The sequence below is a fragment of the Pezoporus wallicus genome, unplaced genomic scaffold, assembly GCF_028554395.1.
Source record: "Pezoporus wallicus isolate ANWC-B61680 ecotype Strahan unplaced genomic scaffold, APGP_CSIRO_Pwel_v1 contig_4901, whole genome shotgun sequence".
Lineage (NCBI taxonomy): Eukaryota > Metazoa > Chordata > Aves > Psittaciformes > Psittacidae > Pezoporus > Pezoporus wallicus.
The window spans coordinates 23,930-145,825 of NW_026640354.1; the positions used below are offsets into that span (position 1 = coordinate 23,930).

General features: G+C 37.7%; 1 protein-coding gene and 1 long non-coding RNA gene across 2 annotated transcripts; both read left to right on the forward strand.

Annotated features, from left to right (window-relative positions):
- Positions 1-58,158: 58,158 nt before the first annotated feature.
- IMPG1 (interphotoreceptor matrix proteoglycan 1) lies at positions 58,159-121,664 on the forward strand. The gene is made up of 19 exons (XM_057418824.1): positions 58,159-58,758; positions 69,787-70,020; positions 79,108-79,274; positions 79,488-79,516; positions 82,398-82,465; positions 84,037-84,128; positions 85,637-85,783; positions 88,822-88,880; positions 90,875-90,895; positions 92,278-92,531; positions 93,978-94,054; positions 94,911-95,421; positions 110,514-111,055; positions 111,837-112,056; positions 114,760-114,970; positions 116,861-117,037; positions 117,140-117,321; positions 117,643-117,726; positions 121,198-121,664. The coding sequence occupies exons 1-18, from the start codon at positions 58,692-58,694 to the stop codon at positions 117,672-117,674; spliced, it is 3,090 nt and encodes a 1,029-aa protein (XP_057274807.1). The 5' UTR covers positions 58,159-58,691; the 3' UTR covers positions 117,675-117,726; positions 121,198-121,664.
- Positions 99,196-102,836, forward strand: LOC130604368 (uncharacterized). The gene is made up of 3 exons (XR_008973437.1): positions 99,196-99,265; positions 99,364-99,465; positions 102,560-102,836. It is a non-coding gene; the product is annotated as an uncharacterized LOC130604368 (long non-coding RNA).
- Positions 121,665-121,896: the final 232 nt, after the last annotated feature.

Here is a 121,896-nt window from a genome sequence, read left to right on the forward strand (position 1 = left end):
TACAGTAAGCAGTACTCAAAATCTAATTGATAAGAAAGATCCACATCTGGTTTTAAACCCAAAGAACACAGTTCTTTCTTTATACAATAACATGGATAATGGAAACTGTAACAATTTAAAAGTGGATAAAAACATTCAATAAACTTGTAAAACTTTGTGCAAGAAAATAGGTAGCAAAAATGGTAATTTTGTTTGGCAAAACCTGAGTATACATTTTTGGCCAGGTGCTAAAGTTTCAGACATAAGTTTAAAATAACTTAAAACAGCTATTTAACTTGGACTAAGTCAGAAATATATTCATTTCATTTTCTTCAGTACAAGAGATCATTGTTTTAAAATGACTGCAATTGCTTTTCATTACGCAGGTAATAATCTTCAGTAAGTGGAAAAGCTTTTGTGGACCACTGGTAAAAATCATGTAAGAAAATGTTGCATACAAAACCTTTATAATTGGTATATAAAAGTAATAAAATAAGAGGGTAAAACTGTAAGAAGGTAAAATTGTTCTGCTCTCATCTGAGGAATATAAATGTGTATGGGAGAAACACATGCAGTACCTTTGGGGATATTCTACTGTATCAGTCTAGGAGTCAATTCTGGCAAGACCTTGTTATTCACAGTTTAGTATTTTTGTTAACATGAACATTTTTATTGCTGTTCCTCCTAGAAAATCATTGTGGACCTTAACTGCTTAAAGGACACTTCATGACGTGCTGGAAACAGAGGATCATATTCTCCCTGTTGTAATGAGGAAGTCAGCTTAATATCTGGCTTCAGTATGAGCAAAGATCTTTACACTTTTCTTAATTATTATTTTTCTTTATTTACTATTATTTGTTTTGTATGCAAACATATTCCTTTTGGAGGTGGAAGTAATTTCTTCTACAACACAAACTGGTATATTTGCAAAAAAAATAAGAGTATTTCGGGCTCACAAGCCCTCCTTAAAGTGTTCATCGCAATAAAATTGAGGGTTGCACATGCAGTTATGTTGACATAAAAAACAAAATATAAAAGTAGTAAAATAAAAGTATAATAAAAAATAACTATAGTAATAAAAAGTAAATTATAAAAGTTGAAAAAGCAAAACTATCAATATATTGCTTTTTAAAATGCTTCTTACTCCAAAGGATTATCCACTAATATTTAAATAAAAATAAAAAAAGAAAAACAACTAAATTCAAACTTCACGGCCCTTCTATAGCATAAACTGACTGGACCTTTCCACAGCTCTAAGAACACAAAAGAACTCCAAAAGGAAAGCTGAAGTAGTTGGTTCTCTTTGCAGTGACAAATGTGTTTAAGAAGGGTCTCACATGGACTTGTAAACCATTTTTAAAAAAAAAAAAAGTATTTAATTTTATTTTTAAAACATCCTATAAACTATTATCATCTTAAAGAGAAATTGTTTTATTTAAGGATTTTCTTCAGAGAAAAAAAATGTTTTCACACAAGCAACAAGCAAGAAATGTACACTTAGTATTTTAACAATGATAAAATACTTTCACAATGAAACAAGTTACAAATTCTTGTCTGCACCCATTCATTTAAATCAGTGTCAGCTAGCAATAAGTCCAATAGGTACTATGGCTCATACAAAGGCAATAACAGTGCCAGATGAGACCTATAGCTTTCACATGAACAAAACAGATAATATTTGAAGACAAACAGCTGTTGTTTTGCCTAAAGCTACTTACAAATTCTTTTAGAACTCTTTTTAATATTAAAAACCCTTTCTCCAGATACACTGGCATCACAGTCCATGCACAACTACTGCAGAGAGAGCAAAAGGTCACTGAAGGTCTTGCCTGTGTCAGGGCAGAAGCCAAGACTACTTGACAGAGACTAGAATAACAGATATCACGAAAACCTACCAAGGATCTTCTTGCTTTAGAACTGCATTGAATGCTGCAATCTGCATGACTGTATCTTGAGATGTTACCTAAATCAAGCTTCCCTTTTAGGCATGAACATTAATCAGTACTGTAGTTCTGAGCAGCAGCTCTGCAAAACACGCCACATTTCATCATGGATCTAAAAAAAGACCCCACTTAAGTACATGCTTGGGTGTCATGATTTTAGGAAGATATTCTAGCAAATATTTAAGTACATGCACAAAATGTAAACAGACAGCTAAAGGTTTCAGTATTTTCAGTAGAACAGAGAAAACGTGGACCTCTAGTCAACAAGGTCTAATCTGAAGAATTTAAAGGTTCTTCTAGGGACTACTGGGTAAATGACATGAGAATAATCTGACTTGAACAGTGAAGACAATTCGTCTTTGTTCATTAGATAGAGGAGTAATGAGCCTGTTATGTGTCATTTCGTTAGGACTGAAAGGTGTTTTGACTAGTAGTATAAAGTAAATTAATTTGATACTTTAAAATTATATTTATGAGACAAGATGTTTTGACTTTGAAAGAATTCAGTTGTAAGAATAAAGTTAACATTTTTTTCCATAAATACAAAACTGTCTATGATAAATCAACAGAATATCATGCCCTGCTTTATCACTGAGTCATAATAGCCATGTGCCATAATTTAACAAGTATATAGGCATGCTGGTATGAAAACAAAAAGGGTCTAAGAATCAACATTTGGAGGTGTTCCCCAAAGTGACAACATGATGAACTTCGTTCAACCTTTCTTTCTGAGATTTTTAACGAGCTCAATCTTATAACTGACTTTGGTTTAGCAACTGAAGGAATATGTTTTATTTAGTGTGGTTTAGATTGGATTTTTTTGTTGTTGTTTTTGCTGTGCAAACACACAGGTCCCTAAAAGGGATCTCAGGTAAGGTGTAGATCTACAATTATTCCGAGCTGGAGAATTGCCGAGTTACTTTGGCTTGCTTGCTGCTAGCCTAGGAAGGATAGACAACAGTCTCTAAGATGCAGAACCAGGGGAGTTTCTCTTCAAAGCCAAAAGGCAGGATTGCTTGGAACAGAAGACCTGCAGAGAATGCCTGTATCAAGATATCAATATCTGATGCAGCTGTCATGAGAGGGCTCTCAGGGCTGTGGCTGACATGGGGTGAGGCACTCTGCTACACACTCAAGAACATATAGTGCAAGTTTTCTTTGGTCTACATGAAGGAACTTGAAAGGCAAGTGTTGGAAAATGGTGTCTCCAGTGCTTATCTTGTTAGCCCTTTTTTTTGACACTATCAAAATCCAGCTGCCAGATTTTCACTCTCCCACTGACCAGAAAGGAAAACTTCCTTCTATGAAACAATTAACAAGCACTAACTTTGCTTGAAATTTCCCACTTCGGCTACCATTAACCTCTCTGTAACAGAAATATTCTTCTGGGATAGTGCTGAAGTTTCTTTGATATGAATCAAATTATGAGAAAAAAGACTCATACAAAGATTTAAACAAGGACACCAATAGTTATATTTTTTTGCACCATCCACTACTTTTGAAAGGACTCATTATTCTTCCACTAACTTATTCTGATTCAATGACATACTGCAATTAATTTACAGTGAGGCTTTGTTATGCTTATTATTCTCAGAGAAATATTTAAATTATATTCTTTTCTTTATAGGTTCCAAGAGCAGGCTAATAAGGTGCATACCTCTATTGGGAAATCTGAGAGTCATTAAAGATCCACTGATTAAAAGAATATTAAAATAAAAAATCTTCTTACTGTTGAATCAATAACTTAGATTCTTTTTAAAGGTAGCTTTCTGGTTTTGGTATAGTGAGAGGATTCAGAATTCTGATACACAATTTTCCAAATACAGGCTGATTTTATCAGTTTGGCATGCTGCTAGGGAAGTAACACCTACTGTGCTGCACATTAACAGAAGGAAAGAATGCAACAGAATGCAAGAGGAGCTTCTTTAGATAGATAAAAATACAACTTAAGAACCTATAGAAAATCACGTTTGAGTAATCAGAAAACATTTTGCCAAAATGCAAACTCCACTGAAGAACATTTTACCTTTAGAAAGAGTGTCCCCCTTCCCCGACTGTAGCAGTGAACTGCTTTTCCTAAAAAAAAAACAACAAAAAACAAACAAAACCAACAAAAAATAAACAGCAACAACAACAACAAAAAAGAATTTTACTAAATTTTCCTTTCAGCATTATATAAAATTGAAACAGCTGTTCAACCAGGAGAAAAAAAATGCTTATTTTCTCTGCTGGCCAACCCAAATGCATAAGATCAAAATCCAAGGAAAAAATACAAAAACTGTAAGGAGTTCCTGATTTTGGAACTGAATTTGAATCTCAAAGGACAAAACAACTCTTTTATGCCATAGACAGCAAAGGAGGGTTGTGATATAGGATAGCATCTTCTATAAAGTCTTAAAATTGGACATCTCTTAACCTTTTTTAAAAGGGTCAAGACTAATGTGAAAATGGGATATTATGTATTTCTGTGATGAAAAAGAGAATATACACTCCACATTTTCAACCACACCTCCAATAAACAGTGGTGAGAAATTCTTGTGACCATCTGACTCAGAGGTAAAAATGATGGGGGTAAACTATCCTATCCATCACCTGTCTTTCCTCAGTGACAATAGGAGCTTTAATGCCAAGATGGTATTCAAAAATCTTAGCTTTCAGAGAGCTAAGCTAGGTGAAACTAATTTTTCCTAAACAATGTGAAGCATGTGCTTCCTATTTCTAGGTTTATCTGTTAAACTGTGAGAAATCACAGCAACCAATCAAAAATCAGAGATAATTCATTATAAGCTGTAATTATGTAGCACTGGGGGAGTAAGTGTACAAAAGGTTTTAAATCTCTAATTAAAAAGGAAATAGGAAATAAAAAATGAAAAGTGACTGAATGTGCATAGTAATAAATGCAAGCTAAATTATGCTGCAGTGACAGCTCAGACAAAAGACTCCTTTTTCAGTGAAAAAAAAAAAAGATTTCATATTTAAAATGAATTCTTGAATACTAAGAATAACTGAAACTTGAATACTAAGTTTGTAGAGGAAAACTAATATAAGATATCTAAGATAATAGTGAAATGCCCACAGCTGTTACATTATTTTCTCCAGTCCAACACCTTCAAAATATTGTGACTCCTCCATCTGACAGAAGTTTACTCACCTTGCAAATTCATGAGGGGAAAGATCCTTAGAAGAATTTCAAGGATTTTCAGTTGCAAAAGCTCAACTTATTTCTATTTTTAATGTAGCATTCCTGCTTCATGTACATAATGAACAGCATTCAGGGGAAGGAGCAAGATAATCTACTGTGTTGTCATAGAATAACAGAATCATAGAAGAGTTTGGTTTGGAAGGGACCTCCAAAGGTCAACTAGTCCAACCCCCCTGCATTGAGCAAAAACATCTTCAATTAGATCTGGTTGCCCAGAACCAAATCCAGCCTGGGCTTGAATGTCTTCAGAGATGGCGCATCTACCACCTCTCTGGGAAACCTGTTGCAGGATTTCAGAAATGTTTATGACTTATGATTTTCAGCTGCACCTGAAATTGATGTTAAGAAATTTAACCTAAACCAACAAATTTCAAGTCCTAGGAGCTACAACAGGGAGACTAATTTAATAGAATGTACTCTTTTGGATGAAGTCACTTGTAAAACAGATATGTTCCGTTTAAGGAGTGCTGCCAATATGATTTTTTTTGAAGCACTCAAATTTTATGTGATGAACCATAAAGCTACAGTATTTTTTATTTTATGGGAGTTTGATTAGTGTGCAAGTAAATAATATATATGCATACATTATCAAAAAAGCAAAGTCAAGCATATGAAAATGTGTTTCCAGTCTTAATTTCAGCTGTTTTATATATATATAGCTATATATATATATATATATCTGTGTGTCTATGTATATGTATATATAAATAATATCTTTTAAAGATACTTGAATATAACAGAGCCTTGGACAGAGCCTTCACTAACATGGTTTAGTGTGAGGTATCCCTGCCCATGGCAGGAGGTTTAGAATTAGATGACCTTAAGGTCCTTTCCAACCCTAACTATTCTATGATTCTATGAATATATTGCAATACACACATACATGTACTAAAGGAAAAAAAAAAATGTTTTTGTTGATCAAATGTCTCATCACCATAATTTTTTGAGAGAAGCATTACCTACTTGGGAATTATGCAGACAGTCACAGAAAGAATTAAAAATACATTTAATACAGTATTTTACATATTTCGGGGTGGGGGGGGACCTATTCTGAGATGTTGGAGCATTTTGGAGAGAAAATGGTGTATGAAAATCATGAAGCTTTTCAAAATGAAAAAAGGTTTGAGGAAGAGAAAGAGAAGATACATTTAGGATGGTCCTTTAAAATAAAAAACAACAAACCAAAACACAACTCAAACAACTGATGTTTTCCTATCACAAACAACCCTGCTTTAGTATTCTATATTAGTCTATTTCAGACTTTTACAGAACCAGAAGCTGAGCTGCATGGCTCTACTAGACATCCAGGAATTTCTACTCTCAGGAGATATGAACTCCACATGTATTTTTTTTTTTGCTTTGAAGGTCTAATAAATATAAGATTCTCAGTCATCATTTGTGCATAATTGAACAACACCCTCCTGTACTCAGACCAGCTTGTTTTGGAAGTAAAACCCCTCAGCTGAGAGACAACATGATTTTTAAAAGATAGAATGTCTATTTAAAGCTGCTTAAAGACTTGAAGCATTAAAATTTTCCTAGCCAAGGTAGGTTCATAGAAAGAAGAATGATGAAGTAGAGAAAATATTAGTGGCATAACAATTGCAGTTAATGATCTGACCCTGCAATTTATGATACATTTATTACTCTTGCCAACAGTCACTGTCTCTGTAATAGAAATAAGTAAGTGACCAGGCCAAAATCATAACAAGCCATTAATCTGCATTCAGGGATTAATTAAATGAACAGACAGTTTTAAGATAAGGACCAAAAAAAAAAAAAAAAAGTGGATGAACTGCAATGTAAAAAAGAGAGTTCTGACAAGACTGAAAAGAGAACAGATCAACTGAACCTGCTAGCACAGGAAAAGCCAGTCTGAACAGCTGATCTTTCTTTCATACTTAAAAGAAATACCTGGATCTCAAGGACACACTGTGGTGGGTTGATGCTGACTGAACACCAAATGCCCACCAAAGCTACTCTATCATTCCTGCTCCTCACCTGGACAGGGGAGAGAAAATATAAAGGAAGACTCCTAGGTGGAAAGAAGGGCAGGGAGAGATCATTCATTCACAATTAATGTCATAGGCAAAACAGACTTCACTTAGGGAAAAGTATTCTAATTTATTATAGATCAAAATTAGAGTAGGATAATAAAAAATAAAACCAAACCTTCCTTAAACCACCTTCCCTCATCCCTCCTTTCTTCCTGGGCTTAATTTCACTCCCTATTTCTCTACTTCTGCCTTCAAATACTCCTCCAACTTCTTTTATATTATTTGTTTAGAATACAGTAAGTTTAATCCTATCTTTCTGGAGTACTCCAGAATTTTCCCATACATCTATGCCCATTTTTTTCTCATAGGAGGCCAGTAAACATGAAAACAATAGGAGCTTTGGAATAAGAGGCAGCTTGGGAAGAGACGTCACATACAACACTGCTACAAAGCTGCTAGGACTCTTAAGAAATGAGGTAATAGAGTAGACAGGAGTCAGCTGGGGGAAAGAAAGGCTGGATATAACCCGTAAGAGCAGAAAATATATGTTCAGCATAGCTGCCATCATGGAAAGTAAGCACTTTCTTGGCAAGAAATGAGCCTGAATTTCAGCTTCTCTCTTAAAACTCCATTTGCTTTTCCTGCTCCCTGTTGTAGGACCTCAGGAACTCTAAAAAATGCAGTATCTTTTGAGTAATACGACAAAATTCAACGTTAAGTTTGTTCAAGTTATTTTAATTCTCTTGCTGTGATTTCTGTTCATATGCACAATTCCTGCTGCTGCAGAATATAAGGTGATATTTACCATTCATATCTGTAAGCAGATTTATATTTAACATTTTGTATTTAGCAGAAAGAAATACAGACGCTAACACAGTTCACTTGAAATATGTTCCTGCTACAGAAATGACATTATTCATTGACCAACAACTTTTGCTCCTAATTTGTTTCCTCACAAGGCAACCATCACGGTCTCATGCCATGCAAGAGTGCTTCAGCCTGAAACATTAGCTGCTAGCATCCTGACACACAACGTTGTCATGCCATTTTAAAAAACATTTATCTGGTTAAGCAACAATCTCCAGAGAGGCCTTCTTAAAGCTAAGTATTCTATAAGGAAACACAACTTTTAAGAAAAAAATAAAACCAGGAGAATATGCAGTCTATATGCAGTATTTAGTTCCTTAAGGTTTACCAGTTCCTGCAACATCATGCTCAACTGCATCAAGCTGCTGTAAAGGTGTATGAAAAACTCCCCATTTCCTTCCTCTGCAGAGTTTTCAACTATTTAGATTTCCTAACCTTCAAACTCACTTCAGATTACAGCTTGGAAGTAAGCCACTGTTTATTATATGCTCTTTCACATATTGTTGTTTTTCTTCTTCTCTTTCCAATATACTGTTATTAAGACAGACTAACACATTTCATAAAAGAAAATGCAATAACTATGTTCAATAACTTTACTTCAGAGCCTATGCCATAAACCCATTAAAAAGCAGCTTTACATCGTATAGCAGATCATACATTCACTTTCTGTTTCGCTCCTTTTACAAAGAATAATTTTTACATTTTACAAAGAATAATTTTACAAGGAGGATGGTGGATCAAAGCCTTATACCCCTTCAGTATGAAAACTTGTATTTGTCACCATTGTCCCTTTTTAAGCTTTCCAAACTGCTGTGCTTCTAAACAAAAGGTGCCACAAGATGAGCATATTCTCCAGAGGGCAAACTTTAGGCTCAGCTATTTCCACTACTCAGCCACTGAAAGGCTTATATGTGTATGCAATCACCAGCATGAGAATATCTGACAAATGGAATTGTAGATAGGAGAATAAAATGGGAACTAATAAATGAGAAAGCACAAGATAAATTTATTCTTGAAAACTCAAGTGTGCTAGTACAGGAAGAGTATTGTGTTCAGTTTAGTCCAAGATAGACCATTTACAGATTGAATGAGTTTCAAAACTGCATTCCCAAAGGAAGTTTTTTTAGTGTTGGGAAGACTGTGCATATGTCAGGATTCTATCTGATCCTTTTAATACTCAGGGGAAGAAATGCATCAGTGGATAAGGCAAGTAGATTATATAGCAGATAACAATTTGGTGAAGACAGATTTTTCATGACAGTTAATGTAACACATCTGCAAGAGATATTACCCATGACAGTCCATACACTGATAGAATGTCTCATAAAGGGGGGGGGGGGAAGAGAGGGGGAAGATATTTCTCTAGCTTTTTTTTAGCATGTTATTTTATTTATCATCTTATTATTACATTTAGTTTTCATAAATAACTCATCTGCCTCACTTTTATTACTGAAGGCCAAATGGAATTGAAAAGAAAGCCTTATTAAATACAAAACCTAAAAGGAACGTGTTAGCCTGATCACCAAACATCCCCAGACAAGATGGTGATAATTTCTTTACCAGTGCAAAGAAAAATATTTTCAGTGTAAACTTAGATCTTACAAAACCAGCCATAAACAACCTGCCTTCCCAGTGCTACATCAGACAGATATTGCATTAGGAAGAAACTTTAAAATGGCTTGAAAATTAAATAATATCCAATAACTTATAATGATGTTAGGCATTAGGATGTTGTTTTAATGATATCTTTATTATGTCATGAAATCATAATGTAAGTGGTTATATGAATAATGAAATCTGAATCCATTGAAGATGTCCAGTTTTATATGGCACATTTATTCTAAATGTATATGTTTATATGTATATTTGCAACCAATTACACCACTAGCTTCAGCTAGTCCTACCATTTGTCACCAGGGTTCTAATTTGGCCTTTATCTAGCTGCACATTTCCAAAATATTAGCTGTGAGATGAAAATCTCAATTTTCTTATTGTAAAGTTCACTATTTAATATTGCAAATGCTGGTACACAGAAGATGGAAAAGAAGTACCTACAGATCACGTGGACTGTGAGAAACATTTGTATGCAGACACATGCAAACACGTAGCTTTTCTGTCCATCCTTCTGAAGTCATGATTTTCTTATGCACCTTCGTGTTATATCCTAGCAATTAAACAGACTTTAATGAACAAAATCTAGAGGCCCACTCCATTAGCACTTGAATGAGAAACACATCGAAACAGCAAAATCCTATCTTTGCACCTGGTAGATAATGCATTCTTTTTCAGGCACACACAGTCTTTGCCTCAAATGAAACAGTCTTTTTGTATGCACAGAGCATTCAAAGCCAGGTGCATTGACAAGAACACATTATTTTCAATCACAGAGCCCAAGCACAATCCCACGCCCTTAGCTCATATTCTATCACAGTACAGCAGCTATCTCTTCACAAGAACAGTTCTCATCCTGCATCACAACTTAACAGCAATTCCAGAACAAAAGCATATGAAGTGTTATTACAGACCTGAAAGCTTTCTGGATAGAAGGAGCATGTACAGCAAAGGATGCTCCTTACATTGTTATTCCTAAAATACGGCAGCTACATATTTTGCAGTTTTGACTTGTGAACGCTGGTGGATTTAACTTGGTGGCTAAAGATGTTCCTGCCACAAGATATCCACCCATATATGTTCCTTGATTGCTGTTGCTATTCAGGAAGTTGGAATAGCCCCAAACCCACTGCAGCATAGTCATGTAAACTAACATTTTCAGTTACCTTAGTACGCTTGACTGCAAATGATTCAGCCCAGGAATCGGTCCATGTATGCTTCAGCTAGTCCTGCCATTTGTAGCAGCAAGATTTGTTACAGAGCAAATAGAAAGCACCAGCTGCCTCAGACACACAACTTTAATCCGTTTTCTCTGCATTTCATTAATATCTCAATAATGGATATAAATTCTCCCTTGCTGCTGTAAACAACAGCGAAGATGTGTAACAGATGAACAAATGCTGAGTTCTGTACATATGCAGTCTGAAAATAACACGAAAAGCGTCAGAGTGCCAACTAACAGTGTATACAGCTGCTATGCACAGTAATCTGTTCCACAAGTTGTATTTTTTTGAAAACCATACAATTTGTAGAGACAAGAGCAAGATCGAAGAACAAAATGGGAGACCATGTGCTGAAACTCATTTACACTGAGAAAGATTCTGAATTCATAGCAAATGAGCTAATTCAGCATCAACATTCAGCACAGATAAGAAAATAAGTGTGATTCCTGGATGTTTAGGACAGCAAATACTAAGCTTACTGAAGAGCTGCTATTTGTCTCTGTAAAGAGTATTGGTGAGACCATTACTGGAATATTATGTCGTGCTGTGCAGTGCATACTTTAAAATTACTTGGTAAGAAGTTAAAAGGGATTCAAAAGGTCTTTGAAATAACTTGTAATATGGAAAGTCCATCTGTGAAAGCATTAATAAGCTCTAATTAGTTTATCAATAAGATGTTACTTGAACAGCATCTACAAATACATGTATCTGAAAGATACCTGGTTTATAGGTCCTTAAAATAACAATTTTATAAACATCCAGTAACCAGAAAACAATGTAAGATAAATTCAGGCTAAGATTTCTTTTGCAACTCTGAGCCTAAAGGGTATTAGGAGGGAGGTGGGTTCTCAGACATTTTGTCTTTTTTAAATCTTTTCTTTCTTTGTTTCTTTTTTCAACTTACGCAGTATTCATGCCATATCTGCTGTATCTTATGCAGAAATTATATGCAGCCTGGGGACTGTCACTAAATTAACATAATGGTCCCTTTTGCTCTTAAAATTCAGGAAGTTCTGGGTATTCCTCAAATTGTATGGTTGAAATAATATATTTTTTTTGAGCAAGAGAGTCCCCAGGAAAAATATGTTTACTTTCCTATATGTTTCTCAAGTGGATGTCATCTAGAACAGTACCTAACTGTATTTCAAACTCTATTCATAACCTATTTGTCATATTCAGTACTCAAAGATTAGTTCCTAAAGACTTTCAAGAGACACGTAAACTGAGCATCAGGAATACCGAAGACAATCACAGACAACAGCAAGACCTGAAGCACATGGTGTAGACTGACTTCCAGCAGACTCTTTCTAATTAATCTCTTGCTTATAATACTCTAAACAATGCCTCTGCTTTGACCATCCTAGAATAAAATCTTCCACTACTCTGTATAGCTTGATTTTCAAAGTTTTGCACTTGCTCTTGTGAAGTCTCCCCTGTATACGGTAACAACTGTCAACAGCTGGACAGCTATCCCTTCATGTCTGGGATGCTTACAAAAGTTTGAGAACATTTAGGCTCCCAACTCTAAAGTAAAAAAAAATTCCTTTCTAGGTGAGCAGTTTTAACCTAATGTAATATATTCCCCATTTTTGATACCTCCATTTTACCCTATGGTTAAATCATATACAAGGACTGCAATTTTACCTTTACTTTGCACAGGCTTGGGCCAATAGAGTCCTAGGACATACATAGGTCCAGCTACCAATAAATAAAAAAAATAAATACATTTAACTGACAAAAGCCTTGAAGTTTACAATATTTTTGTATCTTTGAAAACGCTGAACTGTGGATAGAAAGTGTAATTCTCTAGCTTATGTTTATTGTTGCTGCTGTCCCCATCTGGAAGGTGACCTTATGGTGCAGACACAAGTCTTTTAGGACTGAAGTCTCACTTCAGTTCTTGAAAGTGAGTTCAGCTAAGTGCATCCTGTCATGGTTTAAACCCAGCCAGTAATTCAGCACCATGCAGCCACTTGCTCATGTCCTCCTTCCCCCCACACCAGGCAGAATGGAGGGGAGAATTGAAAGTAAAACCCACAGGTTGAGGTAAGAACAATTTGATAACTAAAATGAAGTACAATATGTTATTACTACTAATAATAGAATGGAAATAACAAGAGAGATAGCAAACTAAAGGGGAAAAAAAAATAAAAAAAAAGCAAACAACAAAACACAAGCGATGCAAAATACAATTACCTGGCACCTGCTGACTGACCAGCCCAACCCAAGCAGCAATCAATCCCTTCCTAGTAGCTCCCCCCAGTTTATATACTGGGCATGACATGCTGTGGTATGGAATACCCCTTTGGCTAGTTTGGGTCAGGTGTCCTGCGTCTGCTTCCTCCCAGCTTCCCCTCCTCCCTGGCAAAGCATGAGGCTTAGAAAGTCCTTAGCCAGAGTAAACATTACTGAGCAACAACTAAAAACGTTGGTGTTATCACCACTGTTTTCAGACTAAAGCCAAAATACAGCACTGAATCAACTGCTAGGAAGAAAATTAACTCTATCCAGCCAACACCAGGACAGATATACAAAATCAGACTGCTTCAGAAATTAATATGAAGTTACTGCACAGTGTTTTTAAGCAAGTTCATTGAGTGCAAGCATCGATTTGTTTACTTCACAGTCACTTCTTTCACAAATACTTTTCTTATCCTGGCAGCATCATCTGCATCTGCTTCATATTAATTTGTTTGATTTTTCAACACTGTATAGCTATATTGCTGCTCATACAGTCTTAAGTCACCTGCTACCCTTCTTTACAAGTCTCATGCTCCCCTCTGCCAGTGGCCATTCACATTCCTTCTGTTGACCTCTCTCAAAATCTCTCTTCCATTGTTTGTCACCTGATTCCTGTATGCAGAAACACCTTTTTAAATATGTATATACATAAAACTTCCGCTACCCTCTATAATCTCTCCTCTTTACCTGGTATTTTTCCTACAGTCTCCCCAGAAATGGTTTTCTGATTTACTACAAACTGAGGAGTGCTGCCTTGCTCTTCCCTGATTCATCGCTCATAGCTGAACAAATCTTGTAGTAATCGCTTTTTAACATCTGTAAGATCATGTCTAATTCACTGATGTTTCTAAAGTTAATCTGTCAAGACGTGTACCATATGTAAATAACCATATGATATTGTTTCCATTACTTTCTTTTATTCTTACCTTGCATTTCATATGATTTGTTATTCTTGTTGCAGGGTGTCACAATTACACAGTAAGTCTCTGTAGATATCTCTGCTTACTCCACAGTACATCGTGCCCACTTTTGACTGCTACAGAGATGATTTAAGCAATGAAAGTTTTGTATGAATAACATGAAAAGAATTTTGTTAATTATAAGGAGCACTTTAAGAAAGCAGAAATCCCAGAGGGAAAAAAGAAACTAGAATAGTTCACTGCAGTGGGAGAGCACTATGAAGCAGTAACAAAAAGATAGGTGGTTAATATCAAAAAAATATTAGCTATCGATGATATAAAATATTATTTGGTAATGTTCTCATATACAAGTGCATCTTCATTTTAAACAAGTGAGCTATTACAAATTATACACAGCTGTGCTGTCAAGAAAAGGTAGCTCAACAACCAGGACAAAGTTGAAGTGGAATCTGACACAGAATGTGCAAAAATGAACAAACCAAAGCTCTTAAATATATATATATTGCAATTAGCCCTGCCTGTTGAAGTACAAGAGATACTGCATTGAGTCTTCTAGTTTCAGAAAGCATTAAGAAAACTAATGTGTGACAGAACATGTTAAACTATTTCCTATGTAAGGGGACATACTTTGACACCCAAAATTTACCACTGACCTTTTCAAAAAGTGCTTATGCACATAAAATTACATTTTCATTTACATGAAAAGCTAATGTGGAAAGTTTACATCTAGTGGTCCTTGTTGATTAGACACCTTCTTTTTACCCCTTGCATTAAATTTGTTAATAATGACATGTATTACCAATGCCATTCCCTTTTCATGGTTACAAGCCTTCAGAACTCTTCTTCAGGTTACACAGTGCTGTAGCTTTGATAGATAATTGAGGTGAGTATGTCCCTCTTCTTCTGTCTTTTGACCATGCTCCCACTCTCATAGAAACTTAGTTACAAATGCTAAAACAAACATCAACACACTTGTGCTTTGTTCTAACATTTTGTTTAACCAGACTTGATCTTGATAAGCACACTTTTAAGACTGCAGGCTGCATAAGAGAGGTGCATTAATCAAGCCTGATAACAAAAGAGATTTAATATCAGTCTTGCTTTGCAAAAACAGGAGGCTCTTTAGACTTCCTGTTTACATGCCATGTGGAGCATTCAGCAAAATGGGGCTGATTCAATGAAGGAAGGTTCTTTTAAGATGAACTGAAAGGAATAAGATGCTTTAGAGGGAAAACAACAGTCTTCATTCTGTTGCAGATGTCTGTGCAAATCTGGCTTTACTAACCTGCTAGTGCTACAAAAGTGCATGCATAAGAAAAAAGAAATTTACATGTGGCTGTCTTGGGGAGGAGGCAAAAGCAATCTTTCTGAGTTCAGTTAAAATAAACAAAGGCAAAATTATTATATATTAGTGATATATATATATACTGAATTTATAAATAACATTATATCTCATGAGGTCTTCATCTTATTAATTAATTTCTGGTAAAAGATTTAGAGCCAAATTTTGACAACCAACACCCTCCAGATCTTAAGTTTATGTTCAGAAGGATAATTCCTGACCTTAAATGTGTCTGGAATCATATGTGTCTTTTTCTATCTTATCCTAGTATATTGAAAGTCAAAATCCTGTTGTTTGTGCACACATCAATTATGTTAATCTGTGGATGGTGGCACAAAGTCAAAACCTGATTTTAAAACTTGTTCTGGAAATACTTTACCTAAGCTTTTCTGTAAAAAGAGAAAAAAAACAAAAAACAAAAAACAAACCAAAGGGTAAACAAACAAAAAGCAAAATACATTCCTGCTACTTAGCACAGCCTAGATGAAATTACATTCATATATAATTCATTTAAACTCCAATATTAAACAGGTTAAAACATTTTCATTTAGTGGGTTTCAGTCCTATGAATCCTTCAGTATAATAGTTAAAAATTGAATAATCTTGCATTATTTGTAACTATGGTGGAGATATGTGTTTTGGTTAGTGCAATTATAATGGAACTTCCCTGACCTGCAAATGTACTTTATGAAATTACCAAGTATTGTTATAGATGGATGTGCTAGGAAATGCTTGTTTTGCCCAGGACAGCGCAAATTAGAATAAATGAAGCAGCACTGTTCTTCTCAAGCTGCATCTCCATATTTCTCTTCCTGCTAATTCTGAAATCGAGAGTATTCTAGACTACCTGCTGTACTATCTACTCGTTCTATAAATAAATTCATTTCCCATACATATTTTAAATCTATGATTTTCTCTCTTCAAATGATTTTCCATTTTAATGACAATTAAAAAAAAATGTGGAAAAATATGTATTTGGATTCAAAATGTAAACCTTTGTTTTCTTCAACAGAGCAAAAAGCAGGATTTTTTGTTTGTTTGTTTTTATTTCAAGATGAATTAAGATTCTCTTTTCCCCCATTTTTTAATAACTAACAGTTAATGGGATACACTGAGAAGATATTCACAGAAATGATGGGGAAGATCTGGTTGGTTTTTTTTTCAAGCAAGCCAAAACAGGGCCTTTCAGTCAGATGTGAGACTCATGTTCAAGCACATACCTGACCTTTCTGACAGAACTTGGACCTTTATATACCAGGAGAGTATCTTTATCAACAGATTCCAGTATATTTCTCTGTAAATTGTTCTCAATCCCTCTTCTTGACACCAACACTTCTTATAGAAAACTGCCATATATAATGCATTAGAAAGGGAATAAGAAGTGTTCTACAGATGAAAAATATCTTACTTGCAAAACCCAGTTTTCAGTCAATGCCTCAACTAAGATGCATTTTCTGCAAGTGGAATAGCAGGAGAGACCACTAGAGAAAGCATGCTTGCAATTTGCTGTGGAAAATTTAGACTAAAAGAGGCTACAAAACAATCTTTGGTTAAAAAGTGCTGCCTCCTTCTTATAGTTCTGAAATATTAATTCTTAGAAACAAACAGAAAAATCCAGTTCAAAAATCACAAACAGTTTTCCACTAAAGTAATTTTTAGTATCTTAAGTAAATAAAATCACCTTAAATTATCTATATCATTGAGCCAAAGGCCACCTAGATATTTCTGAGAAAACATTGTTATTTTGACACTTGAAGCAAAACACTTGCAAATATGGATTTTAAGACACATCTATTTCACTGTTTCAGATAGCAAGTTGGCTCATACCTAAAAATATTACAGTTGTTAGTTGAAGTTTGCACTTGAAAAACTTGTAAGGGTTTGCAGATGCCTGTCTTATGTTCAGCTATAATTTTTCCTCTTCTTGATTGTTTTTCGTAGCAGACTCGTATTAAACCAAATGAAAACAAACAAGAAACACTCCCACAGCTTGGTAATTCACCACACTCAAAATATTACAGTGTGTCTCCATATCAACTGGATAACCAACAGAGACTATAGAATAAGATAAATAATAATAATAATAAAAATAATAATAAAGATAATCACTTCTATTTTCCTGTTGAAGTATGGAAGGAGCTGATATATTGACCAGAATGAAAATATATATATATATAGCAGAAAATATTTTAAGTATCAAACTGAACCCCTAGTTAGATCACACAATAAACTTCAGATGATAAAATATTTGCAACTGACAAAAGGGGCTGTGAATACAGAATAACCCAAAGCAGTGCATTCCATGAAAGACCCCAAGCCTCTCTGTATGGCAAAACAACACAGGCAGACACAGTGAAATGATTTTAGCTACTGGTCCCAAAAGAGAACAGGGGTATCCCAGTAACACTTGGTTAAACAAATGAACTGTGCTTCATAAGCAAATAATGATGCTTAGCATAAGTACTCCACTGCTGAGAGATGGCTGCATTCCATCCAACTCTAGTTTGTTGGGAAGGAGTCTAGTGAGTACTAATTCAGGGTTGTCTCTATTGGGCTCTACTGCATGACATGAGCATGCTCCGAAGAGCTGAGGGACACAGCTCCCAGTGACTTTCAGTGGAACTGCCATAGCCCACCCTTGTTTTGTAAGTGGCTGTGACTTAAAAGTGAATATTTTTGCATTGGTGCTGTTAGGTGGAGCACCTGAGATATACACACTCATTTTAATAAAGAATGCTTCCCAAAGAGCTGGAGCAAGTATCAAGAAAGGAAAACATAAGCAGTACCTGTTGAAATTATCTTAGGAATCATTCCAGAGTGCCCAAAAAGCAAGGCAACTCATCGAGATGTTAGCAAGACAGGCAGCTGGCAAGCCCACAGCATTTCCACAGCAACAGCCAGAGCAGATCAGCTGCCAACTGATCAAATGTTGTAGCTGATGAGACACATATTTCCTTGTATTTAGCTCCACTACTAAAACATACTTTTTTGCTCACAAAAATAGAGTATGCAATGAAAAACTGATGTGAAAAAGAAATTTAGAGGCAAAATTATATATTCAATGTTAAAATGGCAAAGCTACATGGCATGTTCTAAGAATGCACAGAGACCTGAACTGTAGCTCATGACCTCTGCCTTAAAAGGGACATAGTATATGAATAAACTCAAACCTTCAAAAATCCCTTTATTCTACAGAAAGGCTTTACATATTATCCACACATTGCTCTGCAGAAGTATTTTCAGGCAGAGGCCATGGGAGCCCACCTGTGCAGATCAGATTATAAATCCAAAAGGAAACGCTGACAGGATCATCTCTTGGGCTTCAAACCACCTTATAAGACATCTCTTCATCCATAAGAGAGTGTATGCTTTAAGGTATAAAGTCCGAACTCCTGTGATAAAAGCAGCTTGTACCCTACCTACCAAGCCAAAGTCCAAACTACTGGTTCCTCTGGCAAAGCCACCACCACTGCTTGAAGGCAAGGGCTTAACTGAAAGGTGACAACTCATGGTCTAAGTATGTTGTTCTAAAACCAGGTCCCTGAACTCTACACTGGCTCCTGGCCACTGAGTTGCATAAACCTTTCACAAGGCATAAAAATGGAATATTTGCACACTGTTAATTATAAATACCAGCTGTTGGTGTTTGCAATAATTTAAACACTTCAGTGGCTCACTAGGCATTTATTTCTAAGCCTCTAGGACGTGTAGTAAGGGAAAGAAAACAGCAATACTATAAAACACTAAACTGGTCTCTCAAAGCGATGAAATTCAAATGGCCGCTCAAGTATTTTAATGCTGATTCGGTTTTGTGGGCTATGATCAGGTACTAAGTAAGGAAGTTAGCTAGAACCATGATGTCTTCATAAAAGCATTATATGACAGTTTGACTAGAACATTAGTTGAGAATATCTCTTTCCCAAACCTTTTATTAAAAATCTCAGTGTTCAGAGGCCACAAATTGAAAGTCTTATTCAAAGTTTGTTTAAAGACAATTCAGGAGAGAGGGACTTAACCTCACAAGCACTTGAACGTGCAGCATAAGGCAAGATACAAGACTCTTCAGCATAGTGTCTGAAGAGGTGAAGAATATGAAATAAAAACTCTGTTTGATTGAAATAAAAGATAATTAGAATTTCCTTGAATAGCAAGCTTCCCTGACAATACTGGCTTAATTAGGCTGTAAGCTAGCTCTGTCACTGACCACTACTAAGACACTTCCCTCCCATTCCCTGTAACACTGGTCCTTCCCTCCCCAGTGCAACCTGCAGGCTGTATATCACACCAGCTACTGTGTTAGCGGTTTCATGATGTAAACAAACAGGGAATAGATGTTCAAGCTCTTCTTTTTGTAGACAGGAGACAGCCTCCTGCTTAAATTGCATTAAGGTTATGTTAGTGATCTTAATTCAAACCCCATCTAAATCACAGAGATCCCTAATCCGAAAGCCTGGTTTGGTTTCTTTTTTCTATTGTACCTAAGAGAATTTCTTCTCTTGCTCCGTCTACAATTTTCACATCAGAACTTCTTCTCTGAAGTTCTCAAAGTTCATCTCTTTGGAAAATACAGCCTTCTGGAATGGTCCAATCTGTCACCTTATTGCTTAATCATATTTTTAATGGTATTTTCAGCTCTTCAAGATTTCGATGTCTACAGAATCTAAAAAGGCAGTTCTCAATTCAAGAGGCTTTTCTTTTTTTCAAGGTCAAGTACAACCTGATCCCCTTATTTCTTTCCTTTCAACACTCAAGAGATGACATCTTAAGGAAAAGAGCAAGTTACATGAGGAAGGACAAAGGAGCCTGAGGTATTCCTACCTGTGTTGCTTGTAAGCCTCTAATATACTTCTGAGAAGATAAATAGCCATTGTTTAAATCAGAATAACTACTTTGGCTATCTGGGTTGTCAAAGCCTGATCTGGAAGACAGCGGGTGTGTGTGAAAGGAATAGCTTCTGCAAGGCTGATTCTCAAATCACAAATATCTGGAAGGATAGTGATATGTTGGAACAAATTCAAAAAGAGAAACAAAGAGTTGGGGCAAATATTATCCTCGTCACAGAACAAAGATGACAAAGTCACCTGTTTAATCACAAGCAGGTTCCTATCTTCTTGATGCAAACTAAACAAATGTTGTCTTGAGTTACAAAAACTACAAAAATAGCAAAATTACAAAATAATGGCACACAAAATAATCTGTTAAGAGAACATTATTAAAGTTGCCATGATGGAATTCAGACTTAGGAAGTGACAGAACTGTCTACAGACATCATCATTCACCTCTCATCTTCCCCAGGAATATATTATCTGCTGCAACATTTTGTTGCATAATCATATTCTAATCAACATTTAGACTCGGAAAATGGGCTCACATCTCTTTCTTTCTCACTACAAGCTCTATACCTTCCAGCACAACACTGGACTTTCCTCTTGTCCTGTAACTTTGCATTAGGCTTCCCCAGGTGCATGGATCTGAGGCAGTCTGTATGCAGCCCATGGATGAAGCACAGGGAGAGGACTTGTGCCTGGTGAGTAATGTGCCACCCAGTGCTTTACCACTGTGGTCCACTTTGTGTCATGGTGTCCAGATGTATTGGATTGAGTACACTGAGAGGGGGAAAAAAGTGAGATGTACATCATCTCTTCAGGTGCAGAACCTGTCTGACTTGATTTACAGAATGGACTGTGCTCAGCTAATGGCTTGCCTATTTCCTGCACACTCTTCAAACCTGTTTATATAATATAGGCAGTATGATTAACTTATTGTCCTGGGTTCAGCAGTAGCAGTCATGTTTTTTTTCCTTTGTGTTAACTGGTGCAGTGCTGTGTTTTGACTTCTAGCTTGAGAACAGTGTTGGTGAAGCCGATGTTTTCGGTTGTTGCTAAGTGATGTTTACCCTGACCAAGGACTCTGTGAGGCTCATGCTCTGCCAGGGAGGAGGGGAAGCTGTGAGGAAGCAGAGACGGGGCGCCTGACCCGGGCTAGCCGGGGAGGTATTCCATACCACAGCACGTCATGCCCGGGGTGGGGGGTAACTGGGAGTTACCCGGAAGGACAGGGGCTTCCGGGTGGAACTCGCTTTCTTGGCCGGTGGTATCGTATTCTCTTCCCTTGTTATTTTCCCTTATCATTGTTTTAGCTGATAGTAGCGGTGGTGATTTGTTGCTGGACTGTTCTTGTCTCAACCCATAGGAGTTGCACTCTCTCGATCCTCCTCCCCGTTCCTCCGGGAGCGGGGAAGGGGAGAGCCCTGGTGCAGGGGGAGGGAAGACGGACACGGACTTCGATTGTTGTCAGCTCGGCACCACTCACTGGAAGTGAGCGAACGAGTTGCCTGACTGGGTTTAAACCATGACACTTATTCACTACTCTTCCTACAGAGGTCCTCAGTAGAATTTTGGAGAACTCTGTGGGCATTCAACCATCTTCCCAAAGCACATCTGTGAAAGAGACTAGTGGCATTAACATTGTATGGCTGAACTTGAAGCGGATGATAAAGTCGTAGTTTTTCTCATACCGTTTCCAGGCCTGCCTCACTCAGAAGATCCTGAAGTAATTACCCTGTTGTATGAATTGGTTTCTGATGTACTTGGCAAGCCTGGTTCATCCTCTGACTCTTCCACTCTAATTCCTGTTCTCATCATTATGCTTTTGAACAGCTGACTCCCAGTTTCCCATTGATTTCCCCTTCTCCTATCATAACAGCAGGATCTCCATCATTCTTCATCCAGCTACCACAGCAAATTCCAGTATTCTGTTTTCTTCTTTTCTTCTTCCAACTCCTTTTTTCTTTGCTTTCCTTTCTTCTTCCAACTGCTTTTTTTGTTTGTTTTCTTTTCTTCTACCAACTGCTTTCTCCAGTTCTGGGCAGGTGAATAAGAGATGATTCTTAACATTTTAAAGAATTGCCAGGAACTGCTTCCTTAGCTGGATAAGCTAGGTAACTTGTGAATTTGTGACTACCATCTTAGCTGAACTCTTCAGATATACTGCAGCAAGAGAAAACCTACTTTACTTTTTGTTGGGGTTATGCAGGGCTAGATGCAGAGAATCTGGGAGGACTCTGTGAAATGAAGGATTTACAAACTATTGTAGGGTAGCCAGAAGCTACCAATTTCTAGATTCCCAGAAGTCCCTATTATAACCGAATTCTAAAAATTTAAGAGGAAGCTTTGATGTAAACATATGTATTGTGCTAGTTATAATGCTTGCAGTACAAGTAACTCTTACCCAAATAAGGCATTTAAATTAATTCTTCTGATGAGCAAGGGAGATCCTCTGCTTATTTGTCTAGTGTGGGTGAAGTGACCTGTGTGTGTGTGTGTGTGTGTGTGTGTGTGTGTGTGTGTGTGTGTGGAAGGGTTGGGGAGCTGTTTGTTTGGTTTAATGAGTATAATTTCTGTATTGAATTTTCAAGCATACCTGAAGTTTCAAGCAGACCATTATTTCTGTACTGAGCCTCATGGAAATATGCCCTTATAGATCTTAAAGAGAAGCTCATTATGTAGTTTGAGATATTTCTCCCTTCTACTTTTCCATAGAATGAAATAATAGTAATAATAATAATAATAATAAAAAATCCCACAGCAAAACTTGTAACTTTAAAAAATAGTATTCATCGAATATGTAAAAATAGTATGATGAAGACTCAAGTCCCTGATCAGCTTTCCAACCTTCCCAATTCGCCCAGCTACGGCCAGTCCAGTAAAAAGAAATAAATCCTTGATCCATATCTTAGGCCAGGTATTATTTCTTTGACATATTTCTGTCTCTGCCACAAAGGCTTGAAAGATTTTTAAATCTTTTTGTTTTACCAGGGCCAGAAGATTCAAATGCAAAAAAAAGAAATTTTACTCCAATAGTTAATTAATGATAAAAAGCACCGTATTCGTATTGTGTATTCGAATAATAATAATTAGAAAAACTTCTGTTCTTTGTCTGTTAGGTTTGAAAGTTCCCTACTGCCCAATATCTGCTCCCTTTTTTCCTGTAGACTGTAGTCAAATAAATTCTTAACTTTTCCTTCTGACAGAAATAATTTCCTTAAATGTATGAGTGTAATCCCTTTTTCCAGATACAAAATAATTTCTCTGTTTCTTTCCTAAATATATACCAATTTTTCAACTCATTTTTAAGTGTGAATTCCAGTGCTAGACTTTAAAGCCAGAACTTTGCCAAATATGGGCAAAATGTTATGTGAAGGCCAATCTTCTATATTGCCAAACTAGAAAAGAAAATCTGCCACCACTGAAGTGTTTATGAAAGTCAGCCAAAGCCCAAGTGAAACAGAATGGTACAAACTGCATGGTTTAAAACCTTTCTGAGAAAGGGGTCTTAAAAGTGCTTGATATGATTCTAGATGAGCATGATTCTGGACTGAATGATTCTGCCAGCAAAAGGAGACTACAAGCAAAACTGAGGTCACTTATAGATACCTTTTGTGTACATTGATATTGGGTTGAGCCTGCTTCTCCCTCTTGAAAATGGTTATAAGCCAATCCGTGGAAACACAGGAGGTGACTGGGATTTACTGTCAGCTTTGTCATCATAGTAACCATACCCAAACCCTGAAATCCTTTAGCCCAGTTCATGATTTCATAGACCTTGCCTTTCAGAGGCATTGACTGTAGATCAGGTCAGACTGGACTAAGTTATGAATGGTGTGCAGACTTGTAGCTGTGCTATTAATATCACCTGCCTATGTTTTTTCTTTTCACTTTTCTAACCCTTTTTTTTCTTTGGCATATTTCTGTCTTAATTCAAGAATCTATTGTCTTAGCAGACCAGGAATATCTCTTTTGAAATATCTTTTGAGTTCATGGTTAGTGAAGGACTAGAAGTAATACTCAGCAAAACGTGACCAGCACAAATTTGTTCAGCTTTGGAGTGTGCTATTGTAGCAGTCTTCCAGCAATGAAGTTAAGAGTCATTATCATCCTCAAAACTACCAAAACCAAGTCAGCCAGGCGGGTTTGTCTTCTAGAAGTACTCACTAGACGAAGGAATAAAGAGGTTTATATAAATAAAGCTTGTATTTCACAGCTGTTGCTGAAGTTGACATACATTTCAAGTGCTATAACATCCATCCTAGATGTATTAACATTGAATACTGGTCATCTACCATAAACCCTAAAAAAAGTTTTTAAAAGAGAAACCTCCTACCCCTTATGTGCATTTACCACTTTACTGGCAGACTAGCCACTTTTTGACTCTCCAGCTTGAAATAAGAAAGGGGAAACTGGCTTCATATCCCAGTGAACAGAGAAGTGTGCAGACTTGTCCTCATTCCCCCACAAGGGGGTCATCAAGAAGGGATGTGATGTAAATTCACCTATATACACATCAGAAGACCCCAATACAACTCTACTGGATCTCACACAAGGCCTATGCTTTCTAGGATTACAGTAAAAAAGTTAGAGTTTGTTTACCATTTATAATTCAAATTGTTTATAATTCAAATGTGTTACTAATAACATATTTCACATAAAAATGGCAGGAAACTACAGTCAGAAAAGACTATGTTGAGGCTTTTTGATAATTACCCATGAAACTTTCCAATTTCTCTTTCCCTTTTAACAGGAGGTACTTGATAAGTGCCTAAAAGCCAAAACTGTAACAATCAGCAGAAATAGTCTTTCTCTTCACAGTCTTGTCATTTTACTCAAATGTGTTTTCTTTTGTCTTTGGAACAACCTTTCAGTCAAAAGCTGCACAAAATCAATGGGATTATTTTCTTTTAAAGCGCCATTTCTTGTTTCACGTTGAAACCTTAATAACTTCAAAGCAACTCATCCTTCCCAGGGGAGGAGAACTTGTCAGCATCTGAAATCTACTACATGAGCTCTATGTTGTACGAACTAGATCAGACAACCACTATACAACATAATGCAGTATAAATCTGTATTACATTAACTCGGTTTAAGTGAAATTCTGTCAGGTTACCCTGAGATAATCAGAAAGTCAGGGAAACCTCGCCCAATACAGGAAAAATAAGATGAACGAATGGATAGCAGTATTGTCCAGCTGGAGGGTTCTACCTGAGAACTAACGCAATAAGCACAAAAGTGTTAATAAGTCTTGTTAAATTAGTCGGCCGGATCTCAGCCCTATCCTAAGAACAGATCCCATGACTCCACTTTTCACTCCATTTTGCTGTAACCTCCATATCCCCCACCTCATTCCAAAACCAGTATTCTCCTAACCTTCTTGGCTGACCGAGAGCCAACCTCCACTCCCTCTCTGTTCCATACCCCTAATTGTTCAGGCTCAGCTCATATGCTTTCAAATAGGTGCCTATGATGACTGCACAATCATTAGAGCCCTTACATAACTGCTTCTGCTTCATCTGCAGGAGAAGTCACTCACATCCTTCAAGTCCTCAGCAGGACCCTGAACCACTGAATCAGCTGTTTCCAGTCAGCAGAGAGTATGCTGGAGTACTTCTAGAAGTATCAGTGATTGGTAACAGCCTGCACTATACAGGATGCAAGGGAGGAAAAAACATCTTTTTTGGAAGACTTCTTTAGCTCAGACCATTACCATATAGCTGCACTGGCAAAGCAATTGGTGCTGAGAGTTATGGCACAAGAACTGGTTTGAAGGACAAAAAGCAAGACCAAAGCTTCATCAGCTGGTTTTGCTGCCATAGACAAATGGAAACACCAACCTAGTGTGCTCAGATGTCCTGGAGAGCAAGGCAGGCTCGTCAAGGACGAAGCAAGGGCAGGAGAGGTTCACAGCCTGGGCAATTCTATGTCCCCCCACACCCAGGCTTGTCCTCTCATTTTTGGAAGGGGGCATTCACAGCAAAGACATTTGGCTCTCAGTGTGCTATGTCTTTTCCATTCCAAGGAAAGTGCCTTGCAGAGACAGAAGCACTTTGAAATGGAAAAGCCTGTCCTGAGGCCGGCCAGTTTCTAAAACTATGCAGCCATGCCTTTTTATATACCCAAAAAGAAAATCCTGACAGAAAGATTTGTTCTAGCAGAAGTTGTTTTGTGAGGAAGAACAGGGAAGCTCCATTTCACGCACTCTTCCTTCTTTTGTTTTTTTCCCAGGTACACTGACAAGAAATTAATCTCATCTCAAAGTTTAAAGGACTTAATTCCATATTCTTTTGTCACTGTTAAAAGAAGCAGGAGGCAAATTTTAATACAATATGAATTTCAATTATTTCAATTACCACCCCCTGCCTAAATGAAGTCTGTTCTTTCAAAGTCATGTGCAATTTTACACTCATTTGCTCTTAAAATAACATTAATTATAATAGTTTCACTGGATTATAAAAAAAATACATGAACAAATTAAGCAATTACTTAAAGATGCTAAAATGCTGCATACATGTTTAATTTATAAATTAATTATTTACCTTACATAATTAGTCATGCAACCAAGTCTAAACAAGTACCTCACGAATGTAACATGAGATTTTGATCCCTGTTTTACACATATTGCAAGAGTTATATTAATAAGGGATCCCATTCTGGAGGCCATTTCACAGAACAGAATAGGTGAATCTTAGGTTGTTGATACTTACAAAAAGCAGAGTAAAGTGGTATAACTTACAAGGGAAACTATCATGCTATCATTTTGGTGCTTTTCTTGGGTGGGGGATGATAGGTGTTGATGGGACTTCTTCTCTGTGTGCTAGAGTGTGGATCAATGAAACGAAAGAATAAAGAGGGAAAAAAAGAAATACAAACAAAGCAAAGGAGAAAGTAAAAGAATGAAATACTGTTGCACAGTCAGAAAAGGAGTGAAGTGACCATGAAGCTGGCAATGGTGCTTAACACAGAGACTCAGGCCATCTACTGCAAAAACCCTGCAACGAAAGAAATAGATAAAGGCCCACAAAGGAAGGAAGGCAGGTCTTTGTGACATTTGCTGTAGGAAAAAAAAGTATTTGTCAGTCTGTCAGGATTTTCTTTCAGTTGTTTGAAATAGTAGCGAATAACAGCCTTACAATGGATAAAATACATTGGTGTTGTAAGTATTCAGAAGTGAAGTGAGTTTTAGTTACAGACCTGTTCTGTGGTGGTTGCTACCAAATTTAGTCAGAACAGAAAATGAACTGACACATTTCTGAAAGATCCAATTTAAATCATAATCATATTTTGTGTCTAACCCTAGAAAAATGTTTCTGCATCCAGAAAAGGAGGCAGGTGTTGTATTTTTTGGTTAAATAAGCAGGAAGTAATTTAATTTCTCCTTAGACTGCCAGATTCCATTCAACCTTACCTGTGGAAATCACCCTTGATGTATCCAGAGAGAAATGGAACAAAACATGTAAAATCCCAGAATGAAAAATCTGCATATCAAAACTTTTTTTCCCCAGACTTCAGCCAGAGAAACTACTGTGGGCACTGACAACAAAACAATGCAAGTAACTTTAAATTTCTCTGCCCTTTCTACTGTGCTCCACAGCACAAACTGACACCACTGCGTTCCTGGGTTCAGTGTCAAAGACACCCCCACTTACTTTCAGAGTTCTTCTGTGAAACATACATATTGGCTTCCCAAGACATATACGTACTTAAGGTGCATACTGATTCTGCATTATTAGCCTGTAAGACTGAGTCAGAAAAACAGAAAAGACTATGATTCATTTATTTTCTTTTGTTTTACAAAACCATATTATTTGTCCTATTTAGATCTAAAGATGGAGTTTGTAATGAGTCTGCAGGGGGTGCTGTATATTAAAAATATAATTTTTTTGTTCATTGTTCATTTCCCTCTGCTTAATCAGATATTAGCAGAAATAGACATGATTCACAGAAACAAGGAAAGGTCACTTTGTGAAAAATCTGTCATGTTTTTCCATGATTTTTCTTTTTTACACAGATAAGATTCATTCTTCATAGTGATACAGTTTCTCTTAAAGTCATAGAATATAGTTTAAGTAGCTTTAATGTTTAAAAGGATTTTTCACAATTATAGAATTAAAAAATTATAGAAATTGATAAGAGTTTTATTCACTTTTTTAATTATTCTAGTCCATGATAAGTCACAGCTCTGAAATTGTAGACTGTGGACCCAATTCTGTTGACGCTTTTCAAGATTTATCAGTTCTGCTGTCATTGGAGACACTCGTGGAATTTGCTGGTGAGTGAAGGATGGACAGGAGTCTTCCTTCTGCTACATTGTCACCATCTAAGTAACAGTGAATACAACAATTAACAGGATAAAGGAGGCTCAGATCTGAAATAGTTCCCCTGGAAAATGGTCTTGTTGCCTCTTTCAGAGGACAGAACACATAGAATCTCGGGCCAGAGAAAGGAAAGAGCTAGATAAGCTATCTGAAGAGCCCAACATTCATAGAGGTATCTCCTTTGTCCTTTTTAACCCATCATCCAGTGGCGAATTCCCTGATGTACTAATTTCAAAATCATCTCCTTGGCTACCTACATGAACAGCAGCACAAAAGCTACATAGGTAACTCTAATTCTCACTTGAATGCATGTACTTCCAAGGATACCCACTATTTGTCCCTCCCCAGAATTACATGACAGGAATGGTGACAAAATAAAGCTGACTGTTATCATCATATTTCAATAGGATATTTCTCCAGGGGAACATAGGTTGGCCTAACCTCTAACGCTCACTAGCAGACATGGAGCAGAAGGAGACATTTCCCAACAAGTATTCTTGGAGAATACCACTAACAAAAGGAATGGCAGACAAACTGTCCAGTCCTCCCTGAGAAGAAAACGGCACGGTCTGAGGCTAAAACCGGAGCCCAACCTAAGAGAAACTGAATGCCCATTTAGTGTGTATACAGAATGTGATAGACTTTAAAAGAGAGAATGGAGCATTGGTCAGGGAGCTCCTGACCTGCTGGATGGGACATCTGAGGTACATATCTAGCAGATGCCTACAGATCATATAAGAAGACACTTGACCCAAGATTAGGGCATAACTGAAGGCAGAGAGAGTGCAAGCAATGTTTTGTGCTTCTTCTCCACTATGTCAACCACAATACCTCATAATATCCTCAATAGTAAAAAGGCTGGACAGTCTTGACACAGGTCCCATGATCACCTGTGGAGGGCCTGTGTTGCTGACATAATCACTGCTGTCTGAATAATTGTACAATTTGGAGATAAAGTAACTAATAACTGGTCTAATGTGTAGAGCACATTATGAACATTCAGAACAGAAGTCAATACGGATGTCATTCAGCACAACCCAGATCAGCAGCAGATAATTTAAAACAAAATTGAAACTGATCACTGTTGAAGATGGACCAACTATGTTCTGCATACTAAATCTATTGTTTGAAGTTTTCATGCAGAAAATTGAGTACAAAGTCTCATTTCCAGGTCTCTGGAGAAGTCTAACCAATAGGCAGTTCTGTAAAATGGTAGGCACCACGTTTGTGTTGTTAGAGAGCACTGACATAGAGCATAGTGATAATATTCATTCAAGAAGCACTGTGGTAGCATTGGCTGCCACTGCTGCCACTCACTTCTTAAGTTCTGAAGAAGATGAGCCATGAGGTTCAGAGAGAAGGAAATCAGAGCCATATATTTAAGTTGTATCTGCATACATCTAGCTCAATGTGTGGCTTTCTGAGATTGCCCTAAAAGAACCCCAATTTCTTTACTGCTTAAATAGGGAACCTAGCCACCTGTTGATGCTGCTGGGCTAAAACCCTAGCACTGAAATATTTAGAACTTCAGCAGGCATAAGGGTTTTCATGCAGAGCAGTATTTTCCTCAATACTTATCAAAATATAAGCACTTCTTTTCATTCAAGAGGTGATCATCAGCTGAGAATAACCAAATACTAGGAAAATGAGACAAAGAAAAGAAATACATACTATTTTTATGACTCTTCCTGTAACCTAGCAGATGCTTTGAGAATGGCCCATTATGGCATGTTGCAGGAAATAGCACTACTTTAAGGATGAGATATTTTAGTTGCCTTGCTACTTAGAATTTTTTAGTAGACAACAAAAGCTTTCTTAAGAAGGAAAAAAAACCCAGCATAAATAATATACATACATGTGTATTATGTATGTGTATTATTATGTAAATGAAAATAATGCACATATATTAGCTGTCTTTTGAAAAACCTTCATACTTCTTAACCTAGCCCAGAACAGGATCTAAGAAAGAAAAGTTATACAGTCAGAAACATCTTACAGAAGCATTACAGAAAAGAAGACTCTACATATGTCTGTCTATTGCAATACAAAGCAGTTAAGAGTGCAAGCTTAGCAACAACTTCCAGGCAATTGTACTCACTGGTACAATCAACTTTCTTTGGGTAGGAAAAAAGAAACAAACTGTAATGTTTGTCACTGACTCCTTTTACATAAGCATCTAGTTTCACATGTTTCTTCCAATTTCTTTCTGTCTTTGCTATTGCAGTTTTCAGCATCCCCTCCAAGGCAAAGGAAAATCAGACTAAACTATAATTAAAGGACAATACTGAACTACTGTTGGTTGGCAGATTGGAAAAAATAAGAAGAAACCAAGAATATGTTAAAAATATTCTGCAGATGTTTTCTGTTTCCACAGCTAAATGATTCTCAGCTAAATGAAATTGTAAATACAGTTCTGCAGAGTACATGAAACCAATGTAAATATTCTTCACTATAACTATTTATAGATATTATGTTTTTCTACCAATATTTTACTTCAGCCATCCTTTGTGTTTACAGCAGTGAAGTCTTTGAAAGAAGCAGCTGTATGGATAGATGTATGCTAAAGAGATCTTGCCATCAAAGCCTCATGGGTTGTGAATTAGGCAAAAATCACGTTTGAGCACAGAATTAAGTAAAATGCTGCTTAACCAAACACACTCTCTCTGCCCATAAGCAAGTGATGATGCTTAGAGAAAAAATACAAGAAAGAAGGTGACTAAAGATTGATCATTTCCCTAGTGGCCTAGTGGATTCCCCAGCTTCCTAAAAAAAAAAAAAAAAAAAGCATTTTGAAGGATTTCTTCAATCAGAAGTTGTAGACAGACTCATCATGTTTAACAGCTGCTTCATAAATTCATCCATTATTAAAACCTGAATAGTCTTTTGGACTCTACAGTATCCCAAATGCAATAAATAACAAAGCTTAATTAAGTTTAATCAGCAGCTCTTCTTTTTATTTGTTTTAAACATGATGCCTGATCATTTCACTGAATATTCCTTCCTGGTATTTGAAATAAAGAACTACTCCTAGGTATTATTTTTACAAGCCGTGAGACCTCCAACCATTTTGTTATCCTGTATTACTCCTTTTCTTCTATTTCTAGGATGAGCAGAGCTTCATTCAGCACATGCAGATGGAGTATACCCTGTTACAACAAGCCCAAGTTGGCAAAAATTTAGTTTCAGCCGTGCTACTAAGCAGCAATTTTCAATTCTAGCCTTCACTACAACTGAGCTGAAGTATGAATTTCACATATAAATTGCTTAAATAACAGATTTTAAGACAATGAACTGTACAATGAAATAATAGACTGTCATGGTTTAAACCCAGCCACACACCTCGTTCACTCACTCCCCCCCCCCCCCCTCCCCCTACTCCTGGAGGGACGGAGAGGAGAATCAAAAAAAAATGCAACTTCCACAGGCTGAGATAAGAACAGTTTAGTAACTAAGGCATAACACAAATCACTACTGCTACCACCAATGATAATAATGATAAAGGAAATAACAAGGGAAGAGAATACAACAACTGGCCACCAGCCGACCAATAACTCACCCCCCCCACCCCCCCCCAGCCTGACCAAGCACCAACCGATACCTCCTCCAACCCGCAGTCCCAGCCCTTCTGGATAACTCCCAGTTACATCCTAGGCATGACGTGCTGTGGTATGGAATACCTCTTTGGTCAGTTTGGGTCAGGTGTCCTGTCTCTGCTTCCTCCCGGCTTCCCCTCCTCCCTGGCAGAGCATGAGGCTCACGAAGTCCTTGGTCAGTCTAAACATTTGAGCAGTAACTAAAAACATCGGTGTTATCAGCACTGTCCCCAGGCCGAAAGTCAAAAACACAGCACTGCCCCAGCTACTAAGAAGGAGAAGCTACTGCTGAAAGAGAAGCTACTGCTGAACCCAGGACATAGACACTGAATTTCAGTTCTCCTCCTATCTTCAAGTTATAGAATCCTACTTTTGATTTTTAGGGTTCTTATATTATCTATTAATTTCAGAATAAGGTTTTTATGTTTGCTTATTTTCCAGTAATTATCTTTTTCTGGTTAATCCTGCAATGCCCTTAATCAATCCAAGTTGAGAAATTACAGTCTAAATTACAGTCTCTCATAGTAATAGATTGAAATATTATAAAAAAAGAATTTGCCTTTCAAGCAGTATCAAAAGAAGTTCTGTTAAGTTATATCTAGGAAGAAAGATTTCTAATTCAAATACACATTTTTTGAATAAAAACAAGTGGAACACAGCAAAAAAAATTGTTTTTTCTGTCAATTTTTATTTCTTGCAATGAAATTATTTTTCTACTGCATAAAATTAATCAGAATTTTTTTTAAATTCTAAATAGTATGTTAAACACTTGACCTTTAATACAAATGTGTAAATTAGCTGTTTATGTCTGTACCATACTAAATAATAGCTTCACTGATTAAGAAATTTAATAAAACTTCAATAGCAAGCCACTGATCTAAACAAACTAGAAGCTGATCTTTTATGAAATGAGATTGGTATGTGCCTCTGTATTTTCTGAACAAAGTTAAACATATTCAAAGAGTGCTTTCAAACGGTGTTGTATTAAATACCATGTTGAACTCCTATTATTTTCTGGCAGGTCCATTTAAGTTCAGAATGCATTTGTATCTATCAGATAATAATATCACTGTTTGTACTGTGAACCCTGACAAAAAGCAGTTTGCACACATGAAAAGCAGAAAGCCCTCCAGATTGATCCTTTTTATCTGGAGTTACAATTTGCAAGCTATTCTGAGTGCAAGGACTTGAAAAAATAAATACAAGAAAGTGCCAGCTTAAGAAAGCACTGAGAACCTCCTCCCTTCTTAACATCTTTTTTATATCTCTGGATATAAATAACAGCTGTAGAGAAATAAAACTATGCTTTTACAGTCTTGAGATGATAAAATGTGATTCTGTCAATTCCTATGGTGTAATTAGGTGACTGAGATCAATACATTTATTTTTCTTTTTCAAGTAGCTTACATGATTATACAAATGCCTGATGTATGGCTTCAGTCACTTTACCACACAAAATTTCAATATGAATGCCTTCTAGAATGTCCATGATTATCACAAAGTCAAATATACTTTGTAGTTGTGTCATTTATTAAACATTTGAAAATAATTCCTTCACATCTAATACAGATTAAGTATTATCAAGTTAAAAAATCATGTCCTAATGAAAAAAAGAAATTCTATAAAATTTTCCTTTAACTAACAGATTATCCTTTAACTAACAGCCTATCCTTTTTATTTCAGAAGTAGCTATATCCCAGAAAGAGTACCTCAGGGAAGAGGTGGCTTCACAAAGATGGCCACAGAAAGGCTCAATCAAAAGTCATACAATGACAAATTCAATATTACTGAGAGAAATAGGAAGTAGTCTGAACTGGAAGATGGCAGCCAACAGTGCTAAGTAAATATGAAACAAAACCTAAAGCTTATTCTACAAAGAGAAAGCTGTAAAACTATTTTTCCTATAAAAATACAACCATTAATAGTCGAAACAGTTACTCTGAATTTCAAATACAAAATTAAGCTGGGTTTGCAGAGTTTTCACTAATTTATTTGTCTCCCTTAGGCAGTGGTAAGCCCAAGGCCATAGCAGAGCAGAGAACACATTGTCACTATTACTGTGTGATACTGACTTCAGAAAAAGACCTTAACTAGATAGTGACTTGGGTTCTTTTTGTGCTAGCAAAGGGAAAAATTATTATTACAGTTAAGACTATTTTCCCAAATATCTAGGGATTGATGTAGTTATCTACCTTGGTTGAATGCCTAGGCTTTCAGCTTCGTGTGATGAAAAGTGTGACATGCAGGATCTGTTCCCCTCTAGGCTTATGTACTCACCTTTATAGGCAAAGGTAAGCCTCATCTGCTACTAAACGAACCAGTTCCGTTTGTGTTCAGTACTTGTGTAACCACATGCAGCGTACCCTGACCAGTTTGGTGCTCTCAGGGTACAAGAAAAACATTAACACACTGGAGTGAGTCCAGTGAGAGCCACTCCGGGGCCAGAGCACAAGATGTACGAAAAACTGGCTGAAAGAAATGGGCTTGAACAGCCTTAGGAACAGAAGACACGGGAGATTTCATAGCTGTCATCAGCTATGTAATAGGCAGGTATACAGAGGACAGATAGCTAAATTCCTCTCAGAGGTTAACAGTTTTTACTGAGCCACTCTGATAACAAAGGCAGAGTTTAGTGAAGGCTGATAAAAAGTTAGGAGGGTGAATTTACCCAGTGTGCTATGTTCTTTCATTGTGGTGACATCTATATATTGTGGCTACATGTCTAAATGTGGCTTACACCTCTCTCTGCACTGGCAAGATAGCATGGGCCTGCATAGAGTCACATGGTGATGACTCTTGAAATTAAATGACACTAATACAAAATAAATTGGCATTATAAGTGGTGAGGGAAATAAACACAACTTGGAGTCGTTGTACAGATTTTTCCTACGTACTATTAGTAAAAACACAGAGGGCTTACTTTCAACTTTACTGTTCTACTTCCCAGACGAAATACTTTCAGGTGCAAAACTGTTCAGTCCTTTAGTTGCCTGTCAAATCTTTATTCATTCAGCAGGAATGATCAGACTCCTATTCCAGTATTATGATTCCAGCATGCTAGCACAGTTTTCTGAGCGCTGGTCATGTATTTGACCTGCAATATAAAGTCTTTCTCATATCAGTCAAAGGAATTTGCTTATAAAATATCGAAATTTTTCCTTCTTTCATAAAGAAAGCTTTAATTGATTTGTAGTAGCCATATCAATTTAAAATGTCAGCTAACAGGCCTACAAAACTGTTGTAGCTTGCTTCTGTTATTTTGGTTTAGCTAAGTGGACGGAGCAAGCAGTTATTAACGCTTCAAGAAACTTCAGTCTCTCCCTGGTACTTGAATTTGTGGCAGATGCCAATGAAGGTGAAATTCTGCCAGTCTTGAAGTATCTTTTAGTTTGCCTGATGGAGCTCTTCCACTGATGATTTGATGCAGTCAGCTCTTCCTCTAGTTTAGTTGGACACTCTGGTTTACATTTGCTATTTGATAGGAAGTGTAAGGGAAGTTAAGTAACGCCAAAAAGGTTTGTGCTTTGCCTTCAAACACACTTATCAGTAGCAATACAACATTCAGTAATTCTCCAGCAGCTCCTTCAATATTAATAGACCTATGCTTGGCTCAGAAAAGCAAGGAAGTGTAACTCTCCTGATTGACAGCTCCATTTATACCCAAAATTTGCCACTAATCACAGTGCTGCAGATATCAATTTATCAGATTTTAAGAACACATTGGTTGTTTCCTCACAGCATCTAAGAAGTATATTTAAAATCATACTTTGAAAATTTTCCTAGAGGTACTTTAGTAAATATGGAAGACATTTGACTCTTCTCATTCTGTATTAGTTCATGTTCATACTGGAGTATGCAATAGATCAGGCAAGTTCTCTAAACATTCAAGAACTCTGAAGATCTAATGGGTATATAAATGTGAACAGGTCACTGTGTGCATTTAAAATCATATTCTTAGACTTGATACGTTCATATCCAAACTAAGGTAAAAGGGCTATATGCATGATTAAATTTGACATCTTTAAAATAAAGTACGAAATGGTATCATCTGCTAAAGACAAGTTATTATATCCCCCTTCTGAAAATACTGCAATGTGCACTGTGCATTCTTCAAACTAGTTTGCACTGTTTATGTGGGAGAACACAATTAAATCTGTATATCACATTCAGAAATCTTAAAAACTTTTTACTTTGAAAAGCATAAGAATGACTTCAGCATTTATTTAAATTCTGTTCAAGCTCCATAGACATAACAAAGAACTTTTCCTCTTCTGTCATTTGAGAATATGATCTAGTTCCACAGTTCAGCTGCTGAAGCTTTTAATACGTATTAATCATGAAAAAAAAAGTATACATTTCTTCACCAACCTGTAAGGGAAATAATGATCCTGATTTGTCTCTCACTTGCGTAAGTACTAATAGCTACCAAGTGACTGAAGTTTAATAATTCATTTATCCAACATATCTAAGAACAAAGGTCTGATGAAAGGAAGCACACATTATGTATATTGATCTGCAGCAATATAAAAAAAAAAATTGTCTAATACAAATTCTTAGAAAAGCAGAATTACTACATAGGTTCTGCAGGCATTCTTCAGAGCACATCCTAGCATTGTAACAGAATGGCTCCGGGTGAATGAGTGAGTGCCATAAGAACTGTCTACTAAGTCAGTCTCAAACTAAAAATCATTTTAGTTAAAAATATTCAAATTAGAAATCCAATGAGTATCATTTTTCTCTTGAGGGAAAAGGCCTCATGATTTGGCTTTTTGGCAGTATGTTATGACTTTTGTACTGCCTGTGAGTCACAATTGCATTCCTATGCAAGATTAAGTACATTGTCAAAACTCCATAATTAACATTTATAGTAGAAAAAACTTATCAAAACAGTAACTCAAATAATCAATAAAGTCACCGAAAAAGAATGATGGGAAAGACACTATTTTGCATATCTTTTAACATTGACTCCATACAGCTGCCTTCCATCTCCGACGCTTCCAAAGCACTGGAGGGGCCCAGTGGGCTAGATACTTGCCCATACTGTCCCACACACCCTGCCACTCATGACTGTTCCAGCCTTGGAGAAAACCTCTTGGTCCTCCCATATCGTCTTCTAACCCCAGAGAAGACCCAAACCCTACTCTGCTTAAATTTCGGGATCAGACAAAATGGTTGTGGGTAGAACACAGCCTGTGTGTGTGCCAACATGCTGATCCCCATCACAGTCAGCAGGCAGGTCCCAAGGATACCCAAAGGCCATTCAAAACTTTCAGAACTCTCACACGATGCTGCTGTACTTGTCACTGGGGCTGGTGTAGCTGCTGTGCTTGCCGGCTCTCCCACCGCCAGCTTCTCTTTTCCTGAGTCCAGCTCTTCCTCCTCTGCCTTGCTGGGAAATGCTGCGTGGTCTCCTGCATCCTCCTGGGGCTCGGCGGGCGGCTTCCAGGGGATGCTCTCGGCCGTCGCAGGGCTGGGCTGCTCCTCGGGGCTCGGCTCCTCCACGGGGCTCGGCTGCTCCGCCGCCTTCTCCCGCTGCTCGGCAGCCGCCTCCTTCCTCTCCTCGACCGCCCCGACCTCCTCCACCGGCAGCCGTCCCCTCGCGGCCTCCGGCCCCGCTCCCGCCGCCGCTTGGTCCCCGGGGCCGCTCTCCTGAGCCGCTTCGGCTGCCGCCGGCTCCCGGGGCCGCTCCCCCTCGGCTCCCCGCGGCCTCACGAAGACGGAGGCGAGGGCGAGGGCCAGGACGGTGAAAAGCAGCCGGACGGCCAGGTACAAGTCCACGGCCACGTCCGTCCCGCCCTGCTGCTAGAGCCCGCCCGTATTACAAGTCATTGCCATAAAGCACAGTGAGACAAGAACCTTAGCCCAAGCCCCACACTTGATAAACACTTCCCTTGAGGAAGTGCTTGGTTAAGACTATAAAGTTCTCCAGCTCAATCAGGCTCCAGGAGATTCGTTTTAAAATAGCAACAACAACATGAATAAAATCTAGCAAACATATTTTACTTCAGCAAAGTTTCACACAATTACTTGTACCTATCAATTCAACAGAAAAAAGAAAAAAAGGCTGAAGGGGTATTGTATTGCTGTTTACAGCTACCCACTGCAAGGGTATAGAAGGGACAAAAGCAGACCCTTCTCAGAAGTTAACAGTAAGGAATGAAAGACAACAGGCAAAAGCTCCAGTGAGGGACACTCCAATAAGATACTCGGAAAAAAAAAAAACACCATGAAGGTGATCAAGTACAAGAAAAGGTTGCTTAGAGATTGAGGAGCCTCCATCCTTGGAGATATCCAAACTCAACTGGTCCAAGTCTAGTGCAACCGCCTCAGATTGGATCTGTTTTGATGGGAGAGCTGGATCAAATTACCTTCGGAGACCTCTTAACACCCACATCATTCCATGACTCTGTTCATATATGTGTCAGAGTTACAGTACTAAAGATTTTCAAATACCACAATAGAGAATCTAATATTAAAAGTGATACACTTCCATACAGCAGTAATCACTGCACATACGTAAAGGTTTGTAAAAGCAGAACAGATAGTGCTTATTCATTAAAACTTTCATTGCAGTGAGAAAAAAAAACCACAATTTACTTAACCATTGTGCTAAGTAATTCATATTTATAGCTACAGATACAGCTATGTCCTGAAAGAAATGTATTTATTATATTTATACTAATTGGTATATTTTAAGAACACACTCTATCCCTAAAGTGCTACAAACATTCAAAACAGATTTATATTTTTCATGATAAGTGACTTACAAAGAAAAGAGTTAAACAGGGCTCATGCGGTATCTTACAGCTCTTTCACCGCAGTCATGTGTATAATTTATGAGGTTTAGAAAGTTCTGTGGAGACTTACTACTACTTACTCTATTTTTATATTTTGATGCTAAATATTTGCCACTGTAAAATGGTGAGAGATAGACAAATCAAAAAAAAAATATCTGGCTTGATCCATTTTGCCTATTTATAACTTTACTGCGGTTTTATGAAGATGTTAGAATCATAGAATCATAGAATGGTTTGGGTTGGAAAGGACTTTACAATCATCCAGTTCCAACCCCCTTGTCATGGGCAAAGGCATCTGTTAAAAAAAAAATATATATATTTATATATATACTGTGTTTGTGCTTTTTTATTTTGAACACAATAGTTTTATAATGTAATCAAATTTCTTCTTTTAATACAAATCTTGGATGTAAGTTTTCAGAGGGGAGATTCAGGCTAGATATATGGAAGAATTTTTTTACAGTGAGGGTGGTAAAATGCTGGAACAGTTTGCCCAGAAGGTAGTAGATGCCCCATCCCTGGAAACATTCAAGTCAGTTTAGACAGGGCTCTGAGCAACCTGATCTAGTTGAAGATGTCTCAGCTCCCTGCAGGGTGGTTGGGCTAGATGACCTTTGAAGGTCCCTTCCAAAGACAAAACAGACTCCTCCACCTAAGCAGTGCAGTGTCCCTTATATGACACACAGTAATAAACATTATTTATGAGTGGTACTAGAACAATTAGCTGTATTTAAAAAAAAAAAAGAAAGAAAAAAGAGAGAGAGATCTGAAACAAAGTAATTCTCAGTAAGATTGTTCAGGAGAGATAATAATTTCAGAATTCTTCCAAATTTTTTCATAGTCATGGTGTTTAATGCTCTACTAGCTCATAGAAATGGTAGAGGTTAATCAGTCACATAAACAGTCTTAAAGTTTAATTTGTATACACAGAGAAAAGTACTTTCTTGAATTTTATTTTCAGCAGGTGCCTTGTTACAGATACTAAGATTTTATGAAGGATTTATATCATTTGGGAGCTACAATAGGTGCAGGATGAGCAGAAAACTTGTTTCGCAGGAATTTCAGACAGTGGATTAACATTTTGAATTCATCAATATTCATGGTGTCTCTGTAAGCATTAAAAAATTTTGCTGCCTTAAATGCTAATGTGATGTAATAATAATGCTTTGCACCTATTATATCAGCTCCCAACTACAGGTCTCCAGATAGTTATCAGGCATCCATAAATTAAACCTCAAAAAAATTATTGTTACATCAGATTGTTTTGCTGCAGAGGAAACGGGAAAAGAATGGTTCCATGTCTTGCTAAAGGTTATTCAAGAAATATTGTGGCAGAAGGATGATAGAACCAAACAGTATTTTCAGCAAGTTATATGAAAACTTTACATAAATTCAGGGTAATTTCTCTTCTGTTGGTGGTATTCTCCAATCCTGTCTTCGTTTTAACTGAGGTGTCAACAGGAATAGTTAGGTCTATGTATCTGGGAGGCTCTGTATTCAGACTCCAGTGAGGAGTTCCTGTTATTTCTTCTAATACTGACTACATTGTATACATCAGCCATGAATTATGTTTACCATCTTACTGCTCCTAATTTCCTCGGGGGTTACCCTAAAGGTTATCTATAGAGTCACAGACAAACATGACAGATCTGAATAGTGATATTTTCTTGTGGCCAATATATCTGCATGTATTTTTATATAAATACATTGGGACAAACTGTATTCTAATGTAAGATGGCATGTCTCCTTTGATGTCAAAGAAACAACACATTTACTACTGTGTAGAATTAAACCTTTTAAAATTTTAGTCAGGGAAAGAGTACATTGCTGCCATCAATTCAACCCTTCTCAGCAGAAAAGTATTATTAATATATTGGATAGTTTCCTTTTTTTTAATAACATTCATTTTTGTCTTTTAATTATCAACCACATAGACAAACTGATAATTCTGAACCACAGCATAAATATACTTCCGTAATATTTCTGCTCTCTCTGTCTATAGCTCAGTGTTTGCAAGGCTTCTAGTAATTGTAAGGGACAAGCTTGAAAAAAGTGCGCAAATTGGATCAGTGCAGGTAAAATCAAACAATCTCTCTGAATCTATATGTAAGGTTCCTATCCTAGTCTTACATAAACAAAACAGCCCTTACCTTTTCTACAAATAAGCTATCATTCATGCTCCAAGAACACTGAAAAGATTATACAGATTATTCCTGAAAATCCATTTTGTAAGAGAAAGACACATACAGAGAGAACGTACAAAGGCAGGAATTTGCTTTCCTTCTTGAGGAGAGAATTTTTTTAATGAAAAAAGTGTATGGAGAAACAACATCGATGATTTAAAAGCAACAGGAGGCCTGTAAAGTATGAGAAGACACCTCAGAGTCCCCTGAAATTTCCAACCCAGAGAAAATCTGTCAGAGATTTTTTTTTTTTCTTGGTGGCCAATGGGAGTTATATAAATCTTAGAAAGATATTAAAGTTAAGTAGGCAATGACAGGCAAACTTAATAATATCAGAGTTACATGAAATCTTTCATAACAGTTCCCACTAACTGAAGAGTCATCTCTTGATGAAAACAGACCTGACCAGATAGAAATTTCTTTGCTAGAGCTTTTATTTAGATCATTAACCTTGACTTGAAGTTGTCTTGTCTGGTATTTAAAGTCCTCAAGAAAATTTCTTTTCCTGCACAAGAGAGGAAATCTATACGATTATGAGTCAGCTAAGTGTCTGCATTTACCTTTTGAAGTTATAGGTAAGGTTAGCAACTATGCTCAAGTTAGTCCCCCAGTTTTGAAATATCTGTGAATAAGTACTTCTCTTACTATCATAAAAGCTCACTTTTTAAACATGTTTACCCTCCCAATACTGCCTTGAGACAGAAAAGTTTTGTGTAAATGAGTTAGACAGATCAACAAAGCTCCAGATCACCAAAGGCTATTAAGCCTCTAACTCCCCTTGAGTACAGCCTTGGGGATCTGACTCAAGGACTTTGCTGAAGGTCACAAAGATGCCTGTAGATGAGCACAGAATTCAATCCAACTTTCTAAATTCCAAGAATAATGTTCAAATAACACTTCCTTGAATCCTTATGCCTTAAGTAGATTACTGAAATAATTTTCCTATGAGAAATTTATGGTTTTTTACATACAGATACATCCTGTCATTTTAAAGCTACACACTGTTTGGTGGCAATAACATGGAGGATGGAGGCTGTTGGTTTCAAATTGCTTCAGTTAGCTTTATTGAATACTGCGTCGGTCACGATTATCTCAGTTACAGCCTCATTCAGGGTTTTCATTCAGAAAAAATTCAGGGATTTTTGGATTATATAATGCAAGATTTGCATATATGTGTTGTAATTTTCTGAACACTAGCTTTATCTGCACCCACCCCAGCCTTTCCTGTAATAAACTTATTTCTTGTGTGCTCAGGTAACTTTAGTACGTGCAGTTGCAGTCTCTGATTCAGTCAGTAGATGGCCCTGTGCACTGTGAAGGATTCTGTGTCAGGTGTAGTCCCTGGTAAACTGTAGAACTGAACTGGATCAGTTCTGGGAAGTCAGCTTGTAGTATTTATGCTTGTTACTATACTGTCAACAGACCTTCTCTCTAAGAAGGCTTGCTGTTTACCATTTTGAAGATGTAATCCAAGTGATTACATATCCAGAAACATCAATTGGCTAATCCTAGTTAAGTAGCAGAGTTCCTTTTATTCAGTAGGACCAGATGCTGTCAACTGCCCTTTAAGTCAGCCCCTTCAGTTTGTCCAGTTTAGATGAATAGCTTTGCCAATGAGAACTAAAGACCTGTTTAACTTGCTCGTGTACCATGAGCGTCTTTGCATCTTTCTTTCTTTCTTCACTTAAGCTTGTGCTTTTGTACAGCTTTCTGGCTTTTGCTCTCTACCCATCCTCCTTGTGCAATGTACAGTCTCCTGAATAAGTCAGTGGGTCCTGATGAGATCCATCCTCTGGTCCTGAAGGAGCTGGCAAATGAAGTTGCAAAGCCACTGGCCATCATATTTGAGAAATCATGGCAGTCAGGTGAAGTTCCCAATGACTGGAGAAAGGGAAATATAACCCCATTTTCAAGAAGGGGAAAATGGATGACCTGGGGAATTACAGACCAGTCAGTCTCACCTCTGTGCCTGGCAAAATCTAGGAGCAGATTCTCCTGGAAGGCATGCTAAGGCACATGAAAATCAACAAGGTGCTTGGTGACAGCCAGCATGGCTTCACTAAGGGGAAATCCTGCATGACCAATTTGGTGGCCTTCTATGATGGAGCTACAGAACTGATGGACAGGGGTAGAGCAGTTGACGTCATCTACCTGGACTTATGTAAAGCATTCGACACTGTCCCACACGACATCCTTGTCTCTAAATTGAAGAGACATCAATTTGATGGATGGACCACTCGGTGGATAAAGAACTGGCTGGATGGCCGCACACAAAGAGTTGTGGTCAATGGCTCAATGTCCGGCTGGAGACCAGTAACGAGTGGTGTCCATCAGGGATCAGTGTTGTTCAACATCTTTGTTGCTGACATGGACAGTGGGATTGAGTGCGCCCTCAGCAAGTTTGCCGATGACACCAAGCTGTGTGGTTCGGTTGACACGCTGGAGGGAAGGAATGCCATCCAGAGGGACCTCAACAAGCTTGTGAGGTGGGCACATGCCAACCTCATGAAGTTTAACCATAACAAGTACAAGGTCCTACACCTGGGTCGGAGCAATCCCAGGCACAGCTACAGGTTGGGCAGAGATGCAGAGCAGCCCTGTGGAGAAGGACTTGGGGGTGTTGGTCGATGAGAAAATGAACATGAGCTGGCTTCAGTGCGTGCTTGCAGCCCAGAAAGCCAACCGTATCCTGGGCTGCATCAAAAGGAGCGTGACCAGCAGGTCGAAGGAGGTGATCCTGCCCCTCTACTCTGCTCTTGTGAGACCTCACCTGGAGTAGTGTGTGCAGTTCTGGTGTCCTCAACATAAAAAGGACATGGAACTGTTGGAACAAGTCCAGAGAAGGGCCACGAGGATGATCAGGGGACTGGAGCACCTCCTGTATGAAGACAGGCTGAGAAAGTTGGGGCTGTTCAGCCTGGAGAAGAGAAGGCTGCATGGAGACCTCATAGCAGCCTTCCAGTATCTGAAGGGGGTCTATAGGGATGCTGGAGAGGGACTCTTCATTAGGGACTGTAGTGATAGGACAAGGGGTAATGGGTTGAAACTTAAACAAGGGAAGTTTAGATTGGATATGAGGAGGAAGTTCTTTATTGTGAGGGTGGTGAGGCACTGGAATGGGCTGCCCAAGGAGGTTGTGAATGCTCCATCCCTGGCAGTGTTCAAGACCAAGTTGGACGAGGCCTTGGGCGATATGATTTAGCGTAAGGTGTCCCTGCCCACGGCAGGGGGGTTGGAAAGAGATGATCTTAATGTCCTTTCCAACCCTAACTATTCTATGATTCCATGATTCTATGATTCTATGATTCTAATGGAGTAGATTCTGTGGGGACAAACCCTGCTGATTTTCTCATAAGTTTGCAGTTCCTTATTAGATTGGAATCCTGGACTCAGCAATTTAATAAGCAGTTCCCCTCATATTCACTACAAATTAGTTAAGAAGCCTTAAAAAAATAAACAATAAATTGTAAAATACAAACATGGTTATGAAATACTACACACTGATTCCCTTGAGACCGTAACAATTTCAACAGGAACACTGACTGCACAATTAAAGCAGAACAGGCCAGTTTGTATCATATCAAAAGAATGAATATTATCTGCCATATCAACAGGAGGAATGCATTTTTGCAGCGCACTCAAACAACAGTGGAATTTCCAGCACTTAATGTCAGTATCAAAGTATCAATTCTGCATTTATGGACATGAAATAAGCCTTGCAAGAAAAAGGGAGAAAAGATGCTTTTCTACCCTATCACTTAGCAAACTGAACGGGTGTTACACAATATTTTCATATTCCCTAATGCTTCAGTAGCTGTCATGTAAATTTCACAAAGCCCTTTTATATTACAAAGTGGAAAATATATACAGAAGCATCAGAATTTCCCGATATTAAATATTTCTGTAATGAAGTCTCTGTAAATGTAACAAAAGCAACAACTGTAGCAATTATTCTAATTATTTTTCTATAGCACTGAAATAAATGATTGCATTTTGATGGAAATTTTATCTCTGCAATTTATCAAAGATGTGTATTCTTCCTATTTCCATTATATTGCTTTCTGTATTATGAACGTGTAGGACTGTGCAGGTTTCTCTACCCTCAACAAGAGTCTCAGCAAAAAGATTTTTAGTGAACTTTTTACTTGCTGATCTTTTCACTATTTTTATATTCAGTATAAAATGACATAAATGAAGTATATATTTTTAAAGATGTTCTGACAAAGTGTGTGTCATGATACATTCCCATCCTAAATTTGTACCAACCTTTTTAAAAGCCAGATGCATTTAAATTCTTATGTAAAAAAAAAAAATTAAGCTGTCTATGAAACTACAACGTACTTTTAGAATACAGTCACAACCCAAAACAAATCCAAATCCAAAATTCAAAACAAATAGCCAGTTTGGCTTGGTATATTATTTATAGTATGTCTTTGCCACTCATTTAGGATTTTAACATTTCTGCCCCTATAAATTGTAGCTGACAATTTAAGGAGATTAATACATTTATTACGTTGAAATAGGAATCTATCAACATAAGAAAAGTATATATTGAGGGCTTCAGTCATACAAACACATGCATGGGTGCTACACTGCTTACAGTGAAATTGTGTACTTTAAGTCAGTTATATAATATTTTGTAGAGCTGAAGCCAAAAAGATGATGGAATAAGCCCTTTATTAAGAATACACTTCGGACATTTAGTTACAGGGCCCTTCAGGATATAGCTCTCCATCTGTTGTTTGTTAATGGGAATTAGAATAAAGCTAATTTAAGAGCTTAAAGGCTATGGACTTTCACTAAAAGAGCACAAATCCAGTCTACTAAGATGGTTACGAGAAGAATCAGTAATGAAAATGTAAGATACTTATCTGATGTTGCTGGCTCTGTGCAGTTTTCTGGAAGCAGAAGCTCTCTTCCTGTTCAGCAGAAACCCTACCTTTAGTCTCTGCAAGTTTTCAGTAGAACTCTGCATTCATATTTGAATTCTATAGAAGAAAATTATTAAATCCCATATGGGACTTTACAGTTACTCTTGCAAAACACTTAAGCTGATAACTATTCTACAGCACTCAATTCCTTGTGGAAAGTAATGTAATTTAACCAATGCGATACATTTAAGCATCTAGCTTAATATAAAACAATTTAAATGTCTGTGACATTAACCACTTTTCTGCAATAAAGCAAAATATAATTTGAAAACGTTTCTCATCCATTGTAAATAAAGACCCAATTTTGAAGTAATGATGATCTATTACAGAGACCTTTCTGTACATTTTGCTAGGCTTGATAACATTGAATGAAGGGCTATGCATCTCTGTTTTATGCTTCTCAGCCAGCCTAGCAGTGGTAGCCAAAAGGCTGTGTTACAAACAAGTGTTAGTTCTGCCAGATAAATCACTTACACCCCTAGATCTAGGTATATGAAATTAACATTTTCCTCACAGTGAATTCCATTTTTATCCAGTCTGTTCCTGTGAAATGTGCAGCACACACGGCTTCAATACAGCTTGAACAAATTAGATAGTGAGATGTTTTATTCACCGATTTTGCTCATTTATTTACTTCACTGTGAAATTTGCTGGGTAAGCAGTGATTCCAAGATACAACACGAAATCAATGTCAAAAATCTTGCTGAGGGAATTCTGATGTATTTGAAATTCTTTTGCCATGTTAGTTAGTCTATGTTACCTTTCTTATCAAGAATAATTTGTCACTTGTGATAAGGCTTTTGTTACGACATTAGAAAAAATAATACTGATAAGAGGCTATTGCAGATGATGAAAATTTGTTCAGAGTGCCGTATTATAGTAGAACAGTAGCCCATTTCTTAAGTCAAAAAAATACATTATAAAAGAACATGGAGTACACTAGCTCCCTTACACAGCTGATGCAATGATAGTGGTCCTATTCATAGATTTCTAAGATATTTGAAAGGTTGGATCTCAGTCCATGTCTCCCATCTTGCCTGGTTTAGAAAAGTTATAGAATATTTAGAAAAAATTCTCTCTCTTTCCTGGGTGTTTATCTGTAGCACTATATTCCATTCTTTTAAACATTGCTATTTCTCACATTATTATTGTTTGCTACTAATGTTTCTCCTCTACTTTTCCCTTATGATCCATTTTGTTTCATTGTGATATCTACATTCCATCCTTTCTTTACTGTTTTGGTTTGTTGGGGATTTTACATTCACTTTCACATTATGCTTCTGGATGAAATCCTGGTCACCATGAGGGATTTTTCCTAATCATAGTGGGATTTTTTCTAATCACTTCCATAACACCGAGAACTCAGTCTTTTAATCTATGCAAATTAAATTCTCTTTTCTGACCTTCATGTGTCTTCTTGCCTAACTTGTTTGGAGATTTTACTAACTTAGGCAAGATACATTTTATAGTACAGAGTTTAAAAGATATAATGTTTCTCAGAAGTGGCCATTAATCTCTCCATATCCTAATATGGTGATAGACTTTCTGGGAAAGGGAGTAATTCACACAAATCCATTTAATGGTATAAACTGTGTCTCACCTCTGTGTTGCAGGAGTAAATTGGGCAGATGTCCGACCCCAAATCCAAACAGCATCAATCTCAGTACTACAGTCCTGAAGATATCAGTATGGGAAACTGCCCTACTTGACACTAGAAAGCCTGAGTGTCAACAGTTTTTACTGCATGCTACCCTTATATCTCTGACCTGAAACCCTAACCTGATACTCAGATCAACCACAGACATCCCAATGAGATCATTCAAAAGACAAACAAGCAAAAACATTGCTTCTTACTGTCTATTGTTCCATTTTAAAATCAGCTGTCTAGATTATGTTACTACTCCTAAGACACAATGCTAATTCAGAAATTTCAGCTTGGCGAAGAATTCTCTTGCATTGTTCTTGAAAAATTGTGAGGCTTCCCAATAGTTAAATCTTTCCAGCTAAGAACAGAGAGCCAATTTCAACATTAAGATATGTAGACATGTTTGCTTTGGATGAAAATGAGAATCAGGTAAAAATATATGAAAAGAAAAATTGGGATAAATAGGAATTCAACATTATATTACATGAAAGCAGAACAGAATGTTGTGTTCACTTTGTTACTGTAGTCTAGATAATCATACACTTATCACTTTCCCAGGGTAAATCAAATGCACTATAGAAAGGATTCCTGCAAAGTAGGGCTATTTGACTGATGAATTCCTCAAAGGTATTTGAGCAAATGACCCATATGGACAGCCCACAAATTATCTTCAGAGAATACTTAAGTCCCAAGAATGCAAGAGATTCTTCATGTATGATAAGCGCACTTACCCACGTGGAAAATGAAGGACAAGACATCTGCTAAAACCCTACATGGGCTCCCCATAAGAGATGCTGACATCTGAACATTCCACATGTTCAATGTTTCAAATAGGGACGAGCATGCTTGTTTTAAACTAGACAATTCAGTCACTGCCAAATAAAAAGTAATATGGAGCTTTGCACTGCCTGACAGCTTAATTTTTTCTTGCCCTGGTTTTACAGGCAATAGTGAGTGTGTTCTGTTGTGCCTGTTGTGCCTCCACTGCTAGCTACACATAAGCACAGATGAACTTCAGGTATTGCTACACAAGTTTAAAAAAGTTCTTAAAACTGCTCATTCAGTCTGAAACCAGAGGCTTCTGTGGTAAATGGAAGAAATACAGGGCAGTGGCCTCCCTCCAAATACACTACCTTTCATCCCAAGCTATTCAAGACACTTGAGAGAGTAAGTTGGAGCTGCCAACCAGTGCAGCATGCCCCCGTGTCCTCACGTGTGACAACAGGTCAATGAGACCTGTCTGTTTTAAAGTGCTGGTTTACAAAATGTTCCTGGAACCTTTTCATGGGAGCTGTCACCCAGGAAAACATCTGAGCCTTAAAAAAGCTTCCAGCCTGATGGAAGGTGGTCTGTTTCACAAGCAGGACCTGTTTGCAGAAGCAGGATCCCAAACGCACAGCAATAAAGTGGCTGTTACTAGCACCCTGAAGGTAGGGCAACAGCAGCCCCTGATGACCTTCAAATTTAGTGTGATAGTAGCACTTATTATGTATTACCACAGTGCTTATGAAAGCAAGGCTTGTACCATACACACACAGCATCCCTACTCCACAACAGCTTCTTATCTAAATAGACAAGAAGATAAAAGCTAGAGAGAAGGATTAAATATACAAACAGAGCAAGAGGAGTAGTAGCCTGCAAATTTCATGTCAGTTCAGCTACTTTTATTTATTTGTCCTTTGGGCAAACTTTAATTAGTAAGGGATTAGTTGACAGAAAGACAAAGGACAGGGGATGTTAAAGATAAGCATGAAAGAGATAACGCAATGGCCAGAGGGAATGAGGAGAGGCACACAGAACGTTGGAGTGAGACTGAGTCCGTTACAAAGGAAACTCAGTGTTGCAGAAGGTGGCTGCACAGCGCAGAGGAGAGGTATTTATAGTCAGGACTGTAAAAACAGTCTGACATCCCTGGTGTTAAATGTATAGGATAGAGGTACTCTCCTGTCTTGCCTCTAACAAATTCATAGTAAAGAGGTAGCTCTGAATGGGTAATAAGTATACTCAGCCAGACTACAGGGTGTCTTGCATAGATGTTATACAGAAAGTTTTGGGGGGTTAACTTCTTCTGTGCCAAAATCAGCTTTGAGCTGGCTCTTCCAAAACCATTTGTTTGATAATCTCTGTGGCACAAAAAGCTGATGCATCTCAGACAGCTGAGGAGTTGCAGGGACCTCCAGTCCACTGCCCAGTTGTCTCAGGGCTGATGGGAGGAATCCACATAACACATCCTCTTCCATCAGCATTAAGCAGAGCACAAAGCCCAGTTGACAACAGGGACAGGTTTCTGGAGCCTACTTTGGCTCCAGGAAAGGTTTCATTTTACTGTGGCATGGAGAATCTGGGGGCCACTGTAAGAAACTGAACGTAGCAGTGAAGAAAGAGGAGTTAGAATGAGAAAGATGGATGAAAAGAAGCTAAATAAACCCTTATGTTAACCTTCAGGTTAACACAATCCAATGTAGGGGATGGAAAGAAGGCACAGCGCTGTTGTTTGTTTTTTCCTAGGAAAAAGGTAAGCTATTTAACCTTTTAAAATGATAATTCTATTGTGACTTTTGAGGGCAGGAGCTACCTATACACTGAGATACCCATCACTGAAATGCAGAGGGAAGGAAGGAGGAACTGCCAGTGGAGGGTGGTATTGTATAAGATAAAATAAGCAGCTTTTACCTTCTTTGGAGTTACCAACCAGGGGTAGCTAATAAACACCACAACAATCCTCCACTCCACACTTAACTTTCAAAATAACACACAGTAATGGGCTGGAAAGTAACTTCAGTTCAAGGACCTTGGAGAAGATGAGAAAACTGTGGAAAGAAGCAGAATGAAATGAGGAGATGGGATGCAATTGGGAGATTGGAAAGAAGACAAAGCAGAAATGGAGAGGATGGAAAATCTGGTGGAAAGAGATGAGACAAGAACCCACATGGTCACCATAGCAGAAGATCAAAAAACGGTGCTTGGGTAAATAACAACATGGTTGAGAATGTGATTTCTAAAAATGGAGCAGAAGATGAGAGGAAGATTAAGTATTTAGGGTTCACTCTGTACTGAAGGGGAAGGAACAACAGGATTTGCACCTGATACAGCTTCTCCCTTCCTGTCATCCATATACATCATCAGTGCTGTGCAGAGGATAACTGTACCCTAACTGAAGGATGCAGATTATAAAGGATGCAGGTTATAAATCAGAAGAAACTTAACCACAATTGATCCTATTTATACTGTGAAAATATTTCTGAAATCCTACCCTTATATTTTAATCAATCCTGTGTATTCTTTTTCTGGAAATAGAACATCTTTAACTGAGCATTTGCACAGTGTGACTTGAATTGTTGGAGCCTAGTTTAGGAATCACAGTAAGAATGATAATTAGAAAATAAAACCCTGAACAAGATATTAAGGTCATTTCTAACAATACACACAAAGAAACTTTTTCCACATTATAGAATTCTGTTCCAGAAATTCTAGAACAAATTCTAGAGGGGTTTTTTCCCTCACTCAGTCTTAAGATTTCTGTCTTTAAAATCTTATTTCAGCTTTCTAGACTTGATAAACTCCTAACTGTACATGGAATAATTCTACTTGTTCTGTGTGGGTTATGCTCTACAATCTTTGTGTGTAAATATATTTGTTACATCAAAGAATCCCACTGAAAACTCTGTTTGGAGTTGAATGTGGCTTATACAGGCCCTACAAAAGGTGGAAATGGTGTTCAAATAAATCCGAAAAATAGTTACTTGCCCTTTTATGGGGATTTGTTTCTGTTCAGTCACTATGAGAGTATTGTAGAAACACAGAATGGCTGAAGCAGGAAGGGTCTCTGGACATCACCTAGTGCAATCTTAGAGCAAGTCCAGGACCAGCTAGATCTGGTCTTACTGTGGTCTGAGCTGGTCTTGAGATTGCTCAGGGCTGTGTCCAGTTGAGTTTTGAGTATTTCCAAGAACCATATCACTTTTCTGGAGAGCACTGTCCCAGTGTTGAATCACCCTTATCTATAAAATATAAAAAATAAAAAATCTGTTCACATGGAATTTCTTGTAATCCAGTTTGTGCCCATTACCCCCCTAATCCTTTCACTGGGCAACACCAAGAAGTCTGATTCTGCCTCTTTACTCCCTCACATCAAATATTTAAAAATGTTAAGATTCGTCCCTGACTCTTCTCTTTTGAAAGCTAAATGATCTCACCCCTATTCAGCATGCAGAGTAACGCATGTATAATACATTTGGTCTTGTAGAATAGTACAGTGAAACTGCAAACAATTCCAGAAATACAAATCTGCAAAAAGGCAAAATAAATGGGAGAGGCAATTGGAATCTTTATAGAAAGTCAAGGTCTCAACCTTACTAAATAATACATGACAACATCTCAGGCTGCTTAATGAAAGCGAAAAAGCAATTTTTAAACATAGGAACTTTACAATTGCCACTTTTGGAAACAACAACATGTCTGTCTTCACAGGAAATAGTCAAAACATATTCAAATATTTTCTGGCTAAGAACTCATCTAAATTTTATTTCCCTTAAAGTTTATCAACACCAAAATATAAAGATCAGAAAGAGCAACTGAGCAATAGAAACAAGAACTATAAGATACTTTGAAAGAACTGGAGCAAATATTTCTAAACCCTTAGAATGCATCAGGTGTATTTCCAAAACTATAGCTATAAGATGTGGAAGATGCCCCAACTGGCATAGAGGCCTTTGGAAAGAATGTAAAATAATAATAATAAAACTTTATTTAACAGTCTAAAACAATGTGGCTAGCAATACAAGGAACAAAACGTGATCTGAATAGTGGCAATGTTACACTGCTAATGTTATACTGAATAAACCATGAACAAGTTTGATGGTGGTAACTACAGCAGTTAACTTTCTGAGATTCCACGGAGGGATCCAGAAGCAACAGTACTGGGAAAACAAGCTTCTGCACATACACAGAATCCATTATGTAAAAATGACAAGTATGATATTGTCAGCTGGATAGAATAGAGATGGGAATTTATCAAAAGCACAAATCAAGCTTGTTAGATGAGAGGCCAAGTTGACATATAACCTGCTTCTTAAAGCATCTTTGAAAGAAGACGTTTTTCAAAGCATTTCTCAGAGTTCAAACACAGTAGGCTCATTACTGAAAGTAACTGAAGCAAAGAGACCAATAATAAGGATAACAGCAGTCTTCACATCACTTAAAAAATTCTCTGAGCCTTCACAGGTCTAGTTAAATGCAACCTCCGCACTAATTCTTCCAATTTTCCTACATTTTGTTAAGAAAATATTGGAATTTAGATTTTACTCTTGCTGAAACTACATTATCACAGCCATTAACTTTGTTAATGACAGTTATTGTCACACACACAGATCAGGAAGTTCCAGGGTAGGGTCAGGTCCATAAGAGTCCTGCTGACGCTCACCTGTCCCACACCAAAAACAAAAGCAACACACACTCCTCCTGAAAACATGAGTCAGAAGCAGTAAAGTATAAAAAAATTACGTAGTTTCCACCATAATTTCCATACACTTACACATATTTTTATCTTTCCAGGTAGATTTTTAATTTCTCTCTTTTCAACAGCTTCAGCACCACATAACACTGGAGCACAAATTAGGGCTTTTTGCAAGACTTTTCCTTGAGCCAAAAACTCTTGCCTACCAGGTCAGACGTCTGCACAGGAAATATGGTCATTTCATACTTCATTTTCCTGTGGTAAACCTAGAAAGTAAAACACTGATAAAGAAATGCAGTCACTGTGCATGACAAGGAATAACTGAAAGAAAAACTGAAAGAAAAAACTGAACAGCATTAGGCTAAGCAATAAAGAGTAACTATTTGCTCGTGCCAACTCCCTCAAAGAAGGAAAATCTAAACTTCTGTAGAGATACAAGCACACCGAATACTTTATATATCTCCCTTCTTGCCTTCTCACTCACTACTAAACATGTTCTCCCATTACTATAAGAAGAAACTGACCTACCAGCTTCTTCTATGTTCATGCTTCTGACTGGAAAACACGTATTGTAAAAGACCACACTCTGCAGGCTTGCTTCCATTAGATAACTCTATCAGTTAAATCTAGAAAGATCCTTTCTGAGCATCAAGAGAAAAACAATTTGTCGAGCATAGGAAGGAACATGTCTCAGCTTATTACATGGCTCCCCATGATGTAAGCTTAAGCACCTAAAATAATAGAAAGTTGTGTTTTGGGACATAAGCAAGTGCATGAGGTCAGGTGGGGCATTTTCCTCTTAATTATGTTGAATTACTCTGTTAATACCACTCTTTTTTCCACACCCTTATCTCTCTTATCACACTAAACAGCATCTAAATACATTAATTAACAGTGTACAGTATCAAAAGTTTTAGAAGAAAGCACAGATGATTGGGTCAAGCAGTCATTAGAGATGTATCTGTGACTCATCATGTAAATGTATGCACCTAATATTTTTTCCCATTCTAAATTATAAGGGTTTTAGGACTTCATAACTGCAAAATAACAGCAAAAGAGCAAAGCTTTTTAAAGACCCTAGAGAATCTTGAAAATACCTTTCAACTGAAGAAGAGGTCTAGGTTTATGTTCATGAAAAGGGACAACTGCATTATCACCTGCTTCAATTCTGTGTTCAGACCAGAATTCCACAATGTTTGCTGCAACTATAGAACAGAGCATCAGGCTCCTTGTTTTGGAGAAAACAGATAACTATGCGACACCATTCAGTCTGAGCAGGAGTTGTTAAAACTACTGGGTAGACTTGACTTTAATGGCAGGTTAGTCTGTACCACAGCTCAGTGCTTAACAGTAGTCACGTGGGGTCAGATTAAAGACCCAGTTAATCTAGTAATTTATCTATATTTATGGCAAATAAATAGGTAGGGAAATAATACAAGGAATAGGCAAGGAAAAGTGATCCAGTTCTTAGCTTGCCTTCACAGTGTTTGACTATTGGTGATTAACAGACTTTGTGCAACAGGATCAGCATGTATATCCCATTCCTCGATGATCTAGTGCTCCTGACTTTGTCAGATTCCTTCTGATTCTTATATAAAGGAAATAAATTTTCATAAAATGCAGAATTAAATTGTGAAATTTATTGTCCCAGCAAGCTGCAGATAAAAATATAAAAGACACCCAAATAGAAATGTAGTGCATTATCCCAGTGCTGTCACTATGGCCACCAGCAAAATGAGTTATATGGCAGCCTTCCAGGATATACTGGCTAAGTTTTGTTTTGAAGGTAAAATGTAAGAATTTCCAGAAGACATGTGTTAGACAAAATTTGGTTTGAAACACAAGAGAACATTTGCAAGCACAACATGTGGACACTGATCAGTTCCTTCAGGGAGAAAATTTTTTGCTTAGTTTCAAACTGGCTTTCCCTGATGTGATCATGTTTGTTCCCTGCTACTAAAAAGAGACACCAGAAAGAGGAATTGTCTACAAAATATAAATAAAAACAGAAGAAAAAAAGGGTTTATTTTACTGTCTTGAGAGCTATGTGTTTGGGGTTTTTTTATTTAATTGACTGAGTAAATATAAATCTTGCATTAGTTCAGTGGTGGCTGCACAGCAGTAGAGGGCAAAATACAAATACTGCCCAACTGGAAAAGGGCAAAGAGCAAAAAGACATGCTCTTCATGACAAGCTATTTAAATCCACTACAGGATGCCTATATTTGCTATGTACACCAGAACATCAAAAATAATATACTGTTCTTAAAATTTAAAATAATAATTTGTGAAATATTTTGTTTATATTTTAACGCATGAGAAAGGCAAGGAAAAAAACCCATTCTTCCTTACATGTGTTACCTTGTTTGCTCCTACAGAAATTTTTCTCTCTCTCCCAGGGTCATCCCCTCCATTTGCAGATATGGAGGCTGAGATACAGGGCTTGGTTTGTCCAGACTCAGCAGCAAAAAAGGGAGCAGAAAAACCCGGGTTTCCTCACTTTTAATCAGAAGTCTAAAGCTATGCCTGCTGCATGCTGCCTGCCAGGTGCTAATCTGGCTCCTATGGAAATAAAGAGTGCCGGAGAAAGACTTGTATTGTACCTTGTAATTATATATCTTCCCTTCTTCAGGGCTGGACAGGCCTCTTAGGTGAACACAGCATGGAAAGTATAAGGAAAACAGCTGGCTAGACCAGTAGGAGAAATTACTTGAGACAGCTAAAACCAGAAGTCAAACTTAGGTGTTACAGACTGACTCTGATGGTATAGAATCTGACTCACTTGTATGGGTAAAATGAGTTGGCTGGTTTTTATACACATATAGGGTACCTAAAATTGAGCACTATGCATAGCAACTTTTAGATCATAGTTATGAGATGAAAGCCCCAGCAGTACCAGCAGTTTACATCAAAATTCTTCTAAGCAGAGTCCTTGACAGCCTAAACTGTGATTTTTCTTCAAGCAAAGGAAACAGCTTTAGTTGTATTTAAATGGCACATTGGTTTATTGTTCTAGGTATGTGCAGCAATTCACTGAGGTGACCATTAACAGCTCTGATTTAATCCATTTACAAGCACTTATCCTGGATGAATGTATATTTTAGCATACAGTTTCATCCTTTCCATGTCTTGGTAGTGTATTTATAATGCACTATTGAATTTCAGTAGAATTCTTTTAATCATCTCTTTAGGAATATATATTATTGATGACAGCACATGAACTAGAAGAAATACTTTTAGATTAATTAACAGTGACCTGTAATTAAGCACTACAGTACTTGGAGATGGAGTGGTCCCTAGAGAATATTGCTTTAGCTTTAATGAGTGTTTATCATTCTTGTTTGCTTCCCTTGTGGCAGTTATCAAGGTTATTTACAAAGTTTCTTAAATGCATATACCTAGAAGGCATTGCCTTAACAGAAAAGAGCTTAAAATAGTCATGACTTAAGCATCATCTCAAAGTGTGCAGACTCCTGCCCTACAAATTTTTAGTCACAGTTTACCTATGGAGCTCAGTATTTTCCTTAAGCCATACCTGACACTAAACACTGTGGTGTGTTTGGGATTGTTCATGTTCCTTTGTCTTTGAAAGGTACGAGTATGTTTTATTAAATGTTTGTCTCTTCCAGTACATGAAAGACTCAAAAACATGTTTTTAAATGAAAGGTTGGTGAAGGATTTTTGATTCCTGGCTCTTGCGTCACTGACAAGTCTCTGCAGAGTAATTAAGTAAATCTTTATTGCACATTTTCAAAATGCAGTCTGATGCTTTTTTTTTTAATTTATAATAGAATTAAAGGATCACATTCCTATCGAATTTCATGGGAAATTTGGAACCTAAGGTGATCTGAGAAAATAATCTGATTTATGCCAATCCTGCACTTTCAGATGTCACCTGAAACAGCAGATCCCACCTGAGAAAAATTCCCCACATTTCCAGTTGTTGCAGGTTGAGAGCTGAAACAACTAAAATTAGATAACAGGGGAAACTTCACCTTTAGACAGTAACATGCTTACGAAAGCTTACACGGTTTGTAGAGGTACTTATATGATTACAGTATATAGCATATGATTATGATACATAAAATATAAAAAACAAATATTGCTACTGCTAAAGAATAATCCTTAGGTATTATTTGAATTATCTCCAGTGGAAATCCTGATTATCTCCACCATTACTTTGCATTGTGTTGCTGGCAAGGTATTGTTAATTAGTTTTATTTGAACAATAAAACAAGATGCATGAAGCAATAAACATAAAGCATTAATATAAGCACTGATCATAAGAAGATTGTGAAAATAAAAATTGAAAAAAAAAAAGCAGATCTTATTTGGTCCCAGACCTATCTCTGAACTATCTGGTCTTAGCAGTTAAAATTAGGCAATCTTGGGAAGGGAGGAAGGTTACAATTGTTTAAATCCTAAGTAAAAATAGAATACTGACTGAGTTCAAATGAAGGTTGTTCTGAAAGTAACTTGCACTTACAGATTCTTGCTGCCAGTCTAGATACTTCCTATGTTAAAGCACAGTTCACAAAAATCTCTAAGGGGTACAGACCATTACAAGTGCCCACATGGTAACTTTTCTAGATGTAATACAGCAAAAAATGTCCTGGAAAATAAAAAGTAAGTCTAGAATTCTTACACGTGCCAAATATTTAACCAGAATAGTTATTTGGGAGACTGGAACAAAGCTGTTTGAAAAGTGTATTCACTCGCTGCCAGTTCTTGTCCTGATTATAGCTATGCGGTTGAAACAGCATTTCCTACCACCGTTTCTTATTCTTCCTCCCTGAAACATCTTCCCTCCCCCATTTCCAGTGTGGCATCAGATTGTGCCAGCCTTGAATATTGCTGCAATTTACTGCTGAATCATCATTGCCCTGCTGTCATAGATCATCATCATCACTGCCCCAACAGGAACATTGCAACGGCAACCTTTTGGTATGAGAAAGGAGAGCAGCTTCCAAGACACATGCAGTAGAAAAAGCTGAGTATAGTATGTTCTTTCAGAAAAGGCTGTCTTCCTCTTCAAAGAAAGTTCCCTGGGGTCTATGATCACTCTTTTGGAAACAGTACAATTATTTCCTGCCATGATTTCGCCTCTGCTCACACGCAGTACCTCCAGAATGCCCAAAGGATCAATGTTCAAAGGCAATGAGCAGTAGAAGAGACTTCCGTTGTTTATCATGGTGCCACTGAAGTCTTCTGGGGTTGACAGATGCTGCTCCAGAAGGTTAATAAGATGAAGAAAGCTCTTCTAGCTGGACCGTAAGAGGGATTATGTCTGAGGAGCAGATAAACAGATTATTCCAGAAACAGACACTGCTTTTTTTTAAGACTTCGTCACTCTTGTCTTACCCCTCCAGCTCCCCAGGCTAAGTGTGTGTGTTGCAGGGGTTTGCCCAGCTCCAGCATTCTGGCACCTGTTGCACTCTTTGCTTAGTTGCAAGTCAATGCAGTACAAGGCTGGGATACCTGAAAAAAAAAAAAAGAGGGAAGATTTGTGGGAACTTTATTTAGTTGTTTAAGGAAAAGAAAATTATTTTAATTGACTTAAATATTTTGATTTCCTGCATTATTGATCTTGAAAACTGTGAATGATCAGTAGACAGCATGCATTTGAAAACTGGATTAATATTTTTGATCATTTGCCTTGCTCTTCAAGTTCAGGGAAGCAGAGGTAAGTTCATATATTAAATGCTTATATGAATTTACATTGTTTCTGTTGAAAAAAAAGCAAGTTGAAATATCAGGTTATTTTCATATTACAAAATTGTTTGTTTGGAATTTGGTATTTCGACAATTCAGCTAGAGAAAACACAGTTACTGACACTGCTATAAAGTTGGAAAAGAAACACTAGCAAGAGTTCTTATGTGTGTTTCCCAGGCTTTACAATCTCTGTATGAGATGCCATTTAGTTTTCATTTATCTGCACATGTTCTGTTATGAAAAAATATAATTTCAGAAACAATTGTAGGGAAGAGGTATAATAGCTAAAAAATGTCTCAGTGCTGAAATTGTTAAAGATGGTCTGTTATCCTTGAAACAAAGTATATCTTTGTATTTACTAGCCATTGTCAGAAACATCTGAAACTTTTATATATATACAAATTCTGGAGGAATCAAACATACTGGCAAATATAGAAAAAATGCAATACCGTTAAGGATTACTTTAGCTATAATTGTAAAATTATTTGTAAGAAAACAAATATAGACAGCTCCTGTACTTAGCACAACAGCTAACTGCTGCTCCTTTTAAAAACAGTAAAAAGTTCACAGTAATTTTAAGTCTTCTTTAACAACAAAAAAAGTATGATGGTGTGAGTTTTCCCTGTTCAGTTCCATATTCAATACATTTAGAGCCTTGGGGAACATATTTAATTTTGGGAGAGGTTTCTTACTAACTTTTCCATCTATGCTTTGATATTTACATAATTGAATTAAAAGTCAACATTACAGCTGCTTTATGCTTGCCCAAGTCAATGACCTCCTATTTATGTCAATCTCACTCATTAATTAAATGCAAAGAATGTGAAGTGATAAAAGGGAAGTCTCCTCAATGGCATTTAAATATTTGTTAAAGAGATGGTGTGAAACAAAACAGGATCTGCTGTCAATAATACATAGAAATTTTTATTTACACTTTTTTTTTTTTTTGGTCCTGTTTTTCTTTGCACCGATTTTCTTTAAAGAAAAAATAAAGAACGCAGTTCTTTTATCTCCCTGAAATGATGTAAATCTTCCCTAGTGGTCAATTACAGTGCTGAAAAACTCCTTGGGAAAAAGTCATGTGTTAATTAACGCTAGGTTTATATTCTGTTGCTCTTTGAGTTTACTGTTTAATTCCATTTAAATAGTGTCGTTTAACAATTAATGGTATTTTGGAAATGTAACAAAAAGTGAGAGAATGAGTGACAGTTCATATCTGACAAGAAGAAAAGTTATATCAAAGTGCACTACTTTTGCATTTAAGTTGCATATTCTATGATGGAAAGAGCTAGAATGAATTCCAGGTAATTTGTGCATGCTTCATGGCATCATTACAGTCCGCATTTATAATTACGATCTGAGAATGCGACAATGTAAAAAGTGGGGTCACACAGTTTCAACCATTGTACAGTGTGACTCTATGTTACAACTTATTTCCCATAAGAGACTTCAGCAAAATCCTGGGAGGCTATACAGAACTGTGTGTTATTTTCCTAAGAGTTGTAGTAGAAGGTTTGGTGCATAGAATGTTTTCAACTCTAAGGAAACAATGACCAATAATAAGCGTCATGTAACATCTTGCTTACATAGCAGTGTTGTGATTTGCTCATTTTTCATAGCTTTGAGAGTAAAAAGATTTTTTTTTCATACATGCATGTAAATGATATACATAAATGTGAAATAATTACCTTTTATTGTCACATAGTCATAACATATATAAAATTTTAAAATTATGTTTTCCCAAGTATATGCACACACATCTCAAAAGACTTAATGCTTATATTTAACTTCTTTACTAGAGCAAGGATGCTGCCATTTGGAGGCTGTCCAGAAGCACCTCCAATTCCACAGTAAGCAAACAGGAAACTGCAGGAAACAAAGTCTTTAAAGAGAGAGTGTTTACCCTTGGCCATGACTAGTGCCAGAATCCAGGATATTACTTCAGGACTTGAACTCACGTCTTTGCTACTGTCCTGACACAAATCATCTCTAAAATGGGAAAGAAAAGTGAGGGGATAAGAACTTTGCAATAGCAAAAAAATCTATGCACAAAATAAGACACTAGAGCAATTTTTAACTGTTGAATTCTAAACCACTGAAAACCCAGACCAACTAGCAAAGTACAGAGAAACTCTGAACTCCCCAAAACATACACTGTTGCTGGGTAGATCTTAGCAATTTATACTGAAAATTTAAGGGAGCCAGAGACTGTCCAAGGCTGTTTAGTGTTATTTTTTATTCAGCAAGCAAATATCTGCTGTTTACTCAGCCATCCTTGAGGACACAAAGGCTTTGTGTGTGCTCTATGAAATCATTTTAATGCATTCTGACTTGCTCAGCTGTTCCAGTTCAACACTAAGTGCTGAAGATGTTCATTACTATAATTGCACTTGAAAAAAAGGTTAAGCAAATTTTTGCTAAAGGGAAAGGGAAGTCAAAGAATATAAGGCTTCAAAAATTAAAGAAAAAAAAAAGAAGACATCTGCTTTTTGAACTAAGATAATTTTCTACTTTCATCCATAAAATAAGAACTACTAAGTTAAAGTTATGTTTCCTGGTTGTGAAAATTAAACTGTGAAAAGTAAACTTTTATTCCTTTTCTAAAAATGTAGCACTGCATTATATGTGGGATTTAATCTTATCTATTTTCTGGCTAAAAGCCAAACCTGAATAAAAATACTAGAATATTGTTGCTGAACCTTAAAGATTAATTCCAGCTATAATCACATCCATACCATAATGATTAGTGAACTGTGTGTGAATGAGCAGTTAGATATGTGGGATTTTTTCTCTGAAAACAGCTGTGGTCAAAATGATCACTATTAATAGTAACAGGGTTTTCCCCTTTACAGGGAATTAATTTACAAGCTGCAATAAAGTAACTTTGCCTAGAGTCTTAACCTGCTAGAAATGCAGACTACTGTTTATTGCATTCTTAATTTCTCAACTAATTGTCCTAGTGGCTTCAGCAGTGCACTAAATGATATGGCAAAGAATCATCAGATGCAGCACACACACTGTCATATTCCCAGAAGGAAAACTGTATGCATTTTGGTGCTTTTAAATATTTTAAATAATTTTTTTCCTCTATGCTTTTCTACCTCTGTCCTATTCTGAATCCCTCTGTGATTAAAATGAGTCTTCTGTTCACAATAAGATCACAAAATCCTTCCACCTTTATCAGAAATTAAGTGCACTATCCTGCACATTCCATGTGCTTTGCACTTTGGAATTCCAGCTGCATTGCAAACAATTGCTTCCCCTCAGAAATGAGTGATATTGAACAACACTTCCTAAAAAGAAATATCTATTGACCTGTCTGCTTGTCTATACGTATATACTGGCATACAGTCACTATCAGCTGCTATTTACTGGACAGACACTTCAGAATAGTAGCACATCTTGAAACATAAGATTAACAATCACTTGGGAGTACGCTGACACCTGATAGAGTGTAGGTATGTTTATATACCCTTACATAATTGCAGCACACCTTATCATTTTCTGCAAGCATGCCAGCAGTATAAACCTTATAATATATCTGACAGAGTAACACTGTCATCCTCATTTCACGAAAGCAAGAAGACCTCAGGTGTAACACAGAAACTGAAGCCCTGACCTGTAGGAAGCATTGCAGTCATAGAAGACAACAGCAGTTGGTTCCTATGCTAAGACAGTTGGTTTTAGAAGCAGCAGGCTGATTCTCAAAGCAACTGCCTAGTCACATAGATGTCTGCAAAGCGGAAAGACACAGACTCATCTCTACAAAGCTAATTGTACTTAGACCACCATGTTTATCTTTGCAGTGATGAGGTTCTATTGGCTTATGAATTTCTACTTCTGCGCAGACCCAAAATTACCTTCTTATGGGTTCCTCTGAATCTTTCAGTACTCTCTCAGACTTCACCTAATTGAATATTAAGTCTTGGTGACCCTGCTACCTGAAATACCAGCTTTAGTGGGTATGCTCCAGGTACATATTTCATACATATGATTCAACAGAGACCATAGAAGCCCCAGCAGTTTCAGGTAAGAAGCAATAAGGCACTCAGCTTTCATTTTGTGATTTTATGGTTACAGCACAAAATGAAGACAGTTCTAATCAAGTTCTTTTTCCTTTTCTCTTCCTCAAAACTTGATCAATCTCATCTAGCCCAGAAACTGGCCATGCTTGGAGCAAGAAATTGGACAAGGTGACCTCCAGGTGTCCTCCCAACCTAACTTGGTCTATGCAACTTGACACATAACTAAGTAAGGTTAAGTCCAAGGCATTCTCTGTCAAAATGAGATGAAGAAAATTAGCCAGAGAGTGCAGACTGTATTGCAGGATGAGTGCTCCAAACTCTGAGTAAATTTGAACAGTTCCAACCACACAAGTTAATGCAAAGAGATGGCACTATGGGTTCTCACTCCTAAAGATTTCTCATATGCCAATCATCCTAATTGTCATCATATTTGAATGCAGTTACCTCAATAAGCCTATTCTATACTGCAGCATTTTGACTCACACCATCAAAATTGTTGAAATGTTCATATATACAGCAAAATATCACTGGAACTTGAACTTGTGTTGTCTCACTGACTTTCTCAAAGTATCAAGATTCCAGATCTTGATTAAGACAGATTAGAAAATGACCAGCAGAGGTGCACAAGTGCTTCATCATGGCGGATTGGACACATCCCTCCAAAAACTATGCTAAAAGAATAAAGCATTTTTTTGTATCCTTTGATGTAAACCATATCAGATAATAGAACGGCATTTCAGGTCAAATGTTTCTAAGATGGCCAAGGAAATATGAATAGATACATTTCATATGTCGACATTAAAACCAGTCATTCTTCAATGATGTTTCTAGCCTGGGTCATGGACCTTCAGAGACTGTTACAGGATTTAGATGTTGGCATGAAACCATAGATGGCCCTTGGTATTCTTTATGAATTCCAGCAGCAGAAGTTAGTAGAGCTGATGAATAACAAGGAAGATTCTTGACCAGAATTTGCACTTATCTGTCTGAAAGAGATACTAAGTTAAGAGCAACTAAATTCTTCATCTTCCAATAATTCTTTATCTTCCATAAATGTTTAAAGGAGTATTATCACGCATTCCCACCAAGAAGCAGGATTTATGAAAACCAGCCACTTACTCAAAATCTCAAGGAAAAACCCTTGGTACAGGTCTAATTCAAAACAGGAACACAGTCTTTAAAAGGCTGACAATTACAGAACTCACCTTTTAACCAGGAGCCAGGAGCTCTGCTCTTGTATCATAGAGAGCTTGACCATGGCTTGTGAACAAGTGCAGGTGATGTTTTGTCATGCTAAATCCAAGCAAGAGAAACAAGGATCAGATGTATTTTGTCTTCAGTACAAGTTCCCACTGTACAGGCAGTGCCTAGCACCTCCCTGACATTTAAGACAATGCCATGTCTTGCACAACACAATATATTAGTAGGTACATGAAAGGTTCTGTAGTGTGTAGACACCATCTTTGTGGTATTCATGCAGGAAGTCTTCTAGTGAACACTGGTCAGCTGAACATGGTCTTCCCAGCTGTGTCCTGGAGCTGGCCCCCATAGCTTTTTCTTTGGCACAGTCAGATACCCAGGCTTCATTCCATGGATAATGTTGCTATTTAGTGACATTTAAGAATGTCATTCACACAAGCCAACATACCAAACGGGACTACAAACCTTATAATTGTCAATATTCATTTGAGGAATTAAAATTAATTACTTTTAATATAAATGCCTTAGGCTTCTTCCTCTCTTTTAGGAGCATGGGCATTCTTCCCTGGCCGCTGTTCATCTTCTTCTGAAGCTAGGTATCAATGTCAGCTCCTTATCTGTCAGCAAAACATTCCCACAGTAGTGGATACTTTTTTTCCCCAGCAGTTCACTGGCTATGTACACTAAACATGGAGAAGTGAGATCCGAACATAGTTCTCTGCTGTGCCTCAGCTACCACACTTAGTTCACAAGTAAGACCTATTACCCACCAGAATGCAATAACTGCTGGGGCAGAGTCCCCTCAATAATTACTCTCAAAGTTCTTCCAATGTGTATATAAAGTAGTTAAAGGGTATATTGGACCCCAATATAAGTACAGGCAAGACATGTAACCTTGTGTTTAAGAGCACTGATCTCTCAGAGACAAGACATGAGCGGATTAATTATTAGTATTAACTTTTCTAATATGGGATTCCATACTTTCCAGTTCTTTAAGTTGTGAGACTTCATGGTTGTGAAAACAAACTTGGAAATGCAAACACAGGCAGATCTATAGTGTCTGGCAAAGCAGCCCTTGACATCAGCAAGAGTATAAGGGCTGGGCCTTTAGTTCTGCATCTGCATGGGAGGATAAAACTTGTTGCATGTTTCTCTAGGAGAAGATGGGTGCTGCTCCTAGTACTCATGGAGGATTTAGGCTGCATTTGGTGATAAAGTCATGCCATATTTTAATCTGTCCCTGTTCATCTAAGCCCCTTCAACAGTTTTGTGCTGATGTCACTTTGAATTTTGCCGCTGAAACCTCTAATTATCATATTTTAAATTCTTCTCTTTGTATACAATGACATCTTAACTTCCTAAGGTCAAATGAAACCAAATGTGTACTTCCAAGTTAATGCTGTAGGTAAATGTTGCTACACTGAGATTGCGGAAAAAAAAACCCAAAACCCGGAATAAAATTGGAGGCTGCTCAAAACTGATACTATCAACAGCTACTAATGAATAAAGCTGTGTAGAAAAGCATCTTCTACAGTTATACAAAAAAATAGTATGAATACAATTTTCTTGCTCCTGTGTTTATAAAAGGAAAATAAACCCAACAACGAAACACTGGCCAATTATTTGAATGGCTTTAAACTCTTTTTTTCTAGAATGCAGGTAAATATTGATGTAATTTCCCTTTTCACAATGCAGATTATTGAAACCACATAGGAACTGTCTCTTTTTAAATCTGTTTCTCCTGACTTGGTTTTATTTTTTTTTTAGTGAGGATATAAATGTAATAATTTAATGATTAATTTAATGAGGGTATAAATTTAATAAAACCACAGGGGTGAGGCCTGGCCTAATTCTAATGATTTTAGATTTTTAATTTGAGAGATCAATACCATTTACCTGTCTGAAAACAAAACCCGAGAAACGATACCATGTGCTTGAGAGACCTGTATGAACATCGAAGCACTTCGATTAGGCCCTGTATGAATAAGAATGCTTGGGAAATTTTGGGAATATTTGGGAAATTACTTTGCCATATTTTGAAAGTCTTTTGCTGTATTTGTCTAAGTTCAGGCCCAGAAGTCAGGAACTCCAAATTTTAATAATGGCTGACAGTGACCCTGTAGATCACCTTGGTAAAACAATAGCAACTTTTTTCCTCAAGTATGCCACGTAGAAAATGGGGTGAATGATGAAAATTCTTTCATGTGAGAATAAAGTACAGTTACAGCTTTGTTTAGGACACCTTACAGACTAAGATAAATTGCAGTAAATTGTTATAGGACTCTTACAGTTATCTGCCCTTCTGCCCTAGAACTGTCAAAGCAAACTAAAAATCTCAGACATACTTTTGAAAGGTAAAGCTGAGACAGTCATCTTTGTGAAACAACAGAATTAAAAAGTCAAATTGGACAGGGTAAACACTAAATATATTAATGGCATACTGTTCTCTTGATAAAAGAGAACAAGAACAAAATTACGAAAATCACTTAAGTAAAACAGCCCAGTACTATTGGATTTTTTTTTTTTTTTTACATGATCTGTAAAATTTGCACCACTCCAGTTTACTCAGTTACTGTGTTGCGTGGTAAAAAGGGATCAGCTAAAATTAATAGGTTCAATTTCATAATAGCACAAGTCTTTTGTGATATTTTTTTTCCCAACCCACGACACTGAAAACAAAGCATCTGAAAAGTTGCAGATGGATGCATACTACAGGAAATGATGTGGCTGAGCCCTCTGGCAGTCTTAAGTAAAGAATTCTCAGTTCAGAATTTACACAGGTGCAAGGGAAAGCACAGGACTGAAGAATTATGAACAAATATTGTTTATACCAGAAGACAGGTTTTGTATTCACATTCAGCAAATATTACGAAGTTTTGGACATTCATGTAGAGAGAGGGGCTGATTTCTCTAGTTCAAATTTTGCTTAAGTTAGTAAAAAAGGTGATTTCAAGAATCAGTGTTACCAAAAGTTTACTCTAGCAAGTGAAATTTATTAACCACAAGATATAAATTAAATTAAACCTATTACAATAAGTATACGTAACCAACAGATCCCTCACACACACACACACACACAAATTAAAAAAAAATATGGAAATTGAAACGAAAGAATGAAAAGAGAAAGAAATTATGCCTCCCCTGAACGGGCTAGCAGAACAGTGACAGCTGGAAGCAGAGAATGCATGGTTACCTTCTCAGATTAAAAAGCCCAACAGTAAACCTGTCATATCAGAGTTTGAAATCATTGCTACAATCATTTGAGAAGAATCTCCTTTGTCAGTGTTATGAATAATGCAATTCTTAATTCAAGTTAAAAACTTAGGGGTAAATCCTGGGGAAGAAGCAAATCCTTCAAGAAAGGCCTCTACTCCACGCGAATGCTGGCAAAGTGCTTAGTGACAAAATCCTCTGCCCCAGTTGGTCAGACTGCCTGGGCAGCTGATCCTTTACAGTTAATATATCTTGTAAAAGGTAACAGACTCACAACTGCCTACTTTCCATAGAAATTTTTGGCATTTTCTCCTAGAGGATTTCAGAAATCTGCGTTGAGTTTTCAATGGCATTTGGATCTTTCTCTCGCACCCCACGTATCATTCAAATAATTAATGTCTAACTGATCCGATGTTTGGCCACTTGTGGTTTCTGATGAACCCAGAGCCCTGTTTTCACAGGGGAAATTCCTTTTATGCAATCTGTATTTATGGTTCATGATCTGACATTACTGTGGAAAAATTACTTCCAGTTCATTTAACAGCAAACACTATATGACTGCATTATTTGAAATTACCTTGCAACAACTAAACAGTTGGTGCAGAGGTTGCTGCCTCCAACATGCTTTACAAAGCATTAACAACCACCTGTTGCTTTCATTGTATAACCCCATCTTCATATAATATTTATCATAATCAAGCAGTCAACTTTTTTCCATACTAGAGTACCAACTATCTCATAATAAATATATGATTTCTACACAGTAAGGATTAAGTGTTCATTTTGAAGTTAAATAAGAACTGAAACATATATATATACATACACATATGAACACCAACATATATGGTAGAGCTTTTCTCATTCTTTACTCCAAGAGCTATCCTTTTTCTAACAGCGTGCCTTTCATGCCTTTCAATTATTTTTCTCGTCATCTGCCCACTTTTCTTTAAACATTTAACACAGTTCCAGATTACCAAGATAATGTGTTTTCACATTCTTTATTTTCTCTTGATTTGCCTAAGAACATGATTAGTGTGTTATATGCAGCATTACATTCCTTCTTTTCCAGCAAACTAATAATTTATTTTTATAGTATTACAGCCACAGTAAGCCCTGTTATTTCCCTTTATTCTTCTTTAACAAGTTTTTAAACCATTCTTCAAAGCAATTTTTTCAATTCATCATTCAGATACACATATTCTATGTCTTTCTTTCATTTTCTCCCTTAAAGTTTTCCAATTATCTGCAAATTTTACACTTTCCTTTCAAAACAGATCTTTCAAAATATCTTTTATTCTGTTTATGTTATTTCTTTATTTTTATTCTGTAATAACTGCATCGAATGTATGAAAATGCAACCCAACAAAAGAATTTCCAAATTAACTTTAACGTTTTTATTAAAATGTATGCAAAATTTTGGAAGACGATCTCAGATACTAATTGCTTGTTACATGATCCTGCAAAATGCCATATTCCAGCTCATTTAAATGTGTACCTGAGATGCTACTTTTATCATCAAAATTTTTACATTAAATTTTGCTATGTCACGTAATACCACATCACAAGCACTTTGGAAGTGAACAAACTAAGTCCTGAATTTTTATGCGCCTTTTAAGATGGGGGTTCCTATGCTTGAGGCCATTTTGACACCCTAGAAACATTTTTTGTAACTGAATAGCTCCATCAGTAAAACTTAAGCCTAGATCTCCAATTCCCCCTCACTGTTTTCACTTTTTTCTACTGTAGTTGTTCCACTTTACCAAAAATAGAGATTTATTGAGATACACCACCAATCATTGGGTGGCAAAGAAATATAATTGCAGTCTGCTCTGATTAATATTCTAGTCTATGTGGGGGAAGGAGAGAGAAGCACACTGTGGAGCAAAAAAGGGAGACTGGAAACAGCATTTTCTTTCAATAAAACTTCTGTTCAGCTCTTGGAAATAAAAGTGTTTCAGGGTCCAGTTCTTGGGATGGGTTCAAGTCCATGAACCTGATGTGAAGGGAGATGTGCTTTGAAGCCCAAAGGAAAGATAAGAATATCTTAAAAGGGTGCAGATTTAAGGTACAACTATTTCTCATTTTACTTACCTGCTAGCATAGACACCTTTTTATACTGTAAGCTGACACAGATATGTTTCACTGTCCCCAAGCTCCAGACTGTTATCACTGTACTGTAAATTTCTCTACAAGGTGACATGCTCACAGATGAGATGCTGTAGCATTAAGTTCAAGCACTTAACTATACTTTGTGGATCTAACCCAAAGTCACTTCAGAAAACAAAACTTAGGGCTTTTGAAAAATTTTACCCTGTGTGTCCTGGAATCATGTATTGAGATATAAGGAAATCAGATACCAGGTCTCTTGAGTTCCAGTTCCCCCGTGTGATCACAGGGCATTTCTCTTCAGCGTAGTAATTCAGTCAAGTCACTGACACCAATGAAACGTAACAAAAAGAACACTCAGGTCCTTGCCAGTTTCCAGACATGGTCTTGCATTGGATACCTACTGCCTATGCAATGTATGTTTATGTACATGCTCGCTTTTCTTCTTTTCCAGAAATCCCTAATAAACTAAACCGTGGTGAAGCCAAACATCTTGCAGAGGCCTCAGGGTCAGAAAAAACAGAAAGAACAACAAAGAGGTCCAGAATATCAACCATAAGGCGGATATTTGACATGGCAAAGCACCGAACAAAGAGGTCATCCTTTTTCTCAACTGGTGTGAAAGTTTGCCCACAAGAATCAGTGAAGCAGATTTTGGCAAGTCACCAAGCTTATTATAGATTAAGAGGTAAGATCATGATTGCAGTATATACTTCTTTCTTGAAAATATTTCTTTTTAATTGAAGAAACAATTATCCAGAATCTTGTTCTCTTGCTCCGGGCAATGTACATGCTATTTGCTTTATGCTTTATTTTTACACAGACAATCAAATGTTTCCTGTACATCAGCATCATTCAAGGCAGACAGTTACCAGAACAGAACAAACAATGCACTCAAAAGACTGATGAACTTAGTGTAACTGCATAGTGTTCTAGCATGGCAGAACATGAAGACCAAATTATGCTTGCATTACTGTGTAAGGATGTACCAGCTTTCTCAAAAGTGCAGTATCATCATTGCTACTCAGAATTAACCCCACCAGCTCAAGACAAGTGATGAAACTATTCATCAGTCACTGCATAAAAAAGTTGGTGGATATGTAGTTAATATTAAGTCTGTGGCAGTGTTGGCATGATGCAAACACTGAGATAATTGCCAGGAGTTCAAAGACCTCAGTCTAAATTTTAAAATGCCTAGAATGTTTTTCTGCGCTTTCCCAATTAATTCACTCCCTCTCCAGCCCTTCTTTACCTCTCTTGATTGTAGAAAGCCTATAGAACTACCAGTCCAATTCAGCCTCTAGAGAGCACAGTGAAAATAGGTCCATGTTTTTCATGATTCCTCTCTTCCTCCCTCTACCTCTCCCAGTCTTTCATTCTGTGGTTGTTCAAATTTGCATTAGAAAAATGCATATTTCTGTGCTTTAGCTAGATGGTCCAATGCTAATTCTAAAATCCAGTCAGCACTTCTAGGATGCAAGCATCTAAGGTAACATCTCTCTAAATCAACTAGCATATTCCTTAAATCAGCTTTGCTTACCTATTTGATCTCTATGTTGGACTTCAACCAATGCAAGTTGCATGTATCTAACTTGCCTGCTCCTCAGTTCTCTTTCAGCGAACCAGCTAGTTCCCGCTGATATAAAACCCAGATGCAGAGCTGCAAAAATTTTTATCCATGGTCCACTTGCTATAGGCAGAATAGACAAACTACACCAATGTCTTTATCAGTTCCTATAGATACAAACACATTTGGTGTCCATTGTCGGAATGAATTCCAACTCAATTAGACAGAATTCTGAAATGTTTTAAAGAGACTGATCCAAGAAGCCTTTCTTAAATAGTAATCAATCTTCAAAGTTTCTAAAACTCACTGGTCATATCCCCGAAAGTAAGTTATCCTGGGAAAGGCTGGTATCATTGACCTTAACTCAAAGAACTGCAACTAGGACATTTTCATTTAAAAACTGATGATGACAATACTACCACCTTTCTGGAGAGCAACCCATCAGATGGAATATTGGGATCTCTGAGTCTTGTAGTGCAAGCAGGTTTAAACTTATGCCTCTTCTTTCTCAGCAGTGTCTTACACTCACAAAATTCTCTGCGTAGGCATCATCCAGTTCTGAAGCTGAAGCTGGAGTACTTCCCCAAAAGTATAAAAGAGAACAGATGACTGCAGCTGAATAATTTTTCCGCTCATTCAGCAAAAAGGTGTTTCTGCTCCCCTGAATATCTACACATTTTCAATTACAATGTCTTTTGTTAAAAACTCAAAAACAAAAAAAATCATTCCTTCAAGAAAAGATCCAAACCCAAGCCTTCTGTCCTCCCAGCTGAGCATGTCAATTTACCTGGTGAAAGTGGTAAATGAAAAAAGGTAAAAGTGACAATGTGTTGGTGCAAGCATTATCCTCGAAGCTGTAGTGACAGTACAAGCCTTCATGAAAAGATAATCTGGTAGACACAATGGGGTCTCATAGCATATGCCTATCCATGGAACAATAATTTTGTACCTTTATGTCCATTCTTTTCTGTATCTAAAGTCTAGGAGACCACTTCCACCCCTCCATTTAGAATTGTAATGGCACTATGGATCATACCTGCCCTCATTTCATTGCTTCCTAAGAAAAAGTACAAGTTTTTTTCCTAACTTTTTTTACATATACCTATTCCATGCTTTCAGGAATGAGCACACAACACAAAGCGGCACAGACAGTTGCTACTTGATACCCTGAGCCTAATGTGACCCTATACCAATAAGACACCGTAGCTTAAGTCACCATGAAGACAGTCCCTCATGCATGGAATCATCTGTGACACCTCCTCAGCTCTGCAGGTGTCATGTTTACTAAACTCTGGTAACTGGATTACTTTTCATCAAATAGTATATATTTATTCACCAGTTCATGCTCAGAAGAACAGATAACAGAGTTGTAAGAAAAAGATGATAGAACGCAGCTTAGGTGCTTGCTGATAATGAGCAAGTCTCTTCAAAAGACAGCATATTCCTTTTTAATAGTCTGACCACATCTGCTCCACATGCAGCTGCTCTACTGGGAGGGCAGGTTGTTTCTGAGGTATTATTGAGGTGCCCTGACACAGCTAGGTGAGTTCACCCCTACAGCAAGCTTAGAAAATACCTAGAAAAACTGATTATACTAATTTCAGACACACCAATATGAAATACAGATAGGAACTGGGCGCTCCCCAACCTGGTGCACCCAACAGACTACTACCCGCTGCTGGTCTTCCAGACAGGTGGGGAGGAAGCTGCTTCCCGCAGTCTGAGGGGGATGAAGAAAGACTACAGGGCCTTGGGGCAGATGGTGAAAGAGTCTGGGGCTCAAGTGATCTTCTCCTCTCTCCTTCCATCTTCCACTGATGTGGGAAGGAATGGGAAGATTCAGTTCATGAACAATTGGCTTCGAGACTGGTGCTACAGGCAGGGCTTTGGATTCTTTGATAACGGCTGGTTTTATAGGGCACCAGTCTGGACAATGACAAGTGAGAAAGGTTTGTCTCACAGAGGGAAAAGGATGCTGGGGCACGAATTAGCAGGGCTCATTTGGAGAGCTTTAAACTAGATTCGAAGGGGGATGGGCTTGTAGCTGGACTTGCCCCAGTGGGGCAGCACTCCAGAATTAATGAAGACTGGGAGGCCTCCTATAATCCTAGGGTGAAATCGGTGTGCTCAGCTCGCTCCCTGAAATGCCTGTACACCAATGCGCGCAGCATGGGAAATAAGCAGGAGGAGTTGGAAACCTGTGTTAAGTCAGGGACTATGATCTGGTGGCAGTTACAGAGACGTGGTGGGACAGCTCACATGACTGGAATATAGTCATGGAGGGCTATGTCCTTTTCAGGAAAGACAGGCCAGCCAGGAGGGGTGGTGGGGTTGCTCTTTATATGCGGGAGGAACTACAATGCACCGAGTTCTGTCCAGGGACAGATGATGAGCGAGTTGAGAGTCTGTGGGTGAGAATTAAGGGGCAGGCTGGCAGGGGGGATATTGTTGTAGGTGTCTGTTACAGACCACCGGATCAAGGTGAGGAAGTTGACGAGGCCTTCTACAGGCAGCTGAGAGCGGCCTCACAGTCACAGGCCGTGGTCGTCGTGGGGGATTTTAACTTCCCTGATGTTTGCTGGAAGGACCACTCGGCAACCCAGCCACAGTCCAGGAGGTTCCTCCAGTGTATGGATGATAACTTCCTCCTGCAAATGGTGGATGAGCCGACCAGGAGAGGAGCGCTGCTGGATCTCATCCTCACTAACAAGGAGGATCTGGTCGAAGCAGTAAGGGTTGAGGGCTGCCTTGGCTGCAGCGACCACGAGATGGTGGAGTTCAGGATCTTGTGTGGCAGGACTAGTAGAATACCAAGTAGAATTGCAACCCTGGACTTTAGCAGGGCAAACTTTGGCCTTTTCAAGCAATTGCTAGGGGAAATCCCATGGGCAGGGCTGCTTGAAGGTAAAGGGGCCCAAGATAGTTGGTTGACATTCAAGGACTGCTTTTTCCGTGCTCAAGATCGGAGCATCCCGACACGTAGAAAGTCAAGGAAGAGGGCCAGGAGACCTGCGTGGCTAAATAGGGAATTGCTGTGTATGCTCAAGTGGAAGAGGAGAGTTTACAGGTCATGGAAGGAGGGGCTGGCCACTTGGGAGGAATATAAGGCTGCTGCTAGAGGATGTAGGAAGGCAGCTAGGATGACTAAGGCCTCCTTAGAATTAAACCTGGCAAGAAGGGTCAAGGACAGCAAAAAGAGCTTTTTCAAATACATGGCAGACAAAACTAACACCAGAGGCAATGTAGGCCCACTGATGAACGGGATGGGTGCCCTGGTGACAGAAGATAAAGAGATGGCAGAGTTACTGAATGCCTTCTTTGTCTCTGTCTACTCTGCTGCAGGCAGTCCTGAAGAGCCCTGTACCCCTGAGACCTTAGATGAAGTCAGGTCGACGGAGCGGTTTGCCTTAGTCGATGAGGAATGGGTTAAAGAACAGTTGAGCAATCTGGACATCCATAAATCCATGGGTCCAGATGGGATGCACCCGCGGGTGCTGAGGGAACTGGCAGAAGTCATTGCTAGACCACTCTCCATCATCTTTACCAAGTCTTGGAAAATGGGAGAGGTGCCTGAGGACTGGAGGAAAGCAAATGTCACTCCAGTCTTCAAAAAGGGCAAGAAGGAGGACCCGGGTAACTATAGACCGGTCAGCCTCACCTCCATCCCTGGGAAAGTGATGGAACACCTTATCCTTGGTACCATCTTAAGGCATATCAAGGATAAGAAGGTTATGAGGGGCAGTCAACATGGCTTCACCAGGGGGAAATCATGTTTGACCAATCTCTTAGCCTTTTATGAGGAAATAACACGGTGGATGGATGATGGCAGAGAGGTGGATGTGGTCTACCTTGACCTCAGCACAGCATTTGACACAGTCTCCCACAGCATCCTCGCGGCTAAAATGAGGAAGTGTGGACTGGATGATCAGGTAGTGAGGTGGACTGCGAACTGGCTGAAGGAGAGAAGCCAGAGAGTTGTAGTCTATGGGGCTGAGTCTAGTTGGAGGCCTGTAACTAGTGGAGTGCCTCAAGGGTCAGTACTGGGACCGGTATTATTTAATATATTCATCAATGATTTAGATGAGGGAATTGAATGTACTATCAGCAAGTTTGCTGATGACACTAAGCTGGGAGGAGTGGCTGACACGCCAGAAGGCTGTGCTGCCATCCAGCGAGACCTGGACAGGCTGTAGAGTTGGGCAGGGAGTAACTTGATGAAATATAACAAGGGAAAGTGTAGAGTCCTGCATCTGGGCAGGAACAACCCCAGGTTCCAGTATAGGTTGGGGAACGACCTGTTAGAGAGCAGTGTAGGGGAGAGGGACCTGGGGGTCCTAGTGGACGACAGGATGACCATGAGCCAACACTGTGCCCTTGTGGCTAAGAAGGCCAATGGCATCCTGGGGTGTATTAGAAGGGCGGTGGTTAGTAGGTCGAGAGAGGTCCTCCTTCCCCTCTACTCTGCCCTGGTGAGACCGCATCTGGAGTATTGTGTCCAGTTCTGGGCCCCTCAGTTCAAGAAGGACAGGGACCTGCTGGAGAGAGTCCAGCGCAGGGCAACGAAGATGATTAGGGGAGTGGAACATCTCTCTTATGAGGAAAGACTGAGGGACCTGGGTCTCTATAGTTTGGAGAAGAGGAGACTGAGGGGTGACCTTATTAGTGTATATAAATATATAAAGGGGGAGTGTCACGAGGACGGAGCCAGGCTCTACTCAGTGGCAAACAATGATAGGACAAGGGGTAATGGGTACAAACTGGAACACAAGAGGTTCCACTTAAACTTGAGAAGAAACTTCTTCTCAGTGAGGGTGACGGAACACTGGAACAGGCTGCCCAGGGAGGTTGTGGAGTCTCCTTCCCTGGAGACATTCAAAACCCGCCTGGACACATTCCTGTGTAACATTATCTAGGTGTTCCTGCTCCGGCAGGGGGATTGGACTAGATGATCTTTCGAGGTCCCTTCCAATCTCTAACATACAGTGATACTGTGTGATACAGATAATTATCTCACTCTAAGGCAAAGCAGGTATCAAGTACTGAAAATAAATGTCCCTTCTCACAGTAATGAGCTTTGCAAAGTGCTAAAGGCAACAGCTTTTAAATTGCTAGCAAGCTTTTTTTTAAATTTTACTTCTAATGCTTGAAGATAGCATTCTACAAAAGTATTTAACTTTAAACAACATTTTGGATAAGTGTTCCTTCATCTTGAATGTAAATTATATTTTCACAAAGCCAAAAGTATAGCTGGCTTTGTTGACTCTAATACCAGAGCAATCAGCAAGCAGTGACAGAGGCAGTCATCACCCATGAATGGGAAGGTATAGCAACAGCTGAGATAAACTGAACTGGTTCTGTTCAAAAGACATTGGTTCTAGCAGGCACAGAGCCATGTTGGTTATCCTACACAACTGAGTTCAGACACTGCACAGTATCTGTGAATCCACCACACACAGATTTCAGAGGACAGCCTGTGTGTGGTATGTTAACCCACCAAAGCCACTCTATCATTCTCCTCCTCAATTGGTCAGGGGACAAAACACATAATGAAAGACTCATGGGTCAAGATAAAGACAAGGAGAGATCATTCACTGATTACTGTCACAGGCAAAACAGACTCAGCTTGAGGAAAACTTGATTTATTAACAATCAAATCACAATAGGATAAAGAGAAATAAAAACCAAATCTTAAAATCACATCCCCACCCCCACCCCTCCCTTCTTCCTAGGCTTAACTTCACTCCTGATTTTGCTACCTCCTTCCCCCCAGCACAGAGGGACAGGAAATGCTGGTTACTGAAAGGGAATCTGAGCTCCAGCACCTGCAGCATCTCCTCTCCTCCTCCTTCTTGGTGTCTGCAGAGCTGTTGTTCTCATCTAGTCTCACTCTCCAGTCTTCTCCAGCTGCAATTGCTGAAGCGCAAATATTTTGTGTGTGGAGTGGTATCTAACTATAACCCAATATATATTAGCATAGTTAGTCAGGTAGGCAGTGGCTGTCTAGAGGAGGAAACAGTTCATCCTCTGGGATCTTTTCAACTTACAAAGAAGAGGAAACTTCAGCAAGACGTTTTCAAAAGTTTATTCAGAAGCATAGGCCCACCTGACCATCCACCTTTGTGACTCTCAAAACCTCACTTCTGCAAACATATGCAAGACCTGCATTTCCAGAATCATCAATGGAAAGTAAACCTTTATGAACTAGCTGCTGCTGCTGCTTTCTCCTCTCCCTCACATATTCATGCATGTCTCAGTGCTAGAGAGCAAGGTCTTTGCAGCAGGAACTTATCTTTTGCAATTTTTCCCTTAAATGCCTGACAGAGTTCCGACTGCTAGAAAAATAGATCAAAAAACTAGATGCCAAGCCAAAATAGGTATTCTAATGTATTTTGGAACATACTGCATCTGAACTTCACAGCTTTCTTGCAGAAGGACTGAGCCAATTGAATATGTAAAAATCTCCATTGTTATGTGTTTCACATAATCAGTTTGCATCCAATAAATTAAGTTCCCTTAAACCCATTCCTGAATATCATCTTTTTAAAGTCTTCCCTTCTGTCTTACTCTCTATATTCATTCTCATTCCCCAAATGATACGGAACACTACTGTTCACTCTGCAGCCAAAGTACATGTTAATCTTGTGTGATATAGCCTGGCATTTTACCAAGTGATTCATCACCATGGAGGAAATATCTAACACTGAAAAAATAACTGTGTATAGTAGTGTAAAGAGGAACAAAAACATGTTCTTTCTTTTCAAAGGAATTTTACTTTTAATAACGGATATTAAGTAATTCAATTTTTCCACAGGTGTTTAAAGAAACATAAAATTATGTACCTGCTGTAGAACACACTTAAGATTTTGAAACACTGAATTACTTTGAAAATCTAGAATATAATGAAATCATTTTAGCCTGTAGCATTTTTCCATTAAGAAATTTTTTATCTGTGTAGGAAATATAAAAATTTTAAATATGTTCTGCTTATCTTTTCTAACATAGTTAACATAGTAGTGCACAAATTTTTTTAATACAATTAAAATTGTGATTATTCAAGTATGATGACTGCTATATTACTAGAATATCCAATATGCATCCTTGGATATATGTACTTTTGAGATGAAGAAGGTGTGCTCTGTGTTTGCCCCTTATTCACCATGATGATGATTCTATGATTCTATGATGATATCAAGCCAAATTAATCTTTCAAAATGAGAGAAATCAGCAATTGTTAATTTAAAGATGGCTACTCCTTCAGCGTAAAGCCAAGAGCAAGGTCATACACTTGGGTCAGGGCAATCCCAGGCACAGCTACAGGTTGGGCAGAGAAGAGATTCCAAGCAACTGGGGAAGGACTTGGGGGTGTTGGTCGATGAGAAAATGAACATGAGCCAGCTTCAGTGTGCGCTCGCAGCCCAGAAAGCCAACCGTATTCTGGGCTGCATCAAAAGGAGTGTGACCAGCAGGTCGAAGGAGGTGATCCTGCCCCTTTACTCTGCTCTTGTGAGACCTCACCTGGAGTATTGTGTGCAGTTCTGGTGTCCTCAACATAAAAAGGACATGGAAGTGTTGGAACAAGTCCAGAGAAGGGCCACGAGGATGATCAGGGGACTGGAGCATCTCCCGTATGAAGACAGGCTGAGAAAGTTGGGGCTGTTCAGCCTGGAGAAGAGAAGGCTGCGTGGAGACCTCATAGCAGCCTTCCAGTGTCTGAAGGGGGCTATAGGGATGCTGGAGAGGGACTGTTCTTTAGGAACTGTAGTGATAGGACAATGGGAAACAGGTTCAAACTTAAACAGGGGAAGTTTAGATTAGATGTAAGGAAGAAATTCGTTACTGTAAGGGTGGTGAGGCACTGGAATGGGTTGCCCAGGGAGGTTGTGAATGCTCCATCCCTGGCAGTGTTCAAGGCCAGGCTGGACAGAGCCTTGGGTGATATGGTTTAGTGTTAGGTGGGTAGGTGTCCCTGCCCATGCAGGGGGGTTGGAACTTGATGATCTTAAGGTCCTTTCCAACCCTAACTATTCTATGATTCTATGACTGCCAACTCAGAAATGTTTAAAAGACCTAGAAGTCTAAAAATACCTAGAAGCTAGACTTTTTTACTAACTACAATAAAATGTGTAAATCCCAAATCACTTTAAAAAGGCTTTCAAGTTTACTTTTTGTTACAAAGCATCCATCTCCAGCCTCTTTCTTCTTACTCAGTCTGCCAGGAAGCTGTGTGGGAAGCCTTTCGTATTTTTTTTGACCGGATTCCTGATACTTCTGAATATCAGAACTGGGTTACTGCCTGCCAGAGGGAAACTTTCTGCATATTTGACATTGGCAAAAACTTCAGCAACTCCCAAGAGCACCTGGAAATAATCCAACGGGTAAGGATTACTGACATTTGTTTAGAAACTGTGGGAGACTCCCAAGTCCCTCCCCATCTGCTTTTATAAAAGCAAAGTAATGTTCAGGAAGAGGAGGGGGCATGTATTAGAAGGAAAACTTAAAAGTACAATAAACAAAAGAGCTAACAGGACTCTGCTCAATGGTTGGATACACCAACTAGTAAAATGTTGTTTTTCTTAATCTTTTTGCAGCGAGTAAAACATAGAACCTTCCAGGAAAGGTAAGTAGCACAAGCAGAACCTTGCTACTTCATGTTACTGCCTTTTGTGAAAAAGATACGTGTAGATGTGCATGGATGCGAACAGATGATACACAGATAGCGCTGTGATGTATTTGGTGTGTGCTGTGAGAGCTGTGTTGTATACTGTAGGTATCATGGTACACAGTGACTGAATAACAAATAATGAAGGTAGACAAATGTCTGAGTTGCCTGTTCACCTTGAGACCCTACAGAATGTCTTCTTTGACTAACGTGAGCATGAAACAGTGACAGAGCAAGGGCTATGCATTCGACTAGTGTTGATTGGGAGCATGACAAAAGATTACCCAGAACATCTATCATTCTGAAAAGGAAATTCAGCCTTTAATCAAAGTTTATCTGGAGGTTACATTGAGCAGTAATATAAAAACACTATGCCTTCACTTTATCTTTGCCCTACATTTTTATGTATCAGCATAGTGTTAAATAAGGTGATGCTTTACTTCATAAATTCTTGTAAAAAGAAAAAAGTCTCCTGGCAATGCTCAGAAATCTGAGAATGGCAGGATTAAAGCTGCAATACTGAATTCTGTCACTTTGCATATAAATACTACAGTACAGCCAGACAAATCATTGTTCACAGTTTCTCTGATTTATATATTTTTTTTCCTTTGACTTTTCTTAGATTTTAGGGTGCAGCAAATAATCATTCCTGCTCCTTAATTACACTGTCTCATGATCACAGAAGATTTTTGTATGTTTGTTCATCATGACATGGGAGCTTTGAGCATTATTCTTTCTCAGAAATATATTTTTAATAATGTAGGGCCTAATTAAACTTCCCAGAACTCTAAAGGGAGGTCTTTTCATTCAGTCTAGTGCAAACACCAGCAGCAAAGCAGTAACCAAAGTGACTGATCTCAATTCTTGTGCTCTTTGTGTACAGTACGGTTTTCCCTAGACACAGTTCAGAAAGTGAAGTAAATTCTATGAAATTACTGATATTCTAATTGGAAATACATGCAAACATGATTAAGCACTGTTGAACTTCATCTTTAGCACTTTGTGATTTGGGAAACATTTTGTATCTTCTGTAGATGCCATGTAAAGAAATCAGTCTCCAGTTAAAGACATAACACATAATTAGTTAACATTGTGAAAACTCTACAAATATTTTAGTTCTCACTACACAAGGTATCCAGAGGATGTGGTAAATACAGTTTTTTCATGTTCTTTATGTTATTAAATAGCCAGCTTGGTCCTGTATAGAAATGCAGCCCAGCTACCTTTTCTGTCTATGCTACAAGCTTCACATTGTCTCAGTTAACACAATATATTATCTGCAGTATCCTTAGTTCCTTCACTCCTATTAGTTTTCACAAACCCACCACTAGTGCACTGCCTTAATAACAGCTATTTCTATAGAAATCATAATTCTGTCCTCATGTATTTATATGATTGGCCTTTTTTTTTTTATGCTGTGGGGTTTTTATCACACTACTTAGAACCTGAAACAGCCGAAATCCTTCACCCACAAATTTCACAAAAAAAATAGCAAAACATGAAAAGATTCTTATCTAAGACTCCAAAAACTAAAAAATGAATGACATAATGAATGATTCCAAAAGCTAAAAATGAATGACATTTTGGTTTTAGAGCAGAAATTATTCTATAGACTTACCTCCACTAAAATTTAACACATTTATTATAAAATGTATTTATGTATACATACCACCTCTGCTTTTCAGGCAAATGAACAGTTTCAGTTACACAATTTATTCATCAGCACATGACTATAAAGCTTGCAACAGAAAATTATATCAACAATACAAAACCAAAGCCTGTGATGTGAGGCAGAAAATCTGTACATAACACCCACTATATTCTTGAGTTTTCAGCTGCCTACCATGGAGACCATGGCAGGCACTAATCCATGAATATTACATCTAGATCCAGTCATAAACATTCCTAAAATTCAAAATAATCTTCATCCAGGAATCTGATTTGAAATTATCATTAGTTGGAAGCATTCTTATAATAGTATAATGCAGGCTGACAATAGAAAATGGGAAGTTTAGATTAGATGTAAGGAAGAAATTCTTTACTGTAAGGGTGGTAAGGCACTGGAATGGGTTGCCCAGGGAGGTTGTGAATGCTCCATCCCTGGCAGTGTTCAAGGCCAGGTTGGACAGAGCCTTGGGTGACATCGTTTAGCGTGAGGTGTCCCTGCCCATGGCAGGAGGGTTGGAACTAGATGATCTTAAGGTCCTTTCCAACCCTAGCTATTCTATGACTCTATGAAAAATAGGTCACACATCCTCTCCTCACACCAAACCATATGAGACACGCTTGAAACCATGAGATGTCCATTAGTTCTAAAACTAGAGCCCTCATTAAACTATCTTAATAGGAAGAGATACAGCAAAGGAAACAGTTGTTGGTTTAGATAATGTACAAGAAGTCTTGATTCCATTTTAGTCAGCTGTCAATCTTTCATAAACTTCAAAGGGAGAAAAAGTAGACCCTGTGCAATGATTTAATCTTTGTGACACCATCCCTCTAACTGCTGGCAAAAATCAGTCATGAAAACTTATAAGCACACTTTTGACCGGACTGGTAATCCTTGGTAGAGGAATATATCAAATCAGTATTTTTATTTACTGTAAAATCAAATATCATATTGAAAAAAAGGAAAGGAAATATATAAAATGTTAAACATAAAATATGATCTGCTGTTCCATTGCCTGTTTAACGAGCTTATCAAATATTCCATCGGAAATAAATTCTCTCATTTAAAGTACACTAAATATAGGGGTTATTTCCTTTTTGGTTTTTTTACACCTTTGCAATTGCTAGTACAGCATGCTGATCTTTAAATCATTCCTTTCTATTTGATTGATAGGAAAGATGAAATATCCACAGAGAAAACAGGTGGCAAAAAGCTAGAAGACATTTCTTCCATTCCTACAGGTAAAATCAATTCTGCTTGCTGTGTGCCTGCCCATTAAATAGACTTGCTAAAACCAGTGATTCACAGATCTTAGAAGGCTGTAATTTAACAAATGCCGTAGAAGCATGACAAGTACAGTAAAGTACAATGACATGCTTTAGCAAAATAAGCTATAAGAAGCAATTTTTTATTTGTTTACACCATGTCTGCTGCTCAGATGCAGCATTCCAAGTTTGTTTCAGTCTTTAAATGCACCCATTTTCCTAGTTTCACCTGTAGAGAATAGAACTAATTTTGCTTCAGTTATGAAATAACATTTAAAGTGTCAGCTGCCACACTGTTAGCCAAAACAAACAAGTCAAAAAGCCACAATGATATCAAGACATTCATTTGAGCAGATTATTCCAAATAGACCTACCAAAACTGTTGTGTGCTATAGTTCTTTCAAATAATATTAGAAATTTATGCAATGGTAAAATTCTGCAAATATAAGTGGTTTGGTTCGAGGACAAAACATCCTGCATGCATATTTTTGAGGGGAAAATATGACAGAATGTCATTAAAAATGACAGCATAGTAATTTTGTCCCTAGATGGAAAATTCTGTCAAAGATTCTTGTTGCTTTAAATTGAGCCTTTAAGAAAGGTGGCTATCACAGAGACGAAGATCTCAATTGGCAAAATTGAGCTTAGACATTTGGTGATGTCGTGGTTTAAACCAAACCAGACAACTCGTTCACTCACTCCCCCCCCTTCTTTCCCTCCCCCTACTCCTGGAGCGACTGAGGGGATAATCGAAAAGAATGCAACTCCCACGGGTTGAGATAAGAACAGTTTAGTAACTAAGGTATAACACACATCACTACTGCTACCACCAATAATAACAATGATAAAGGAAATAACAAGGGAAGAGAATACATCACCTCATCACCAGCCAACTGATAACTCGCCACCCCCAAGCCCAACCAAGCACCAACCCATACCTCCTCCAACCCTGCAGTCTCCCAGCCCTTCCACGTAACACCCAGTTACCTCCTGGGCATGACGTGCTGTGGTATGGAATACCTCTTTGGTCAGTTTGGGTCAGGTGTCCTGTCTCTGCTTCCTCCTGGCTTCCCCTCCTCCCTGGCAGAGCATGAGGCTCACAAAGTCCTTGGCCAAACCAAAACATCAGTTATCAACTCTGTTCCCAGGCCGAAAGTCAAAACACTGCACTGCACCAGCTACCAAGAAGGAGAAAAATGACTGCTACTGCTGAACACAGGACAGGTGACATACAACACAATATGACAGGAAATTATCAAATTTAATTCACATTATTTCATTGATGTCCATGCCATTTTTGCCTTTAGTCACACACATACAATGCTATTGATGTTTTGACCTGGAAAGAAAGGCCATTTACTGTATAAAAAGCAGCAGTTTTACCCATGCCATAAGTCATGAGCACCTTCCACTAGTAGAGTCTTCTGCTCAAACACGTCCTCCATAAGGAAAGCTTCTTAGTGAGTTGACACCTGACCAACAGAGAAAGATAGTAATTTTTGCTGTGCAAACCCGTTCTTGCCTGATTTCATTTTTAATCCCCCCAGGCTTCCCTGGCACATCCATGACTCCATACGTAACTGCACCTAATGGCACACTGCTCAACGAAATTGTTAATGACACGAAGATTCCTGTGAAGGTGAGAGCAGCCCATTTTGCTATTCCACTTCTCACTTACCTCTTGGTTTTGAGCTCAGCTAGAAGAAAAGAGGAGGAAATCTTATAAACACTTAGCACTTATAAATCCTGACTGCTCCCCTCTATTACCGCTAATGGGACTAGAGGTTTTTATTAGCATCCATTCCGTACTGGAATAGCGTGTTATGTTTCTTGTATACACAGTAGAAAGCATAAAAGTACTGCAACAGCTTTTATGCAAGGCCTTCATTCTTTTAATAAAAGGCCCATTGCCTATTTTGCACCATTTTATGACCTTGATGCTCATTAAATAATGTAAACACTAATGGTTTCTGAGCTTTTTATAACACAGAAGATGGTACAGGACCTACTTGCCAGGCAGCCAGCTGCCAAACAGTAGACATCCACAGAAATCTCCTCATAAGAGCCGTGCAGCAAATATCTTTTCATCTAAATGTTTATAGAAGCAACCACAGGTTGTGTCTGAGGCAGAGAAAGGGATGATAGGAAGGGCTGTTATTTTCCCTCTCCTAATTGCTGCACCTGGTGGTGACAAAGAGGTGGCCCTGGTCTCAGCACAGCTGTGTTGCTTCAGGGAACCTTCTAGAACCTTCCCCTAGAGAAAGACCAAGGTCTTACCAGGACATGAGGGTGGACGTTCTTGCTGAGGAGCCACAGGAGGAAGTTTGCCCCTTCTGTTTACCCTGGGCTTTGCTCTGAGCCTTTTTTCAGTTTCTAGATATTTTATCTGCTATAGCAGCTCCTTGAAGAGTTGCTCCAGGGTTGGGTTTTTTCTTTTGTACATACTGGCTGAAGGAAGAGGCTCATGTCACCTCTTCCCCACTTGGATGATCTCAAAGTCTTGGTGCTGCTTCTGCCACGAATTTGAGGGCAGAAATGCTGCTCAAAGCCTCATCCATTGCACCCCTGGCAAATCTCCACTGTTCTCCATCCTGCCTCTGCAAGCTTCTCAGCTCTGGCACAGGAACTGCACTGGAGTCATCCCATATAAATGCTATTTTTACTGTTCAAAATGATTACAACCTCAGAATTTAAAACAGCAATATAAAGCTAATATTCTCAACTGTGTGTTACCCACGTGTATTATAGTTGTTGGAGCAAAAGAACAGGTAGAATATAAGGGAAAAAATGGTTTTAAAATTACTTATTTATGATATTTCAGATGTACTGGGAGATTGGGATTAATCAGTTCCCCCATGTTGTTGGTCTCCTCGTTCTTCCTTGGCCTAGTCCTTTGTGATCAGCTCCCTAAAAGCTGGCTCCTCAAAAGCTATAGGGGAGCTATATAATTAATATAGATATATAATCTTCTGTTTATATAGTAGAACATTACAGAATTCTCTTTCTGTAACTGATGAGCTGTATTTTTATATATGAAGTTATTTTGTGGATATGTTCAAAAGGTAACCCTTCCACTTATTAAATACTGGGGAAAAAACACACCTAGTTTCATTTCTTTCTTTTAATTCCTCTCCACTCTTCTTCCAGGAGCTGGGAACAAATACAGTCCCAGAACTGCCTGTGGAGCAAATGGTAGAATTCAGTGTCACTCTCACTGACCAGGAGTACACAGCTGAACTTAATGATCCCAACTCCCCACAGTACAGACAACTAGCTGCAAAATTTCAGCTACAGGTAAGGAGGCTGGGTGAATGCCAATATGTTGGCTTTCTACCTTGGCTGAGATTCATATTCTGAAACTACCTTCACCATGAAACAGAATTAGAATCTACTGCCCTCACTTGAAATAGATAATTACTGTTGTCTTAAGACCTTCACTTTTCCTTCACGTATAGTCAACTTCTCCTCCCATTTAGGCCATCTGTTCAGCCACAAAGCTATCAAGTCTTTGTCAGCAGTAGGGACTCAGATAACTGATGAACAGAATAACTTTAGGAATATCATTTGGGTTTAATCAGAAATTCATGGACAGTACTTTGTTATAATTTAATTTCTACAATAAACCTACTGAGAAATGTAATATAAATGTTAAAAGTAATTAGCTACTGTTGTCTGAACTGTTCTTCAAAGGACTTCCAGTCATTTTGTTCTTCATTACCAGAGTTTCTGTAAGAACTGGAACATCTGCGGTGTTTTCATATAATTAATAATATTGACTGCTCAGCTATCAATTTAATAGATAGCAGTTAATGAGTTGAGGTTTCTAAAAGATTGTCTTAGTAAAATTAACTACATCTTCTTATTCGTTTCATGAGCATTCCTTAGTGTAAGCTATTTAACTATCCTGCTTCAGTTTCAGATATGCATAGAAAAATGTTGAAGAACGTTTTGGCAGAGCTGATAAAAAGTTCCTTCTCTGGAGATTTCCAGATTATCCTTCCACAGAACTGCCTGCCGATTTTGTTTACTACACATATAATGATGTAATTTCATAATCTGGCTTTTAAGTTACCTCATTAAATGGAGGGGGAGAAATGCAAAGTTTCTTGACTGTTCAATTATTTTCCACTGTCATCGGATTTTGTCTGCCACTTTAAAGGATCCAAAGCAGTTCTTGACATTCAATGTGGAATAGAAAATTATTTGTGTTCCAGTAACATGAAATACACCCGATGTGCTTTCCTCCAAAGATAGGCCATGGAGGAGGCAGAGGGCAATCTTGATACAAGACAGTTTTACGAATGCAATCAAAAGGTGAGAAAGAGGAGATTAGATTCACAATTAAAACCTTTCCAGCTACATGAGCTACTGTACAAATTCCAGAGAAGGCTTTGTGAAGGTTGATGCTGTTGAGTTCCAAGTTCAGTTTATAATTAATTCCAGGATGCAGCAAGAAGAGTTACAGCAGACATTAGAGTGCAAATATTCAGAAGTACATCTGTATACTGCAATATACATTTAAAATAACCTAGATAATGGAATGCAGATTCAGATGTATTACACTACTCAGTAAATTGAGATTAATTTGGGAAAAGCAGGAAATAGGAAGCCACATATATGCATACAGTTTTTAAAAAGGCATCAAATTCATTGTGATATTAAGAGAAGCAAGAAGAGACTGGCCAAGAAAGTCAGCTAGCAGAATATGCCTAAAAAGATATTCATTTACCTAAACATGGATATCTGGTGCCATTTAAGATGCTTCAGGTTGTCCAATACATCTGCAAGGGCCTCTCATATATGACAGAGCTGGACTCTTTAGAACAGCAACTGAGCAGAAGACATCATTAAGGCATCTAAAATGACAGTGCTTGTCTAAATTTAGGGAAATTGATTGCATTCTAGTGATTGAGGCCCTTAATCTCTGTTATTTTAAGAGAGCATTAGTCACATGAACATTGTAAATCTTCCCACAGTCTAATTGCTACTTCTGCACCACTTTTACTAAGTCAGACCAAGCTCAGAATGAGCTATTTACTTCTATTCCTTTCCTGCTGTCCTCTTCCAAGAGATGGACAAGGGGAGGGTAGATGGCAGACCTATATTCTGTGCTAGCCACCGTAGTCTCTTCTGTTGGCTGTGATAAAAAAGACATCTAGGTTTATATGGTGTGGTTCATACCTGTTATTGTGTTAACACACTGATCTTCTGCTACTTCTTCACTTAACCTAAGTAAGAGATGCAAAGAAATGTGTGGGTTTGACCAGCCATTCCCCACCTGCTCTGACAAATGCTCATGCATGAATGGGTGAGTTTTAAATGTATGCTGGGTTTGTACAGAATAATACAGTCAAGGAAGAGGAAAGATCACCACATTAGCTCATGCACTTTTTAAGTGATATGCTGAATTAAAAGGACCTGATTCCTCAAAAGGCTTTTTCACTTCTTTTCAAGTGCTGAATTCCCCTAAACCCACAGGCTTTGCTTGCAGATGAAAGGCTTAGGTGATGTGTTTGTTGCCTGGTACTTAACAGGACCAGAAAGTGAAACAGAAAGGAGCTGTGGAACTATGTTTAAAAAAAAAATCCTGTTCCTTTCACATAGTAGATCAACATAAAATGTTTCATTAGACTTAGCTGCATAAATGTTGCTGCAGTTAGAAAAGAGACAAGACTAGATCAATCTGCTGGGTCTCAAAACATTGTTAATTTTGAGGTGCTGATAAAAACATTTATTATCTTAAACTCTAAAAAATGTATACTCAACATTTTCTGCTCATTGTTTATTCTTCACACTGTCTTTTCTATTCAAATCATGTAACTGCACATTTTTTGCATCAGAATTAAAAATATACAAAGTTATTCTATTTATACAAGACAGTTATAACTGCTTAATTTAGGAATGATCTGACAAATAATCTAAATCCACCTGCATTTGGTTACTATTTCTAAATAATTAACTATTTACAGTTAAGGTGACTTGAAACACAAAGTTATTCATAGACCAAAACTGCTGAAAATGAGAAAAATATTTGATTCATTTTATTTGACTTGCTTTATTATGGACTAGATTATCACTTATTTACATAACTACATTACTAAAAAAGATGTATTTCATACTTAATTTTGCCTATTAACAGGTAATACAGGAAGCATATACAAATGAAATACTGTGTTTGCGTTCAGCAATGATGATACCACAGAGGGCAATAGTTGAGACTGTTTCCCAAAGCTCTTTCTGAAATATGGAAAATATTGTCCAGATAGTCCACCTTTGCTTGCTTTTTACCAGTAGAACTTACAATGTATTAATGATTTTATTATTTTCTATAGATGCAAAAAATATTTGAGAAACTTCCAGGATTCAAAGAAATCCACGTGTTAGGATTTAAGTAAGTAAGAAAATGTGACTCATTTTTCTATTGGCTATGAGGATTCACCTCCTCCTTCTATCCTTCCAACGTGGATAGACATAGAATAGTGGTGGGTGTATTGCTATAGACGAAAAATAGTTTTCTAGAAACAACACAGAGACAATGTGGAGAGAAATGCAAACATATTCCAAGTGAGACTATGAGGTTTTGAATTACTAAGTAGAGCTAGTTTTAATTCCCTGACGGGTGAAGTAATCAATAAATCCTTTGAAATTATTTGCTAAAAATATTGTATTAAGGACTTTCTTAAATGACAAAACAAAAAGAGCTAGGAGTATGATTATTAAGGTGGCTATCTTTTGTGTGCATATCCTGTGCCCTTCATAGATCTCAGTGAAGGTGCCTTGGCAAGAGAAGGTTGCAGGAGGATCCATGCTTACACACATAAAAACTTTTCCTATAGGTGTTTCCCAGGTGTCTCAAACAATTAAAATGGTTTCATATTTTAATAACTTTGTGTTCTATCTTTTCATTTTTTTTACTTTTAGCTTCCTTGTATATTTACTGAGAATACAAGCTACTGTGCATTTTTTTCAATAGAGAATCTACAGGGAAAGTGAGAGGAATCAAAACCTAGGTATTTTATATGGGCATGCTTCTAAACATATAGAAGCAGAACCATAGATAAGAGCACATTATGTAAACAATCAAGGGAAAAATGAATTACTAACAGTAAGAGATAACAAAAATTAAAAGCAGGAAAAAAAGACATAAATTCACATGGGCTTCTGGCACAGCATCAGGAACATTCAGTGCTTCTAGTACTATTTAACGTATGTTGAAGAACTTTCATATTGCAATCCAATTTTAGGCAAGGGCATACATCTTCCTGACTTTTCTCTCTTCAAAATTGCTGGAGGAAAGGACAGAATAAAGCAAAATAAAGTAAAAATTAGTTGCCTCCATTTTTATTATGAGGTAACAAAACAAAAAACTTGTTACTGCAGAACAAGCAGAGAAAATATCTAGTAATAACTTATAGTTACATATTGCAATAAATAACCTCCTGGAATCATAGAATCATAGAATAGTTAGGGTTGAAAAGGACCTTAAGATCCTTTAGTTCTAACCCCCCTGTTATGAGCAGGCACACCTCATACTAGACCATGTTGCCCAAAGGCTCTGTCCAACCTATCCTTGAACACTGCCAGGGATGGAGCATTTACCACTTCTTTGGGCAACCTATTCCAGTGTCTCACCACTTCAAGTTGTGACTTCAGGAGATCAGAGATCCATTTCTGTTTAGTATCTTGGATTAGGAGCTGATATGAATGTACATTCATCAGTGTGGAAGACCAGGATTGTTTCCCATCATCTAGTAATTTAGTTAGCTTCTGAGAGTTTCAGATCAGCAAAGACAGGTGATGGTGTCCATTCTCCCTTAGCCATGTTACTATATATATTTTAGCAGTATTTCCCCCAAGACAATGCAGAAGGGCAACATCAGAGATAGGCTAGAGAATTCATCATGGAAAATAATGGCATTATATAATGGAAAGTCATCATAGACATGCATTCTGGAGGTTATTAGGTCAAGTTACCCCTGTGACTAGGATCTGAGTAGGCACCATAGCAACAGTAGTAGTTGCTGCTATTGTCACAGGTATTCATTGCCACCATAGAGATACAGATTAACAATGGCAGTGCTCAAATTGCACCATTTATAGTGGGAAATATGAAAGTAGATATTTCAAACTATCAAGGTAAATCAAAAATCCTGTTTCCCCATTCAGAGCATGGAGATCCCTGTTGTTTGGAACACAAACAAGGAAATGATGGAGAATAGGCTGTCATTTTCACAGAGATAAAAATTATAGACGACACATGGAAGATAAATTGTCAAAAGAAGTTTTTTGATATACAACTGATTGATTTCCTAGTATACGTGAATTTATCTTTTTTCTTTCTTTTGCAATCCTTTATTATGCCCTTCGTTATGTGTTGAAATGAAGACAGAAGAAGGAGAAAGATGGGTAATTTGTCTGTAATTCGTAATTAAGATTAATCATTTTATAGACTATTAAATGTCAATAGATACATCAATAAATGTTTTTTATCTTGATGTAACAAACTGAATTGACTGTGTTCTGCTTACATACACAATCTGTGATATAAAGCAGCAGGGATAACTTTTACCTTAATCTGAAATGTTCATGTAATCAAATTTTGCCAGGATCCCTCTGAAAGAAAGAAAAGTGTTTTACCTAAGAAAATTAACATACAGATGATTAAAGATCTCTATCAGTAATATACTGAAAGTGAAAAGAATAAATAGGGAAACTTGATATTTACATTTTCATTTTTGATCTGCTGCTTCCTAGTATTCCCAGATCTGCATTATCTTCAGTAAGTACGTAAAATTTGATTTGTTATCTGCATTAGCAGTGCAGATAGAATGGCAAAGAGACCAGTTACTAGCTTGATAAAATGCAGGGAGTTCTTGACTGGTAATACAAAGAGCTACAGAGCCTGTTGTTGCTTAAAAGTGCTGCTGGGGAATAATTTGTCTAGCAGTTCCCAGAATTTTTAACTTGCAGTTTAAAAGGAAGAATTGCCTAATGCTTTTCCTGAATTCTTGCAATGTAGTACAAATGTAAATACATAGCGCATACTACATAACTTGAGATTCCTCTCTCTATAGTATTTGATATTATAAAAGGCAACATAGTGGAGTACAAATGTTTTGCAATGTACTCTTTTTTTCATTTTAATTAGGTGAGTTTAGCATTTATGTAAATTGATTTATTAATAATGGTGAAAGTTTGAGACTTCTGTTAAACAAGGACCTCTAGAGAGAATCTGTATCCATTAATTTGGACTTGGAAAACAAACTGCCATTGTGAAAAAGTGATTTGCTTGCCATATTAACTAACTTTCTTGTTCTTCAAAAAAAAGAGTAAAAAAAAAAACCCCAGATGTGATAAGGTTTTTGCTTATCTGTAGTTTTATGAACTGCCTAATCCCTTTCCTGCATAATTAATAGGTGATTATGGCTTCTAGTGAAACCAGTATGCATTTATGATTGTTTGAACCAATAATCTGTAACTTCAAGTTACCTTAGTATTTCTGCAGGTCCCTGAGTGATCAGGTTAAACTGGATTATGTTAGAACACTTTTATAATTTTCTTCACTATTGGAATTTTAATTAAAAATTATGCATAGAAAAAATAAAGATTTAGGCGTTACAAAAGTAATTTGAAGATGACAGTCTCATTAGGAAGAAATATATCTGCATTATTTGTGCAGAGTGTAATATGTTCTGGTTATATATATTTTTGTTGGTTTGTTTGTAAAATCAATTCTCAGCCAGTAACTGATTTTGCTGCACTGGGCATTTTGCATCTTCCTCTTGCAGGTCAAGCAGCACTATAGCACGATATGTGGTAAACTTTGAGAGAGATGGCTCAGAAATCAGAAGCACAGCAGGTGACATCTCAACTATTGGATCTAATAAGGTTGAAAATGAAAAAATTCCACTTTCTCCAAAGGAAGAGAGGGAGATATCAGCAACAAAACTCACAGTAACAGACCTCCAGCAACTGGTTGCCATAGCACTCCACGAAGACCAGTCCCTGCCAGTGGACCTTGGAACACTTCAGTTTACTGATGGTCAGTAGGCAGGCAGTGCCAGCCACAAGTTTCACCTTTTCAAACTGATGCAATTTCAATAAGGTCTCCTTTGCTCTCTAACAGGTAGTTTTCATTTGCTGTATCTCATTCTCCTAAGTGTTGCAGTGTCCCAGGGATGCACAGATCTAAGTTAAACTTGATAGCAAAATGTCTTTATAATTATACAGCCTAACTTCCAATTATATTGGAGAATCCGCTTTTCTTGCTTGTTTGTTTAGAAAAGCTGGATATTTTGCATACTAAGAAAAATAAGGGAGGGGTGGAGAGTGCAAAATACTATGTATATTCATAGTATCATTTTAATTTCCCGGTCTCCTTGATGAGGTAAGAAGTGAGGGCTTCCTCTAATGTAAATTTAGCTTTCTGAAAGGTAAGTCTTGACTGTAAGGAAGCCATCTAGCCTCCTAGTGAAATCAGAGCGACAGACACCTTAAGGAGTATTTGATCTCAAGCAAAAATCGATGGTGTGAAACATACTATAAACTGCATTTTGCTCTCTGAAACACAGAAGAAGTGTAGCTGGCTGTGAAGACCTCCAGCAGAAAATTTAAAGGTTTCATCCTGTTCAGTAATCCACCTAATAAATATCCCCATTTAGTGCATCAGTGATCTTTCTCAAAGCTAGCATAGCCCTAGTTTTGGGGAGGTGGGTTAAAAATGGGGAAAATAATTTAAAATATTTTTACATATGTGAATTTACCTAATCTTAAACCACACACCAAATTGCAAAGTGTTCCATTTACAAACAGCATTTTCTTGCAAAAAAATATATATATTTCAATGAACTAATACTTTCAGTAAGAACAAAATCTCATTGTTTATTGTAGATTAAAAGGCACAAGGAGAGGGGGGAAAAAGAGTGGCTATAGAACACTTTAATAATAACTATTTTAATCAACTTTCCTGCACTAGTTATTTTTAATAACCAGTTTTAGAAAACAGCTTGAATGTAACTATGTTTAAAGAGCTTCTCTGAGAGGGTGAATGGAACCACCAGGCACTAAAGCCAAAATTTTGAGTGCAGCAATGGTGTGGACTTTGGGTAGAACTGAAAAGAATATATGCTTAATGAATAACACAATATAATGAGTCATCATAGTCCAAGTGGATTTAACCAAGTGCTTCACACTTCAGCTGATTTTGAGTATCCATCCATGGTTCAGCTATCTGCAGACCTATCCCGTTTATTCTAAATAAAGGAGTACAAAGAATGATGCATATGAAGTTCTTGGTTTCCTCATAATTTCTAGCTTAAATGGAAATTTATGCCTTTTTCTTCTTAGCATGGATTTTTAAAAGTTTTTTTTTTTTATGGAGGACAGTTTTAATAATGGTTTTTACTGAGTTCATTTTGATCAGTTTTCAGGGTGCCACCGCTGAGATATTGCGCACTATTTAATTTAGTGCCTTTTTTTTTTTTCCCAGAATCTATTGGACCATCTAGTGATTTTGATAATGATATCCAGGCCATGGTCACTATTCCTCTGGCAGGCCCTGATTTGGTAAGTTAATACTGGTTGGTATGTTTATTTATTTATTTCTCCATGAATTGAGGAAAAACATTAAATTCATAGACCCATAGAATAGTTAGGGTTGGAAAGGACCTTAAGATCATCTGGTTCCAACCCCCCTGCCATGGGCAGGGACACCTCACACTAAACCATGGCACCCAAGGCTCTGTCCAACCTGGTCTTGAACACGAACACCACCAGGGATGGAGCATTCACAACTTCCCTGGGCAACCCATTCCAGTGCCTCACCACCCTAACAGTAAAGTACTTCTTCCTTGTATCCAACCTGAACTTCCCCTGTTTTAGTTTGAAACCGTTACCCCTTTTCCTATCACTACAGTCCCTAATGAAGAGTCCATCCCCAGCATCCCTATAGCCCCCCTTCAGGTACTCAAAGGCTGCTAATTAAACAGTGTTAAAATATGCATAAATATATAGAAAAAGGATCTTTTGCTAAAATACATACCTGCCTTTTATAATGCGGTAAAGATGAATGTTGTCTTGCTATACTTCAATGGAGGTATTGTTTAGAGCATTTGCAGGTGAAAATTACTGCTTGATTATCTTTTCCTGTTGTAATTACTAAATTTACACTGTCTCACCAGTTCAGTAGTACATTTCAGTGACAGAAAGAGAGCAATTGACAGGGACAGTGAAAGCCATCTTTCTTTGACCATTTTTTAAATTACAGGAAATGTGATTAGCATCACATGCCAAACATTTCATACATCCCATGACTTCATGCTGAGTTAGCTGTTTGCAAGTTCCTGTGGCTAAAGATTATTGGTGGTTTTAGCAGTGAAAGTTAAACATAATAATGAAAGCTGCTTTTTACAAACATTTTCAGGAGGACTCCATGAGCATGGAACTCCCACTGGGCTACCCCAGCCCAGCAACAGTGGGCCAAACTGGAGACATCCTGTTCAATGAATTTACAACTGGAATCCCGGTGTTAAGTGGAGACATCAGTGATGCTGAATACTTCAACAATTTTGTTTCATCTGAACCTGTGTTCCCTACCAAACCTTCCAGAGAGCCATTTCGGGAGAAATCTACTCCAGACACAGAAGATATCTCTGCTGACCACCAAAGTTTCACAGTGCCTTTCAGTGCTCTGGGTAGCACTGGTAGTCCTTCAAAACCAGAGGATTCCTATTTGCCTCCTCCAGCAGATGATTCTGCTAGCAGTGACTTAACCACTGATGGCTATGAGTCTCCAGTGGAGCAGGCCACCACACTGGCAGTTTATACCACAAGTAGCTTTATCCCACCTAGTCTTCTGCAAGAAAGAGCTGAAGCTGCAGATACAACAGGATCACCTTTCAAGGAAGCTGACCAAGACAGTCTGTCTGGACAAGGTAAGACACAAAAGATTTTTCTATAAAAGAGAGTAGAAGAGATCCAGTTGTTAATACACAAAGAGTTCTCAAATAAGTACAGTAATCATTCCTTTCAGCTGTGACAGAATTTTTTTCTGGACCATCAAAAGTAAAAAATTTACATTTCTGATGCTTACTTGAAAAAAAATCCTAAGGTACCTGACTTCAGGGTTGTCAAAGAAAAAAACAAACAAGCAAACAAAAACCCCAACAGCAATTCAGCAACAAATGCCTAAAGATGAGGCATGCCTTGTACAGGATATTATGGCAAAAATTCTTGTAGTCCTACTGAGAAAAGCATATCATACCTTCAAAAAACAGCATAGCATACCTATAAATAACATTTATTATAACCGTGGAAAAGTCTTACATTTGCAGGGGGAAAAAAGTTATAGGCATTTTTCATTGTATTTACTCATTGGGTTAAGGATTTGATGTCATAAAACCCACATAAAGTTGCATATTTATTTTGCAATTTGCTAAATAGCTGAAAAACCTTGTATCCTAACAGCTCCAAATGACTGAAGAGAAGCAGAGTCTCACCAAAAATGAGAGCAATTTTTGGTGAAGATACTAGTTTTATTCATTGTCTTCAGATCTAAAATTGTAAAGAATTTCCTTTGTAATTTATTACAGTTACTGCCTTACTGTTTTTCACTGGATGGGAGGAAGGATATTGGAGATGGACCTCTCCCTGGTCCCACGGTTCAAGCTTGCTTGATTGTTTCCAAGTGAGAGTGTAGGACCACAGTTCATTTGAGGCTTGCATAGGCTCTGATACATCAGTTCAAAATGAAGGTTACATTCTGTGTTATTAAATGATCCTCAGAGTTAATACATTAAATAGTTTAGTGAGTTTCAATGTCATCAGGCAAATATCAGACCAAAGGAAATTTAAGCGAGTATTATACAAATAGAAAGTTCACCACTTACCTACTAATACAAATTTCTTCAATCTTTCTCATATAATTTGAAATGCAGTAAAAAAACTACATCAAGGGTTTTCTTTTTCCTAAAGCCATTATTGCCTGTGCCCACACAGCATGGAATTGTTTGTTTAAAGAGGTGTGGATCTTCTATAACTGCATATTTGCTCCTGTAAACACCTGGTACTGACCCTTTAAACACTATTTTAAGAAATTATTTGTTGCATATTTGGGTTGGAACCTGTCAATCTGAGAAACAGAACAAACTGACTAGAACTGTAAAAAATAACTTCCCCAAAATAAGGCCCACTGCCTTGTTCCTCCCCGCTGAACACAAGTTATGTCTAAAACAAGCACTACAACACAAGAATTCCTTCATTATCTCTGCAGCTGGGTAGCAGGAAAAAAATAATTGTTCCCTGTCTAAAAGGAAGGGACACCTTATTAGCAGTGACACAAAGCTGGAGTTATTATATGCATTTAAAACCTTGCAGTACACAGAACATACTGCAAGCTTAACAGAAGAGAGAGGTTAAAAATCTACTTACTAAGTTTAGAGAAGAGTAAATAATGTATACTTTTAAAAATTCCTTTATAGTTTTTTTGTTGTTGTTGTTGGTGGTGGTGGTTTTTATTTGGCAGTTCTGAGTACAGCATTCCCTGTGTTGTTATTTTTTTCTTTCCCTAAATGTTGCATATTTCATAGGAGCTGATAGAATTTGATCTGGAAATTCAGGACTTGACAACATTTATGAAAGAGGTCTTATTAATGTCAACGGTGTTGGTGATATTAATTTTAACATGGCAAGCAAAATTCCTCACTATTAGGCACAGAATATTTCGCACACTGTACCTGGCTGCATTTCATAGCTGTGTTTCTTAGCATTTTTGAAACACAAACAAACAAACAAAAAACAAGAAACCCAAACTTTTAACTGTTGCAGGAACTACTTAGCTCTGTATGAACTTGGACAGAGGATTAAGGTCTGAACAGCTGCCTTCACTTCTACTACATTAATTCCCAGCCATTTTCTCACCTTTCAGTCCAGAAAGTGGAGCAAATTTTCTTCATCACATGTTTAGAACTTTAAATTCACTCTACCATGAAAGGAAGACATGGCTGCAAGAAATAACATGATCTGATATTCTTTTAGGTCTCCCCATCAGCTATGTTTCACAGATGGACTTTATTGCATCGGTTATCATGTGTGCAACTGTAGGCTGAACATTACTACAGACTCATGGACGCTGAATGTCTGTAATCTACTCCAACTACTTTAATTATGCCTATGTGAGGTCACTGGTCAAAGCAATAAAAAAAATTCTTTCACAGCTCCTTAAAAGATAATCAGACTCAGCTTTACACAAACAAATAGATGCAAAGTTCTGCGTACAACATGCAGGAAAAGGAAAGTGAAAAACAGGTGAGGGATGAAGAGTCGAACTAACAAGAAGTATCCTTCTAAGACATGCAGGATGGGATTTGTCAGGCTTGGGAAACCAGTGGGAGGAATGAGCCAGAAGCAGCTGTGAAGCTTCTTTCATGTGGGTCTGTGCTTGTTCAGGACAGTGATGCTGCCTGTGGTGCAGGTAAAGAGCAGGCCAGTGAGGATTAAACAGCCATGATGGCCAAATAGTGATGGCATTTACTCTGCTCCTCAAAGTAGCCCAAAATTACTAGGAAGATGCTTTAAAGTAAGCCTAACCTTTGAATATCAAATTCTGTCTGAGATTTTACAATAGAATTCAGAGACAAACCCTCTTACTGAAAAATTCTGGAATGCGTGGATCGGATGTCATGGTTTAAACATTTGACTACTCAGAAGGTTTGCTATAGCTCCTGCAAAATCTCAGCTCTTTCCATTTTTCATTTAAAATCACTGCAAAACCTCTGCTTTTTTCTACTCTCTGAGAGGATACCTCTTCACTGCTCTCTAGCATTCATCTTTCTTCATACTTTTCCCCCTCTGGAGTTATCAGTATGTCTTCAGTATGGTTAAATTTCTTTTATGCCTCTGTGGTCTTCTTGTGACTCTACCTAAAACAGTATGACCATTCAGAAAGGAAGACACTTGTGTAATGTATTAGACAGATTGTTATTTCAAAAAGCAGTAACATTTCATCAGTAAAACAAATGCAAACAAATATATAAAGTGATAAAAGAGTTCATGAAGTCTGCAACAACAATAAATGATATAGTTCTATTTCCTAAACAGTAAAGAGAATTTGAATTTGAATTTGTTTTAACTGTAGTTACTAACAAATATACAACACAGGTAAATCTCCTGACCATCATGGAGGACACATTATTTCTGGAGCAGTTATTCCAGAAGCATAGGACAAAATAAAGGTAGCAGTAATACACTTCAGCTACTCTGTTGTACTAAATCTCAGTCTCACAAGCCTGGATCATTCTCAAGCTTTCCAGAAAGACTCTAAGAGAAGACTCTGCAGGATGTGTCACAGAGGTGTTTTTTTTACTGTGAGAAACTGACTGATAAGGAGTAGACAGGGATCACATTTCTGTATGTGCAACTGATAAAAGCCTCATTAATTTTGGTAATTACCCTCATATATTCACACAGCCTTGTGTCATGTCTTCCTACTGCCAGCACTTAATTCAGTTGTGCTCTCCTCACTCACTACTATTTCTAAGCAATCTAGAAAAACTGTTTTCTGGATGTCTGGGAATTCTTTCTGCATCTGGTTCATCTCCAGCTGCCAAAGCACCATCTGTACATAGCATAGTTTTCTGTTTGGCATAACCAGCATTGTGATGGAAAAGAAAGTCCCATTACTTCTATCAAGAGCCACTCCAGATGTTCCCAGGATTGGAATTCACCCATCCTTTGTGACAGGAAGACTCAGCAGTTTTTCCATGTCTATGGTTATACAAGGTAAAGAACTCCTCTGTCTCCTTGCATGTTTTTCTGCTTTTCTTATATTTTCTTTGATCGTAAACTAACAAGATTTTCTTAACATTCTCCCTCAACAGCTTTTCTCTGTGCCCTTTCACTTGTTGCTTGCCGCTTCAGATGCGCAAAGAATGCTTTTCACAAAGGTGCTGCTTCAGTTCGATGACTGGAGAAGTAAACAGGTAGGTGTAGCTATGTCATTTTCTCAAGCATTATGTATGATATTAGCCTAAAAGTTGTCTGTGAATTGAAGATGAGGCTGAATGCAAAAGTTTCAGCAGGCCCATATTAAGATATGTCAGATTTAAGAAAATGTGCATAGTGTCTTCCTTGTTGTGATAAAGCTGGAATAGCACACTCAGAATACTACAGGTATCCTGAAGAGTCCTAAACATATTGGAGTAAGTGATTAGTGTACGGCAAAGATGTAATGATAGCTCAACTATCACCATGCTGGGTACAGGAGGAAGAATATGAGTAGAACAAAACCTTCATCACATCTTCAAAACATAATTAAACATGCTAAAATGAAATGGCTAATCCAAGCAAAAATATACAAGAGAAACAGTGCTAAATATTTTCCCAATTTAACACATCACTTGTTTAAATTATTAAGCTATCCAATCACTTCAGTTTTAATTTGAAGTTAAGCTCTGCTTCCTTCAAATATGATTTCTTATACATCTCCAAATACAAGATATAAATGCGTAAACATTAACCAAAACAAATGAAATGAAACTTTATATGCAATTGGTAACTCCAATGACTCATTGAAATTACTGTGTGAAGTACAGAAAACAATTTATATTTCTGGCAAGAAAATCTGTTGATCCAGAGGCAAATTTGAGCTACCTGTATAATGAAAAAATGTAACACCTCACACCTCATTCTCCACCTAAGTGTTCTGGCACTTGTTCACTTCTATTTTTTATTTTTAAGTCCCTTCCGCAGACACAGACGCACATTGCTATCCCATTGTTTCCACAAGGCCCAGAGTCTCATATTCTACGCACACACCTGGGGCTTTTCTCACACAGGCATCACTGCATATTGCTAGTCAACGCCATTGTTTCTGCAGTTAGGTTCTCATGAACCTCATGTGTCATTTTAGACTCCCAATGCTAATGATCCTTCAGTACTTGTTTCCTGAATGCTTTCACTTCTATAATTAGCATTTCCCTGAGGATTGTTCCCTTCTGGGTTCATGTTTTTTCTCTCCAAACTAATCATCTCCCTCCCTCCTATTTCACCGTAATACTGGTGACTTAAAACCTATTCATTTAAGTAAGCTTTACATTGGTTGTAGGTAGCCCTCCACCATGAGTGAGATGTAACATATGTAATACAAGCTTTCATACATTTCAGTTTCAGATCCCATCTTGTGTTAAAACCAACCTTTCTGACAGTGTTCAGAGATTAGATCTAAGTGGAAAAACAGGAAAGTTCTCTTGCCTGTTTCCTATGAAAACAGGAGCAACCTCCTCTCCCAGAGGAGAGGAGGGAAGGTGTGCTTGCCATGTGATAACGTTGAAAACCTGACAAGCCTACAAACCACCCATAATTCTTCTTCATCTTTGTCATTGTGCATGAAGAAGCTCTCCCTCCAGGAGCAGCACGTAGCTGTTGCTGCATGTGATCTATTTGCACTTTGTTCCAGAAAACTAATTTTCTTTAGAACTTCAGGGCTAGAAACTTCTTTGAGGAAGTTTACTGTCTTCAGACATGATTACAGTAATTCTAATCCTCCAATAAAAATTGAATATAAAAAGGCCAGAAATAAGTTCAGAATTTGAAAATCCAGTATCACAAATAACTTTAATATATTAATGCCTTGAATAAAATTACATAAAAACCTGTGACTAATAGAGTAGTAAAATAATAAAAAATACTTTAAAACAAATAATACAGACTTTTGAGCTGGGGGAGGAAGATTACCCTTTGCCAGGTCATAAATGAATGAAACTAATTAAGTTTACATGCAATGTAGTCCTGTTGGAACAAACATCAGAGTGGCACTGCTGAGAGTAACATGCCTTAAATAATACATTTCCCTCACTCATTAATAATCCTTAGTCTTCCTAGAAAAGCTGGATTTGAGAAATAACGTATTATGATCAAACGGTATTAAATATTTTATTTTCTATAATTATTACAGTTCTCACTTTGGGGGATTCCATTTCCTTCCAGATTAAGAAACTCCACCTGAGCTCAGCTTGGAATCAGTTCCTTGTTAGCAGATAACTCATGCCACCTGTATTAGACTAGCATAGGCAAGTTGTAACTTAGGTGCTCTGAATCACGTCTCTAGATGGAGTTATGTATCTCTATCTGGAGAGAGGGCTTGGCCTTGCTTTTCTCAGCCGTACCTGAGATGACTCACATAATTGGCACTGATGCCAATATCTATTTAAGGTGTTTGTTCTGCAGTTTGAAAGATGTTATAGTATTTAAAACCAACAAACAAAAATACATAAAAACCTTAAAAGGAGACAGATTTGTAATAATGTTTATACTAAATATAATAGAGTTTGCATTTGTGAAAATCTAGAATGTGCAAAACTCTTGCCAGGATAGATCTCATATATTTTCATATTGCAATTAAAAAAAAAAGGGGGGGGGGGGGGAAGTGGGAAAATAAGTTCTGACTTCTGCTTTACGATAAAATGCATTCTTTCCAACAAGTTCTTAATGTTGTTTTGTCAGTGCAACTTTACAGAAAGGTATGTAGAGGACAGGACTAAAGGCAATTTAAAGCAGTGATATCCAAGTGTAAATTAGAATGATGTAGAAATTTCACTTTCATTTTGTAGAATGGTAAGATCATTGTCTGCATTAGTAAGAACATGATTAAACGAACCCTGAATGCAAAAGATTCCTTTCTTGTTCATTTTATGTTTAGGTTTCCTTTCCATTCTTCCCCATTTGGTGGATTTCTTTTTCTTTCTAAGTTGAAGTGTTGTAGAATATAATACTTGTGGAATTGTGGTGCTGATAACAGATAACTGAGTTTACAGTCAAAATTTTATTTATGGCCAACCATTCCTCTAATAACCATTTTTAATGCCATGTAATTTGGAATGATGGGCTTTCAAGCAGCGTAGCCTACATGATACTGCAAAGCTCCAATAATAAATAAAAAAAAAAGTAGTGTGGCTTGAGGAGAATGAATGCCTGGAAGCATCAGCACAGATCTTAAAGTGCTTATCTGATTACAAGATTTCAAGAGAGTCACATTTTTTAACTTTCTAATGTCATGTTTGTTTTTTCTGTTTTTAGGTCCTTGGGTCAACAAATCACTTGAATTTATATCATGTGACTTCTATTTTGTTTTTACTGGTTTGCAAACTAATAAATTTCAGTATCACAAAACCGTCTTATGGTCCCATCACCTACAGAACTGTGCTCTTTATTTTTTCCTGTCACACAGTGGAGAAAAATAAAAAAGAGGGCAGGGATTTGGAGGGTACTTTCACGTCTGAAGGATAGGTATTGTAACCTGTCACATTTTGTTTCTAATTATTCTAAAGTCAAATGAATCAAAAATAACATTCCAGGTTCTCCATTTATGGTGCTCCAAAATCACTACAGTAGCATGGCAAGACTATTTACAATGTTTAGATGGTTACTTCTTTATGTTTCTAGGTTTAGGTTATTTTCAGGCAGATTTCATTAGTTTAAACTCATGAAATAAATTTCTCAAATTTAACTGTAGAATAATCAACAATAGGAATAAAAGCTGTTAATCCTTATGAAGCTATTGTCTTAAGTGAGATACTTCTTATTCAGCTTTGATTCCACTGCTATGTAGATGTGTATTAGTATTTGCAAATTCAATGCTTCTCAGTTTTCTTCTCTAATTCACTAATGTGAACACCAATGAAGTCCAGACTTCTCAGTTTAGCTTCATGTCTTAGTTGTTTAAGATATATTTTAATATAAATTTAGTATGGTAGCAAACTGCGCAGAATTTCAATGCAGAATAGCCTATAATACTAAATAACAGTCCCAGCGGTCTCTGGCATTTTTACATGTTTAAACTGTAAATGTACTTATTAATTTCCTTCCTTCACAAGAGTATAATACACCAGTTGAATCATTTCTTTAGCAGGGACTTTAATTAGAAAACTGACTTTTAGAGCACTTGAGCACTAGTATGTCATTTTGTCTAACAATCTCAGCAGATGAGGTAAAAGTTCTTACATGGAAAAGTGATTTGTCATGTTATGGAAATAAACTACCACTGACCTACTGTCCATACAAGGTATCTTATTATACACCTGTCTGTACAGTTTTTCTTGTAAAAAGCAGGAATACAACCTTATAATCTCACTATAATTACTGTTAACTACCTAAAGCAATCAATATGGAATTACTGAGTTTTCTTCTGCTATAGTCAGAGAAGTGCTGAGGCAAATGAATGTTTCTGAGTCTTAACTGAGAGGCAGAACCGTCACCACAATCAGGTGCAACAGCTGTTGAATTCAGGGAAGAAATTGTGGTGGGATGGTGGTTGAGACCCAGGTTTAACAGATTATTGTTGATTGTTTTCCAATTTTCTGCAGATACTTCCATCGCATAGTTTCAGTGCAAAATGAAATCAAACACTGCTACTCATAGTCCTGGGGATGCTTTAAGCACCTGCTATTCCTATCTTGTTTAAAGTACTTGCGTGTTTTTGAAATGCTGAATCCTCTAGAACTGCTGAAACAGGAGAATGCCAAGGACAGTTGTTAAAGCTTAATAGTCAAGTCTCTCAGTACATGAATTTGACACAGGTCTAAAATAAGCTTTCCCTACTAATTGCATATGTATTGTATTTCCACCTGTTGTGCTTAAGTGACTGCTTTGAAGCTGAAAAATTTAAAAAACTCATATATTAACTATTTAGTTCATTATTTCAAAGCTTTAAAGAAATAGGCTTACTCAAAAAACATGCAAATAATGAGAAAACTGTTAGCAGATAGATAATTGACATAAAGAAAGGCCTTAACAGAACAGATAATGACAAGGTGAATTATTATTTTTCAGCCATGCATTGGCCAGTGCATGTGAAAGTTAGAGAGAAAAATAATTTGTAATTGCACAGAAAACTGATATTTCAGGGGGCTTTTACAGGTACAGCGTCTAAGCATGAAACTGCTAAAGGCAGATGTGTTACTGACTGACTTCCATGAAAGTGAAGGGAGCTTGCATTTCCCAAGGAGAGATGGACCAACAAAAATATTAACCCTAATTTCATAAAGGGAATTCTTCCTTTGTACGGAAAACTTTGTGTGAGTTGAGTAAGACCAGCTAATTTACACCAGTGAAAAGCTTATGGGCAGTCAGACTGTTGTGAGACGCATCATTCTGCTTCTCTCAGGAAGAATTAGCTGCACTGAGAGAAAAGTTGCAGGAGATTAGAAGCAGTCAGGGCTTGAGGGACAAGTGAAAAATTCTTTGCTTTTCATTTCTTCAGTCATTGCAGGAGTGTAGAACATTACTGACCTGCAAAAAAAAAAAAAAAAAAGGAATTGATAAGGATGCTGATGCGAGATGAGGGCCATATCATAACTCTGTGTTATTTGGAGCAAACACTCCAAATCAAACACACAGTCTGGTGCTCCTGCCAAATTACTCAGCTAAGCATGAGTCAGTTAAAGAGGCTACCCAGTTTCACCAAACAGAAGGTGATCCTTGATGCCAGTGTGCAAAGCCCAGCTAAAGCACCCTTGGAAGATCCTTTCAGAATTAACAAAGACAAGAGAATACCAAGCTGTAGTTGCTCAACACCCTGAATTCACAGTATTTTATCTTTTCAGGTATTCATTTCGCAAATTTTATGTTATCCTCTTAGTTTTCACAGTGTCAGGTAGAACTGAAATGTTCTGAGAATAATGAGAGAAGATTATTATTACTAAGTAGTATTTTATCCTCTTGTGACAGCATGTCAGAATGACATTCATTGCACCTTTGGTGGTGAGAACATGATGATGAAGCACAGCTGCAAGATAAGAAAGTTTTCAGAATAAACTGAGGTGTTCTTATTTAAGTTACACAGAGCACTACACAGAAGTAGAGCTAGAGCTGCAGCTATCAGGCTGTCCTGCGAAAAAGCAGGCTCCTCAAAAAGTGTCAGCAGAGATGCTAAGGAAGAAAGGTTGAAAAATATAAGAAATTTTAGGACTGGAGATGGAGAAGAGATGGAATTCACTCCCAGTGCAGTGAGATTCACTGGAGTCAGTGGAGAAAGGGGTCTGTTGGTTTCACTGGACACTGAACCTGGCTTATGGGGAGCTCATATTGACAGACAGAATGACAGCCGTAGATCAGTCTGGCTCTTCTGCCTTGGTTTTACAGTTAAAAAGACAGAGTTAATAACGATGTGCTGCAAGACATTTGTTGTGACATGCTGGCTTAATGAGATTCTTAATTCTCTTAATCTTCATTTTACTTGTGTCCTAGTTAAAAATGAAAGACCTCAAACACAAATCCAGCACTTCATCTATTTATTTGTACACAACAGTCCTGCATTCAGGGATTTGTGGCATTTCAGGCACCAACAAAATATGTAGATTTGAATCCAGCTGCCTGATGTACCAGTCCATCTGGTATTTATATCAGCATAGCTGCCCATAAGGAGATTCTCACCCTGCATTATGGACCAGTCTCTTCATTGCACACTTTTTCCCTTGTTAGTTATTTCCTTCAGCCAGCATATATTCAAATATATATATGCACATTGCACTTCTGTAACCTTCATATACAGAACAATATTTGTCAGTGGACTGGAAAATTTTCTATTGCCAATAGGAAATGTCAATGCTTATTAAGCTCATGAGTGAAATGAAATACCAGGACCTCTCAATACATAATCTTCTGGGTCTGCTTATTAACACAAACCCATTAGAAAAATGTCTCATGACAATTTGACCTTTCCCCAACAATAACTCCTTATTCATGGTCAATTATAAAAGGTTTCCTCACTTTAAAAAAATGTAAGAGGACCAACTAATTAGATACCTGAAATGAAATAAAGCTGTTGAGATAGCAGATGATTCTTTCTGGTAAGTCAAACCTATGTATTTTACTCCCTCATCTGGGAATAAATGCCTGCATGCAGCACTCTTTTTAGAAAGATTTAATATAGCAATGCACCCAGGAAATTGCCTCTTAATTCAGTGTTTATACGTCTTTGCCAACAGCAGTTTAACTTCAGATATTAAACTCTCTTCAGTACAATATTGTCCATGTAATATGAAAAAGACATCTGGAGAGTTCAGTGAACATCTCTTTCGGAGGGTCAGTGGTGGCTAAGAGTTCAAATTGAGTTTTTCATTGCTGACAGCCGTTTTTAATTCCATTCTATTGTTTAACCTTAATGTAACATGGTTACTTTTGAGGTATATTTGAATTCAGTAAGTTGCAAGTCTTGCAACAGTAACATGATACACATTAGAAAACGTGTAACCAACAGAAGGGGACAATAACCCCTGTGCTCAAGGGTGGTGCTGTGCTTCACTAAGCACTCAGAAGCCTTTTAGGGGAGCCCATTTACTTTCACATTGCAAGAGTCTAACACCACCTCCGTGGTCGGTCACTGTCTTATGTATCTCAGCTGGAGAAACTGTGACTGATAAGAAATGGCAACATGTGAACACAAGTGATACATGCACTGAGATCATCTTGGTATACTCCCAAGGTGTTTTAAGTTACTTTGCTTGTAATAAGAGGATGCCAGAAGACCTTTATAATCTATGCATAGACTATCTCTCTCTATATGTAGATACACACACACACACACATATACACAGCTATTTGCCAAATGTGTAATATATATGTTTATTCTGCTTCAAACTTGCTGCAATTTCAAAGCCATTCCAGTACTTTTTTCTCCTGTAGTTACCTTTTTCTAAAATACAATATGCCTGACAAATACTATCAGTCATGACCATGTGTATGCTGTCATGCTGAGAGAAGGTTGCTCTAGAGCTGCAGGTTCATCCCATCAGTAGATCATCCTGCATTAATGCCTCAAGCACTAATGCTAAGAAATCTGTCCTGAGTTCCCTTAACTAACAAGTGACTCTCACTCCCTATCATCAGCATAACAAGTAACAGCAAGAGCTTTGTAAACAGAGAACATCGCTAGGCTTTTCTTCTCTAATCTGTCCATATCCTTGATTACACAAGAAACACGAGGACATGACAAGAGAAAAGCACCTCAAGTTCTCGAAGAAGTATTAGGGCATCAAGCTCTGGTGCAGCATTTGGTGTTTTATGCAGCATGAACAACAACACAGCAATTTGCTATTCTTTTCTGGGTGCTTTCTAGGGCTGGAGGGACTGGGACTGTAGGCCTTGTATTACACTGTCAGCACTGCAAATTACGTATTGCAACAAATAAAAGGAGACCGCACAACTGTGCTACTTTAAATGGGAATTTGCCATACACACATTGTGCTCCTGTTCCAGATCAGCACAGTCTGGCCCTGCAGTAGGGGAGAATACACCACTTGGTCTTTTTCTGCATCTCATCCCACAGATGCTTCATATTAGCAGTGTACTTCAGCATCTTCTCCAGAATCACCAGTGCTCTAGGCTCTTTGTTATTTTGTACATAAGCATACAAAATTTAACACATTTTGTGTCATGAACAGCCACTGGGGATGTGGTAAGGGGATGGGAGGGGCTCATAATGTGGAAGGTAAGAAGTTCACTGCTGATAAATATGAATTAGAACTCAGCCCTACATATCAAACTCAAAATAGGTGAAATATAGTCTCTTATCAAGTGGGAATTTTTGTCAGCTAAATCATTCTGGTTTCCAAATATTCTGCCAGTTAAAGTGAGTCTCCTGGGGGAAGATGTTTTCATGCAAGCAACTGACTATAAAAAATTTGCCTTGTCCCATATGGGAAAGAGGTACTAAATATTGACAGAGATGAGTGATCTTCAATAACTTGCCATCAGCCAGCTAGTGTTAAAGGCAAAATAGGTACCCCCTGTGGGATTCCATTGCTTTGCAGGTGTCTCCCCTAAAACCTGGTCTCTGGAGAGTCTTGGCTGCACTCAGCGCCTACTGATCTGTTCTGATGAGCCAAATCATAACAAAATGTTTGTCCATCAGCAGCAGCTGCCCAGGACAGTTTGGGAACTCTCTTTGATGACTACCCTACTTTGAGCTGCAAGATAACAGGGGAATCCTGCAAGAACATGAAACAGGAGCTAATAACCTGGTCTTCAAAAGAGAGGCAACATCTTGCAAGGCAGTTGCAATATTTTATGCATCCAGAAAGCAGTGAAGTGGAAGTTGTCCTTTCCCTGATTACCCCTGTCAGAGTAGTGCAAATCGTGTTTCTAGAATGCTTTTTTATGTGTAGCTATGAGAACATGCACTGCTGCTATGACTAAAATTTGCTCTAGCAAGAATTTACCTTATACTCCTGAACACCTTGGCATCTATTACTCAATACCTATCAAAAACAGGTATTAATATACAAATAAACTCATCTGAAAGAACAACATAACAGAATAACATTTGCACTAGTTACTGATGTGCGACTGCATAAATAGAAGCAGCTGTAGTAACTTCCAGCCTGCTTTACCTGAGGAGTTCTGCTTCAGAATATTGTTTCTAGAAGTTCACTTCCCCACAGAACAGACAAAAAAAGTCTAGTTCTTCCATTAGCTGGGGCAAAACACTTGTAAGGAAGAGAAAACCTTAGAACTAAGAGTAGGAGGAGCAACTCTCCAGTAACACCTTGTCAGTGGTATTCCAGAGTAAAATGCTCTGAGCTTTCTCCCGGGCCTGAACCATGCTGCCCTGCTCAGAGTTTCGAACTACCACACAATGGAAAGTGTTTCCCATTTTCAAAAAACTTCAATAGTCCTTGTCATACATCAGAGAACATCAGAGAAATCACCTTACAGTAGTGCCACAAGGGAGCTGAAGAGATTGATTTACATAACAGACTATGTAAGCAGAAAAGCAGGCATCATACATAAATTCGCTGTGTATGTTCTGAAGTCAACAGAAATATACAGGCACTTCAAAAGATGCAGAATATTTGGATGGTTTTCTTCAAGTGAGATAAATATCTCACTATTGACTAAAAAGGGAACAAAAATATTGGCTTAGAGGATGCATCTCATTTTTAGATACGTTCTAGAAGAGAGTTCAATACCACCTGAAGGTGTATCCTTAAGACTCCTGAGCAGGAATTTGAAGTAGAACCAAAAAGTAAATCTAGCTCTCTCACAATCTACTCTAATAGTATAACCACTGGTCAGTCTATTATGTGTTTTACTTAATATATTACTATTGATACTATTATTTATAAAGATTTATTTTATATTTATATTTATATTTATATTATACTGTTTATTGTTTTCATATTAACTTATTTTATTAGCATGTGTTTTATCTCTTTATACTTTGTCACTGAATCACCATATATATATATACACACTATAACACACATAATGAAACAAACAATAAAGAGGATAAAAATATATATAACATCTCTTAACATAGGCTTATGCAAAGTGGTAACTAGATGGGAGAAAATTCTTTTCAAGCATTTAATTCTAGTAAAACCACATACCAAGCCTTAGAAGGATTCCTTGATGTTTCAAGAAGTGTGGTCAGCTTAGCAGAATGGGGTATATAGAAAATAATCCACATTAGACCAAGGTATTGTACCTTCAGGGAGAAAGGAAAGAGTTTGTGTGTGCTGTTAAATTGACACAGTTTTGCTCTCTTCAGTTTGCATCTGAAGAGACTGCACTGTTTTTCATAACAGTGATTACTGTTTATGACTGCTGGCAAATAATAGCTTCAACCTCTTGCAGAAGGGAACAAAATGACTCCAGCATACAAGTGATCTGAGCAGACAGCTCAAAGATACGATCTACTCTTTCAGACAATATAAACTGACAGTGTGAGTAGGTACCTTCAAAACAAGAATGTGCTTTGGAGAGGTTCAGGAAATACTTACCAAGTGTAATTATTACTATTTAAACAGAGCACCCACAGAAATCTCATTACTCAATCCACCTCATGTGGATGAGTTGTTTTATTCCAGTAATCTTTCCTTGGTGACGGAAATACCATTTTCATGTTTAGGTAGTGTTAATACTTGTTTTTTTAAAATGCTTCGGTAGAACACAATAAACATGTTGTTTCCATGCTTGATGTTTGTTATGCTCGCTTTTCAAGTAGGTATTTCTTTTCTCCATTTTTCTGCAGCAGTTAAGATCATGGATGAACCAGAATCATCAGGTGATGACATTTTAGTGCCAGCCAGCACTTACGAAACTTTGCCTTTCCTTATTGGTTCAAGTGATCCCTCTACCACCCAGCCTGAAGACGTTATTACAGCTGTGCTACCATCAGATCAAACAGCACTGCTGCCTTCAGCAACCAGTCCATCCTACAGCCTCTCAGAGATCATCGAACAGTCCCTTGAGGTACCAGACTCCACAGTGCCCGGGACAGGAGTGCAGGATATTGCTGCAGAGTTAGATCACATTGGTGTGATGAGCACAGCCACATTGGATGAAGTGGAACATGGCAGCGGTTATATCCCAGTGCTGACAACTGAGCCTGCAGAAGCCACCCCAGCTCCTACGCTGAAATATGTAACTACCAGCTCCATGACAACCGCAGCCAAAGGCAAAGAGCTAGTGGTTTTCTTCAGCCTGAGGGTAACCAACATGCACTTTTCTGATGACCTCTTCAATAGGAGCTCGACAGAATACAAAGCGCTAGAACAACAGTTCATGCAATTGGTGGGTGTAAATCAACTTGAACAACATATTGCAATAGTCAGGCACAGTTTAAAGAAATATACTGAAGAGCAGAGTACTTTGATAATACCAGACCCTGCTACAGTTCAGCCTGATAAAGCTGTATTTTGAAAGGCTCCATAAGCCTAGGATGACATCAGGGTATGAAGAAAGTTCATGAAGTCAGTCATGAAATTTTCTACTTGTTCAAGAGACTCCAGATATATGGGTGGCATGTAATTTATTTGTCTTTTCCTTAGCTTCACATTAACAGCATAGCCTTGCTGATTACATCTAAGGGTTGTGTCTACATGCTGCGTTTAAAAACAGGCCTTTTAAAACATATCATAGCTTAGCAGGGGGAATGGTATTAGATCTGGATTTTCTCTATGGGTACAATAGGGCAGCAGGTCAGCTCAGTAATGCACCTACTATGTTATACACTAACCTGCCTGGATTGAATGTTTGAAAATAATTAAAGTTGGCTTTTGAGTGAGGTGATTTTTTTCTCTTCCAGATGAATAAACTCCTTAGATGCTATGCATTTTATTACAGGGAAAATTGCTGTCCATCCATCTCAATATATTATTGAAAAAGACACAAAAGTCAGAAGACAGTGCTAAAAGAAAAGTGGATTTGGTGGTACAGTTTAACAATTGCATTAAATTCAGACAAATAAACGCATGATGTGTTCACTCAATAATGAAAAGTTACTATAAGATAAATAACTAGTGGGTAGACATTAACATGAAGTTAAAATAAAAGGCGATTTTCTGTTTTGCAGCTACTTCCATACCTTCAGTCCAACCTGACAGGTTTTAAGCAACTGGAAATACTTAACTTCAGGAATGGAAGTGTGATTGTGAATAGCAAAATGAAATTTGCCAGGACAGTGCCATACAATATCACAGAAGCAGTACATTGCGTTTTGGAAGATTTCTGTGATGCTGCAGCCCAGCGCCTCAATTTGGAGATTGACAGCTATTCCCTGGATATTGAGCCAGGTAAGACTGTGGTAATAATGTATGTGCAAAATCGAAACCAAGCAGATAATCTTTTTCAGATTGTTACAGCTTCAGAGGCATCACTGTTTTGGAAATAACAGTATTAACAACAGCCTCCCAGTGATCAGGAGTAATAAGAAAAAAAAACAAATTATCTACAGGCATATTTTCATACTATAATGAAATGCCTAGGTGGAGGTGTTGGTCTGTCCATATACATCAACTGCTTTTCAGAGCCAAACATAGCGAACTAAAAATTCTCTAGAATAAGAGCTGGGCAAAGGCAGGTATGAAGAACAGTCATGTGCAGCTTACAGAAGCGACTTATGGAAATGTTGCACTTGAGTATTTAAACATAATTTCTGATGATTTTTGCAATGTTGTAAGCAAACCATACTTTAGAGAGTCATTAAATCTGCTTTTGAAGACTACAAGACAGAAGGAGATAATTTCTAGGAGTAACTGGATTGTACAAATGGTCACTGACCAGAGCATGACTATTATTTGTAGCACTCCATAGAGTTGTAATTCCAGAATCCCTCCTGGTTTAGTACCTTTCAAATAAATCTGTAGTCTTTCTTAGGCACTAGGAAGCCTGAAACACATCTGGACACTTGTAATGTCAGAAACTTAGAGTTTCACAAACTATATTGTTTTATAAATTTGAAGTCTGGATCTATTTTCAGAGTCTGGTAATAATTTCAAGGGCTGAATTTAATTTTATGGGCATAGAGAAGAACTATACCAATACCTTAGCATGAGGATGCCTCTAGCAGTTTTGGTTAATCTGTCTTTTTATGTGCAGATCTCTGACTACTCCAGAGCAAAAATCCATTTACAGTTCATGTGGGCAGTTTCTAATCTATTTTCATTTTACCTATCTCCTTGTGGCCACAAAGAGCATAGGTAGTGTGTGGTAAAGAAAGTTAACAAGGCACAGTATTCAAACTTTCTAATATGCCCATGATAAATGGATGTTTTGCTGAATAAAGTATTAAATGAGTTCACTAGAAAGAGTGAACTTCGGGGTACCACATGTTCTCTGCTTTGGTAGTGAATATTCAATAAATAAATGTTAGAATTAGAAAGCTTCTAAAATGCAAACACAGAAAAAAAAAATTAAAATCTGTCACCTTCATCCATATCAACTGCTTTACTGATACGATATTTCAACATTAAATCCACTGAGTTTGCTGGGAGTACTGTTATTTCAAGGTTTACGAGCAGTAGTAAAATACCAAAATAGAATAAATTAGGTTTAGAAAGCCAGTATATTCCCATACAGGTGTTTCAAAGACCTACTGTCTTTTCCTTTAGAAAACAAAGAAATAAACCAAAGAACAAACAAACAAACCAACCCCAACCTGCTGAGTAAATTAAGGTAATTTAAGCAAATTACTAGTTCTTGTGAAAGTAAGAGCCATCTAGTGGTAATAACGTTATACTAAATGGAAACACTGATGGGAACTGACAGTTCAAAACATGTATCAAGACTCTGCATCTGCAAAGGGCTGACAGCACTGGTCATAAGTAATGCCATAAAGAATAATATAGCGGGCTTTTAAAAATACCTGCATGCACTATTTTTGTAATCTAAACAAAGTGAAAACACAGAAGAGATGACAAGGTATGGCAGATAAGTAGCCCAATGCTTTGTTAAGGAAAACAAAACATTAGCATGAAAAAATGACCCTGTAACCCAGTGCAATAATCACACCAAGGTCTACTTGTCAAATGGAAATGAACTGAGACCTTTCAGCTTCTGAAAACTGCAGGACTGTAGCATGCAACCCTGGGTAATGCTTTGACAGAGCCCATGTCTCCGTATTAGCAGTATCAACCTTTATTTCCAATACTATAAAGGTAAACTGACCATTGACACTGGGGAGAGACTTACAAGAAACCTGCAATTAATACAGCTGTCACTGTTTTAATTAAGTCCTTAATCATACAAACTCTTTTATTAACCATTTTTCCTTTGTAAGAGTTCTGGTTTTGGTTGAAGTGCAATTCTGTGTGGGGTAAGAAAAGCATCTGTAACAGTTAATATCCCCTGTTCTGTTTCATTAGAAACTAAATTATGTAATATCCAAAATCCAGTACAAAACCAAAACAAAATACTTGAAATTTTTCTTCCCCCCTAATATAAACAAGGGAATAAATTTATTTTGTAAGTTATTGTGTTACTTTGTTGCCCATTTGTTAGAGTTCACATGTACATACTTTTACAGCGTGCACTTTCTCTAGACAGTGTTTCTAGGTTGCAGTCCTCACAGTATTGTGCAATATTAAATAATCAAGTTCCTTTCCCTTGTCATGTCCTAAATTATGTGTTTAAGATCATAAGAGCTGAAAGTATTTCTAACACATAGGCAAAGCTGTAGCATAGCATCCATGAGCATAAAACTAGCACTTACAGTAAACTAATAATAAAAATATCTTAATGTGAAAATTCTTGTCAGTGAGATGAAAATAAAATCACAGCTTAATATTGGTGGAGTAAACAAATTGTAAGTAAACATAAGCTTGGATGCCCGCTGTGTCACCTACAGAAAGAACAGTGTGTGTCCTTTTATGCTAGGCTACATTCGATTACCATGCACAAGTAGGAGGCCAGTAAACGTGAATAGTCTTCTCTAGCTGCCTCAAAGCCTGCCAAGTTTCTTTGGGGTAATGCATTAACGATTCATCCACCCGTTACAGCTGATCAGGCAGACCCGTGCAAATTCATGGCATGTGACAAGTTTTCCGAATGCATAATGAATGAGTGGACCAAAGAGGCCGACTGCCTCTGTAAACCTGGTTACGCAAGTCAAGACGGATTACCCTGCCGGAGCCTGTGTGAGCTAGAACCGCAACTTTGCATCAACGGGGGGAAATGTGAGTTAGTTCCAGGAAGAGGAGCTGTCTGCAGGTAAATAAATAGTACTTAACTTGAATTCTGTTAACAGACCTGGTATATCTGTTGCATGAACAAGTAGGGCTGAATATACACTTTTCAACAGCAAATGAAAATAAGCCAAGGGTAATAAGCCAAGATCTCAACATTCAGACACTTTGAGCTACATTGCACTTCCCTTCTTCAGTATAAATAGCCTAGCTCTGGACAAATCCTTTTATTCCTATTAGTATGCACATCACATCACAATCTAGGGTTTTTTTAGAGATGTTTTAGAAATTTATTAGGAATTCAGCAACACTGGCAGAGATGACACATACGAAGCCGTGCATTCTTTTCTGATTTTGAAATACATCTTGGAAAAATGAAATAACACATTCACATTGCTATTGATTACACAGCAGTATTTCAAGAAACTACATTTTTCTAAGACATATTAAAAAGGAAATCAATATTCTTACAAGCGCACCTATAAACCCTGTTCTGATTTCAAACCATCCAATAAAGCATGTGAAGGCTGAGGCAGCTTTCAGCGCTTTCTGGGAAAGACTTGAAGATTAGCAGCTCCTCCTAACTGCAAATATACCCTAGGATTACACGTTCCATAATGATTTTTACATGAAATGATGTTAAGCCAATATTGAGAGCTACCACAGTACTTGAAAATATTAATTCTCTTTTCAAAGCATCAGGTTTCATCTCATTGTAAAGATAGGACTCCCCAGAGCAAGCTGTGAAACTGTTTACTCGACTACACAGTGGTAGACAAGTACTGTATGGCACATGTATAAGCAAGAGAGAAGTTAAAATTCTTGCACTTGTTTATTCTCTCCTAATATTGGCACTACAAGGTTAATGATACATCTTTAAGTAAGTGTACTTGGGGTTAACATCAAAACTACTGAGCAAATTATTCATATATTTTCACTGCAGCAACATAACTGCCACAATTCATTTTATGCAGTGGGCATCACAGAAACTATAATAGATTACACTGAACTCACCACAGTTATTGCTAAATTCCTGACTTGCAGAGTCACATTAATGCAGCTGCAGTATTTGGTATTAGAATCAGCCTTTGAGCTAACAAGGTCCTATTCAAAACTTTACTGAAGTAGCAAGGTCTATAAAGCCTACTCCTCCAAGATCAATACACTAAGGAAAGTAATACCTTTCCCTTTCAGAAAAACCCTGACTTGATGTACAGTAATAACCAAACCGGCATTTAGAAGGATAAAAGTATTAAATATAATAAATAAAACATTTTGTGAATTAGAGCAAGTTACAACTTCCCACCAGTCACAGACTGACAGCTGGTGCAAATTTGTACGGTCTAAAAAGAGAAAATTACAGCCTATTATTTGCTTTAGTCAAGCACTTGTACTGCTTTTGAATTTATTCAGAACCACAGTAGTTTTTCCATTAACTGGAAGCCCTGTGCTCTCATGTAAAATACGGGTATCTTCTCCTTTACTTTAAAGGGACTTATTTGTAGTAGAACTCTTATTTCAGATTAAGATCACCAATAAACAGAATATAAGCCTCAAAAATGTGTTTAGACATTCCCCAAAATCACACTTAACTTCTACAGTTCTAAACTGCAAATGTTATTTCAACTTCACCTGTGGGGACAGACATTTGTCAGAGATGTTTCAAATGCAGAATTTCCTTAAAAATTGTAGGCTGCCAAAGAGTGTATCAGTGTCTTTTTATTTATCACTCACTCTCATGGATCTAAGAATATTATCTTTCCTTTGTTAACACATTATTTGATACAGAAACATAATCATATTGGGAATACTGTGCTTATATTTAATTGCAGATTTTCCTTTGTTTTCATTTGAGGTACTCTGAATGTTATGCCTTCAAGTTCTGCACATTTTTCTCTTCCTCTCCCTATTTTAGATGCCCTGTACGTAGACACGAGCTTTACCAAGGACAGCGCTGTGCAAAATTTGCTCCAGAACCCACACAACCCTTCATTTTTAAACCTCTCCTTCTTGGCTTACTAAGCCTCGTTTTTCTTGTCATCATTTTAATTATTAAGTTAAGAAGAAAAAGCAAACGAAACTCTAATTTGCAGTAAGATGCTCACAATCTTTTTCTTCACATTTCAAAATATTCATTTTTTTTTTCCTTTTTCAATTTAAACTCTTGCCTAAACAAAACTGTTCTGCATTGTAGAAGTCCTACTCTCAACAGCTGCAGTTCAGAAAATGCTATAAGGATTAATCCTGCTTTTGAGCACGATGAACCCATAACTAGCTTTTGTCACACGGCTTGCAGTGTAAGTGCTTGTCTCAGTTCCTCAGAGATTATTGATCATGAAGCATTACACGAACTCGAAAACACAATTCAGCCTGGAGGTAAAATGCATGAAAATGCTTTTCTCACCCCTCAGCAAACAGCCCCACCTCAAATAACAGGTCCATTTTCATGTATTAACTCTACAACTGACTCAAATCCAATTCTAATCTCTTGCTTGGTAATTTCAGGACTAAAAATACTTATTAATTTACTTGCTTTCCACTTTTACTGCTGCATAGCTTTTGTAACAGGACTGTAGAACTGCTTTCCTTACAGCTCTCTTGCATGGCTTTGGTGGCCCAGCTTATTGGAGTGCTGTTTGAGATTTAGTGAAATAATTAATCTCGTGTTTCTGTTTGTTTTGTTTTAAACTGCTGTAGGTCACCAGATGAGGTTACAAAGCCAAGACTGACAAGTTAGTCTCTGAAATTCTTCATTTCCAGCATCAGCCGGATAAAACCAAGGTTTGTGACCATTTTCGAGAGCTTTAAAAATCTGTTCAGCTTCCTGTTTATCAGTTACCAGGAAGCCTCTTTATACTAATTCCATACAGCGGTTTTGGATGCTTGATATGACCACAACAATCCCTTCTTATGTGCTTTTATGCAACAAAGTTCCTTTCCATAAACCCATTTGATGATGTGGCATTCACTGATTCACATAAAGGAAGAATGAGTATCTAAAATAACAAACCAAGACAAAATGCAAACCAAAGGGGAGGTTTCAAATAGCAATAACTGATCATCTGAAGGTAACTTTTGCCTGTTTAAGCTACACAGAGTTTTAAAAAGAGGGAATTCTAATTCGAGCATAATACTGCTCATATCTCAAACATTCATTTTGCAGCATGAAACCTCTTGTATCTTTGAGGTCAGGGAGGAGAGATGGGGGAAGCTGGGTCAAGAAATTCTCTAAAACTTGCCAGCCTGTCTCTTAAACCTGCTGTATCTGAGTATGCTCTCTCAAAGACAGAAAGGTTTGACTTCACCATTTTCATTTATCTGAATCACAGCCCAATTACAGCAAAACGATTTCACGACAGCTGTTAGTACCCCTCATTACTGAGAGGAGTATCAGTACAGGATTACGCTGGCACTAGCTATAGGCTATGGGAGACCCCACACACAGGTAATGTGAACTCTTGGCTTGAGCCAGTTGATATGCAAATGAAGGAACAAGCAGTGATACCATGTGGAAAGATTCAGTTTCACTGGTCTCTCAGGTTCTTCAGGTCACGGTTACAGACTGAGCTGATGAGGTGGGGACTGGAACACAGAGATAGAGATGGACAAGTCAGCAGGAAGCAGCAGTTTGGCTAATGAATTGACTTCACTGCTGACAAAAAAAGCACGGACGATTGCAATTTGTACTTTATATTCCTCTTAAAAGAAATGTGACTGTGGATAATTGTAAAGCAACTTTCACACCAGCTGAACTACTTAAAATTACTACTTACAAAAGCATTACATATTTTATGAAAGGAATAAAATGGCTCATCTGTGGGAGAAAACCGGGCCTGTGTCATCTAGACTCTATTTGAAATGTCTGAAGTATATTGACAAACCTCTTTGCAAGATCTAGTAAGGAAATTAATGAGAAGTGAGGCAATCACAAAATAGAAATGGGTTTTAAAAAAAAATTGGTGGTTTTGGCCATTTTTCATCATTACTTAAAAACAGGTGTTTACATCAGAGTCCTTATGTTGAACGAAATTCTGATGATGTGAAAAAATTCAGTAGAGGAAGAAGAACATATGTGCAACACAGCTTTCATTAACTGAAACAAAGAGCACCACTGCCATATCACAATTGAGACAACTCCTTAAAACCAGAACAGAGCTCTTGAATTCAGTTTTCAGGAGGATGTGGATATCTACAACTCTTAGGCTAAACTGAAAATTCCAGTCTTTAATTCTGGTTTGCAATGTGTACTGACAGCAGTGACAGCTTTTTAGGACATATCTACGATAAATGCAGCTCTGTATTTATAAAGGCATATGGGAAAATAAGCATAACATTCCAGCAGAAGCCAAAATAACCTTCAGTTTCTTCCTAAGCATGAAAAATGTTTCCAGTTTAATTACAGGGTCACTACGTGGAAAACTACTGAAAAACTTGGTTATTGGAGGGAGTTTATTTGGTTGGATTTTTACCTAATTGGTCATCCAGGGACTAACAAGCATGTTTCATGTCCAGGTGAAGAACTTGCTCTTCCTTTTCTCTAAGATCAGTAGAAAACACAAGTTAAACAGCTGAAAACCACAGCTGTCTCTACACATGGAGAGGTGTCTGGGAATTTGGTGCATTTAATTCCACCAACAGAATAATATGAGGTATTAAACGACTGCGAGTCATCTTTCTTTGGGACAAAGAAGAACATGACAATGAGCTACTCAAGTGAATCAGTTCACTGAGACTGAGACATAAGGCCAATAAGTCCACATCCAGTTGGCCTGATATATTTGGAAGTCAAAGATGCTAAAGCTCTCAAAATTCCTGCCAACCTGACTTTCTGCTGACTACCTCACCTCACATGTGCTCTCTACTTCTTTGAAGCGAAAGCCAAAGACACAACCTCATTCAAAATACAGCTTTTCTCTTGCAGTATCCGATGTCCCTGTTAGTGACTGTGCTGGACCTTCTCTGTTCAGTGACAAAGGTGCTGAAAAACAGAGCACCTTGCTTTACAGCTGTAAGGGTCTTAGGTCCAACTCTCTGTAAAGTTTATTACTGTTCAGTTGGTCTAACAGATGCTTTTGTATAAACATTTACTTGTGCTTGTACACAGCATGGGCAAGTAGGCTTCCTTCTATCTGGCAAAATTCAGTAACGGATCTACCACTTGAAAGGAAAAAGCACCTCATCTAAAGAGTTTTCACAAACTTTTCTAGGCTTGTGAAAGAACTGTGCTGCAACAGGTACCACAGAAAAATCAGGTTTAACAACCTTAGATAAAATCTCAGAGGACCAAGAAGTATTTGACATGATATAGCCCAGCAGCTTTGGAAATAAAGCACTGGTAGAATAGGTTGTTTCATAATGCTGAATCTAATTGGCATGGACAAAGACCACTTCATTGATTTAATTCAATGAAGTTTAAAAGTCATTATAGATTCTGCCCAAGAAATACATAAAATACCTCATTCTTTGCTTATCAAAACCAGTAACTGACACATAACACGGTCCTCTGGAAAACTGACAGCCACCAAGAAAGATGACTGAAATGACATTTGAGGTGAAGCCAATGACTACCATTTGTATCACCCTCATGTCAGTCACTTGGATCATCGAACAAATTGGAATTTTGGATTACAGTAATACCACAACACAAGTTAGCCTGTTAGATCTCCCCCACCAGTATCAGAGACCTAGTGTTTCATTACCAGAATACATGGTAAAGATGACCTCAAGTGCAGTACAGAGCTGGAAGTGCTAAGCTCTTTGTTTGAGAACACCAGGTGTTAGGTTCTACCAGTTTCCAGTCTGCATGGCACAGTTGCCACCTTGACATTTAAAAAGACACACAGAAACCAAAAATCCTAAAGCTTATTTTCCCCCAGGTCTGCTGTAACTGTGACTCTTGCAGGTACTTCAGATAGAGCTTCCTTTGCAGCACACTGCATTCTCGTTACTTTACAGTCAAAAATATGTTCTTCAGATTCAGGTATCGGTGGCACTTGTTTGTTTTTTCATATAGAAACACAGCATGGTTACATCAGGGAGGAAAACCGGTAATTTTATTCTGAGCTCAGTGGTACGTAGTGGTATGTTTTAGTATGTAAAAAGTAACTTCAGGATTAATTCAATTCTCCTGACCATGAACTAGAGATTATCTCAACTGACTTTAGTGAGACCCTGCCTATTACTTGCAAATAAATAATACATCTTCAAATCAAAAAATGCTTTTCAAATGTCTTATAAGAGTTTCTCTTACAGGTATTAAAGAAAAGAAGGTCTGCATGATTCAAGCCTGGACTTCAGGTTGACTATGCGTATGAAAATAATACAAGGATTCCTAAAGACGCAACATTTTAGCTCTAAAATCAGTACACATTTTTTAAAAAGTTTTATTAAAGAAAAGATGAACCAATTGACCAGCTATTTGATCACGTCTCAGCTTTGCCTAGTCAGAAGTCACCAGTGTTAAGACACCAACATTCAGCCTCCACTGCTTGCACATCTTATTGGTGTTTTTATGTAAGAGCCAAGTGCTAGAAACAGGTTTTGCAGAGAAGTTATTTCTTTCAGTACTGTATGTCACAACCATTCTGGTAAAACTGGATGAAACTTTACATGTCTATGCCCTTTTCTTATCCTCCCTTACATACACCAACGTAAGAGGCAAACACAGAACCAAGAGCTGGGTGAACCAAACACCAACCCAAGGCCACATGAAAAGTGCTTGGGAAAGTCTTCACTCTGTCTCTCTACAGCACTCACACCACAAATCACACAGAAGTTGGGATTAATTTTTTAATGGCTTCTAGGAACATCAGATTCCTGTTTTTCTGTAAAAACGAATTATTTATCCATCCATACATACATACACACTTCACTGTTTAATTTCTGGTGACGGTTAAACTGCCAGCTTATCCTAATACGTCAAACTTTTTGCTGAGGCATGACACCAGCAGT

Bases quoted from the DNA above. Each gene is read 5' to 3' on its own strand.
- IMPG1 (XM_057418824.1), top strand. From the start codon at position 58,692: ATGCATTTGAAAACTGGATTAATATTTTTGATCATTTGCCTTGCTCTT. The intron at 82,466-84,036 runs GTAAAATCAATT...TAATCCCCCCAG, and splicing joins CATTTCTTCCATTCCTACAG to GCTTCCCTGGCACATCCATG. The intron at 94,055-94,910 runs GTAAGTTAATAC...AAACATTTTCAG, and splicing joins CTCTGGCAGGCCCTGATTTG to GAGGACTCCATGAGCATGGA.